General features: G+C 41.9%; 9 protein-coding genes and 1 non-coding gene across 21 annotated transcripts in view; 4 read left to right on the top strand and 6 right to left on the bottom strand.

Annotated features, from left to right (window-relative positions):
* alp3 (alkaline phosphatase 3) overlaps window positions 1-12,694 on the bottom strand; it is a 21,065-nt gene extending 8,371 nt beyond the window's left edge. Inside the window, exons 1-7 of the mRNA XM_072391782.1 lie at window positions 12,589-12,694; window positions 6,873-6,989; window positions 6,478-6,593; window positions 4,613-4,787; window positions 856-1,028; window positions 607-747; window positions 10-79 (exon numbers count right to left, since the gene is read on the bottom strand). Coding sequence (XP_072247883.1) covers window positions 10-79; window positions 607-747; window positions 856-1,028; window positions 4,613-4,787; window positions 6,478-6,593; window positions 6,873-6,989; window positions 12,589-12,664 — 868 coding nt within the window. The 5' untranslated portion in view covers window positions 12,665-12,694. The remainder of the gene's footprint in view (window positions 1-9; window positions 80-606; window positions 748-855; window positions 1,029-4,612; window positions 4,788-6,477; window positions 6,594-6,872; window positions 6,990-12,588) is intronic.
* A 9,241-nt stretch (window positions 12,695-21,935) lies between these two features.
* Window positions 21,936-55,553, bottom strand: LOC140314693 (eukaryotic translation initiation factor 4 gamma 1-like). Of its 10 annotated transcripts, none has more exons than XM_072393025.1 (33): window positions 55,533-55,553; window positions 49,613-49,667; window positions 49,374-49,495; window positions 48,821-48,907; window positions 48,135-48,167; window positions 47,528-47,548; window positions 46,796-46,990; window positions 46,427-46,529; window positions 40,087-40,226; window positions 35,813-35,905; window positions 35,223-35,316; window positions 33,597-34,568; window positions 33,349-33,437; window positions 32,484-32,673; window positions 31,846-31,979; window positions 31,463-31,588; window positions 30,961-31,371; window positions 29,827-29,973; window positions 29,382-29,618; window positions 29,141-29,245; window positions 27,211-27,492; window positions 27,004-27,115; window positions 26,789-26,903; window positions 26,429-26,676; window positions 26,162-26,289; window positions 25,664-25,836; window positions 25,313-25,438; window positions 25,134-25,215; window positions 24,821-24,919; window positions 24,382-24,516; window positions 23,595-23,676; window positions 23,263-23,403; window positions 21,936-23,061 (listed from the first exon to the last, which is right to left on the bottom strand). In XM_072393025.1, exons 3-33 carry the CDS (start codon window positions 49,446-49,448, stop codon window positions 22,880-22,882), a joined length of 5,157 nt encoding a protein of 1,718 aa, XP_072249126.1. In that variant the 5' UTR covers window positions 49,449-49,495; window positions 49,613-49,667; window positions 55,533-55,553; the 3' UTR covers window positions 21,936-22,879. The 10 variants fall into 10 exon arrangements, with proteins under 10 accessions (XP_072249126.1, XP_072249127.1, XP_072249128.1 ...); XM_072393026.1 differs by having other exon boundaries at window positions 46,436-46,529; XM_072393027.1 differs by lacking the exon at window positions 47,528-47,548.
* On the bottom strand, window positions 30,047-30,116 carry LOC140314889 (small nucleolar RNA SNORD66). Its single transcript, XR_011917217.1, has one exon. It is a non-coding gene; the product is annotated as a small nucleolar RNA SNORD66 (small nucleolar RNA).
* An 809-nt stretch (window positions 55,554-56,362) lies between the features above and the next one.
* psmd2 (proteasome 26S subunit ubiquitin receptor, non-ATPase 2) lies at window positions 56,363-65,292 on the bottom strand. The gene is made up of 21 exons (XM_072393042.1): window positions 65,091-65,292; window positions 63,903-63,959; window positions 63,653-63,817; window positions 63,261-63,382; window positions 62,752-62,976; window positions 62,497-62,655; window positions 62,206-62,350; window positions 61,363-61,423; window positions 60,949-61,095; window positions 60,751-60,857; window positions 60,316-60,443; window positions 60,125-60,212; window positions 59,871-60,033; window positions 59,670-59,771; window positions 59,362-59,513; window positions 58,714-58,797; window positions 58,239-58,407; window positions 57,641-57,735; window positions 57,412-57,538; window positions 57,181-57,299; window positions 56,363-57,077 (listed from the first exon to the last, which is right to left on the bottom strand). The coding sequence occupies exons 1-21, from the start codon at window positions 65,205-65,207 to the stop codon at window positions 56,895-56,897; spliced, it is 2,715 nt and encodes a 904-aa protein (XP_072249143.1). The 5' UTR covers window positions 65,208-65,292; the 3' UTR covers window positions 56,363-56,894.
* Window positions 65,293-65,722: 430 nt separating this feature from the next.
* On the top strand, window positions 65,723-79,307 carry prss59 (serine protease 59, putative). Its single transcript, XM_072393016.1, has 9 exons — window positions 65,723-65,965; window positions 66,108-66,289; window positions 67,479-67,711; window positions 68,607-68,742; window positions 70,435-70,549; window positions 76,340-76,541; window positions 78,075-78,165; window positions 78,348-78,550; window positions 79,001-79,307. The coding sequence occupies exons 1-9, from the start codon at window positions 65,759-65,761 to the stop codon at window positions 79,108-79,110; spliced, it is 1,479 nt and encodes a 492-aa protein (XP_072249117.1). The 5' UTR covers window positions 65,723-65,758; the 3' UTR covers window positions 79,111-79,307.
* Window positions 79,308-81,205: 1,898 nt separating this feature from the next.
* serpine2 (serpin peptidase inhibitor, clade E (nexin, plasminogen activator inhibitor type 1), member 2) lies at window positions 81,206-87,975 on the top strand. 2 transcript variants are annotated; one of them, XM_072393014.1, is made up of 9 exons: window positions 81,217-81,470; window positions 82,347-82,625; window positions 82,770-82,997; window positions 83,691-83,888; window positions 86,191-86,389; window positions 86,537-86,634; window positions 87,022-87,108; window positions 87,213-87,296; window positions 87,418-87,975. In XM_072393014.1, exons 2-9 carry the CDS (start codon window positions 82,364-82,366, stop codon window positions 87,453-87,455), a joined length of 1,194 nt encoding a protein of 397 aa, XP_072249115.1. In that variant the 5' UTR covers window positions 81,217-81,470; window positions 82,347-82,363; the 3' UTR covers window positions 87,456-87,975. The 2 variants fall into 2 exon arrangements, with proteins under 2 accessions (XP_072249116.1, XP_072249115.1); XM_072393015.1 differs by lacking the exons at window positions 87,022-87,108; window positions 87,213-87,296; window positions 87,418-87,975 and having other exon boundaries at window positions 81,206-81,470; window positions 86,473-86,628.
* A 1,019-nt stretch (window positions 87,976-88,994) lies between these two features.
* Window positions 88,995-104,835, top strand: wdfy1 (WD repeat and FYVE domain containing 1). 2 transcript variants are annotated; one of them, XM_072393011.1, is made up of 13 exons: window positions 88,995-89,211; window positions 89,914-89,981; window positions 90,079-90,152; window positions 90,288-90,342; window positions 93,800-93,950; window positions 94,031-94,143; window positions 97,018-97,144; window positions 98,603-98,708; window positions 98,829-98,930; window positions 99,017-99,147; window positions 99,249-99,357; window positions 101,716-101,923; window positions 101,972-104,835. In XM_072393011.1, exons 1-12 carry the CDS (start codon window positions 89,075-89,077, stop codon window positions 101,773-101,775), a joined length of 1,233 nt encoding a protein of 410 aa, XP_072249112.1. In that variant the 5' UTR covers window positions 88,995-89,074; the 3' UTR covers window positions 101,776-101,923; window positions 101,972-104,835. The 2 variants fall into 2 exon arrangements, with proteins under 2 accessions (XP_072249112.1, XP_072249111.1); XM_072393010.1 differs by having other exon boundaries at window positions 101,716-101,931.
* A 69-nt stretch (window positions 104,836-104,904) lies between these two features.
* dhrs12la (dehydrogenase/reductase 12-like a) lies at window positions 104,905-112,297 on the bottom strand. The gene is made up of 10 exons (XM_072393012.1): window positions 112,189-112,297; window positions 110,409-110,542; window positions 108,536-108,618; window positions 108,330-108,425; window positions 108,125-108,206; window positions 107,982-108,043; window positions 107,447-107,551; window positions 106,828-106,918; window positions 106,587-106,724; window positions 104,905-105,839 (listed from the first exon to the last, which is right to left on the bottom strand). Exons 1-10 carry the CDS (start codon window positions 112,242-112,244, stop codon window positions 105,724-105,726), a joined length of 963 nt encoding a protein of 320 aa, XP_072249113.1. The 5' UTR covers window positions 112,245-112,297; the 3' UTR covers window positions 104,905-105,723.
* A 427-nt stretch (window positions 112,298-112,724) lies between these two features.
* On the top strand, window positions 112,725-119,533 carry ap1s3a (adaptor related protein complex 1 subunit sigma 3a). The gene is made up of 5 exons (XM_072393009.1): window positions 112,725-112,910; window positions 113,860-114,038; window positions 117,893-118,001; window positions 119,186-119,323; window positions 119,407-119,533. Exons 1-5 carry the CDS (start codon window positions 112,908-112,910, stop codon window positions 119,440-119,442), a joined length of 465 nt encoding a protein of 154 aa, XP_072249110.1. The 5' UTR covers window positions 112,725-112,907; the 3' UTR covers window positions 119,443-119,533.
* A 124-nt stretch (window positions 119,534-119,657) lies between these two features.
* scg2a (secretogranin II a) lies at window positions 119,658-123,142 on the bottom strand. Its single transcript, XM_072393008.1, has 2 exons — window positions 123,034-123,142; window positions 119,658-121,933 (listed from the first exon to the last, which is right to left on the bottom strand). The coding sequence occupies exon 2, from the start codon at window positions 121,923-121,925 to the stop codon at window positions 120,033-120,035; it is 1,893 nt and encodes a 630-aa protein (XP_072249109.1). The 5' UTR covers window positions 121,926-121,933; window positions 123,034-123,142; the 3' UTR covers window positions 119,658-120,032.
* Between the last annotated feature and the right edge of the window lie 18,876 nt (window positions 123,143-142,018).

Raw genomic sequence — 142,018 nt, 5'->3', positions numbered from 1 at the left:
AACTTTTACCCATCAGATAGTCTGTGGTTTCAGGATCAACTGCATCAAATTCTTTTTTATTCCACACATAATGGGCTACCTGTAACAGAGAGACCAGAAACAATATTTCTGTCAGTAGAGTCAGTATACCATTCTTTAATATGTAAAGATTCTTAACCTGACCAGAGTATCAGGGTATTTTTAATTCCATATCATATAGTGTTGCTGTCAGATAAATTCTTATGTGCTCATATGAATACTACTAAAATAACATTTGTCACGAAAAAATGCGTAATCATTAACGACTTTTTAGACTTTATAAAATGATTCTATTCAGTTCTACAGTTTTACAAATTTAGGACATAATAATATATTATCTGGCCCAAACCTTAGATTAAGATCAACAACACATGACATATTACACTGTCATTATTGAACAGAAACTGTGGCAAAATGAAGCAGTGTGTAAAAAACAGTAGGAGTCTGGTGCTGATGATCAATGCATTGATCAATTGAGCATCTGCAGGTGTGAGCACCTCCATAAGGAAGAGTGGACCAAAATTCCTCCACAACCATGTGAGCGACTGATAATGTTATACATTGTGTTTGGTTGAACAGAAATGTTACCTTTCCAGTTTTCATGCTTTTCCACTCCTGGATGAGGTTACGTCCATCTTTTCTCTTGCCCAAGGAGGAGAAATCTGTGGGGTACTCTGGGTCCTTGGTGCCCCTGGGGGTCATATATTTTCGACCTCCACCAATGATTACCTGGAACCCGTCAGAAACTCACATATTCAAACACAATTTGCAGATTTAAGAATGAAATAACACATTAAACATTGTCATGAAATCATTTTGTGTTATGGGGAAACATACATCGATATCTATGTTTTTGATGAGCTGGGATGCAATGTCAGTGCAGCCGTCCGTCTTGGCAGCATCAGGCATATCTGCATCACTGTACCACTTCCTGCTGGCACTGTGGGCATAGGTGGTTGCTGGGGTAGCATGTTGCACTCGAGTGGTTGTTACTATGCCCACAGACTTGCCTATATCATAAATACAATAGCAGTCATTTTTCATTCACAGTGACAGTGGTGTGTAGAACAGGCACCCTGCAGAACTGAGTCAGTGTTTACTGCCATCTGTTATCTGCCAACACATATCAGTAAAAATGCACTTATTCACCTTTTAACCATGTCTAGGTTCTGAATAGTAATGTGTTTCTCCCCCATCCAAATACGCATACACATGTCATAACATGTATTAACTTTATACACAGCATGCAGTACCTTTTTACAACAATCACAGACCAAAGTGTGTAGTGGATCAGTATCTTTCCCAATAACACTTTGATAGTTACTGTGCCTTGAAAAAGTATTCATATGTCTTGAACACAGACTTAAATGTATTTCATTGGTATATTATGTGACAGGCCAATACAAAGTAGCGCATAATTGTGAAGTGGAAGGAAAATGATACATGATGTTCAAAATCTTTTACAAATATAAAATCTGAAAAGTGTGGCAGGCATTTGTATGCAGCCCCCCTGAGTCAGTACTGTGTCAAACCATATTTCACTGCAATTATAGCTGCAAGTCTTTTGGGGTATGTCTCAACCAGCTTTGCACATCTAGAGGCAGCAATTTTTGTCCATTTTACTTTGCAAAATACCTCAAGTTCAGTCAGGTTGGATGGAGAGCATCTGCGAACAGCAGTTTTCAAGTGTTGCTACAGATTCTCAACAGGATTTAAGTGTAGTTTATTCTAACACATGAATATGCATTGATCTAAACCATTCCATTGTAGCTTTGGCTGTCTGTATAGTGTTGGAAGGTAAACCTCTGCCCCGATCTCAAGTATTTTGTTCTCTAACAGGTTTCTTCCAGGATTGGCCTGTATTTAGCTCCACCCATTTCCCCATTAACTCTGACCAGCTTCCCTGTCCCTGTTGAAGAAACGCATCCCCACACCATGATGCTGCCCCCTCCATGTTTCACGGTGGGGGTGATGTGTTCAGGTTGATGTGCAGTCTTAGGGTTCTGCCACACATAGTGTTTTGCATGTAGGCCAAAAATTTTAATTTTGGTCTCATCCGTCCAGAGCACCTTCTCGCACATGTTTGCTGTGTCCCTTACACTGCTTGTGGCAAACTGCACAGGACTTCTTTTGGTTTATTTTAAACAGTGTTCTAGCCACTTTTCCATAAAAGCCAGATTTGTGGAGTGGACCACTGATAGCTGTCCTGTGGATAGATTATCTCACCTGAACTGGGGATCTCAGCAGCTCCTCCAGAGTTACCACGAGCCTCTTGACTGCTTCTCTGATTTGTGCACTCCTTGCCCAACCTGTCAGTTGAACATGGCCGTCTGGTAGATTTGCAGTTGTGCCATACTTTTTCCATTTTTGAATGTTGGATTGAGCAGTACTCCATGAGCTGTTCAAAGCTTGTGATATGTTTTTATAACCAAACCTTTGGTTATAAAAACTAATGTTAACTTGACTGAGTGTGGCAACGTCACTCAACCTGACTGGCCTGTTTGCCAGAAAAGCAAGCATTGCTATTTGCTACTCTCAAGGTCAAAAGTCAAATGTTTTTTATTATCATGTGCAGGAATAAAAAAGTTATCAGTGCAATGAATTTTTTGTTTTATGACCTTTGAGATCTCAGAGAGCAGCGATGGTGAGATACAAGTTTTTGGGCAATTAGTCAAGACCCAAATTCTTCAGCAGGATATACATCTACCGCTTTATTCCTCTTTTAACATAAATATGTACAAATATATGTACTGTAAATTAGGCAGTCATAGTTAACTATTCGGAGCTAAAGCACATATGATTGGAATACAGAATTAATGTGGAAGGATATTTACAACTGCAGCATTTGTGGGATTGTGTTGAAAATCAAAGAAGTGCTGAATATAAAGAATTTCACCTGACAGTAGATTCAGCTCATTGACCTTTAGGAGGCAGCCTTATCAAGAACATGTAATCTGTTGCTGTACTTGGGCACTAATCTGAGGTATTTGGATTTCACACGAATATGTCTTTAGTCTGCAACTTCGTACTTCTACTGTTTTTATCCAAATAAGATGATGCTCTTTAATTTTTGTCTCATCTCATATCACTCCAAATGGTATCCAAAAGATATGTTAGAAAATAGCAATAAAGTGTTTTATGGGTTCTCTCCTCCCACTGTCCAAAAGCATGCATGTTAGGTTAATTGGTGACTCTTAAATTGTCCTTAGGCATGAGTTTGAGCATGTGTGTGGTTGTTTGTCTCGTTCGTCTCTGTATGGCCCTGTGATGGACTGGCAACCTGTCCAGGGTGTACCCTGCCTCTCACCCGATGACTGCTGGGATACTGCTGGGATAGGCTCCAGCCCCCCTGCGACCCAATCAACAGATTAAGCGGGTATAGAAAATGGATGGATGAATGGATGGAAAGTGTTTTATAATGATAAAAAAAAAGTGTTTTAGGGTGAATGACTGACTTTAGTTTTGTATCATGTCACCTTTGTGACTGCGCTGAAGTCTGCAGGTGTGATAGGTGTATTTTTTTCTTCTGGAAGGCTCAGTAAATGTATTTCACCAGATATTAGGGAGAAAGAACCAAGACATATTTAAAGAAAACACATCCCCTGACAACTCACATTGATCTTGCAACCTCGTGGAGTCCTGGCCCCTAATTTTTCAGCAAAAAAAAAACGATGATCAAGTAGAACTCCTCAGAGGACTGTGCCATTTCTGAATGCGATTTTGTAACATAATTTACTGTAGTTTCTTTTTTAGGTCAAAGACTAAAAATAGCATTCTTGTTCTATGTAGCACACACATATTTACACATCGGACTTTCAGTCAGGGTTGTGACACACTGCATGTGTGTGTTAAGAGATATCTATAACTACTGATAACAGTGGAACATGACAAGATTTGCAGTGCTTCCCCATGCAGCACACTGTCCTGTTGCGGAGCTGAGGCTGCAGCTGGAGTTTCTCCCTGTTCTCGGTGGTCCCTGAACATCATAGCTCACTGCAGAGTGCTCAGCTGTAAAATGAGTTTACTTGGCAAGCAGGGCAGTGACAGGTATCTGCTTGCTCCTCAAACAAGAATACTCAAATCCCCTTGGTTCTTTCAGTCACAGCATCGTTTGAGGGCATCCTGCATTGTGTCATTTGTTCTTCAACAAACAGCAGAAATCTATTTGCATCTGATAAAAGTGCCAGATGTCAATGCCAGTATAATTTCCTCTGTTTTTGCCATTCTTTTACAGCATCTATAAACATGAACTGTTTTCCTGGTGAATTTGTGGAAAAATTAAGACTTACTTGGGCCATCTTGCTCTATTATGACTTTTTCTCTTTAGATATGAACTCTTGTTAGACAGTTCGGGATAAAACCAGAAACCTGGAGATTTCTTCATGCTTCCATGAAATTAAACAACATCTTTAAGACTTTTTTAAAAATACTTTTCCCTGCTCCTCTAAAGAAACAAAGTTCATACTTGTCTAAAATGATCTGTGAACCAAATATCAATAGCAGCATCTCAAGAGCAGTAAGCTTCTCCCCATGGTAGCTCACAAAACCCAGCTAATCAATTGACATAGTTAATTTGTACAGTGGTGAAACTCACCAGCATCTTTGGCCCACTTCAGGATGGATGTGACCTCATTCCCCTTCTGAGTTTTGCAGACGCCATTGCGAGCCGCTGCATTCACTCCAATGATGTTCAGATTGGATTTCACTCCACACAAATATGCTGTTGCTGTGGCTGCGCTGTCTGGAATCTGGAAGTCCACACTGTAGGTCTGCACAACACAAACACAAAAAGAGGAGCTCAGGAAATCTGAATAATCATTCATTTCTCTTTCGGCCTATCATATACACATGAACACGACAACAGAGACCAGTTGAGGGGTTTAAAAGAAAAGACAGAAATTAACATCATGATCTTCACTTGAACTTTTCTATTCACTGCTATGACCTTTAGCAGGAGTTTAGTTAGTATCTTAATTTCTTATTGTTTTAGTTAAGACCACTATTTATATATATATATATATATATATATATATATATATATATAAATAAACACACACACACACATATGTATACATACGTACACACAAAACAGCTGACTGAGTTCTCTTGGAAAATGTCTTTCTTTTTATAGGGTTTTTTTACATCTCTGCTTGAAATGGTCAAAATCAGCTAATCTAGTTTTATCATATTTATGTATCTATTTATCTATTTATTTGATCAGGGTTTTATCAACCCTTCCCTGACTGGTTGTCTTTATTAGAGACTATGTCCCTATGTGGCCTTTGTTCATGCATTACAAAATGACCTATGATAACTTTAGTAGAATACGTGACCTCTTATGGCTGGGAGAGTAACTATATGTGAAGAGTAAAAATGGCATCCATGTAGGTAATGGTCTGATTATAAAAAGAACATATTTTAGCCCTGACCATGATCGTTTTCTAAATCAAACCAAAAACAAACCTAACCACAAAATGACAACAGTGTTTATCATGTCAATAAACTGAACATAACTTAGAAGTAAAAAAAAGAGAGAAAAGTTGCCATTTCTTGGTCTTGAACTTCACAATTGATTCCTCCCTCCTCCTTATGAGGATTTGGTAGCTTTTTTAAAGAAACGCTTGAGAATGACATCTGCTCTTGAAACGTGCACATGAGTCATGTTTCTGTCCTGCTGGGATACTTTAAAGGACACTTTTATGGCCGGTATTTAAATGTATGAACAGAAACGACCAGCACTGGAGGACTAGTTGTTGGATTTATCAGTTAGGATTAGTAATGAGCCGGGATGGTGTGTTGATGTCAGAATAAACCAATAACAGGCAGAGTGGAGTGAGAATATTTCATGAATAAAAGTAGTAGAAAGGGGAACAACCCAAATCAGAATTTGTTTTCAGAATTACAGCAACTTATGATGTCACAGCTCATCACTGTATTTATGTATAAATGTGCATATACTTCTCAACTCTAACTGTGTTAGTTGCCCTGTGTGCAGTAGTTATTTATCACAGAGCAACTAACACAGTTAGAGTTGAGAAGGATATGCACATTTATACATAAATACATTCACACAAACACCGCTGTCCCACAGCAGATGCATGACCACAGCTCCAATCATGTTCATATTCAGCACTGAAGCTCTGAGGACAGAAGGTTTCAAACACTGTTCAAATATTAGGTTCAGCCTTTTTAAAAATGACTTTACTTGCTTGTATGACATGTGTTTAATGAGCACCCACAGGTAATGTATACTGCAGCTGACAAGACAAATCAAATGGTAGTTGTGGATGAAAGAAAACTACTGATCACTAATAAAGACAACTTATATGTATTATCCATGTTTGTATATTATAGTAATGAGTTTATATTACTGTATTGGACATTTACACAAGTGCAAGTGTCTGTGCATCTATACATACAATCCAATGAGTGTGCACGTGTGTGATAGCATTCACGCACCTTAGCCAGCCCTACATGGAGGAACGTGTCCATGGTCATCACTGTCTCCTCCCCTGTTTGGTTCTGCAGCTGTCCCTTTAGGATACGAGCCGCAGTGTAGGTGGTGATTCCCATGCCTGATGTAAACACCACAAACAGACATTCAAACATCTTCACAAATTCTTCCTTCCATAGACTCAGGAACTTCACCATTATAACTGTAAGGTCTGCCTGTGTTGTAAAGATTTAATTCAGTTCACAGATCACAGTGTTGCTGTGCTTTTCCGCATCTTCATATTCTCTTTTGGCACATTGATGAATATGATGAGAGGCCCAAACATAAATAACAAAGTAAGTCAGATTATAATTCCTGTTTGTCTCAACTGTACTGCCAGGTAAAGCTTTATGTAACTTACCATCTCCGAGAAAAAACAGGATGTTTTTAGCAACATTGGTGTTGGGCTTTCTGTCCAGTACTGACTGTAAAGTCTCCCTGGCCTGTGACCTCCAGTACTCTGGGTCCTCCTCCTCAACTGCAGGCAAACACACAGGTCAAACTAGTGTTAATCAAGAAATGCTGCTGGGAAAAATGTGGGTGTTTGATGTGTTGCTTAAGGAAAAATTATCAAATTGGTAAGGGATGGATTATGAGTTTGTTTTTTGTGTAAAAAACAAAAGATAGAGGAGAAAACACCATAAGCTGCAGGTTTAAAATGACTGTCTATTAATTCCACAAATGAAGTTCAGTTTATAAATCATGGTGCAACACTCAGCCAGTGAGAACTGTTGTATCATAATGATTCAACATGGAGTTAAGTCTGAAAACTCGTGAAAATTATATTTCCTGCTGGTAAAGACAAATAAGCTCTAAGAGTTTCTTAGCGAATCTGGGAAACGCTGCCAAAAATAGTTTGTTTATCATGTCCACTTGAATCAATAGCTGAAACGTCCTGACAAAAACTGCAGTGAAACTGTGTCCATACCTTGTGAAATTCCTCATCTTTATGAGATTGAAAACCATTCGAGAGCACCTTTGAAGTATATCATATCCTTACAGGGAAGCATCGCTCTCATCACAGGTGTAATTTTATGCTTTGAACAAACATCAAACTAAAGTGTCAGATTCAAAGAGGAGTTCTGTGCAGGAGATCACTCTGAGCAGAATTAAAAAAAACTCCTCTGGGATATGACTGCGTGTGTTAGGATGCCTGTTTGCTGCAACAGCTGTCACATCTCACTCTCATGCTCTCTTATCTACTGTGGTACATCTCTGTGTGCTGTAAACAGTTTGATATGGCAGTCCATGGTGATTGTTGATAAAGGAGTTGCACAATTCCATTTGGACTGAATGTGCTGATCTGAAAAGTCTGGAAGCATCTAAAAAAACAAATGGGGAAGGAAATGGTTTGAACAATGATAATAAAGGAAGGAAGGAAGCAAGAGCAGAAAATAAAAATAAAAAGTAATCCATGAGTGGTAGACAATTAGGTTTTAAAACAGTATGTAGAAAAACAGAAAGAAGCCTGATTCTTGGGTGAAAACAGAATCCCACATCAAAGTGATTTTCAGATGTCTGTGATCATAAATGACACCAGAATCTGTTGGCATGTGTAAAGTCGATAGGAAGAAGAAAAACACAAAAACACACACAAAAAAAAATCAAACAAATACACAGCCACACAACCCCTAGCGGCATGGTGAATTGCAGAGCAACACGTTCCCTCGACGCAGAACTTCAAATGCTCAATAACGGTGTTTCGTCTATGCCGTCGACGTGACGGATAAGCATAAATCAGACTTTATAGTTGACGTGTCGCTCACTGCGCATACGGCATGTGACGTAAAAATGATGTATTTCCACGTGGCGTGAAAAGGCAGCGTGGCGCGTAGTTGTGCACAAGTCAAAATTTGTAGTGCTTGTTTTATGGTTGCCCCGGCGTGGATGGCGCGTGATGTCAAAATGATGTATTTCTGCCTGGCGCGTGCCATGAAAAGGCGACGCGGCACGTAGTTGTGCACCAGTCAAAATTTGTAACTTGGCGCTTGCGGAGAACGACAAACTGGATGGACCAATTCGAAAACAGACTCAGCGAGGAAGTGCGTCTGTACAGGCACCTGTACAACACTACACTGAAACAGCATAGTGACCACATCAACTCCCATAACTTGTGGAAGGAGATTGGATGAACTTTGGAGAAAGAGAGAGAGAGTTCTGTAAGAGTGCGGAAGAAGCTACGGGACAGATACGTAAAAGCCAATTCCCAAGTGTGTCCATTGAAGCACACTATTTCATAACAAACAAACAAATAAAAGGTAACACAATACACTTAAAAGTCCTATAACAATATTCTAAGTACTATATCAGACTATAATGGTGATAACACACCTACTGAAATTTCAGCTTCTGCAGGCTCATCAGTTATTATGTAAGTAATGGGTGAGAATGCTCAGGAATTTGGAGGTGAGGTGGGCATCATCATCATGCCTATTGAAATTTCAACTTCTGTAGGCTCATCAGCTATTATGTAAGCAGAGGTGAGAATGCTGATCTTCTTCTTCTCCACTTTTGTCGTTGTAGAGTAGTTAGCGGTAACCTTCACGTAGCAGTGACACCTCTGTGACGGAGAAGATTGCAACTACTGGCGCATCGACTCATGCCACTATATATGTCCGGCACGACACCGTGACATCATTAACACCGCTCACGCGAGCCATCACAACGATTATACTGGGCCCTTCAGCTTCCAAACAGCCTCTGAACTCCACCACTTCAGTTCCATAGTTTTTTCACTGCACTTTATTAATGTCAAAGCTTTCCTGAGAAGATTAATTTTTCTGCATCGCAGTATCCTGCATCTATATTAGGCCATATACTGTATAATCCTTACTCAAGTTGACTGTTTCAACATCTAGTGGGCTGCAACTGCTGGGGTCAAAGTTTTTACCCCTTTCTTGAGGCCTTTTGGCTAACTGTGCAGACTGGTCCATTTGGTATTTTCCAAAGTTACCAGTCAAGCAAGACTAACTGCAAATAAATGCTTCTGATAAAATGGAACAGTCCTATTCCTCTGTACAGAACAGCTTCAGTTCAGAGATGTTCATATTTTTTTTTCATGTGAAAAAAATGTTCCTAGATATAATAGATATGTTCCTTTCAAGTGTGTTTGTAGCTAGAGCAGCAGATTTTTCTTTGCTATCTTGCTGTTCCCGCTGTTTTTTAGTGTTTTCCAGATGTTGGACTCATAAACATTGACATTATCTTAAGTGCTGTAGAAGTTACCCTGGGCTTCTCTGTGATCTCACAGACATGTCTGTTTCCTGCAATGATCTTTACCGGTTGACCACTGCTGCGGAGGGAACTATATGGGATCCAAGGAGACCCATGAAGATTCTAATTCTTTGGAGGAGAGAATCAAAAATTGTGGGGGTCTAATGGGAGAAAAAAGCTCACACTGTGGGTGGAGGTGAAGCCTCCTTGGAGTCCCTGGGTGTTCTCCTTGAGCAGGTACCAACTTGGGATTCAATTGTTCTTCTCAGGGTACTTCAGTGCCTACGTGTGCAATGACTGACCTGAAGGGGCGTCATTGGGAAGAACATCTTACCTGATCTGAACCTAAGCAGTGTTTTCTTATTATGCTTCTGGATGAGTTATGGATTGTCCATTACTAATGCCATGTTTGAGCATAATGTGGTTCATTAGTGAACCTGGTACCAAGCCACCTTTGGCCAAAGGTGGATGATCAGTGGCTTCCACGAGATAGGGTTGGAGGGTCAGTGGTACTTGAAGACTTGCCCATTGACTTTGCAGAGGTTGTCGAGGTAGTTAAAAAGCTTTCTGGAGGTAGGGCACCAGGGGTGGACGAGATTCGCTCCAAGATGCTCAAGGCTCTGGACAATGTGGGGAGAGTTACAGAGGGGGTCATGGGAGTTTGATCATCTAATCAACTATCTGTTTTGTTGACTTGGAGAAGGCTTATGACTGTGTCCCCCGAGGGATTCTGTGGGGGGTGCTACAGGAGTATGGTGTTATGGAGTCACTTTTGCAGGCTATTCAATGTCAGTATAACCAAAGCGTGAGCTGTGTTCGCATTGTTAGCTATTTGAGCTTGTTTATGGTGAGTGTTGGACTCTGCCCTTTGTCACTGATCCCGTTTGTGCTATTCATGCACAGGATCTCAAGGCCACAACCCAACCTCAGATAAGACGAAGATAATGGATGGATGGAATATTTTGAACTCGTTAACCAATGTTACAAATTTGAGCTCATGGAGTTATGGTTTTAAGTTTCCTCCCTTTTACACATTCTGGCTGTATATTGGTGTCCACATTCTTTAGAGATGCTTTTGTAAGCTTTCCCAGGCTGATGAACATCAACGTATCCTTTTCTGGGGTCCTCAGAAATTTAATTTGTTCATACAAAATAGACTCTAGCAAACCTGAGAAGATCAGACTCTGATAGATCTGATCTGTTTCCCCTATATGAAACAGGAAACTTACCCCCTGATACCTGACTGTCATCTTACTGATTAAAAAACTGTTAATCCTAGAGGTTCACATACTGTACTTATGAGACATATAGATCTAATACTGCATAATATTACTCAATAGTTAATTGAAAAATAATTATATTTTGTCTCAACTAGGCAATCCTCATCAATGTTTAGGATGTGTATGAAAATATGGTGATGTTGTGATTCAAATCTAAGCAGAAACACTGACAATTGTAAAGATTTTTTAAATCTTTAATCAACATATAAAATTTCAATTGAAATCAAATAAGAATCTCTAAAGAGTTGGACTTGGAGACTTAATTTCCACTAATATCTTCCTCAAAACTGGCATCCCCCAAGGTTGTGTACTCAGTCCACCCTTATACTCAGTTTTCACACGACTCCACTCCCATTCATAAAACAAATTACATATACAAGTTTGCAGATGACACAGCCGTGGTGGGGATGATAACCAACCAACAATGATGAAGCAGCCTACAGAGAGGAGATCAAGGCCCTAATACCCCGGTGTCAGAACAACGACTTGCTCCTCAACACCAGCAAAACAAAGGACCTTGTCACTGACTTCAGGAAACACAAGGACACGGCACAGGCTAGTTTGGTGGTCTAGGGAAAAGGGGTGGAACAGATGGGGAGTTTCAAGTTCCTTGGTGTTCATCCCTCAGAGGATCTAACATGGGGAGTGAGCACCAAGGACTGGTGACGAAGGTCCAGCAGAGACTTTTTCTCCTGCGGACCCTCAGAAAAACCGAGCTTCCACAGAAACTCCTGACCAACTTATACTAGTGCACCATAGAAAGTGTTCTGAACTGTGGATGCATGGTGTGGTTCTCCAGCTGTATCTCAGAGAAGAGGAAGGATCTCCAGCGGATCATCAAGACGGCACAAAAAATCATTGGTGCCCCTGTTCGACCTCTGAAACACATCCACTCTGCCTGGTTGAGGAACAGAGCTGAAGAGATCAGGTCTGACTGCTCACACCCTGGACAAGGTCTTTTTGACATCCACCCTTGTGGCAGGCTCAGGGTTATGAAGGCACAAACAGAAAGACTGAAAAAAAATTTCTTCTCTGGGGCTATCAAAGGTCTACTGAAAGCCTGAGCTGAACCCTTTTTTGTTTTGCATTCTTGTCCTGATATTTCTTGTCCTGTCTTTTTATTCCTTGATCTTTTTACACCACATCCTTAGTATTCCAAGCTGTTTACAATTGCAATATTTATTAGAATATTACACATGTTGCTGTGTATTGGACTGCTGTCAAAGAGAATTCCGTTGTATAGAAATGTGCAATGACAATAAAGTTTTCTATTCTGTTCTCTAAAGATAACTAGAGGGGCTGAATTAAGATCCTGCTTTAAAGTTTGAACAAAGGATTGAAGAAAGGCTAAAAGAAATTTAAAGATGGCCAAAGTTCGTGTTAAAAGCACCAAAAAAGAATTTGAAAGCTTATAAACACACAGGAGATATTAAAAATCTGAACTAAAGAAAGTGAAAGAAAATTTGAGTGTCCTAAAAAATTTTCAAGGATGAGCAATCAGAATAGAGATATTAATAATAAACAATGCAGCAAGCATACCCACAATATCAGTTTTCTTTCTTTTTAGTCTTTCTCTGGTCTTACCTTTGCCGCTGGTACATCCAAAAGTCCCCAGCAGAAAGAGAGCCAGAATGGCCACTCTTGTCCGGTCCATGGCCATGTTCAAGTGAGAGACCTGCTACTCCAACCTACCCAAAGATCAGCTCTGTAACTGAAATAATGATTATCCCTAATCATGCCTGTTAACTTTATCAGTACATCATAAATACATAAAAAAAAACCGCAAGACTGTAGCAATTTTCTTTCCTCTGACTGAGAAGACTATGCTGTTGTTCAAAAAACTGTTTGATGTTAGTATTTATTAGGGAATCATTCATGAGGCTGTGTTAAAGTCAAAGGGTATGAAAGTGAATACTCCATCCAAGAATGGTGTCTGGCAGATGCAGTGGACTACAATTATGTAAGAAAGACAGGGTCCACAGGGCTCAGATGTCTATTTTCCAGTTAACACTTTAACAAAAATAGATTACATACATTTACTACCACTCATTTTTGTTTGTAAAAATGTCCCCATAACTGACAGAGAGAAAGAGGTATAGTGGCAATAAATGCACCAGTGTGTTTTTCTTCTTATTCAGCAGGTACCTTGAACCACACACTGATAAAGACACATTTATTAGAGTTAATTTGATTACATAACGAACTGTTAGTTCAGTGATTACTGTCTCAGTTTTGAAAAGGTAGCTGATGACAAGAACTGTGGCACTTTGTTCCCAAACAAAATGAAAAAGTAGGTGAAAGTCATTTTTTTCACGCTGTAAAAGGAAGCCAACAGACACAAGATGGACTAACATTAGATGTGAAAAGCAGTGCACAGTATTCTATGACATCTCTTCTACATGCTTTTTCATGATAAAAGGCAAAAGATAATATAGTCACAAATAAAATTACCATTGTGAGTAACACAAAAACGGATGTCTGCCTCAAGACAACAAGTCTGTATCCTAATCCTAATCCTGTTACTACATGGTAATGCAGCCTCTTTATCTTGCTCTCCAAATACATAGTGATGTATGCTGTAGCTTCCTGATATCATGATGAAAACCTTTATCTCAAACTGAGCTTTCTAGCACTGAACAGTACACTTTGCTCTAAAATGGCTGGTAATCTTTAAATGTCATCATTCCTTTGATACATTCAGTTCTTCCAGACATGACAGCTCATCCGCCGTGCACTACTTGTGAGGACAGCAGTGAGTTGTTTTCCTTATGGGTTTCATTTTAGTGTATAAACTGACGTGCTGCACTTCCAAAGAGCTCTGTTTTGATTTGCTGCTGTTACATGTTCACTAGCCCTGTGGGGGCAGTACAACAGTTTTTGGGCTTCACTGTCCTTCACTGGCTGCAGCTAAGTATATTTAGACATAAGAAATGCATGGTGACATTTGCAAGATCCCCACTCTCATTGGTGCAGCTAATCTTGCTTGTTTTTGAAGTGCTTTGTCTAGAATTTAAATTTTTATCAATTGTGTTACAACGAAATGCTCAAATTTTCTAAAACTTTGAAACGCTGAGTGCCTGTGGCTCGTCTATGGGTGCTATTGCAAACATTCAATAGAGGTGTCTTTGTCCATACTTTGTTTAGTGAATCGTGTACGATCCAGGCTAAATTTTTTCTGTGAGGTTCATTATTTGTAATTTGTTGTTTTTGACATTCTATAAAAAATGTTCAGACCTAAACCTAATTTATTTATGTTCAATATGAAGATGTTTGAGATTTTGTGCTTAAAGATCTAAGGGTCTAGTAATTCTGAGCCTGAATATATTACACAGTATATGTTGTTAACAGTCATTATTCTGCAACACCTGTTCAATACCATTTTTTCAGTTTCTTCATGTGTTTGATTTCTTTTGACAGAATTTTAATTTGAATACAGTTTACAGAGTAATGAGATTAAACAACTCATAATGACAACTGGTTGTTAATTTGAACACTAAGCTGGCAGTGATGGAAACTCCAACATGATTTGATTGTGACATTAATGACATTAAGGTGGTCAGTCACTCATCAGCCATCACTCATCTAACAATCAAAAAGAAAATGGAACCGTGACCCAGCCTGTCCCTCAATGGCCCCTGCAGCCTCAAACAAACACACATTACAGCAGAGTAATATGCTTATATCATATGAATCAACTCCATAGCAGATGGTTTGGGGCGTGAGCAACAGTCTGTCATTCTGTGGGCTGCTGAGACCCACTCCAGTGAGGACAAGGAGCTCAGCCACATCATTGACAATATGTCAGTCACTAGACTCTCTTGGCAGCATCCCTCCACAAACTACACAGCTGTCACACTCTTCTTCTCCTGAAATCAGCTCTGTGAATCCTGAGCTGGTGAGGGAATCAAGAGTAAAGGTCACACAATTTCACTTTTACTGGAGGTTCCACAGACAACACAAACTTCATCTTCATTAATTTAAAAAGTAATAAAAAGTCACATTATATAAGAACAGGAAACTGATCAGATACTTTAGGTCAGTGTCTCCTATTCCAGGTCCTCCATGTTCTTGATCTTTCCCTGCCTCAACACACGCTTCTCAAACAGATGGGTGATCCATTTACTTGATTTAGATGTGATGAAACCCATTAACTGATATAAACTGAGATAAAGTGCAGTAAAGTACATCACTCTTGTAGAGGCCATCTTGTGCTTCTGCCACCTCAGAAGCAGCTCTTTATTGGAACGTGAATTAATTAAGGGTTGTTGAAACAAATGCTGATAAATGTAAAAATGATTAATTTTGTTGTGTCTGAATTGAAAGTAGGAGATGAGGAAACAGAGTTGGAAATATTTTAGTGGAATATTTTTTGCCAATAATTTTGTCTATTCATTCTTTTAGAAGTTTGATCAGATTGGCCAGTTTAAACTCAGATGGGGGAGACACAAGCTGTACACAGTACTGCCAAACAGAGAGGTTGGTTGAAGATTAACTTGGACAATAACAAACAGTAGATGGCCGCAAATATGCCATTGCTGCGTCTAGCACGCTGAACCTAAAGAAGAAGCGTGGGCCTTCTTAAAGCATAGCTTTATGTTGTGAAATTTGGGGTGCAGCAAGTCTTTGCCCACACTGTTTAATAGTTTTGGAGGCTGCTGATTTTCTTGAAAATTGACAAATAAACGGCATCCTGTTTCTCTGCTCCATCAAGCCAGTTCGATGCCTTGTTCTTCCCATACATACATATAATTTTGCAAAACTCTCTAGCCTTGTATTAATCAGGTTCATTTCCCTATTTTCTGATTCTCGTGATCTTACAGGTGATCATGTTTTAACTGACACAGAAAATCTCACTTCTAAAGGCCAAAGGTAATTAGCCTAATCAGACCCACCTGGGGAGGCTGTGGCTTTATTTCAGTAACAGGTGAGCGGCAAACACTCTGAGGACCCCTGGCGGACGGGCCAAGAACGAACAAAACCAGTGCACATGTTTGGAACCGTCAAATCAAGCAGGCACAGAATTAAAAGCTATTTTAAAAGAATTTTATAATTTCTTTATATATCTGTAGAAGGGTTGTTGTCTGACTAATGAAGCCCAGAAGTGGCTCAGAATTGTTCAAAAGACTGAACTCTGCTGAAAAACAAGAATGTGACACTGTGTGTTTCACAGAGTCAAATGAGCTCCCTCAGATTATACTGTACATTTATACCTCACTGTTTAACTCTGTGGTTACAAGAAAGCAACCTGTGCTCTGTGACAAACACAGGCTGTAATCTGTGCCTGTAACCAGGCAGAAATCATTTGGATCCAATATGAATCTCTGACTGTTGCTTTCTACTTCAAATGTTTCAAATGTTTGTCTTTTCTTCCAAGAAAAAAATAATTTGATCGAGCTGTTAAAAAAGCTTACTGCTACAGTCTAACTAATAAGGGGAATATACACCATGAGTACAGAGCAGTGGCCCCCTCTAGTGTACTTCTGATGCCAAACACTGAGAGTCATTGAAAGCCAGTCCAAAGAGGACTAGACTGGCACTTGTTTCCATTTCATGCTAAATTAATCTGGACTGCAGCCCTGCTGCTCCACCGTGTACATGGGTTTTGCTCAAATATATGGACAAACAAACATATATGCATTCTGTATCGCTCTCTTTTACACACCACATAAGCTTGCTGAAATTCATTATGACAATTCCACACAAAATCTTTTAATCTGTGAGATGTGGAGAGTGGTTTAATTTATTTAGCATGTACTGTTTTTTTTTTTTTTCAAATCTTCTCTCATCTTTGAATCACATAAAAAACAAACAACCATAGCTGACCAAAGAGCTGTACATGATATGAATGCAAAATAACGAGTAAAATTAAAGCTGCAAGCAGCGTTGATCGGGCCCGAGCACGTGCGCACGTCGGGTATGCGCTGAACTCCGTCCGATGCGCACCACACAGCACAGCCGCCCATCCAATGTAGAGCAGGATGTGAGAGTCCCAGTCAGGCGTAGTACCGCCGGACGTAAAAAGCGACGTTTATGGCCACCAGCAGGTGACGCTATAACCATGTGTAAGTTTGGTCATATGTATGCGTTCTGGGTGGAGCCCAAGTGTAACCTATGAAGTTTAGGGTAGATTGGATAATGTATATGGGAGTTATAAGCTTCTTTGTTATTCATAGCGAACAGTGGACGGTCGTCGAACTTTAAGGTTTCGCTACGGCCACACCCTTTAAGGTTTGAGAAAGATTTGCAAGATTTTTTATCCCCCATGGCTTAAGAGTAACCTGGCCAAGTTTGAAGCCTGTAGCATTTAGTGTGTAGGATGAGTTCGATCATATGCGAAGTGTGGAAACGGGCAAAAATGGCGCAAAAACGCATGTTCCACTCAAAATGGCCGACTTCCTGTGGACTTGGCACCATGGTGTCCATAGGCTTTTTTGTGCGTCTGTGCATGACGAAGGCGTGTACCGAGTTTTGTCAGGGTACGGCAAAATGATCCCATTCGTTTGGCGTTATTGCAATGTTGTAGGTGGCGCTACAGAGCCATTTTGCGCCGCCAATGTTCGCAAATGCCAAATTGCGCCGTTTCTCCCCACGACTGGCGTCCCTGGCGAAATTGGTAAGGTTTGGAGCAAATTTCGCAAACAATAATAATAATAATAATGATTACGCCTTCAGGAACACTGCTCGGGCCCTAATGAACAAAGAAGCAAAGATACAAAAACTTATAAAACCCTAATAAAACAAATTAGTTCCTTAAAAGAGTTAAAAACACAGAAATACTAAGAGCATTAAATGCACTATCAAATAACCAAATAAGTCTTTGACATTGAATCAAAACATCAGTGAGGGTGCATTTTAATTGACAGTAGAAGGTTGTTCCTGTCACTAAAAAGTCACCATCGTCCCTGAAGCAGTGTTAGTTCAGCTGAAGCAGTTGTTCAGAGAATAGTTCATGAAGAGTTCTGACGTCTGACTTAAAGCTGAAATTACTGTCGTCGAGTTAACAACACAAAAGAATGGGTTTCAGTTTGGTCATGTTTTATCAACTTGAACAGCAAATGAAAACAACTGTCCACCTCTAAATTGAAAACTATTGCATAGCAGTGCAAATTTGTGCAAGTTAACTGTTTATAAGTGTGATTGCTGTGGGGAACAAACTGTTCATAATAACTAATCAATAAACCAATCCTGGTCTGGAGGGCTCAAAGGAGTGAGAAGGGGCAGCACAGGGGGATGTCTTCTAAAATCCACGATCATCTCCACCATCTTGAGCGTGTTAAGCTTCACCAGAGCACCAGCTGATCCTTTTGGTGTTGATATGGAGACTTTTTGTCATTCTGGATGAGACCGATGACAGAGGTGTTGTCTACAAACTTCAGAAGCTTCACAGAGGGGTCCGTGGAGGTGCAGTCATTTGTGTAGGGAGCGGTGGAAAGAGGACACATCTTTGGGTGTGGATGATCCGGTTGTCTGAGGTGAACTGTCCCAACCTCACCTGCTGTCTTCTGTCAGTCAGAAAACTAAATATCTGCTGATAGAAGGCAGGTGGAACAGTGATTTGGGGCAGTTTGGAGCAGAGGATTTGGGGGACTGTGGTGTTGAATGCTGAGCTGAAGTCCACAATCAGGATCCATGCATAAGTCCCAGGACAATCCAGGTGCTGCAGGATGTAATGCAGTCCCATGTTAACTGTGTCATCCACTGACCTCTTTGCTCTGTAGGCAAACTGAAGGAGGTCCAGTAGATCTCTTGTGAGGGATTTCAGGTGGGCCAGTGTAACACCTGTTATTACTAAGTAAAAAATAAATGATTAACAATGCTGATACATTCCATCTAATGAAAACCCTTGTGAACGATATTTAGGATATCACATGCACTTGGGCTGTTCAGATTTAGTTTACAGTTCGTTTCACAATCACCTTTTCTTATGAAGGGTGTCCTACTTTCAACTTTCAAGTATTTCTATTTTCCCCAAGGGGCAATTAGTTTCACAGCCAGTAGTTCAAACATGAAAACAACACATATGACAGGATGTATAATTAAAATTACAATCACAACAACTCATTTAAGAGTCTAATCACTGCAGGGACAAATGAGTGAATGAAGTCTCTTTCTGTTTTTACATGTTAAAACCAGCAGATGAAGTTAAAAGTACACTGAGATTTAATGACACAAGAGTAAAACATTCAAAGGGGTTGGTGCAGGTGCAGCAGATACAAGTGTATCATAGTCTTTTTCAAAGCTGCAATAGATTGTGTGGCAGTCGTCAGCCAGGGCTTTGTTGGCCTAAGCACGGGGGGCAGGGCGTCTCCTGTAGCTGGTGATCTCCTGCAGGCCTCTTCACACTGATGCCGGATTGTTATCAGAAAAGTTGTTCTTCAGCTTTTCAGAGTAGAGCCTCTCGGCCACTCTGATCTCATTTGTCAGCGTGTTCCTGGCTTGTCTATACAGGGCCTTGTCCCCACTCCAGGCGTCCTCCTTGGCTTGGCAAAGTTGTCCGAATTCCGGAGTGAACCAAGGTTTGTAGTTGTTGAATGTGTGAAATGTCTCGATTGGCACACACGTATCTTCACAGAAACTGATGTAACAGTATCTGTCAGTTCGTTGATGTTGTCAGGTGCAGCTTCAAAAACCTTGTCCTAACTGCAGGTTTCTGCCTGTACACTGAAATAAAGTTATGACAAATTGATGCATCTTCGGAAATTTATTCTCATTCAACCCTGGGAGAAACTATCAAATCCATCCCTTTAAGAGTCCACTGATCAGTAGATGTATCTGGTTGTTTTTTTCTTTTCACTTTATTTTTTAATACTAGGCCTAGTTAGATGCCGGTTGCTGGATGTTTTACAGCGACCCTGATTAAGGCCACAAGCTGAAACGTATTGATCAAACAATAAAGCTGATCCTTGCGTATACTTCAAGTGATGCTGGAGTTCTGACCTCTCCAACCAAAAAAAATTTACTTTAAGGTAACTTTTAAAAAAAAATATGCCAGCTTAATTTAACTGCTACAAACGAAGAACTGGATACAGAGCAGGTCCAATCTTAAAAATGAGTATAACAGACAGTGCCAGAGCAGAAGTTTCTGTGTTGCTGCTGTAGAGTTAAGTTCTATTTTCAGTGGCGCCTCTGGACAGGAGGAGATCTGAGCATACTCAGAGAACCCACATGAGCTCAAGATGAACACGCACACTGAGCGACATATGTTAGGTAGCTACTGCAGGTGCCCGTTACCGTGTTTAAAATTAGGACTTACGTGAATCACTGTAGTCATATTGATTTGAACAAATCAATACTGAAGCTGCAATTCTAGTGATCAGTTTCAGGGAAAACAGTTTATGCACTTTGTGGTGTAAAAGAACTCAAAACAAACAGTACCTTACAGTCCTTGACCTGGCTGCCAACAAGCCACGTCATGACCACGTGGATATCCGAAAATCAATTTTAAACAACTCAAATATGAAGCGCTGAGGCAGTTTTGTTTGCTCGGTTCCCAATAAATCAACATTAGGACTCCCACGCTTTCCTGTGGTGAATTCATTTATACTAGCATTTTAATTCATCATCTCTTTATAATGTTTGAATCTGAAGTTTGCTTATTTTATCATTCACTCTCAGATTAGAAAAACAGCAGTGCTCAATGCGGATGAGAAGAAAATATTCAGTTGTGATCGCAATCAAATCCTAAAGGTAGAAACAGAACAAAGCAGCATTTTACAGAATCTCGGGTTTGTTGGCCCTCTCGCGATTTTATATTCAACCAACTAATCAGAAAACCCGAAGCTGATGGCGTTACTTATTGGAGTTCCCCAAAAAGTCCAGCAAAGCTTGGTTCATTGCGAGCCCTCACATTAGTGAACAGCCGTCACATTACAAACACGAGGATGACATAACCAACAGAGGCCTCATCTGTGTTTCTCAGGCCTGTGGTCTCAGTTAACAGTTACATCACTACTCCCACTGACCACAGCACTTGGTCTGGAGGCAAGCTGAGCACTGAGTCTCAGTTTCCAGCCTACAAACAGGATATCAGCCCATCAGTATCTGAAACGGCCCACAGACAGCAACTGTAGCTCCCCAGTGTCACAGACACTGTGGTCGTTTAATTCTAATGTGTACGTCAAAGCCAAACCCCAGCATCACGTTTCAGACTTTTAGGCTAACAAATAAGCAAAATGTCAGCAGTAACTTGGACAGGGTGTAAGCCCCTACTGGGTCAGACCTCATCCGGGTCGGTTTTATTGTCTGCGACGTAAACACAACCAAACACTGCATTAGCACACGTAAGATCACAAACCATCTTTAAACAGAACATAAACCATTCTTTTACATCTTCTAACACTGGATTTATTCAGCTTTGCATGGATTTCTTTATGCAGCATGAAAACGGTCTTAATCGACAAAAACAAAAGCCGATTACCAACAGCCACGACAGGCTGTGGTTCGTGATCCGGAGTGAGGCAGAACGGAGTGGGGCAGAACAGAGGGGAGGTGAGCAGTCAGCCTCACAGAGACTCAGGCAAGGACGTGTCACTTTCATCTGCACCCATCTTTATCATCTCTTCCAGTTTTGGATCGAAAAGAGGCATTCGTTTTCTGTAATTAAATATCTTTTTAATAAAGTAAAGCAAAAAAGTATTTACAAATTTTCAATTAAATGTAATCGATGGGTTGGATAATTACAAGCACCTTCTGCTAGCTGAGGAGAGAAAATATAAATACAGCCAAAAACTGATACTTTGTTTCAGGAGGGTTACATATTAGCATCTTTTCTTTGAAAAAAAAAAAAAAAAATCTTCATCATATATTTACATAACTTTCCTGAAATAAATTTCCACTCATGGAAGCAAAAAAAAAAAAAACCAAAACAAGGCCTTTAAATTTGCAGATAAACTTGACTTTTTTCCCCCAAGTCCTTTATCGTGAAAGTGGAATTTTATTTTATTTTTTTTTGTTTTGTTTGTACGCTTCATTCAAGTTTTATCTTTTTAAAATCCAACAACAGGCTCTGGGGGAGGGCCCACGCTCATGCTCTCCCTCTCTCAGTCCAGTTGGTTTTCTCAAAGCACAGAAACAAAGTGAAACAGACGCACTGGATGGCTGGGTTTTTTGGGGCGCGTCAGGGAAGCATCGTACCCTCCCAGCAGCGAAATGACAAGCGTTCACGAGCCCTCTCCTCAGCGACACCGTTCTCATCAAGTCTGTGTGAAGTTCTCCCGAGTCCACAACCGTCACTCCAGTCTGAAACTTGTCAGACTGATCTCTCTGCTATTCTTTGTAGTTTTCTATTTTTATTATAAAACACTCAGTCCACTCATCCAATGCTGGGAAAAAACAAAAAGCTAGTCGTCTACAGAAGCGTGTCGTGTAGATCAGACATCTTCCATGTGGCACGACAGTGTCCCATCCACATGATAAAACTCGAGTTCCTCAAAAATATAGATGTGAACAGCATTTAGTTTCTGTTTTAACGTCCGTTTTTAAGCAAAAACTCTCGAATAGTGTTGCCACGGTGAGGGAAAGCCATTTGAAAACGAGCTAAAAAAAATACTGAAGCATCACGTCACTCCCACAGCTCGTAACACTTCACAGCATCCTCTCTCATATATATTCTCTGTTTAATCCCGTTTTTCTCTTTTACTTCAAAAAAAGACATTCTGTCGCCAGGAGAAATACATGAAACCCAAAACAAAACAAAACAAAAAAATGATCGAATGTTTGATCCAAAATAAATCTCTCCCAGGTGAAGAATTTTTTTCTTGTTTTTTTTTTTCTGTTTATGCAGAAGGATTTTGCTGATTCAGACTTCCTCTGAATCATCCACAGAACATAAGCACCCCCCTCCCTTAAGGGTCCTTTCTGGTTCCCCCAGCAGCCCCTAGCTGTTGTCAGATTCATCCTCGGCCTCGCGGAGCCACGTGAAGAAGGCGGTGACAGACTTGAGGGCCACGCCCTTCCCCTGCTGCTCAGCAGGGTCTTTGCTCGACTCCCACTTGTAGAAGGCCTCCTCTTTGATCACATCCTCGTCATAAAGAGTGTCGAAGAACATCCGCAGCAAATCTGGTTGAAGGGTGAAGATAAGACATGCCAAATGTGTTTCATATCAAAAGTCAAAGCTTTAAAACTCTTAAGAAGTTTATGTCTGAAAAGCTATTTGGGTCTTTGTTGCTTTTGTAGCATGCACAGGAGGAGGAATTAGCATGTAAAGTGGTAACAATTATCAAATCAAAGGGGTGATGGAGTTTAAATTGGGCTGCTTACTGGCAGGCTGCTCCATCTGCACCATTAGGGCCTGCAGGGCGTAGAGAGCCTGCAGCTCCTTCTGCTCATCCTTCAGGTATCTCTGCAGCAGTTTGGCCCTCTGCTTGATCAGCTCACCATCAACCTTGTTGGGGTTCTCAACTGCAGGGGAAAAGTTGAGGTTTTTCAAGTAAGTTTATAACTCAATTCTCTGGGCTTTGTGTGGGTTCTCAATCAAACTGGACTGCATCCTCTGCCTTTACTGGCCTATTTTCGTACGCTCTGTGCAAGTCTTTTCCTCATTTGGTCCAGTATTAATAGTCTCTTAATGAGGAGAGTGAAGATGTACTCACAGATGATTGCTGACTGGCAGATGGAGGTCATCACTGCTCTGACAAACACGTTTGAGGATGTCTGCTGCTCATCTAGGTTGGCCTACAATCAAAGAAATATATTTACAGGGGAACAAATCTTAACAAGACATTTGAACTCGTTTAGAAGACTTTCTTCACAAAAAACAAAGGACAAACAACTTGCCAAAAAATGCTTTGACAATAAATGCAGTGACTTTGAGTGAGTGCTGCACTGCCGGCATTACAGGGACTGTTCTCACTGCAGCATCAAATAAGCTTCTTAAAGTAAAGCTGGAGAATTTGGCTAAGCTTTTTCGCTTTAGCTTCCTCTGCAGTTGTGGGATGTAACGCCACTGTCATACAAACAATCTCCATGTGAGCCCTGCACATGTACAGCCATACAAATTAATGTGTTGTCATTTGAGGCCACACAGATGCCATCAAAAGATGCCATCAAAAGCCAATTAAAGGATTCAAGAAACTATAAAGTAAAACGATATGGTGCAGGGCTGGAAACCAAAGTCTTGAGCTGCTGTAACTCATCCTGCGGGCGCTCCGGGGAGTTTTAGGCCCGGGAATGCGCATAACAAAAGTCGTAGTACTTTAAAAACAAGTTAGAAGCGCATCTTTAAGGTTTGCAGACTTGTATAGAGTTGCTTTAAGATCTTAAAAACAAAGCGGAGCATTTTGCACATCCACAAATAGCTGATTCCATTAATGTACTTTGAGATCAACAAAGCTCATTCTTAAGTCATCAGTGCAAGTAAATGAAGATGAAGATATGAACCTCCACCCAGTCAAAGATCCTCTGGTTGTTGGCCTCGTCCTGGATCAGTCTGTCCAGCTGTTTGGTCAGCTCTGCAGAACTCATCTCATTCTTCCTGCTCTTGTCCGACTCGTCACCCAGAGTGAACTCCACCTCCTGCGGACAGAGAGGCCCGTTTTCTGAGGAGTTCACTGAACTACATGCGAGACTTTAATACCACACAAGGTAACCATTTAACAATGCAGCAATTCAGTTGAATTGGTATTACACATCAGTAAATTATTTTCTACACAAGACTAGTTTGGAAGACACGATTAGTTTATAATTCAATGGACCCATTAACTTATCACCAATCAGATCATGAGCTTAGCTTATCAAACAAACGTGTTCCATTCTCTTGTTTGTTTTAGCACTGTTGCCTAACTCTTCATGTTGATGGAGTTAGGGAGTGACCTCTCACCTTTTCTGTCACAAACTTGTTGACATCGAGGTCTTCAGGCAGGAAGTCTGACCACTTAAGGCCCGCCTCCCTCCACATTGTGCCCACCTTTTTATGGCTCTAATGGGACAGTGTGTAGAGTGATGGAAAAACACATCTTTAGGCCAGCGTTCATCTCTGCTACATGAACAGTACATGTACTTTAACATCTTCTTTAGGATGCTTAGCAATTTATCTAATCAAATGTCTAATAGCAGACTGTTTTTAGAAATGTTTAAAAAAAACAACATACACACACTTTGCAGAATTAGAGTCTACATTCATCAGCTCTTACCATTCCTTTGCAGAGTAAAGTGAGGATGTGGACCAGCAGGGCTCCAGCTTTGCCCACAGCGATCAAAGGCTTTGAAATCTCCCTGGAGACCAAACAGTTTTGCATAACTCAAACACCAAACTCAACTATTTCAAACAAGCCAGCAGTGATATTACAATGACGAGGGCCCTGAAACTAACCCGAAAAGTTCTCCCATAGGGATGCCTCCCTCGTGCAGCATGGGAGTGATCAGCTCTGCCAGGTAGAGAAAGATGTGGGGGATGTCTATTTCCATGTCTTCAGCCACCTCCAAAATTTCCTGAAGCCTGAAAACACAAATTCACAGTACACTGAGATCTAACTAGATGGATGAACAGTCATTTCACCAACTGCTCACAGAATCTTTCTAAAGCCAACATGTTCTCTATGGGTCCTGTTAATCTAAACTCCTGCTGTCATAAAACTTATCAGTGAAAATCTGACGTAATGCATCTCAGAGAAAAGTCGACAAATGTTAAAATATACGTTTACTCCTGTTTTCTCATACTGACCCTTTATAGTATTGTTGTGTTGGGAGAATGCCCGTCTTGATGAGCTGGTGCAGCAGCAGGCCCATGTGCTCCCTGGCGATGGTGCTGCGTTCCAGGGTCGACTCCAGTCCGTTTCGTACAAACACAAAGAGCAGCGGAGTGCTGTTCATCTCCTGCACACACTGCAGCGCCTCCTGTCAGAGCAGAGGGGGGCGTACATGTATGACATGTCTGCTCACTTTTAGAAGACCGTGTCTTTAATTATACAGGTTCAGGTGTTCGGTTTCAAACACAGCTGATCTAAATTAGATCCATTTATACTAGTTTGTATGCAAAAGAAATCAGCTCCTTTCGCATATTGGTTTCAGGTGTCCGGCACATAAATTATGTCCTTGTCTCTTTTGTAATACACACGCAGATCAAATTGGAGTGCTGCCTCTGGATTTTCACACACACACACGATCAATAAAGGTGCATCAGTACCATCTTGAAAGGCGTGTAAAAAGTGTCAGTGTGTACCTTCATGTCGTTTATGTGGAGATACTCTTCAATGATAGCTGTGGACTTCTTGTCTATTTCTTCTTCTGTCAAGGCAGGTTTGGCGGGGGTCTGGGGAAGTGGGGGGTTGGCAGGCATCTCCCGCTTCACTGTTCATAGAGATAACAAAGGATGCAGGGAATAAATCTGAAGTTGTCTGTTATAAGTGGTTCAAAGATGTGCCAGCAGGCTCTAGTATATTTTGATCTTCATCACTTCAAACTACGCCGCTGCCACGTCACTGCTTACCGTTCTCCTTGCCCCTGGTTCGCTCTGTGCTGCCTCGGTCTCTGTCATCTGTCATGCTTGCCCCTCGGCGTACAGGATCAGCTGACCCATGCTGATCTTTCTCCCGGCTTCGCTCTTCCTTCTCCCGACTGAAGCTGCGTTTGGTGACTTGCAGCCGGTTACGATCGCGGTCATCCCGTCGATCAAAGCGCTCGCTGCCACGATCAGAGCGGTCAAAGCGATCGCTGCGCTCTCGACTCGAGCTATTTCTGTCGGCAAAGAGCATGAAAAGACAATGCAGCTGCAGTCCCACACTACTTTTGATGGTAAAATATAAATAGGTGATTTGGTAGAAAGAAAGAACTGCATGCTGTGGCGCACCTCTGAGGAACTCTTCTGTCTGAGTCCAGTGAGGAGCCGGACGAGGACGACGCCTGCTGTAAGGCGGAGAACCTGTTCAGAGTGCTGGTGGCTGGACGGCTTCCTGATTCGGAGCCTGGGGATGAAACGACACACACAACCAACTCAGTTTCAGATTTCAGGTGCTCAACTAGCTATTCAATTTACCTAAAAACATGTCAGTCAGGAAGACTTACCTGAATCTGCGGGTTTGGCACTGGTGCCACCACTGCTGCCCTTACCCCAGCTTCCCCATGTGCCTTTACCTCCTGGGGCGAGCAGCTGATTGTTGAAGTCAAGAACAGGAGTCTGAAACGGAGAGAAAGAGTTTGTGCTTGGGTCTGGTGACAAACTCTGATGGATATTCACAACACTCAGAAGCTGTGCCCCCCCACTACCCTCACCTTAGTGATTTTACTAAGGCGAGAGGTGTCAATAGGTCGGTTCTTAGAGATGGGAACTGTATTCCAGCCTTCATCCTGAGGAGGAGCACCGCGGCCTGGGTTGTGAGGGCCCCCTCGACCTCCTCCACCAATCCTGCCTCCAGGACCTCCGGTCATTTCCTTCTTGGAGATGAGGGCTTGTTGCACCTTCATATGCTCCCGGTGTTCCTCCAGCTCAGCCTCTTTGTGGATCTGGTCAATGGTCTTGGGACCCTGGTCACCTCGCCGGGGCACCCAGTTGTTCTGAGATGGGGAAGGGAAAGAATACAGCGATACAATGAATTGTCACTGGGGTGTAACAGTATATTTGGCTAAAAACCATTCATTATGCACAGTTGTACCTTCAGATGTCAGTTTATTTCGACAAACCTGTTCCTTCAGAGACAATTCTAGAGCCTGAGTTCCATCCAGTGTCACTAGGAGTCTTTAAATGCTCATCTTTTTACCAACTCAACTTAGCCCAACTGGTTAAGGCACATGAACATGCTGCACTTGACTGACATTTTGTCGTAGTGATGTTTCATTTATTTAGTGGGAGGACTGTCCAATATTTTCAGTATGTCCTATATAGTCAGTCGATGCAGCTTCGACTCGATATGAGTAAGGCTCAAAGTTCTTTATAGTTATTTTCTTTGCTTTGTTAATTGTTCTTGGTGACTTTGTGTGACGGACTGTGAATGCAGCTTTTTGTAGCACTGTTGTCCAAGCTAAATCTCCTTTCAGGGACAATCAAGTTTATATCAACACATCATCATTTTGTAATTGTTTTGATTTAGAAGGTACAAAAAAAAGTCTGATATTGTTTCATCCATATCCCATGATAAAGAAAGAAAAGGCAACAGCTCATCTGACTGCACTGATATTTGTCATTTTGACCGAGGATGCATATGCGTTCATGGGAGAAACTGAAAACTGAACGGGAACCAGTGTTAACCATATTCTGCCTTTGCCGTCAGATGGGATAAATAAGATGAGTTTCACAGACAGAAAGGGCCAGTGTGCTGACTCGGAGCAGCTGATTCTGACTTGTGAAACACTGAAGAGAGCACGTTTTGTAACATTTAGTGGGAGGGACTGGAGCTTATACCACAGAACAGCAGCATTCCTTTGAAGATATTAGCGTCAGCACCACTGGACTGAAGTGGCTTTAAATTTTTTTTTAAAAACTGCTCTGTCGTGAAAATGCAGGACAGAAAAACAACAAGAGAAAACATACCAACAAGACACTTCAATGGCACAATAATAGACTTTATAAAAAAATTTGTGAAAGTTGTGCCAGCAAAGGATGAATTAAAATGCTAATGGAAGATCTGAACAACCTGTTGTCTCAGCCTATGGCACAGAGTAGCTCTGTGTTTGGGAGCTACCCTGCATTAAACAGCTGAGGAACACGCCCGTATGAGAGTCACACAGGCCAGAGCTAAGGGACCAGTGTAGATGTCTCTGGGGCTGTGTATAGCAGCACATGCACACGCATGCACGCACGCACACACAGTGACTGTATCAAACAATAACTAATGACATGTGAAAAACTCTCTGTAACCCCAAAGCAGGAGCAAAAGCAAATGCTTTTTTATTTAGCCGATATATATTGTGAACATGGTCCAAACACACAGTTAAACTAACCCATAAAACAGCATGACATGACAAAACATGCCCGTGATAAAAAGCAAACAGTTACACCCTGAGGGGTACGTATGATACAGGATTCATTAGAGAACGCGTTTTTATTGTTTTCATGCTTAATCTGCATCAAGGCTCAACGGATGATCAGTGAGCTCAGAGCTGCTTTTCTTGAGTTATACAAGAAAAAAGCTTGAATTTGCCAGATTACCTATGAGAGGCCCTTACTGCTTACAGAATGTGTGGGTGTGTGTGTGTTTTGACTTACCCGTCGAAGGTCGAGCACATCTTGCAACATGAAGCGGATCCTGGATGTGGTCTTCCTCTCTTTTATTATTTTCTCCATCTGATTGAAGTACTGGTCCATACGAGGCTGAAGACAAGAACGTGAAAGCTTTTTCCAACAGATTTAACAACACTTTCCATGTAAAATCAAGTATGCAGTATGAGGGAGTTTGTAGATGTTCTTATTCTCCATCATACTCCCTGTGAGTATGAGTGTTTTGTACCTTGGCCTTCTCAAAGTCGAGGTCCTTGCCGATGGTGGACAGCAGTCTGCACAGGCACTCCAGGGACTCCTCGTCATGGTTCTTTAGCAGCTTCACAATACAGTCGTGCATGATGACCTCTGTGAGCATTTTAAGTTTGAACAACTCACCGATAAACTTTATATTGCCCAATGAGCGCCTCCTGGCTTTATCTTTGGAGTCTTTCAGGTCCTCAATAAGCCGCTGCTTCTCCTCCTCCTGACAGTGAAATGTATAGATACAGATCACAAAGACCGGTATGATTCTTAAGATATTCCAACAAAAAACCTAATAAATCCCAATATTAAAGAGAAATTAAATACTGTTGAACATGAACATAAAAACGTATTTCTAACACATAGATGACCTCACTGACAAAGTCTAACAGTCATTCTGCCTTCCTTTGTGCAATAGTTTAGGACTTTACCCCTGATGCAGCCTCCAGCTCTTTCTGCTTCTTCTCAAAGATCTCGTCGTCATCCTTATCTTTCTCAAATTCCTTCTGGCAACGATTTAGCAGCAGTTTGCGGAAATTCACAGCGGGTCCCGGCTTATCTGTGGTTTGGACTTTGAGCTGAAAACAGCAGCAAGATTGTATATTAGAGAAGAATGTGAAAACAAAAGTTTCAGTGTATACAGTGTTAAAGTGGCTCCTCAATCACTTCAGTTAGATCAGAGGCCCAGGCACGTGGCACTTAACGGAGGTCATCACTGACGCCTAACGAACGTTTGTGAGCACACAAAACCATGATTGGGATTTATCATTCCTGCTTCTTTCCATGTTGAAATACATTCAATCTTAAATAAATGGCAAGTACAACATTTATTTAACCATTTTCTCCCTAATCAAAAGGTTTTTGGTCAATCTGTGAGCTTCATCAGCAGCTTTTTACAGGCTTTAGAATATTTAGGTAATACTCTGGCCATGTTTCATCTGTTTGTCTCAGGACTGTTCTTTCAGCAGCCTTGTTGGGTTTTAGTTCACTAATGCGGCAAAAAAAGGTGAAAAAACAAAAAGGTGAAAAAACAGAAACATGACTCAGACAAGTTTCCGCTGATGGTTTGGAGTAAATAAACTTGGCTGTGTAGTGTCTACAGACGGTGGTGGTACAGGCTACGTTGCTGGTGGTTTCAGAGGAAGAAGAAGAAAAAAAACAACAACTGCGGCGGACATCCACAAGAGGAAAAAGGGGATCTAATTTAGTGGAAATTAAAACTTTCTTTTTTCCTTTTTTGTATTTTTTACTGTTTTAATACATCGTTTCTTATTGACATCTTATCAATGCAAACCCAATGGCAATGGAAGCCCAGCTGTAGTCATTTCCTGCAGTAGACAATGCTGCAATGGGTGTTTTAGGTTAGGGGTAACTAATCATATGCCTAATCAAATAACAATGTATTCTCCTTTTATGGTAAAATACCCTGAAATGCTGCTTATACTGAGTACTGAGCTTGGCATGCAGCCACACAAGTTATCATTTAAACCACAACAGTGTGAGTGTAAACATTGTGAATTAAAGTGAATTAAACAGATTTCAATGTTGAATGTGGCACCACTTACCCCTGAAAGGCAGCGGCACATATTTGCATAGGCCACTGAAAAGTCTGGCTCGGAGATAGCCTTTTCAAAGGTGAGGTCTATGACTCCTTTCAACCTCTCTTCAGTGTCAACAGTCAGTTCTGACACCTGCTTCATTAGCTGTTGAAACTTCTGAGGGGTGAGTTTGTTGAGGATACTGCGGACCCGTTTAAACAGCTCCTGGGTCTTCATTTGCTCAAGGTCGTTCTCCTCAGGTTCCTCCGCCCCGCGGCTGCGGCTTGGTTTCTTTGCTGAAGATTTCCAAGCCTTCTCTGCCTTGTTGAGTTGCACATCATCACTGAGTGACATGCTGGTGATGATCTTTCTTGGTTCTTTCCTCTGCATCTGTTGAGAGCGACGAGGACCACCGACTCCGATGCCCATACCTGGAGGCTAGGAGGGAAGAGAGTTATTTCATCATCATGTCTTTTGTTAAGTTCAGAGCTTTGCATCATGTAAAAAAAAAAAACTAAAAAAAACTCACTGGTCCTCTGTTTCCTCCTCCCATGCCTGGCCTGCCAAGGTTGGCGAAAGAGGGTGTGAAGTCAGGACCACAGTTCATCCCTGGTAGGCGACTTGGGTCAAGTTGACGGAGGGGAGTCTTGTTTGCCTGAACAGAAGGAACTGGCTGGGTGACATCCTTTTCTTTTGCTAATGTAGGTTTGTAGTCCATTAATTATATTCTAAATTGCTGCTTTAACTGTAATAAAACATCCTGCAAAAATAATGTTCAATGATCTCTGGGATGTTCTTCACACAGATACACAGACACAGCTTGTACACAGTGAGGGAAGGAGAAGTGTGTTACATACAGAGCTCTATCCAAACCCATACATAAGGCCATGGCTCAAGTTTAAGTGTTTTCACCTTGTCGAGGACAACGTCACTGATGGCTGGTAAACCCTCAGGCTTGTTCATGCTGGCTGAGATGAACTGAAATCCCAAAAGAAACTCTCGGTCATATTGCTTCTTTTCTTCCATGTTTATTGGCTTCCATTGTTCTGAAACAGAAGCATAAAGCAAAAAAATTTTTTTTAATCTTTTATTGAGTAGATTCTATCCCATGACAAAGTTCTCCTTCCAGAATCTGAAATGGAAACATGTGAGAAATGCCTTCTTCTCTTTAATACAAAGGAGCAAAGAATGAGAAAACAGTATGAAACTGTAACGCATCACAATGTCCACAAGGTACTCGTTTCAAATCTCTCATGAAGAGCATGAAGAGCGACTACTGCTGACTGTATAAAAGACAAAAAACCCATCAGGAGTGAGCTTAAACAACTGCAGCGTTTTTTAGCAAATTGCTCTAAAAATATATGCTGCAGTTTTACCACCATCATTTTCCTTTGTCATATCAGCAGCGGCAACACAAGGTAAAATACAAATGCTTTTATTCATAAAAGTACTCAGCCAACACAGTGCAAACTAGGAAATGTAAGTAAGATAAGGCCATAATTGAAGTGTCCCAGTATACCACTGATAAGTATCAAGATTCAGAGACCCACCCTCTTTGTACTGGTACTTCATGTCAGTGGTGTTTGGACTGGGAGCATCGGGCTGAATGTTCTCTGCATCCAGCTTGTCCTCCTTATCCTCCCAGGTCAAGTCTGCTTCCTCAAGGGCGGGAGAAGCAGCAGGGGGATGGGGTTCTGGTGCTGGAGCTGGCTCAGGCTCTGGTGGGACAACTACCTGCTCCTATGGTCAAAAAGGGAGTTTAGACTCTTGAAATGGATAAGATTACTATCAAATCCTGGTTAATATATTAGAAATCAGCAACAGTGTCTATTGTCATTTTGCTGGGATGGATTATCGTCAGGTACTTTCCAACTATAGAAACCACACTTGCATTGAACCTTTATGTATAGGCTTATGCTTTGTTTTCAGCCAGCCAACTGCAATTTCCATGCTTGCTGAGTCAGACACGAGCATGCGAGCCTGCTTCCACAAATGTAGCTGTGATAAAAATGTGAACATGGTTTTTCATTCATAAGGCACAAGAAACAAACAACCTAGAAGGAACACAGGGTGGGGCCTCCAGATTGTGTCTTGTGTCACAGCTGGTGAGCCAACCCTGTTAGCTTGAGAAGCTGAAAGGTGGATTCTTATCACCTTGTGTCCAACGTAACATTTGGAAAGGTCAAAGAGCGTAAAGATAGTCAACTCAAGCTGGAAAGCTGGAAATCACTCCCTTTGACCCAAGCTGTTCATTGCATCTTGCTACACCATTAGCATAAAACCTCATTGTGGACGTAAACAGGCATGCAAGTATTTTTGCTGCAGTTTGTGACAATGAGCTTTTCTCTGAACTTACAACTTGCGGACAGAAAAGTAAATGTTCAGATCATGTTGACCACTGTACTGCACACACACCTCCTTAAAGGCATCTAAGAGGTCTCCCACGGCCTCCTTTTTGTTCAGATCCTTCATCTTCCTCTTCTTCTTTGGCACAGACAAAGCAGCTACACAAAGGAGGACAAGCAGCTGTAGATCAACTCAGACAATTACTTTCTGCAGAATAAGATCTGTAATGGATGATGGACTTTGCAATACTCAATAGCTTCATGACATTTTGAAAAAAGTCAAAAATTAAACTCAACGAAAGTCAGCAGGATACTGACCTTGCATAGTAGTTTCTACAGGGGCAGGGGTGACAGTCTGAGGAGGAGGAGTGTTCTCCCTCTCCTCTGCTCTGGTAGGGGGAGGAGTGGGCACTGCCTCTGGCCTGCTATCATCTATGGAAACTGTCTCAACAGGAGATGACGCCTCTTCCTCTGCACTGGACTGGGGCACTGCAGTCTCCTCTTTAATGTCCAGTGTGACGTTGGGGGCCGTTTGCTGTACCTCCGGCTGAGCAGGTGTCACCTGGACGACCACCTCATCAGAGTCTTCCTCAACAGTGGGTGCAGGTGCTGACTCGTCAACTGGTACAGGTGTGGTTAGGACAATTGGTTTGGCTGCTGCCTCTATGACAGCTGGAGAGGTCTGCTGGCTGATGTCTGGCTCAGCTATGGGGCTGTCGTCACGCTCAGCTGTGCTGATGGCAGGAGCCTCGGGGTCTTGAGGAGCTGGGAGTGGTCGGCCATTGGGTAGGCAGAGCTCCTCAGGCTGTGCAATGGGAGACTCTAGAGGGTCTTCCAGCGGACTGGGTGGTAACGCGACTGAAAGCCTGTCTGTCTCCAACTCTGCCACACCATTACTGGTGGAGGGAGCAGTATGGGGTGTGTCCAAACAGATATTTGCCTCTTCTGCTTCAGTCTCTACCTCTTTCACCACCTCCTCTTTTGCCTCTGTGTTTGTTTCATTCTGCAAATCAGAGGTGGGGACGGGGTCAGGAAGGGGTGCAGGGTAGGCAGGTACCTCTGGTCCTGACTGAGGGGGCCGGGGAGGTGCATCCATCGCATCTGCAACAGGAGCGCTGGATGCGAAGGTGGAAATAGTGTGGAAAGGAGCGTTCTCTGACTCTGAGAGAAGAGGGGGCGAAGACGTCTTAGTGTTCGTGTCAGAGGAAGTAGCCTCTGTTGGGATGGGGTCACCCTTAGTAAGCTCGGGAGTCTGTAACAGAGGAGGAGGTGTAGGTTTCCCTCTGTCATCTGGAGAGGCAAAAGTTAGAACAAAATGTTACTGAGACTTCTGACATTGTGTATCAAACTGGATCAATAATTTTCAAACTGTTATTACTCCAAACCACAAAAAGTCTTACTTTAAATACTTTTTCATGTGGTTAACTTGGAGGTTAGCTAACTGTGAACATGATGCCACCAAAATAAAGAGAAAGCTCAAATGTTGGGTGCAATCAACAATTATTTTCATGTTTTTCTTCAAAGGAGCCAAGTAGAATACAGACGGACGAGAAGGGAGTCGAAGAGAAGTGAGAACAGTCGGGGGTAAAGGCGGCTTGATTAATGTTAGACTCAGGTTAGTCCAACAGATGCGGAAAAAATGCGTCAGAGACCCAAAGTAGTTGACAAACATATAGAGTGCAGTGCAGCCTTGTTTCCTCTCCCCATGTTTCACAACCACTACCACTAAATAATGTGATACACACAGGGACACACGACCATCAGTGCTCACACTCAAGATCAATTTGAAAGCACTAATCAGGCTTGCATTTTTGTCTTTGGACTGAGGGAGGAAACCACGCATGGAGTAAAGCCACAGGTCTTCTGTTCCACTACCCCAAACAGGACAATTATGAAAAGGATAGCTGAAGTACGGGGTGCTCTACTTTCCTGTGTGGCACTCACCTGGTCTCACTGAGGCCGGCGTGGTGGCAGCAGCTGTGACGCTCTCACCGTTGGCTTGAGACACGGCTGTACTTTCTGATCCAGATATGGCTGTCTGTTGGAACACACACATCAGACACTTGTATGACCTCAGTGGTCGAGAACAACACATTTTTCCATTCCACCTGGAGAAAATAAGTTTTCATTTCTCTGGCTATATAAGCCCCATGGCAGTTTGATACTGACGGCTCATAACGTAAGACATGAAGGCCAACAGTTTGCAGCCCTGTGTGAAAACATCTAGCCTGCGGAGACTTGCTTTAGAAGTATATTTTTGTGTCAAAAGAGACTAATCTGACATTTATCTAATACAAACAACACAAATCACAAACTCTGCAGAGATTGGTACCCAAACCACACTAACTCCCTTTAATGGAATTTCTTAGTGTTAATAAACCAGTAATGCTCACTCAGTCTGTACTAATCTATCATCTTATCATAAAAGTCTTGTTTGGCAAATTCAATGAGGAAAAAAGAAAGAAGAAGTTAAATTTAACAGTGCATTTTCTGTGTTAAACAGCTCTGGCTTAGAGCATGTCACTTTGGCTCACCTGTGGTGGAGTCGGGGTAGAGCCACTACGGCCCCCTGACATAATCTCTTCGGTAATGTCTCGACCTCCTTGGTTAGGGTCTCTTATTCTGATCTATGGAGTACAGGAAGTAGAGGAGCTGTTGGTGAGAGTTAAACTCTACATATAACAGGAGGGAAAAAAGAGCTCCAGGATCTTACAAAGAAGAGAAAAGAAAGTTTTTAGTGTTAGTTGAGTAACATTTATGCTTGGCTTTCCGGAGCAGAATGCTTACAGTCGTCAGCCCTCTCTGTGTCCTCCAATTGGCTACGACTGGAAACCTCTCTAACTCAATAAGATCCAAATTCATCACAGCCTGAACACCGGGGCACACAAAATTCTAACACCATCCGCCATGAAAATTCCTCTGCTGCACAAGTGAATGTGCTCTGAGCGTTGCCAGAAAAGCTGTCCGACAGCACACATCAAACTGTAGAACTCCACTGCTGGTTAATGCTGTGCTGAAATTGTCTGACTTACAAAGAGCAAAGCACAATCAGGTCTGACAACAGCAGCCTTCCATATGTGAGCACACAACAATCAGGCAGAATGACAAAAGCCAGTGAAAACCTGTTCACTCACACAGACACACTGCAAACGCATTTTCTATTTAGCTCCATTCTCTCGCATCCCCATGTAGCATTTACTCTAAAAAGTCTGAGTTGTCACGAATGCTGCTAACTGAAGTGACGCACACAGTCACAGGACAAGAAATAAACCGTAAAAGTCACCAGCCAGCTGCTACAACATTTTTACTCTCTGGCCTACTTTTGATAGTTAGTGCAACAGTGTTTGCTCAACACTGCTGACCTTTACCTGGTTCAGTTTGTTTGCAACTCTTCTCCAAGAGAACTACAAACCCTGGTGGGCCTCTTTCATTCCAGGGAAGGAGTAACCACTCCAGCTAGCTTGATGCTGGACTTTCAACCCCACAAAGCAGGATGGTGGATGGACACAGAGAGTAGTTTCCCCTCAGTTTCACTCACGTAATACACACCCAGCGCGGTGCAGGAGTGCTCAGTGCTGGCAGAGCTGGACCAGGCAGAGCTGGTCAGTAAGCTAGCTAGCAACCTGATCCTTCTCTCATAAGCTGAGCAGAACAGGGAGGGAAAAAGGCATAAAAGGACTGCCCTTGTAAAGCTATGGTATTGGAATGTGCACCCCCGCCCGCAGAGACTAACAGACAGTTAAAAGGGGCCGGAGAAAGGAGGGGCACGACATGGAGAATGGGAGGGTTTCCAGAAAAAAAAGAGAAAAAAAAGTTAGCGTTACCAAATGAGCTGCAGCTAGCAGAAGAAACTCCCCCTTTACTCAATCCCTCTCTGTTCTGTCATCCAGCACACGCAGATCTTTTCCAGGCTCACGCTTTCTGAGAGCAGAGGAAGAGGAAGGGGGTGCCACAGCAGCAGAACAAGGCTCACTGGTGAGCCCTTCCGGCTCAGAGGGGGGAGGAGACCAGTGGCCACGTGGAGCTGAGCTATGTGCTGACATGTCCTTCACCCCCCCGCCTCCCCCCGTCCCTGCTGGATTTTTTCTCCCCCACACGGGGAGCGCAAGTGCAAGTAAATAGCAGAGAAAAAAGGAAAGTTAGAGTGCTCCAACTTATGCAGATCATCTGGGTACAGAAAATACCAGCAAGATAATAACGAAATACTCATTTTAAACTAGTCCCACTCTCTACCTGACATAAATGCAACGATAAGCGTAATTTTACACATACACCTACTGTCTGTAAATGGAGTGCCACACTGTTTGAGTCTGTCTGCTCTTCCAGAGAGGAAGACTGCAAAGCCTGTGAAATGTTCTGCAACACACACAAAAGCCTAAACAAAGTGTCACAGCTCAAGTGCAACCAACACTTCCTCATCCGTGATCAGTGTGCAGCAACGGCCCTGCAGTGCAGAACAGGCATGGGCACAGCAGCAGTTAACAGCTCAAGAACAGCCACAGGACTCAAAGGCAAAAGGAATATTATATCCCAAATTAGCACAAATTTGAGCCACCTAAGCTACCTCATGTCAGGTGAAGGCCGTCAGACTTCAGAGGAAACATTAGGTATTCTGGATAACAAGGCGAGACTGGTACAGCAGTTTAGCTTGTAGCACTAAAAGGAAAATATTATAAGTAGGAAAAAATGTGACAGAAGTCCCTATCAGCTGAAAAACTCAAAAGCTTCCCTATCCCTTTGTTTGGGGCTGCCTTGCTAGGTCTCACGCAGCGATCTGTTCAATCTGCAGGGTTCTGTTACATCGCACTCCCACCTCAGAGTAGAATTGTCCAATTATCTCATTTTTTCCCCTATTTGGAAGTTGGAACATCCAGTTTCCAATCTGTAAATGAAAGCACCATCTGTAGCTTCACTTTTCCTAAAAACAATGTGTTAATCTTGGGAAAAAGAGGCTTGTGTAAGCAACAGTTCTTAACGTCGGCCTCTAAACACACAGAGTGGGGCAATGGAGTCGACATGCAACAGAAAATTACTGACTGGTACATTAACCTGGCAGCTGGTTGCCGAGTCCTGCCGTGCTGTGTTTTAACAACCTGGATCACAAATCACAAGATTGCGCCTAAAACAGGGATGAGTACCAACTGTGTTCGAACAGCAGAGGGAAATCTCAGGACAATTTGGTGAACTAAGGAGTATTTGTATCATTCAATTTGGTCAGTGCTGGTCTGAGCTTAGTGTGCCGAGTGTGTAAGAGCAGTTTTAAACCTTCACGGAAGTATGCATCTGTGTTGCTATCAAGATGAGATTATGCTAACTGCTCTGACAGATTCTGACATCACCACAGCAATGTAAGCGTATTGGACTCACTGCAGTGTCTTCCTAAACAAAAGGTGTTACTACTGAGGTGATGGTGCCTCAGACAGCAGCTTTTTGTAAGCTGACGGACAGATGTGCAGGGCTCCAAGAAGCGACCAGCACATAGGCTCTGGAGATGACCACAGAGGGAATTCAGACTCTGACTTGTCAACCAAATATGTTCAGTAAACATGCAACGCAGCACATTAATATTTACATCCTAACAGTATTACTGATAAATATTTAGGTAAAGAACAGACCCACAGAAATAACCAAACCACCTTCTTTTCTAAAGCTGGGGATTCAGAGGAGAATGGTACCAAGTATTGAGTTTTTTCCTGGTATTGGTATTTTGTTTGAATTTGACAGATTTCGTGCTTGAAGATGCCATAGAGAGAGAAAATAGAGTCCCTAATTGGACCTGCAAACAGCCCACCAAAACTATTACAGAAGCAGAGAGATTTGAACAGATTTAAGTTTTTACAAGTGCCAATAATTACAGTCAGAAAAGCTTGTAGGGTGTACGGAACTTTACTACCATGATGTTCATAGTACAATATTACTACTGAGTCCTTAACACCAATACCGGCAGATAAAAGTTGTGCATCGAGTTCAACTTTATTTATTGGTACAATAACCTTGCTAATAGTGTTTGTGTGCATATATATTTCAAGCAGCAAGACAAAAGGCCTGGCAGGAAAAGCAGGTCTGAAGGCTTGCAGGGTTTTATAGACTCGGATGCTAAGTTTGCACCGAGAAGTTGCCATATTTATTTAATAGGAGTTTTTATGGGAAAAATAAAAACAGCCACCGAGTTGCACCATGGTCAACAATGAGAAAACGTTCGATGACAGACTCGTAGAAAGACGGCTGCTGTATGCAGAGATGATACTTTCATGAGGGTGCTTCTCATTTCCTCCTCTCTGATCTCACTCACAGATGAGCATCACTGTGTGCGTTACGTCTCCTGCATGGTTTTGGTGTTTCTAATATTACTGAGATCAAAGCTTCCTCCAACACCTGAAGTGTCAACAGTAACATTAACCTGAAATAACACAGAAGCGTGTGCACGGATGATGATATAGATCACAGTCCCCAAAAAAACCAAAACACCGAGCTTATCACACAGCTGGAGTTCGGACGTGGACATTTTTCATCAGCAGGAAACACATGGTGTTGGATGGACTTGGAATTGAGGAGTGGTCCATGTTAAAGTCCCAGAGCCAAACTAATAAACAGATCTCTGCCAAAAAAGAATGAAAATATGAAAATGATCTATTTTAGATCAAATGTTCTTTTTAGTCTTGCAGTCAAGTCAAGTAACATTAAAATAAAAACAACAAAAAAAAAAACACCTTTGCTTCCAAACTGGTCATTCTCCTGAGAAAAGCCAATAAAATCCAAATTACTTGGAATCCTGAAAGGGTTCTGTGCTCTGTGCTGCAGACCGTACCTGTTTGCGTTCCCGTTTGGTGGGGATGTGCTGGGCAGGCTGAGGTGGTGGTTGCTGTTGTTGAGGGGCTGGGTTCATAATGACAGGTGCCGGCTGCACCGAGGGGGTGAACTGAGGCTGTGCGGGGTAGTAGGCCCCTGCTGTGGATAAAGCAGAGAGAAGTTCGTCAACCGACACACACCGACTTCATCCTAAAGCGTCACTTAGAACAAACATCCTGCCTGATACACACAGGATGTGCACACATATTAGACCAACTTGTGATTACACAATACCACTACCTTCTACATCACTGCTTATTTAAGGCTTTGAGGAAAACCGTATGCAAAATGTTGGGCCTAAATAATTTGCAGTGAAATGACAGTTTTACATCCGCAGCAATGTTAAGGCACTAAATCTGATGTTAAGGATGTTAAGGAAATAAATCTGACTTGAATCTTATGTTTATTTAGAAATGTGTTTCTATGATCTGTGTAAACCCAACCTGGTTTGAATGTTTGACTGTTAGCACTGCAGATAGTTCCAAGAGGAAAAATGATTGTTCACTGCAGCATTTCATGGTTCTCAATACGTTGAAGTTATAAATCATGACTGAACGAACCTAATGAAATAAAACTAAGAAAATACTGAGGACAGATATTCAGACCAGTTCATCACAGACATGAGTTGACATGGCAACACATGTACTTCCTGTACTAAGAGCTTGACACATGCTTTCAACAGCAGACACAGAGTCAGACTGAACCCACAAAACAGGGACTGGCATCGGGCATCTACAACCAAATAACTGCTTTCTTGACTGTAAAAAACACTGATTCATTAAAAACCCTCCTTTGTTGAGTAATAAGCACTTGTAGCATTTTAGCTTAAAAAAACCCCAAAACATTAGCTAATGGATAAGTTAACTTAATGATGATCGACTAACCGAACTAACTAAACAATACTTGTCTTGTTGCCCGTGTCCACACGTTAGTGAAATTGAGTGTAAAAGGGAAACAAAGACAGAAACCCATCATTACTGCTGCCTGCACATTTGAACTTGATAGAAATTTACACTAACAGATAAAATGTGTATCTCACCATTTCTAAGTGTTTTTATAGCTCTCTTAGCTCTGAAGGCACCAGTTCACCAGACAAACATGGCAGCTGGGCAGTCACTAGCACGCCTACAGAACATGACACAGCAGTCTCTCATTGCTCAGTCCTGTAATGGTGACCCTCGACTCTTTAGACCACAGATACACATCAAATGCATAACTTCTGTCGAGATAGCTTCAGCTTATGTGCACAAAAAAGGTTTCCACAAGCCCAGACATTTCTTTAGCCTACAAATTTTTACCCAACTCGTCTTCAATGTCAATAATCCATGCAAACCATTACCTGGCCTCGTAACTGGGCCCAGTGACAATTCAGAACCAGGGTGAGGAAAAAGAAAAAAAAAATTCCTTAAACTGAGGAGGCCTTCTTTAAGCCTGGCAGCGGCGAGCTGCTCGGCCTCTCTCCCCCTCAGTCTAACTCACATTACTGTGTCTACATTGTTGACCAGAAGCAGCACAGCCTAAATATAGTCAAAAGCCCAGACAGGCTAAGGGACGAGTGTGCGCAAGAGAAAAAGGGAGGGAAGAAAGAGAGAGGGAGAAGGGGAGCATTCCCAAAATCAGAAATCCAGATGGTGAAATGACACTTTTCTTGGACACTGTCCAAATAGTAAATAAGAGAGCTGAAATATGACTCAGAAAGCACTGACACATACATTGGGAGGGGGCTAAAAAGAGACATGCCGCCTATACGACACCTACCCTCAGAGTCCTGCTGCGCTTGAGACCCACGGTTCCCCATGTAGAATTCCTACTGAAAGCACAACAGCGTATGCACAGAAAAGGGAGAGGGGGTTTCTCTTTAAACCCCCTCACTAACTTGCTCCTCTCCCCTCCACAGGTGCCCTTTCAGAATGACTTCTTTCAATGTTCAACCCACCCTCTTACAGCGTGTCTCCGTTTTGCTCCTCCCTGTGACCTTCCTCATTCTTCCCTCCCCTCCTTTCGCCTCTGCTCTGTACCGGCAGGCCAGCTAAAGTTTTAGGTTGAGACATTCAGAGGGACTCCAATATGCCTGAACCCTCTCCAACCACTGCGCCACAGACAAGTCATCTGATCTGCAACGGTGAAGCCATCAGAGGGGGTCATGTGGTACTTGCTAAGCTAATCACTCTTGGCAGGTGGGAGTTTTAAAAATAGTCACTATACAACGTCAGCACGGCGTATGAGTTTTTACCTGCTACATAAGGACTTAGTAACAGTAGTACAGCTGGGATTCTAAATGATCTCCTGGGATTGTTACTATGTCACAACAACACTACAGTAGAGTAGCAGAGTTGAGTCCAGTAGGTAAAAGTATAAATTAATCAAATATGTACTTTTCTTGTCACACAGTAAAAAGTACCACATTCCCACAAAGACCAGAGAATGTCAGTCATGCCTTAATGTCACTTGACCAGCTATTTAGGGTTGTGTACCATCTGATATCATGTGACTCTCAGAATGATCAGTGTCACACAAGCTCTCCACAGAAACACAGAAGAGACCATTTCCTGTGTAAAAATACTCAACATGGAGTGTAGATTCCAACACAGAACACTCATCAGCAGCAGCACTATAAACGCTTCCTGTGTAGGAAGACGATTGCGAAGTTAGACAACTAACAGGAGGTCGCTGACCTATCATCAAGTAATGGAAAAAGGTTGTTGGGACTCTGTAAGACCCTACAGCTCTTTATCTCTCTCTGGTTGAGTTTTTGAAATTTGGTCCTACAAACTGCTCATTTTTATTGGCTCATATTCAAACGTGCACTGGACATCTAAAAGGCAACTGAGCACCTGCTCATGAATGTTTTGAATCAAATAAGTAAAGATTTTATTTTTTATTCCATACAAAGATTCTGTGAACTACTTCCCTTTAACCCACAGTCAAATTTTGATTGCGTGCAGCATCATTAGAGTCGGAGCTTGAAGATTCCAGCTAATATTGTTTGTCATATAGAATACAAAGATGTGTTGAACTTCTCTCTCCTAAAATGTGCCAGTTCGTTGCTCTGTTGCACAGCTGTGATTTTAGGCTTGTTTTATCTCATATGTACAGTGGTGCTTGACAGTTTGTGAAACCTTTTTCAAATTTAAATGTCTTTATTCTGCATTAATATCACCTAAGATGTTAGATTTACATACACATTATCAAGGCAGATCAACAGGACTGAAATAACACAATACCGTGCTTACTAATTTATATACTTATCAAATATTACATGTCTGCGAGTGGCACGAGTGTGTGAACCTCTACAATAAGCAGGTAATATGAAGGTGAATTTATGTTCATCATCTATTTGTAGGAATTGTGAAAATCTCAAGTGGTTTTAGGTCATAGTCATAAAAACAACACACGACACATTCCCAATCTTCACAAGTGAATGCCTAACCTTAAAACGTATCCTAAACCTTACCATAGCCTCACTCTAACCCTGAGCCTAAAACCAAGTCACGTACCCTCAAAAATCCCTTAGTGCACTGTGGACAGAAATCATGTTCCCATGAGTGCAGGAAGTCCCTATAAGTTGGGTGTGCAATGAGATTTTCATTCCCACCATCTAGGGAAAAAAAAGCAAGTGCACATAAATACACTCACACAAAGAGAAAACCAAACTCGCCACACTATCACGGGTGGTAGAGAACGAACGACACCTCCCTTTACAGATTCTAAATGCAGTGAATCTATTACTAGCTATTACTAGTTATTAGTTATTTAAGAGCAACTAAAAACTGTTTAATATTGAACATGAACTTCTGTTAACATACACACACGAATGTAAGCCAGTGAAACAATCTGCTGTTGCATCGTACAGGGATGAACAACTTGCCGGGTACTGTGTCGGTAACTATCCGATTACCTGCATAGAGAGCTTACATGCACAGATGCAGAGTATGCACAGGTATTGTTCAAATTCTGTACCGAGCACATTGTGCTGTGTAGAAAGGACAGTCCATTTGTACAGTGTCATAGGAAGGATTGTGTTTTTACAGGTCTGCATGCAGGCTTTCTAGTGCTGATGAGCTACAGTTTAACAAAGAAAACACATAGTTCAAATGCCTGACAGACAGGGGGTCAGCAGGTTTGTTACAAGGCATCATCAGGTCTTTTGCTGTAATTACACGCTATCACCTCTAGATGGTGTCACAACACAGCAGCAAATATTTCCAAAGGGCTGCTGCACATGATATGCAAGATAAGAGGCGAGTAGTTGGAATTATTAAACAACAGACATGATTACCGCACATTATGCCAATCTGTGACAGAAATATACTTTCATACTGTCCCATATGGAGTGTTAAATTATTCTTATGCTGTGGTTGTATCAGTTTTGCTAATCCTGATTAGTAGAGGGAAAGTTATCAATACTGACTGGATGCCACGAACGGTGGAGCTTTATGGAATAAAGATGCTGGGTGGAGTGCTTTTCCCTCCAAGCAGTTTCTCTTCGCTGTGAACGACTGGACAAAGGCGCTGGTGACCAGAAGCCACATAGTGAGTAAACTCTGCTGATCTCGTTTCAGCGCAATGTTCTGCTGAGAAAAACCTGCATCCCTGCCCCCACATGGATGGTACTTTGACACCACCATAAACATGTCACCAAACAGCAACAGCACTCCCCGAGAGCAGCAGCTCCCCTGATTAGGTCAACAGTGAGCCCCCACAAATACTGCTGAGGAAGGACTCACAAACACAAAGGAGAAGATGAAATGTTCTCCTGTCATCCAAATGCTTCTGATGCAAATCTGATGGCATCGGAGGAAAGCAAGCGCAATCCACAAAGACCCCAAACGATGGATTGCTAACACACCTGTACCAGACATTCCAGGACGCCCTCACATGGTCTCTGTCCACCTCCTGACCGGTCTGAGCTCTTTTAGTAGCATGACGAGGACCTATTCATTATTATTTATGTGGTTTTAATGTTATGGCCAATCTGTGAAATTAGCAACTGTCTGTCTTTCGGTTAACACTGAGCTGAGCGCACACATTAAAACACATGGCCAGGCTTCCACTTGAGTGAGACTGTTAGAATCATCTAACTGCACACACTGCATGCAGTGAAAACAGAAAAAAAAGAGTTGAGGGGTAAATGATTCTGTGAGTCATCAGTATCCACTACTGATGGCGACTGATATTTCATACATTTATCTAGAGTTGTCATGATACCAAAATAAGTAACCACGATACTATACCAGACAAAATATCCCTAGAGAACAAAATACAATAAACGGGAACTGATTCCCTGTGAAAACTATATTTTTATGTATTTTCTAGGTACTTTAACATCTTTTAACATTTCATTCTTCAGCCTGTACATGGAGAATATAACCTAATATTAGCCAATTGGAAAATAAACAGGAAATACCAACCTGGTATTCGACATATAAATCTGGGTGACGACACTGCAGGTGTTTTATGAGGTTGGATGTGTTGCCTCCTTTGGCTCCTATAGCTTGGTGGCAGCGCCTGCACAGTGGACAGCCATCGTCTATTGCTTTACCATCTGCGTCTTGTTTAAACCCAAAATAGTTCCAAATGTGGCTTCTGGCATTTGATTAGTGGTGCCACTAGCACGCTGCTGCTCGGACCCGGTGCTTCCGCCACGGTGAGTGTGTATTGTCTCGTGTTTGTGACCGCTGTGCGCGCGTCTGGGCGAGACGGAACTTTAGTTTTGAAGAGAATTTCTATCGAAGCGGAGCTGTCTACATTGAGTTCGTTCTAGCCGTCAGAAACACATGAACAGCCAATCATCTAACAGATGGGCGGACCCAGCGTGCGGAAACAGCCTATCATATCCCGGAGGTCACCAGTAACACGCAAACAGCCAATCATTCAGCAGCTGTGTAGTTTGGTTGCAGTGGTTGCCGTGTGCGTTTGTTTACAGGGAGTAGCAGGCGGTGAGAAGCCGGGAGGATGGTAGAGGCGGCCGATGTGTAGCGGAAACTGGCACCGTTTGTGTAGTAATCCACGGAAGTACCGTTGTGTAGAATTTCTGGTATAGCAGGAACCGTAACGATTTGGCACCGCGGGGTAACGTGGGTATCGTGCAACTCTACATTTATCTGTCCTGCTTCAATTACATTTTCTATTAACTCGATGTGCGGTCTGAATTCTGGGTGATATGGAAAAGTATTATTCCATATGTTTGCTGTTCAGATGCTACTGTTCAGTTTTAGAATTGGTTTAAGTAAGCATTGTTAAAGCCCAGCTGTGTGTCTTTTTGTGTGCAAAGTGAGGCCCCAGGTAGAGCCCCTTACCATAAGTACCATATTCAGCAGGACTGGTGCCTGGGTAGAAGCCTGGGGTGCCTCCTGGGACTGAGTATTGCTGGGGTGTGGCCACATAGGTCGGTGACCGGTACTGTGGAAAGAAACAAGAGGGGGAAATGGAAGACAGGTAAAGAGCATCGATGAGAGCAATGATGCTGCCATCATTTCCAGTCATTAAAGCTACATCAATAATGAGAGTTTTGTGGATGCAATGTGTAAAAGATTTAATCTTAAACAGAAAACAACCACACATGCTCAATCTATATGTGGCTGGAAATGTCTACTTGCATGGGCAGCATCAGCAACTAAATCCACAGTTTAATCTTCGTGAAAAGGAGAAACACAGTGTCTCCCTACCTGTCCGGGTATAAAGTAGGCAGGTCCCTGTGGTGAGCTGGGGAAGGACAACTGCTGCTGCGGGATCATCATCATTTGGGAGCCAGGGCCCGCCTGGTAAACATGGGTGGGTGTCACAGGCCGAGGGGCACTGCTGGGTGGGACACCTCGAGGCCCGCTGCTGGGAGGCAGAGTGGCCCTGTTGGGGTAGTAGGGCTACAGGAAAAGCAAGAGGACAAATTAAGATGGAAGAGACGAGGTGTGCAGAGAGAGGAAGAGAAGAAAGATGGTGACAGACCACAGACACGAGGAGAGCAGGGAAATTTAGATGACAAAACAGGGGTGAGCGAGACAGAGACAGAAGAAAGACAAGCGAAGAAATAACTTGTTACCATTCTGGAACTTCTGACATAAATAGCATGCCCTTGCATTTTTTTTTTTTATATCTTGGACCAAATAAAGCCAACTTGTCCAGCTAGGCTCATTGCTTGTCCATGAATCTGTGGCTGGACTCCGACTGGAAACATATTGGCCCCGCCTGTCAGCAGAGATAAAGCAGCTAATGCTGCTTCATTCAGGCCCTCCTCATTGACATTCTACTGCTGCTGTGGGAGCTAACCACCATAGCAAGCAAACTGACACCGAGCCAACAAAGCCCAACACTGCCAAGTATTACACACACGCAAATGCAATCATCAGAGTGAGAAGGGAAAACGTGGGGTGAGAAAAGCCAGAAAAAGAAAACTGCATTACCTGTAGTGACCTGAAGGTTCCCTTCAGCAGCACAACACAGAAACATATCAAACAAAAACAGGAAGAGGGTGGGAAGACAAGGATTGAGAAACAGAGAGCACCACAGTAAGTTAGAACAAAGTGCCTAGAAACCGTGTTCTGAGCCAAGCAGTGAATTAACAGAGAGCATGCAGAGCACAGAGAATCTCAGTAACCCCATCTGCTCTGGTGGAGGAGGCAGACCTGAATTCACCAACTATGTCAGTAATCAACTACTACTATTTCATTGTTCCAAGACAGCCTGGGGCTGACGCCACCCCTCCACCCCCACCATTAAGATCATTTTGTATTAATTCATTTTTAGCTTGCTATAGACAGTGTGTGAAGATTTTCTCTAAGGTACAGGGGGTTTAAAACATCATCAAATATTAACATACTGATTTATGAACTAAGAGTACTTTTTGATTTAATCTCTCAATCAAGGGGAATGATGCCCAAGCATGAAGTCACTTCTATCTGAGCACTACCATCAATCTTTCAGCCTTGTCCAGTTCTTCCTAACATGCATTAAAAGGATAAAAAGAACCCACCCTCGCCAACTCGTGTTTATCAGCTGTGCTGTTAGTACCTGTTGGTGCATAGGTCGGGGCCCTGGGGCAAACTAGAAGAGGAAAGGCAGACAGGACAAAGGTTAAAGGCAAAAAGCTTAAGGTCCATGCACGTAGGCTTTCTTCACATCTGAACCTTTACAGCTGCAGCTCAACTATAAAAAAAAAAAAAGAAAAAAGACTGCTTTCCTCTGATCCAGTAAACCAAGATCAAGCTGTGCAAGACTATAACCCACACAAATTAGGTCAAACATGAGCATGGAGCACATTTTGCGCAGTAGAGTATTGAGACCGTGCTGATACTGGAAGTGAAAAGGTGAGAAGCATGCACACAAACATGCAGTCACCCCAAGACATTAACAGGTAGATTCAGTGTTGTGAACTACATGTTTAAAGGAAAGCGCTCAGATTTTACCAGCAGCTGTTGCGTCACACTTGCACAAAGGAAAGTTTGCAGTGAGAGGAAAAAATCTAGAACATCTAGAACTTCGAATCAGTACTAACTAAAAATTAGACCAAACAGTGAAGCTTAAATTCATATTCTACCACTGATTTTTACTCCCTATAGAAAGGGATGGAATCCAGCAGAGATTCCCATCAGTTGCACAACAGCTATCTGACGTGTGAAGGGAGAAGTCCTGCTTTTCTGGGATGGAGTCATCACTGCAAGGGCACAGAGGTGCAGGTGAGCCATGCGAAGGCCTACCTGTCTGGGTTGTGGTGTTGGGTTCATCTGTGGAGGCGGTGGGGTTGCAAATACAACGGAAGGAGGTTGCCCTGGGGGATAGGAGGGCTGCCAGAAACAGGAAGGGATGATAAAAGAAAAAGTGAGGATGTACTGTAGACAACTGCCCACATTGCAAAAATGTTGCATAAAATAACAATATAAGCGTAATAATATATTCTCACAGTTATTCAGTTAAAGGGGGAGTAAGAGTTTTCTGTCTTTTTAGACAGATTGGTGAACTTTGAGGATTTGATTAACCTCTATTCTAATTAGAACGTGGACAGAAAACCCCCCACCATTTTATTGATTTATTAATCAAAATAAAGACACAGCACGCGGTATCTGCCACAGACATTGTGACAACAGGACTTTTAGCTACACCAAACAAACCTGTAGCTGCGGCAACTAATCTGCATGAAAAGGTAATCTGCTTTTCATCATCTGTACAACAATGCTGCAACATCAGTCCTTTTCTTTGAGAAAGAAAAGAGGGATGGGTGCATAGACAGAGCAAAGGAGCATCCCACGTTACCTGTGAAAGACCAGGGGAGGGGGCAGGGTGGGGGGTGGAGGGAGGTCCTGTTATAGGCTGTGGTGCTTTATTCATTTCATGGAGTTCTGCATGGGGAGGCGGATGTGGACCTGTGCACAAATCTGACAAAAGAAAAACAGATGGGCTCAGTTGGTGTAAAAACTACAAACAAAGTTAGCACCAAAATCAGAGAGAACAAAGGGATGAAAGAAATGTAGATAGTTCATCTTTAGACTTACATATTTAAGAATCTTTTTAGGTCCTAAGTGTAGTTACACTGAAGAAAGTTCTTTCCTAAAAGGACAGAAAGAGAAGGTGAAGCCTTGTTACGTATGGGTTGAGGTGGATCGACACAAAGATAGCCTTGTTAACCCGCCACTGCTCCTCTTTGGTGATTCACACACGCCAGACATAGAATCACCATCTCTTTATTTGCCAAATGTACAACGTACACAGGAATCTGACCTGGTGTAACAGCGCCACAGAACATTAAATAAAGGGGGGGGGGGGGGGGGGGGGGGGGGTGACTAGGATGTTTGTTTAGGAGGGTGATGGCCTGGGGGAAAAACTGTTCAGGTGGTTTTGGTCTTGATAGACCTGAACCTGCGGCGCGGATCAGCCCTGCATCAGTGTGTGCTTACACATAACAAGCCAACTTCGCAGAATCGGTTGAGTGACCACATCTTCGCAGGTTAGAGTGACGACTTCTATAATACTGACCTGCCCTTACACACAGCCTGTTTCACTGTTACTACCTCACGAGTCAGCTCACAGGCATAACAGCAGAGGATCAACTCGGACACCCTACGATGCCTCTGTACTTTCACATGACATCGATGTGCAATGAAACCGCATCAGTCCCGGCGTAAAGGACGTGTGGGGAGGCTTAATTAAGTTACTATGAAGAAACCAACAACGAGGGCCTGTTAAATATAGGAACTAAGGTTTTACCTGTTAGTTTGATGTTTAAGCTTTATTTCTCTTTAGCTGAAGGATGCCACATAGAATTTCTTAAAACTGAAGAACCTTTGCGGGTGAGAGGTGAAATGTCTTCAAGAACCAAGAAGAATTCCAGTTGCCCTTATTCAAGCTCTTAGGAATCTCTTAAAAGGTGTCCCTTCATGAGGAAAATTGCTAAATAATTCAGTGTACTTGTGCTTGGAAAAACCATTTATCATTTCACAATATTTGTAAGACAAGACTTGAGGGATGTTCTCTGCAATCCTTAAAGGGGCAGGAAAATATCAGAATTATCTGATTTATCAGAGTTATCTCGGGGTCTTAATTCGATCGCAAGTAACCCGAACCGATTCGATTTCTTGACAGATTACTGTCTTAGTCTTATTGTAATTTAGCCATTAATCCGATCCGATTGCCTGCATGTAACCGTACTGATTGATTCTCTAAGTAACTGTCGAAATAACTGCCAATTCACTTTCTGTGCTAGTAGGTGGAAACTCTTTTTAAAGTCCACTCAACTAAAAATCAGGGTTTTAACCTTGTTAACATGTTAACCCCCTCGTTAACATGTCTGTAAGATGTCTGCAAGACACATCATGACTCATCATCATCGGCTGAGAATTTCTGCTTTGAATCAGCAGACCACCACCCATAGCTTCAGAAAGACTGATAAGACAGCCCGGGATCCTAATTTAAGAGTTGGGAAGAAGAAGAAGAAGAAGAATGAGGATTTTTGCTAAGTTTAAATGGTCACATTTGTCTAGTGAGGCCTTGGGACAATATTAAAGATATATACCAATGCAATGACTGTGGCACATTTATTAATTTGTACTATTTCAATACGCCTGTATAACGGACATGTCTTAATGTCTCTGAATTCTGAAGCACCCACATATATGAAAAACAAACCCAACAGAACGCAGGTCATGACCCAAATGAGGCAGACAGTTTTGTCCCCCCCTTTCTTTTTCATTTTAAATAATCAAACTCCATCACTCCCCAAACATGCAGGTAATTTCCTGATGTGAGCGTAACAACTCTCCTACAGTTTTATGATCCTCACAATGGTGACACATTTGATATTATTAGCTGAAGCCTACATTCTCTCTGCCAGTAACACACACACATACACTTCCTTGCACAGACCAACTCTCACAGGGAAGCTGCAGTGTAAAAAGCCTGAGTCATGATGAGTCAGGGTTTTTGTGTGTGTGCGCTTTTAGGATTTTTTTTTTTAAAGAGGAAATCACGCAGATAAACATTCCATTTGCAACAGTTACCAAGACTCTTACCAACACACCCACAAACCCATCGTAGTTTTTCAATGAGTGCTTCAAGCGCACCATGATGAATTCCCTGGCTCAGAAAAACACTCAAGGACATGAACATTAAGCCTCTTCAAAGTAACTTAGAGCCTTTGAGCTCAGAAAACAGAAGCAAAATAAGTCAGCGTAAGGAAAGAGTGCAGGGATGACGGGCAGCAGTTCAACGGTTCGGACACAAAGTTGTCAGGTTACTTGGCTTGCAGGGAAATAAATGCTGAGTCAACAATCAAAGGGCTACAGAGGTCCTCCAGTAAATGACCAATATTGTCTCATGGGCTTTAGTCCAGTCCCTTGAGTCCACACAAATTAAAGGTGTTTACCCAGAACCAGTGACATGTGGTTGGCTTCATAAACAACTCACAGAATCAGACAGATCAGTGTTCTGTTCTGCTGCTTTCAGGCTCACAGGACACACTCCACCCAAGTCCCCCCCGTTCACATCGAGTCCTGTGAAGATGCAGAAACCAGCACTTCCACTTCAGACATTTGCTCCTTTGACTGTTGCATAGACTGAGTACAAGTCAAGTTGATGACTATGTCAGCTGCAAGGAGTGCAACCACAATCTCCACCTGTAAGCACCCACCTTCCCTCTATGCAAAGCAATGGTTAATTCCAATTTTAATATTGGTGCAAATCAGCCATAAATGTATGTGTCCAATGTGTTACAACTGTATGTTTAGTAAAATAAAAGAATAAAATAAATTCAGCCGTACATCTTTGAACCAGAAAATGTATCTCAAGAAGGACAAAGATAATATACACTGTTGCATGCTGGGCCTTATTTGGAACATTGTTTGTGTACATCCACAGAAATGAACGCTACACATTAGGAAGCTGCTATATGCAGGAGTGCTAGGCCTGAGTCATCTTGTGTACCCCCTTGTGAAATCCTCCAGTACCAGGTGAAGTCCACAGGCAGGTATGTGAACTATTGTGCCCACGATGGATTAAGTTCCTGAACATGTGATTAAAGAGCACAGTGAGCTTGCTGGCCTTGCCTTTGCTGTGTTCTCCACCCAGCCTGTACTGACTTCTGACTTCTCCGCAATTAGCTAATTACTCATTACGAACGCTCCTCACAGCAAATGCAGATGAGCTGCACAGCTCCACCGAGCTAGTACATTCTTTATTATTGCAGCTGCAAGGCGGCATACTCAAACAAATATCCCTTTTAGAAACGCTGACAGGCTATATCACACCAGCATGGAACAATTAGATGAACAGTGATCTCACCAGCTTAGACTCGCCTGCCAAGAGTCAAATGCAAATTCTGAGTTTGACTGATAAATACATAGCCAATTAGAAAATAGGGTGCTTTGTTTATGTGTACCAGCTGAGACTAATCGGATTTCATCAGATTTTGATTCCATGCATGTTTACCGCGACATGGACGTTGGTTCATTTACATGGCTAAGTTGATCTGTTACTGGAACTCCACTCAACTGTGGACGTAACCGCGCTGAGTGATCACCATTCATACTGACATATCAGTGGATCTAATTAGAGCAGTTGATCATTTGATGGGTTGATAGTCTGCAGAGTTTGGCCGTGGGTTTAGGATACTTAGCAGCAGGAACCAAAGTCCAAAAACGAAACTCATGTGTTTTACAATGAAAGGCGTCAGAATAAAGTTGGAAATCTGAAGTCATCGACTTACAATTGTCTCTCAATTTATTCACAAGACGACTTTGTGCACAAACATCTGAAGGTAAGTTATTCTAAGTCAATGCATGAGGAGGTGCAACAACAAGAAGTGTCTTAACATTCCTCTGCTGCTGACAGTGGCCAATATTTGCAACAGAACAGGTGCTCGATGCTCCTATTTCAACATTCCAAGTCACAGACAAGCATTTGAACGGCATTCCAGTGAAAATAAAGTGTGTACTGGAAAAGTTTTGCTCTGGTGATGCAGCATTACACAGCCTGTCCTCTTCCATCATCATGGTCTTCTGGTAACATTCTGCCAAAACCCACACATGCCCCGACTGTGTGCTTTGTAGCTTCCCAACAGGAAGTTCAGCAGTGTCCATATGTCAGGCAAACTGTGACAGTGTGCCTCGGACATATCATGCATTGTGCCGTTTGTTCAGTCTGTCTGACAACCCTGCGTCACAAAGGTCTATCAAACATCTATATGTATTAGCTACATGGTAAACAGCATCCATTTTGGACCCACGTTCTCTGCTGTGGTCACATGTCTGCAGTCCTCAACATCAAGAACATGTCTCCTACAGAAAGCAGGGCGACCAACAAACGGCTCAAACACGAACATTCCAGCAATCCCGGCTTCGAGCAATTAATCACACAGCAAGACACCTATCCAGATGTTCCACATCTATATACTATCGATGCAGAGTGTGGGATACTTCTGTCACAGGGGCGTGTCTGCGTGTCTACTCACACATACAAGCCATTCATTCGCAGTCCATCGTGTTAACCACGCACATATCAGATAGTCTTGCAAGAACACATGCATACAAGTCCGAAGTCGTGTGGCTGAACGCAGTTTTCAAAGTGCTGTTAGCCATGTTGCTAACTTTGCTAGGCCCAACCTGGATTTACCACGTGGTTTCTCATGCTATTGGCGCGATCCACATCCCAGCTGCCGGCTTCAAGCCAGCCACACCTCAGCCTATTTTAGCAACGACACTCGTGTATTTCCACAAAACACCAGCCATAGCAAATGACAGTGAGCGGGCTAGTTAAAGAGAATATCACCCAAATCAACGGTCAAATATAAGAAGGAGCCACCTGGTTATGATACAATCACACTCAATAGCTAAATAAACCACTCACCGGCAGAAGCACGCTGTACTTGAAAGCTTAAACTATTACGATACGACAAAGTAGTCGTGCTGTCAATGGTGTCGTAGCAGATGTAAGTGTTGCATCCAGTCAGAATGAGACAGACACCTCAGAGCTAAACTCACCCAGCATGACAGCAACATCACCTTCGCGACAGCCTCCGTTCCCATGGATGCAGCTCTGCAGATGCGGTAGGAAAAAAACCCGCGTCTAAAGCTTGCTCGCGTGGATTCACCTTCTTTAAAGCTGCCACGAGGACATTTAATTCAGCAAAAAGCTAGTGAGGTTTGCAAAAGCTTCGAAACGGCTCTCTTAATTTCTCTGTATCAGACAGCATGCACCGACACGTGCTTTATGTCAACCGGGTCACTGAAACAGTACAATGTGTGGCTCATGAACAGAGGCAGTGATGCACAAAAACATCTTTTTAAACTCACTAACAAACTTAGCCGCAGGATCCCAAACGAAGTCTGGTCATTTGATCGCCATCAGAAGGCACGTTCTAATTCCAAACTGTCAGACATGTGTTTATATACAGCCAAGCTGTCAAACATGAGTAAAACTCCACAGTAAAGCATGACTTCACAGCCCCAGTGGTGCCACTGCTAGCTTACTCTCGTAGCCAGCAAACGGTTGGACAGCTAGCGGTATAATTTACGCTAACCGGTAAAAACAACAGTGTTGTAAGGTGACAGTCTATTGTTTCATCCTTCGTGAAACCTATGACACACAACACGATACCTTTCTTCACGTCTGACAAGTAAGGGGGCATATACTGGATCTGTGCTGTGGTGTTAGCTCGCTGGTCAGACTAGCTCCAGTGAAGAAAGAACACCCACGTCGTCTTCGCATGAAATGCTAACAAGCAGCTAGCTAAAGCTAATCCCTGAGAACACATCAGTGAGCAGAAAGCCCCCAACAAAGTCACAACACCGGGGTCTGTCCCCCGACTGAAAGGTGCCACGTGGATTTTACTTACTCACATAGTCTCAAAGCAACAGTGACGTGACAGTTGTGTGAAAAAGAGAATATTTTTTTAAAGGAATTTGTTAAGGACCGTAGCGTTACCTTTCTCTCCTTGAGTCCGCAAAGCCGGACGGAAAACCTTCCCGGAAGCCGGTAGTTTGTAATTCCGGAAAAATCCCATCACGTAAAACCTTCCCAGTGACAGTGCTCTGATAAGTATGCACTGTATGTTAATATCCAAATGATCTCGCTTAGCTTTACTGCCTGCATGTAAAACCACACGCGACAAGCATTTCAGGGATTATAAATTACTCCATGTGTTCAAAATGTTAACAGACACTCCCGGTTTGTTATGCAGATTAAAGAAATTATTCCATTTTTACAATGAAATGACCAAAAACTGGTTTAAGCCACCTTTTAATTCTAAAACTGTCTTCTGTTATTTGAAAGATTGTTATTGAATCGTAATGCTATAAGTGATATATGGTATTAGGAGTTCCATTAACCACAGATAATAATTGTGTCGTCTTCATGGGACTAAAAAAAAAAAAAAAAAAAAAAACATCCTCAAAAAGATTGTTCATGGCTCAAAATGACCTAATGTGAAGTGTGCTGAACATTTTAAATGGTACACAACCATGTAATACGTTCAGAAATAAACTAAAGTCAGTGAAATCTGTCCCTGCAGTGATCCAGTGGCCGAAAAACCCAATCCATTTATCTATCTAAACAAATGAGCAGTCCGTTTACCATCTAAACTATTAAACCTTATTCTGGCATGTTTACTGCTAGACTGGTGTATCCTGCACAGGTGTACTTTTTACTTTAAAGACAAACGCATTTGATGTGTGATGATGCGATGATGGTCAAATGCCTGACTGGCACATCAAGGTTTTTGAAGAAAAAAAAGACACTTTGCATATATACAGCAAAGATTTTCACCAAATTAATCAATGTTTTTATTTTTGACTCAATCTTTTACACCAACTGTAACAAAAAAACAAAAACAAAGTGATGCAGAATACATACTTTTAAATGCTCTAATTACAAAAGATGGCTGAGGAGTTAAGTAGGAGAGAACGATGCATTTGAATGTGTGGACTGAGCAGTAGTTATTCATCGACTCATGACTGAAACATTTACAGGATGAACAGGTCCAATTTCTGAACTGGGCCCAGGCCAGTCAAACAACTGGGTCAGTACATGTAGGAGGGGCGGATCAGAAATTATAGCTATGCAGAAACATCTATGAGGAGAGAATGAGGTCCCAGTTTACTCTCCCTTTGTCATACCAGTCCAACCAACCAGACCCCATCCCTTCATTTTTATGGACTGCCAGAGCTGGGCCACAGACAACAGACGCCTGCTTTCCACCATGCAGTGAGCAACTAAATATAACAATTGCCAAGAGCCTTGGAGGGCTACCCTTACAAACAAGGAGAGGCCAATGAGAATGGTTGCAGTCTAGGTTTCGTAGTTGGGGTTCTTGCGAAGGATAACAAAGCCCTCTAGGATGGGAGTGACGGGGAGGTACTCCTCTGTGGCCAGCTCCGCCCTCTCTCCATGTGCCAGCAACACTGGAGTGGTGTGAGTCTGGAAACCTGTGATGGCCTTTGGCTTACCTGCCTGGCCCACGACATCCACAGCCTGAGGACAAATCACACAAACGCACATTTACTTTCCTATGACCTGAACCGCAGTCCAACTTTGGGATCTTCAATCTTCCCAGACTAATTCTGCTCAGCCTTACCTGTCCAACTCTAACGGACACAGGCAGCGGTCGGAGCTCCTCATCAAATGTAACCAACATACGTGGCTGCATGGCTGCTACCAGGCCGTAGAGAATATAGTGAGATTTTCCCAGGATTACTGTAACGCAAACATGAACACCAGGGATGGAGTCACACAGGAAACCCTTAAACTGATACAGTCTGGAGAGCTAATGGATGTGTGTGAGGGAGCGTGAGGAAAATATACTCACTATTCTTGACGTCAAGGAAGGAAACGAGCACAGTGAGCAGTCCGGCCACGGCGACCTGACTCATCAGCTGCCTGTCGCTATGGTAGGGACAGAGTGTAAGTGTGCCTTTGCCCAGGTGAGTCAGACCCTGCGGAGGCAAAAACAACAAAGACTCAATCATTCGTGCACACACGCTTTTCCAAAAGTTCACTCAAGTCTGGTAGACAGTGCATTTTGTGTAGCCTCCCACCTGTGCCAATCGGACCATAAACAGATTATTGGGATCTTTGGCGTGGTACTGTGCCAGCTGCCGCAGCATGGCCGCCAGACGAGCGTTATTCGTGCCTGTGTACAAGGAAAGAATGAAAAGACTGTGTTCATTCATGTGTTCAGGAAGTTGACACAAGACGCACACTCAGAGGAGGCAGCATGCTGGTTTATTGAAAATGACAAACTAAAAGTAAACTGTGGCATTTTTAGAAAGAACTTTCAGGGTTTCTTCAGGAAATGAGTGATTTAGACTGAGGCAGTGATCACATAAAAAGCTAGGAAAGAGTTCACGTTGTGTATGGCTGTTGTGACAAGATGTTAGTGGTGTTAATATTATGTTAATGATACCATTTTTAATCACAGTACTAAATAATGTCAGTTTTTAAAAGCGTAATGTATGTGGGTGTACATTTAATTCATAATACAAGTTATGGTACTGACATTAAACCAAATGAAATGTTCATTATCATGCAAAATAGGTCCAATGGCATCAAAGCCTCTGACAGGGCACCTATAACAAGTGAGATTTCTGACAGCAGTTATTAGATTTCATTACTTCATATAATGCTGAAACTTACCGCTGCCCACCATGCCCATGGCAAAGATAGAATTGTGAGAGACCTCTGGGTCAGCATCATGGGAGAACTTGCTGAGGGTGTCCAAGATGTTCAGACGAGGGTTGGACACGGAAATGAGAGCGAGGGCCAGGGGCACCGCTCGCCTCAGGGTGGGCTCACCATAACGTAGCTGAGGGTGAAATCAGAGAGAGATTACTTTGTCTTCTTAGGCTGTCAAAAATATCGTCCTCATGTCATCTTAGTCTGAATAACAGATCACAACAGAGTAAAAGGGGAAAAAAAAAGGGGGGGGGGGTGTCAAAGAAGATATTCGTGCAATGTGGATTCAAAGATGGTTCGGCCTGCTCATTATTCTTTATCAAGACGAGAGAAACTGCGCTACATTTCCAGCTGAAGAAAAGGATCACAATTTCAGCAAGTAAACAGAAAAATACAGAAAAAAGACAAACTGCTGGTAAATTTAAGTTTAACTGACCAGGTGTCCAAAAGTTCGCAAGGCCATTTCAGAACCAATCTCCTCCCCCATGGCAATCAAAGCAATGCCAAGAACAGCCACACCCTGAGAAAAAAAAACACAAAACACATTCAAGTGAAGTTTCCTTCTCCACTGCAGAACAACAGCCAAAAAAGTCCAGCATGAAGTAGGTCGACTGGTTGAGTAAATGTGTCTACACATTGGTCAACAACACAAATATGTGTCATTTAACTCAAACTAGATATTTTATTCATGTAAAGTTATTGATCACGTGTTGGGCTTCAGATATGCATCTACAAGCAGCTGACAGCAGCCTCTTCTCTTCATGATGTCCGAATGTGTTTAACAGCAAGGTGCAAGGAAAAATGGATGACATACTGTCAGTATCCACAGTGAAAAAAAAAAAACACATTAAACACGGGCGTGTGGATTTTACTCTGCGAGGAGAGAAGAGAAAAGAGAGCAGCCGGTGCCGGCACTGCTAATGTTAGCCACACTCAGCAGCATTTACATGCCAACACTGTGATACCGCTCTGTTTCCCAAACACACTATTCTACATTTTGTGTTGTTCTACTCAATGAGAAAATCTGCCATCAGCAGCATCTCATAGTTTAAGGATAATCACGACTCCAAGTATTAGTCCTAACCTGGTGGGAGCCCATGTCAGCAGCAGTCTCCTTCTTGTCTTTGTCCTTCTTATCCTTCTTGTCCTTGTCCTCCTCCTTTTCCTTCTCCTTAGCTTCGTAGTGCTCACTGCAGATATGGAGAAGCTGTTGCACCTTCAGCACATTACCAGAACCTGGGAAAAAGAGAGAGGCAAATTACTACAGTGAATTAGGCTCCAAGTCAGTAGCTACAGCATTGTTTGCAGACTTGTATATGGTTGGCTTTCTGCATTTGTACACATAGACAATCCCTTTAAAAAAGGCCGGAATAGCAGCACTGTCAGACGAACCTGCATATGCACAAATGTCCACCAGTGTGTTTGCAAAGCTGCGGAAAGGTTCGGGCACAACCTGTAGAGCTGCCAAGGTCGTTTCAATTGCTTCTCCTTTGCCTATGCATAACAAAATAACACACAGAGAGATCTAGACTTGTACAAAGTGAGGTGAATAAGTCAAAACATTTATTCTCCTAATCCTCTGTCCATGCCTACCCAGGTGGTTAAATCCCAATCCAAGAGGCAGCCAGCGGGCGTATGTGTCCTTCAGCTCCTGTTCATTCTTCTCCATGATAGTCTGGACGATGGTGGAGGTGACGTCACCATTACAAGACCCCACTGCGATCATACCGCATGCCAGTGCTGTCACTCCAACCACCTGGAAATTTCACAAACAAACCTAAATGATGCTACACCGACTTTCAGTGGGAAAATGACAAGTGACCTCAAAGGGAAATGCTCTGCCATACCTCCATGCTGGACTTGGAGTCTCCCATGACAGGGAGAAGCAGAGAGAGGACGTCTTCTCTGTTGGAGCCTGCATAGGCAAGACCCAGTCTGAAAACAGGACAACAACGATCAACAACCACTGCCTCAGAACACACACATATAGCACAACAGATGCATCAACTTGTTTCTTTCTACATGTAAACATCCTCACCCAAAGATGGCTCCTATCCTCATGACATTGCTGTTGTGCAGGACGTAGTCAGAGAGCAGGGCAAGAGCTGGGTCACATTCATTCCTCACACCCGAGTTTACAATGCCACAGGCCAGGAGGGCACCGGACTGCACACAGAGGGATGACACAAGTGTAAAACACACAGGTGTAAAACACACACACACACAAAAAATAGACACCTTTAGGGCTATGGTTTTTATAATATATAATAGAAAGCAAAACTTGCACACCGGAGAAGTCTGTTTTAAACCCCATCAACATTAGGAAATTATTTGAACTTGAAGTTTATGAAATGTAGTGATTTCCCTAAACGCAACAGCTATGGAACATGTCATTAGGACACTGCTCAAGAATTACAAATGGCCAGATACAGTAAAAGCATCAGAATGTGACTACATCCCAAACTGACTATACCTTTATGTAGTCTTCAGAGGAGTAGAGGTATTTATCAATCTGGGTCAGACCACCATCCACATCCCACAGCAGGATCATACCCAGAGAGGCTGCAGCACTCAACATGCCTGGGAACATCAGATCAGCATTTGTAAATGCACAGCCCACTATGACAAACAGAACTGAGCTTCTTTGTTTGGATGGTGTGTGCCCTTGTACCATGGTCCTTGTTTTTGTACAGCCATTTGTTGCCATCGTCTGTGAGCAGCTTGTCCTGTCCAAAGGCGGCATTGACAAAGCCGTTTACAAACGAAGAGGCCAAGTTCATGCGGGCGGAGTCCACTTGGGAGCCACTGCCTCCAAACCCTGTCACATACAGCGCAGAGGTCATGCAACATGGCTCAATTGTATATTTGGAAAAAAAAGTAAAGTTCATCTCACTTGGCCAGAAAAGTGCAAACAGCTCATTCATAAAAGCATCTTTTTTTTAAAATCTATTTATCTTTTTAAAACAGCTTAAGTGAAGCTTTTTTTTTTTTTTTTTTTTTTTTTTTTTTAAAATCTGTGCTGATTTAAAATCAGCACCTCTGTTATCAACACACAAACACAGCCTTAAACACGTAAAATCCTCACTGTTATTTTCCAGATGTGTTTTGTAGATGTCATCTGGGACTTTGGGCTCCATAATGTCCAACTGGGGAGAACAAGAAGAGTTTTATTTCAAATATATAAAACTGAACATTTTATGTCCTTTTCAGAGGGAGGTTAAGCTTAAGTTATGATCTGTAACATCACGCTACAAATCATAAACCATGATTCTCCAAGTGTCTCTGATGAATGTCATTTTAGATCAGCCTATCATTCAATGTTGTCACCATGTATGCATCACCACCTCTACAGGTTATTCAATAAAATAGGTATTTGAAAATAGTTGGCACAATTCTCATTAAAAGGGATCTTCTGGGTTTTTTGTTGTTTCTAAAGCAGGATTGTAGGAAATACTTATGAGCAGTCAGTGTCTTGACGACAGGAGACAGTTTGGAGAAGTTTAGCTAAAAGCTACTCAGAACGACACCACAGAAGAGAACAACTCAAAGCTCAATTATTTTAAAAAATCATCTTTGCTTTCGTAATCACTGATCTTACGGTCTACAGCAGCTACTGCAGGTAAGAAACTCACCACTCATAAACAAAAAGAAGGAAAAAAAAGAACATCTCTTATTTAAAATGTTATGTGATAACATATTTTCAGTGAGAACTCGATATTCCATTAATCTCTTGTGCTTTTTGTAACCGGTATGATGCGTTATACTGGAGCGAAGAAAAGCTCTTCAGGCGAGTATTAAGAAATCAGCTTTGGCATTGTAAAAACATGGACTTGTATTATTCTTAAGGCCTTACAGACAACTTTCTAATGACTTAAATTCCCAACAAGCTGTTGTGTGAAAGTCTTTGCTCTAAGTTCTTCTCTCCCACCTCTCTCGCCAAAGCCAAGAAGTTACTGTTGAGTTGCACGTTGGACATGATCTCTGTCAAGTCCTCGTAGTCCTCCACATCCTCGTTAAGCTCCAGGAACATGCCATGACGGCCCAGCATGAAGGCCATCTGCTTCTGGATGACTCTGCAAGGGACAAAGATACAGGGAGTATCAAAATGATCGATCCTTTCAGTGTTGGTTGAAAATATGTCCACGCTCAACACCTTTGAGAAAAAGTTCTGCACCAGTTCTAATTAGAATTGGTCAAGCTCAGGTCATCCAGTCCTTACATGTCTTTGCAGGATGTGAAGATGTTTTCAACCAGCTCCACATCATTGAGCATCAGGGCCAGGCGCAGAGCCTCCGGATAACGGCTGAACTTCCTGAAGATGTTCAAGGCAGATCTCAACAGTGCTGAGTTTTCTGGCTCAGGGACATAACTCACACAGCTGGAAAAAAAATAAAAAAAATCACGCAAAAGTTAGGAAACATTCATATATCAGCAAGTTGCAGATATAAACAGTACTTTTCTAAGCGAAGCAGACCTGGTGAGGTAGAGGCACACTTTGCTGTAGGCGTTTTCATCAATGTAGTCCTCCAGCATGTCCAGCCTCTCAATCTCCATCAACAGGTCACACGCCTCATGCTCTGCATTGTGGGCCATGTTGTAGGGCACAATCTCCTTTACTAGTTTCAGTAGCGTCTCCTGCTGGGTTTTATCATTCTCCTCTACCTCCTGCCACTCTTTGGCCACCTCACCAGCAAGGTGTCTGATGGACACAAACAAGAGAGGTGGTCAAAAAAACACAGCTGGAGTTTTCCACTGAAAGAAAAAGATCCTTTTATCTGCAAACTTTTGCATTCTGTATTATGTAATGTCACCTTTATCTCAACCTCATTTAAAATATATTACTGCTACACTGCTATCCAATGGCTAATTCAGAAAATGCTGCAACTAACTGAAATCCATATAGACAAAATAAAAAGGTATAACCACTGCATTCCATTTGTTAACATTAATGTCCGAACTCATGTCTGAATTAAGGTGAGTTACCTGACATATTCGTGTCCCCAGGAGGCCAACTCTTCCTGGGAACCCAGCAGACGGTACTTCAAACACTCCCTCTCACCGCTCATAGTCATGGCCAGCACTGACACCACGTCAGCACAGAAACGCTGAAACCAAAAACAGCATTTACAGTTTGAACCTTTGAAGTTCCAAAGTTTTAAGTATGTCAGGCTACATTTAATGAGCCAAAAAAAAGCAATACTATACTTTGTACTATACTAAACATGTATAAATACTGGCATTTAAAATCTAACACAACTGCCACACACATCTCTCGCTCCATAGACATATATCATGCAGTTCATTTCATCGGTCCACCATATCTTTTTTCCATAATTAGTCATTCAATTTGTGGCAGCACAGAAAACGAGGCTGACCTTGTTCTCGCCTGGGGCCATGCCCTCATAGATTTCTTTGAGTTTGCCATAGTGTGGGCGCAGGAATTTCAGGGGCTTGGGTACGGAGGTCATGGAGGTGGTTGAGGAGCGGATTAGTCTGCGCAGCTCTTCTAATGCGGGGCGATACAGTGCTGTGTCCTTCTCCTGCAAAAGACGCATGTTCCTTTACATCGTAATGGTTCTTTACTTCCTGACACAAAGAGAGAAATGCAAAATAACTAATACTCACACTCAGCCTCTCCACCATCATCTCCAGGTCCTCTTGTAACTGCTTGTCTTCCTCTGACTTAGAAATTGAGAAAGAATTTGAGATTAAATCCAACCTTCATACAAAATAGAAAAAGACTGTCTTACAAAATCACAGGGGTATTAAAATTGTGCCACTTCAGTTTCAGTTTATTCACACACAAACACATCAATCATAAACTACACTATGCCACTACTTGCAAACACATTGGCTGTAACAGAAGCAATACATAACCCAACATAAATACTCTGAATAAAAAGAGTTGTTTATCAATTCGCTAATATACTGGTAATGAAAATCGACCCCAGCCCCATTTACAGAGGCTGGAGCTCCCTGATGCAGACTGCTTAGGTTCAAGTCCCGGCCTGTGGCCCTTTGATGTCAAGCTAATTTCAAATGAAGGCTGTTAGAGCCGAAAAAGTCCTTAAAGTTAAAAACAGCATAGAGATACACATTTATTTCTTTATTCTGTCTACTGTAACCAAGATTCCCTCAATATTATGCTGGTGCTGGTGAGTTTCTGTGACCCGCAGTTTCTAATTTCTAGTTTCTAAGCTAATTGTTGTGACTGATTTTAACATTTGAGGCTTATTTGAAATCTGTCAATGACAAAATTCTATATGAAGTTCAGTTATGAGATACATGTGCATCTACAAAACAACAACAGTGTTTGACCTGACCGCTGACACTTCAACTCAGGCAGTTCATAGCGTCCAACCCCAATGCCTGTTAAGTGTATTCTTTCAATGTAATTACTGACGAAACACAATTTTTGTAAGCTGCGAGCTTCTTTAACTTCACCTGAGCTGCTGCGCACGTTTCCTACAGCTAAACCCGACTGGCTCAAAATGCTAAGCAAAGCTAACATTGATGTCAGTACATCACCAGGAAGCTAACGTTAGCTTACCGACTGAAGTATGGAGGAGACTTTTGTTTTATCTATACGAACGTTATGCGACCCAAATACGTTGGTAGGCTGAATAAGTCAGGCTCCATATGGGAAATGTCCCCAGCCGTAAAAATAAACGCTCATTAGTTATCTTTATTGAGTGACACTGGCTTCGGCCTACTCGACCATGTTGACAAAGCGGCAGTGACTAAGGCAAAATAACAGGTCTGGCTCCTGAAGCGTCAGTTAGCACATTTTGAATGGGAGAAAAAATGTTTTACCAATTCTTGCTCCTCTTTCTTTTCCTTATCCTTCCCAGAGGACTGCTGTCCCTTCTCCTTGTCCTTCTCATCAGTCTTTTCAGGCTGCTTAGTCTCTTTCTTTTTTGCCTCTTCCATAGTTGTAGCTCTGTGAACTATCGGTTAGCAAGCGGAGCAGGGTGACTGGTAATTTACTTCTTCGTTGTGGAAAATCCGATGTGATTTTGTGTTTAGCGCCCCCGTTGGCCATGGATCGTCAAGGTTGTCAGTGCAAGTCCCTAAAAACGACACAGCCGGGACCCCGAGGAACCTCATGTTTCTTACAGTTAATATAATTATTAGATATGAATATATTCAGCACACTTACGACGCATTTATTTTTTAGGACAGACTACATTTTAGGCCAGTGTCACATACAAGCATTCAACACAAGCTTTGCTTTTTAATAAATTTTTAAGAATGATGAAAAAAAATACCATATATATATTCTGATAGAAATACTCATCAACCTTCGCTTTATATTTTGGGGGCTTTAGTATACATTTAAATGCAAAAACACGTGGGCTGTATGTAGTGACAGAGTCATATTTCCTACGTTTTTCGAGTTATTTAAAGTAGCAGGAGATCTTGTCACATGACTTCATATGAGCGGATCACATGCCTCGGACTGTTTCCCTATTTGAAGCAACATGGCTTTTCAAACGGCAGGACCGGATCCGAGCAAAGTGGCCTTATTTTTCCTCCTGTGTGTGTGTGCTGCGGCTCAGGGCAGCTACAGGGGCTTCGTGAGGTTTAGTCAAGTGCAGGAACCCACGCAGAGGGCTGAGTCTGAAGAGCTGTGGTTCACACAGAAGCTGGACCACTTTAACGGTGCAGACAGCAGAGTGTGGAAGCAAGTGAGTCTATCTGTTTTGCTTTCTGTTAGGTCAGGGGCTGAAATGTGTTTCTGAAGAAATGTATATACTCCTTGTGATGCAGCATCATATTAGAGTGTCTTGCATGTACAGTATACGCACGTGTAAAGGTCTCTCCCCCCAGAGATACTTTGTGAATGAAGCCTTCTACAAGCCTGGTGGGCCAGTGTTTCTGATGATCGGTGGAGAGGGCCCAGCAAATCCAGCATGGATGCAGACCGGCACCTGGCTCACCTACGCTGCGAAGCTGGGAGCTCTTTGTTTGATGCTGGAGCATCGTTTCTATGGAAAGAGTCACCCAACAAAGTATGTTTGTCTAGCTGCAAGATATTATTTATTTTTTCAGTTTAAAGTTAGGCCTTCATTTTAGCTTCACTAGAATGGATAAAGTGAATTAGGTCAGACTGAAGCTCACAGAAATGCAGTAATTAAATGTGTAATACATCCATCAGACATTGCCAAAGGCTTTCAAAAGTGCAACAGCATAATCTTTGCCCCATATTGTTGTACCAAAGAAAACATTAATGAAGCGAAGAAGCCAGTAACTATATTTAGAGGTGGCAGGTTTCCTGCTTGCTGCTCCAGTGAGCTGAAATATTTTAAAAAGCTTGTTTTAACACCATCTGGGCATCCGAGAGCAAACCGGTTCTACGATTAACTGCCTGTGGATTGAGAAGTGCTTTTTGCGCTTCCAAAAACAAACTGACTCATTAGAAAAAGTAGATGCATGCACTGTGCTGCAATGAAAGTGGATGTCTCTTGGATTGACATAAACTAATAACTTCACTGCAGTTAAGCAGCCGTTATCACTTTATATTATGACTTTTGGTCATGGGCAGCCCTTAACATCACCCTCATCATCAGATGATCGATGGCATTATGCCACTCTGATTGCACAACACTGGGTTAAAAAGATATTTTCCAAAAAAAAAAGAGGGCATTTGGACCGAGGCTTTATTTTCAGTGTGTAAAGCAGCAGTTTCACCACCAGATGGCAGCCCTGCAGAGAGATTAGGACAGCTGTGTCCATGACACATGCTGTGCAAACACAGTTCCAGTAAAGATGAGACACCTTTTCTTTAATACCACTTTAGTGTTTTTAAATGAGATGGGACAGAATGATCTCCTTTCTCTTATAAAGATTGGTCCGGTGTTTCCTAAAGGAGATCATTAAGGAAGCATCGGAGCTCCTTTACTTCGTATTTGGAGAATTCAAACCTCAGACCTGTCTTTAAACTGCTGAACCAGTCTTTCAGAGTGGTCATCTCATTCCCATCGTTAAATCTGAAAGAGTCTAATCTTGCTGTTTATATATCCTCTAATTCTACCAACCAGTTGCTAGTCAACTATATTCATCTGTGCAATGTTCTGCCATTGTTACAGTTTCGACTTTTGTTTCAGATACTGGATTTGAATGGTTTCCAAATCACTAGTTTCAGTTTTTGTCTCCAGGTTACGAGTGCTCTCATATGATACTTTTTTTTTCTTCATTTAGGGACCTCAGCACAGACAACCTGCGTTTTCTCAGCAGCCGGCAAGCGCTGGCTGACCTGGCACACTTCCGTACTGTGATGGGCCAGACTCGAGGGCTGACCAACAGGAAGTGGGTGGCGTTCGGTGGGTCATACCCAGGCTCTCTGGCTGCTTGGTTCAGGCTTAAATACCCTCACCTGGTGCATGCGTCTTTGGCCACGAGTGCACCTGTGTATGCCGCAGTCAACTTTCCAGGTACGAAGAGGCTTTGAGTGATTATATGACCACAAAACAGTTGGAATGGTCCATCTTTATTACGTCATTTTCATTATGTTGCAATTTTTTATATTTATTGCAAAATTAATTTGATATTCGGAAAAAAACATTGTAAGAATAACTATGAATTATTCATTAGAGCAAAATTCTCCTACAGGACTTCTTTTTTTGCCTGACCTTTCTACGATGTGCTCATGTGAAACATTGAGATTGACCTTTGACAACAGTTAAAAACAGCTTGCAGTCCAAAGATGAAGCTTCATTCTCTGTCTGCTTTTTGTTTGGCTGAGCCCTTTGTTTTCCTCCAGAAGGCTGCAGGCTGAAATCGAGATCAGAGTAGCTTTTAACATGGACCCTGGCTATTCCACCCACACACTCTATCTTGAAGACATCATCACACACATTCGGCACACATTCAGCTCACATTCCTTTTAAGCTGAGGAAAACACTCGAGCAGAAACGCACACAGCACAGTGAACATGGTGTTTGGATGTCAGGTTTGTTTTTCCCACCAGCTTGTTATTTCCCAAAACAACACAGCAGTTAGATAGCAACATTACCAGAAAGAGACTCAAGTGCTTTCACTTGAGATGGACATATTCCATTTGTTTTTCTCAGAGCTTTTACACTGATAAACTGTGGAATTCAAACCTCAGTGAAACCTTTTTAGATAAATAATCTCGAAAGCATTTAAGCAGAGCTTCGTCCACATGCTGTTTAGAGCAGAAATTGGTGCTTTTGTACTTCCTGAAAATAGCCTTCCTTGTTTAACTGGGGATGGTGTCATTTATTGTGGCTTTTTTTTTATAGCTCTTGCGGTCTAAGTGTCCACCCTTCCCTTGGCCTCTAGTTTTTTTTTTTGTTTTTTTTTCAGAGTACTTAGAGGTTGTGTGGCGTTCACTGGCTTCAGAGAATGCAGAATGCCCTGTGCTGGTGAAAAAGGCTTCAGATAGCCTCGTGGAACGCCTCAAAGACCCCAAAACCTTTGACAACATCACCAAAGATTTCAAGTATAGTACATTTAGCCTTTATAACTGTATCCTCTTTATCCATCTGTGTATTCGATCTGACCAATTAAGTAACTAAACTAAGCCTATTTGAAAAAGATAAGACAATTTTTAAGTCAAAAAGCAGACATGAATCATGCTATTTTAATTTACTGTGCTGTGTGGACATGACTGTGTATACACTTGATTAAGTTTCTTTGTCTCCTGTTAGCTGCGTCACAAACAGATTACACTCTAATCAATCTCATATGTTTATAAAGAAGACCCTCCCTTCACCCTTAAACTGAACTCTGATAATTTACTTTATTATGTAGATATTCTGACTTTTCAAAGCAAAGAGGCAAAGGAGTAGTTTTGTTCCATTCACAGTAGGGAGGAGTGCACAATATCCTGCCATGGGATTGGTTAATTTAAACTGAATAGAGTCACAATTCATGTATTCATTAGAACTCCCTGTTGCTAAATGTCCAAATATGCAGTGATGGAGCAGAACGACTGATTGCTGTCTATCACCTGGTGACAGTTATGAGACAGGAAGTACTGTTGTTATTGCAGGCTTTGGAATGGTTATTGCATCATGAGATGATCTGTTTTATAATTTAACGATAAGAACAATTTGTTTGACATGTGCAGAATGATATTCATTTGGTTTTATGCTAACAGTTATACAATACCAGTCAATAGTTTGGACAAGCTTGTTTCAGTTTGAGATCTTTGTTTCACAAAGGCACAAAATATGAATTCATTCCCTTGTAAGAGGATTTATGTTCGCTCGTGTCACAGACTTTCATGAAGTGTATAATCATTCCAGCAGTTGCCAAAGATTCCAGTGGAAGACATGTGTGTTAAGCATTATTTAAATATAGTTGCTTCAGTATTTATTTTCTTTGGATAATTTTCACAGCTCATTGTTTTCAGTTACAGCCATGAAGTCATTTTTAGCATGGTTTTGCCATGTCTGCAGTCATTAATGCTGTCTGATGTTATTTAGGTTCGGTTGTTATAGTGACTGTGAGGTTTAGATGGCGTGTTGAATTAGCAGAGTTAAAGTGTCTCTGCATTGGTGTGGTTAGCCTTACAGAATGAATACTGTCATGGAGACAGAAGAAAAGTGACCACGCCGGACGTCTTTTATTTCTGCTTCATGCAGACATGTTCTCATACAGACGCAAACACACAACGTCACAAAGGCGGTTTGGTTTTAACCAAAACGATTCAGGGAATACTATACTAAAGTCATGATTTCATCATTTCATACCCTTTCTTTCACACAAACACACTCGCACGTGCAGACACACGCATGCACCCAGAGGAGATGTTTAAAGTCAGCAGCATGTTGTCTAAGCTAACCATGTAAAGTCTCACATAAACTGTAATTTGACTTCCTCCACTATTTTCACAGACATCCACTCGCCACTGAACTATTCCATATTACTGTTAACTTGAAAGTTCTAATCGGCGTATGGATCTTTGATTGAATGATTCATCATGTGATTAAACGATGATTTCCAGACTGATTTTTCCGTCATGCCGCTCGTTATCATAGATGCAGCAGGAGATGTCTCCAAACAAAAGTTGATGCAGGTTTGGGTTATCTTACTTGGAACACTGATAGACGTTTTCTGCCCCTCCCCCCTGTCCTTCCCGCTTCCCTTGCCTCTCTTTTTTCAACCTCCCTGTGCTGCTCTCCACCAGTTTGTGCTCCAAGCTGCAACTCCAGACAGAGATGGACTCTGCCTACTTCTTGGAAACACTGGCTGGCACTTTCATGGATGTGGTCCAGTACAATGAAGACAACAGAGACTTTGAGGTGAGGGGAAGAGTGCAGCACAGATTTTTGAGAGTACACTTTAATTGGCTTTGGACTTGGCTGACAACAAAAGTCTGTGTGACTGGTAACTTTTCCTTTTAAACGGTTTACATGCATCAGCACAACGTTGCTAAAACTACCCAAGCCTGCCTTTTTGGTGGATTTGACACAGTTAAATGACACATGTAGTGTCTATGGTTGGTAGTTATAGGGCATCTGTCATGTGTAGGAGGTTTACTCACAGCCAAACAGTATGCTGAAATATGATAAACTCTGATTCGAGGTCCAGAAATATTGCCTTGGCCTTGCGGTCTGTTACTTTGTCTGCACCTCTGAAGGGTAGGTGGAGCTGCGCCAGTAGTTTCTGATTCCCTAACAACTCATCAGTTTTCCTGAAATCTGTACAATTTGAACTTTTTACCATGCAAAAACCTCTCATGTCTATAAGACGGCATGGAGCATACCTCTGCAACCTCTTCTTCATCCAGTGAATGGGGATCTGTGAACGAGCTCCACCCACATCTCCACCTCTCAGTTTTCTCATACTCTGCATAATGATCAGGCTGAGCATGCTATCACTCGCTGAACATCAGAATCATGGGATTTTCATATAAGATGCAGAAGCTTGCACTTCAGTAATTTTCTGCTCCCTGTAGATCTTGTTTTCCTGTGGAGATGTCAAACACTGCCTAGAATGCAGCCGGTTTAGGCTGAGCATCTGGTGGTGGTGGTTCTGGTATTTTTAATGGGACACTGTATTGTCTTCAGATTAACTGAGAGCACTTCTGCTGTGGTTAAATATTTTTGGATCAGACATGACGGCTTCCAGAATCTGAGTTCATGTTATCACACTCATGTCACATGTACCATTTTAGCAACCAGAAGAAAACGCACCACCTTACTTTTTCTATAACTTGTAAGAGCACCACCCAGCCCCACCTATCCTAGCAGTCGGGATTGGTTGGTGCTAGATCCTGTAAATACTGTGTATATGTGTATGTGTGTATATATATATATATATATGCTGCCACGATATTCCAAAAAGCAACAACATCTTGAAATGTTAAGATTGTCCCAGAAAAATACACAATGACGGATTTATTTTACTGACCAAAGATGGTGATTCTTGATGGAGCAGATGGGTAGACATAAACCATCACAGTGACTCAAGTCTCTGCAACTGTTATCATTAAGGATGAGCTAGTTGGGTCTTTTCAAGTTAATAATTTACTGAAAATTACATTCCAAACCTGTTGCCTGGTTCTGAAACAAAGAGAAGGAGACACTACGAGTTGCATGAATGGTCAAAATGGTTTTAGGGCCATTATGTGTATTATTATTATTATTATTATTATTATTTATTTTTAAGATACTAATGATGAGAAAATAAGGTAAAATTGATAGTTCACAAATTTGTCCTATTTGTCCATTCACAATCCTATGAATGCCTAATATTTGAGCATGCTTTCTATACTTGGTTGACTACAAGACCCTAAGCTAATTCCAGTCAAAGTGCCATGCAGGACCCACAATGCAGTCTGATGGCAGGAAGAGCCAAATGAAGGGCAGATTGCAATGTTTGGTGGGATTCACTTTTTCCATCTCCACAATTTCATTCCAGTCTTCAGCTTCAACCTGTTCTTTTCAAATGGCGGGACATCTGTAGACATTTGTTGATGTTAAACGCAGCTCTCCATTCAAAAAGAAAAAGTACTGCTAGGCAACTAATTGGAGACAGACCAAATGGTAGCTGACCTTTTGTTTTTACTGTCTGGTACTGTTGTGCATGTTGAGCAGTGGTGTTGTGGTGCCTGGAGAAGAGGGTATTCTTGTCTCTACTCTCATTTGTTGTTATTACCATTATCATGATTATTCTAAGCAGCCTGTACAGCAACAGTGTAAGCTCATTGTCATAAACAGTGACGTGTAAGATAATTATGCATTGTTGACCCCAAACTGTGTAGAATTTGTACATCATTTCTGTAGCTTGCCATCAAGGATCTGACATCAATATGAAATGCTGCTCTGCTCCAAACCAAACCAACTGATTCAATGAAGGCAAGTAGCTGCTTGGAGGCTGACGTGGACAGCTCATATCTTTTGGCCTTTGTGGCTTGCAGCTCACTGCAGAATGTGATGCACCTTAGAGAGGGTTTAGAAATGCTGACTGAAAAATAAGTTGGTATACTCTGAGCTGGGAATCTTTCTCCAATGCAGGAGTTCCTTTAATTCCAGACACTTTTTATTTTTTATTTTAAAAAACCTCTTAATTTCACCATTCAGATTTCTTTAGAAACTGGTACCATGTTGAACAGTGGATTTAACAGATTTACAGCTCTGGACATTGCCTACATGCTGTATGCTTTAGTTTTTGTACAGATAAGGTGCACTAGTCCATTTGATTATTGTTACTGTTGTCTTCTTCTCCTTTTTCTTTTGCTCCTTCTCTTTCATCTCAACCTCCTTTGTACCAGCCTCTTCTGTCACTTTGGAGTCAAAGTCCAGGACAGGAACTGTGGAGCATGTAATAAATGCCAAGGCCCGTGTGAGTCTCATTGAATATGTGCAAGTAGGAGGAATTTGACTTCCATTGACATTGTCTTGGTGTTAGTCCAACTTTGAAAGATCGGATTTAGTGCAATTCCACTCATACTAACTTACTAGCATGTATGTTCAGTCTGTATTTAGTTGAACTAACACCGGGATTCTTTTTTTTTTTTTCCTCACATCACGTAAATGTACTGACTGATGTTTAGGTCTGGGAGGGTCTTCAGAGGACCATGATAACACCTTCATTTGACTCCTGGAAAAGTCAGTTGTGGGCTTTGAGCCATTCTCATTTCCTCCTCAGATTTTCAGATGATTGATTTTCTTCTCCAGATGATTGATTTTCTTCTCCAGATGATGGATTTTCTTCTCCAGAGTTTGCTGGTATCCAGTAAAAACCACTCTTCCCTCTCATTGAAGTGATGTTGGCTGATTCATATCCCCAAAGCATGATCGATCCACCCAGACGACTCCAGAGCCATGTTTAAACTTCCTTCAAGTCATTTTGATTTAAACTGAGGTCTTAATTGTCGATGAACAAGCCATAATCAGAGCAGGCAATGCAGGCTATACTAATCCCACTTAAATGGTTAAGGGATGTTTCAACTATGAATCTTTTGGAGATCGGTTTATCCTCCTCTCACTTATTATTAGTTATTCCCACTCAGCACAGCTGCATCCGTAATTCAGCCTCTCCACAGTTACAGCTTGAGTTGGTCATTTAACCGGACCACAGTCCTTCCAATATACAGGCATAGGAGGATAACTGCGATATGGACTGCATTATGTCTGATGCTGTGAACTGTGTGAGAAAAGGTTTAAGACCATCTCCTGCTTTTAACCTCCCCTGTGGGAGATCTTGGTACACATGAGTGCAGCTGAATTCACTGCACAGACGCCGTTTTTAAGTTACTTGAAGGGGAATATTGTCAGATGAGGCCTATGTTATGAAATCAGGATTTTGTTAGAGCAGAGTGACAGAGGATGCATGTACAGAGCACTTAGGCCAATCTGAGTCTAGTTGAGTATTTACATGCAGGAGTGATTTGCTTTGCATTATCCAGATGTTAGTCCAGTTTGAGAAGCTTGATTTAAACTTTTTAGTCTGGTTTTATTCTGGTTAAGATTTCTTTCTGTCTTTTTGCAATGTAAATGTTTTTCCTAACTGAAATTAGTCTTTAAAAAAGGGGTTCCCAAACATTTACAAGCAACAATTTTTTTTTTCTGCCCTAGACCAAAACTTAAACGGCATCCTCAGAAGAATGTGATGGGATGTGGTACTATTTGGCATTATTTTGTTACTTTAGATTAGTCTGTAACCATTTTCCCCCTCATAGTGGCTTTTTAAAAAAAAAAAAAAATAATTTTTAAACTAGACTACCTCCCCTCTTTCTCCCATTCCATCCCCTCTCTGTCCCCCTGGTGCCTTGACGAGACGTGAGTCCGGTTACCAATAAGCTGATGTGAAAAAGTAACAAAAGACTCTTTGGTCTCTCTGGTTTCCTGTCGCCCCAAGCTAAAGGACGCTTGTAAAAGAACTGAGAGGAGCAGTGGGCTATAGAGTCCACAGAACAAGCAGACAAGCTCAGCCAGCAGCTGCCTCTCTGACACAAAAGTTTTAGGTACCACTGAGGAATTTAGGTAAGAACAAGGAGGGAGGTGTAACTCAAGCAGCAGAGTCAGAGTGTTGGCTTCACGGTTGACGAGTGCTTTATGAAATATGGAAGGATATTTTGTAAAGCCATATCTTTTAGAATGAGTAACAATTCCTCTCTTCACACAGAAGATGCAGATGGAAGAATATATATGGTTAACAAGACTTTTTTTTGTTTTGCAAGTGATCCGCAACGTAACCTCTGCAGCCATCTACCAAACTAACCATCATCGCAGGAGATGACACATTTTGCTGTAGTAAGTGTATGCCTGGAAGGGCCCAGCCAAGTGTTGGACAGCAGCCACAGAGAATCAATGTAAATTCTCAGTCATTCAGGTCATGATAATCTGAAGAAGGTTGAATAAGGGCAACTGGACGACTTCTTGATTCTTAAAGACGTTTCCCTTCTCATCCAAAAGGCCTCTTCTTTCGTTCCGGTTGGTGGGGAGTGTCGGTTCATAAGTAGTAGAAAAGCTCTTCACTCTTGAGTTGTAAAGGTCACGCATGTGTCATTGAGCCACCTGACCAATGTGGGGGCTGTTTCGGTTACAGAGGAGACATGGAGCCTGTCTGACCAGCATTGTAGGGAAACAAGAAGCAGATCACTGCAATTATCCAGGAACTGCCATCAGCTGACTTCTTTAATTGTTGGTTAGTTTGAGTTCTGTTTAGATTTGCAACAGTGTGCCACTCAGATTGTAATATAGTGTAAGCAGACTATGATACATTCACATGTCTGAATCTTTTTAATATGGGATAATACCAGCATCTGTCTTTGTTCTCTATTTTAACAGTAACTGTAGCCACGACTTACGTAGTTGGTGTCCCTCTTTGGGTTATACTTAAATATCCAAACAATTGTTGGATTATACAACATTTGAATGTAATTTTCTATAGATGCTCATCCCCACTTCCTCCATCATTACCATAAAGCTAATGTTATTGCCTCTGAGTGAAATATAGGCACAACTCTGGGATGGGTTGTTCTGAAATTGAGTGGAGATGTTAATGGGTCTCAACTGCACATCCTGACCAAGGTACACCTGGAGAAAAATCAGTTGTGTGATGGTCAAGCTGAATACCAAAATTAGTAAAACAGTAAATATCATTCCCTTGCTACATTTTAGAGAAAAATGCACAAGTCTATGGATGTGTAAAGCCTGGAATGACCCGAGGCCTCAGGAGGTGGAGAGCATCGGCAACAATCTCAGTGCATGCTTGTGCATTCAGACAGCTGACTCAGAGAATACAAAAATGGTCCAAAACGTTAACTGGTAACTTTACAGGTAAACACAACTGGCCAGAGATGAAATAGATAACAGAAATATACAGACGGCAGTAGCCCGAAAGTATGAAAACAAAAGTCAGTATCTAGTCATATCGGCATTCTGGAACATTTTGGTCTCATTTGTCATTCAAATTGTCGGCACTTTCTGTTGCGACTCTGCTGCTGCCAGCTCAGCTGCAGGTTTAACAATCACAAATATTGAAAGTATTCGTCATACAAGGGGACAAGAGAAATAGTTCATCTTTACTTCGTCTCTTTTTTCCCCACCTGTTTTTGGTGTGTCGCTCTTATGTCATTATAGGGCGGGTTGGGCACCAACATAACCATCAAGGTGCTGTGCAGTGTGATGGGAGACGCATCACTAGGAGATCCTTACGCTCGATACGTTGCTGTGGCCCGCCTGATGCTGGACACCTTCTCTTTAAAATGCCTGGACGCCAGCTTCAATAACTACGTCAGAGACATGACAAATACATCCTGGGATGGGCCTGCAGCAGGGGGAGGTGGGTGTCGATGACTCAGACCAAATAAAATGATTTGGTACTTCTAGCAAATCATTTTATTTGTATGTTCAATTTAAAACTGTCTGCACTTGAAACAATTTTTTTTTTTTCATCCTCATATGTTATTTTTGGGATCCTTTTGTTCTCCAGTTGTCTGTTAATGTGTCTATATCCTTACAGTCGAGAGAAACTATGAAGTCTCCATGAAACTTTTCATAGTCGGTCACATACAGGAACGGTCGAGGGCGGAGAATTCAGCGCAGCCACGAGACATAGGCGTTGGGATGTGGTTTCAGTCGTACAGTAAACAAACCTTTTAAAAAAAGCTTTTTCAGGCAAAGCAGAAACACAAACGTTTTTTGTTACATCACATCTGTGCTGAAAATCTTTTAAATTTATCCGGGGACAGCGTTTCTGATCTCATCGTCCTCTGAACGAGGAAAAGTTGTCATCAAGCCTAGAGCGTGTAAGGTGGTTATTTGAAATGTTGGCGATATGCACTGCCTGGCCAAAAAAAAAAGACGGCACCTTTACTTCAAACAAAAAAACCAGAGGAAAGGTATTGTAGTGATTACTGATAACATGTTATTAACCCTATATAAGGAGACTGCTTGAAACTACTACATTCGGGTTAAGAACTGTCCAACACATCATTCAAACCCGGAAGGAAGGAACATGGTGAACCACCATCTTCGAAGAAGAAATTAGGTTAAGGAAAACCTTGAATTATTGTAATCAAGAGTTCTCTGAAACGTTTGGTGAAATCAGTAGGCGGAAATCAACAATAGGACTCGCAGCAAAGTTTAATATTGAAAGTATGATCATTTCCATACACATACTGTAAAGAAACCTCAAGATATTGGGACTAAACAGCTATGTAGACTTTAGTAAACCATTTATCAATGATCCAAAAAATGGATTTGCTTCAGTTGGTCAGGTCTAGGTTCAGCAGTGTTGTGTACCCTAAACATTAGGTCAGCTGACTGCCTGAACGTGCTAAACAACCAGCATGTTTCATAAAGATGACGCTGTCAGGATTCATCAGGCTCCAGTTATGAAAGAGTGGTTCAGGGAGCATGAGATATCATTTTCACACAATGATTTGATGCTGCAGTCCAGCTCTACATCAATACAAAATGTTGTAGAAAAATTAAAGCAACTCTCAAAACAGAAGTGAAAACTGGGTGATGTTGCACAAGTTTATCAGAACAATGCCACACTGAAAATGCCTTGTAATCTAACACAAAGATGGTCAACAAAATGTTAGTGATTTTTTTTTTTTTAGCTTCCTGAGTTTGAGGCTGAAGGCAGAACGCTGGAACAGGATGAGAGAGCCGCTGTGATTTACCTGTATAAACTTCCCAATCTCCACCTTGTCCCGTGGCTTCAGTTGCATTCCTGCCTCTCTTAATCAGGGTTAAAATGACATACTTTTTGATCTTACTGTTAGCATTGCCTGCCCTTTGTTATCACTGCATTGATTTGAAACCAAATGAACGTGTTGGCTGTTATTTTGTGTATGTGTGTTGTCAGGGAGACAGTGGGTCTACCAGACCTGCAGTGAATTTGGATTCTACCAGAGCACAGATTCACCCAACCAGCCATTCACAGGCTTCCCTCTTGGGTGAGTGCTCTAGACATAGTCTCCATACCTAATAGATTCATAATTATGTTTCAATACCCTTGCACCTGCTCGCCCTTCATCTTCTATTACGCCACATCATGCAGTGGTAATTTCCTTTCTCTGCTTTCAGGTTTAGCAGATGTTGTGTTGTTAATCTGTTTTCGTCCTTTCTGCGAGTTCAGTTATCAGGTGCAACAGTGTGCAGATTTCTACAATATCAGTGCTGAGCAGGTGAAAGAGGCCGTCGCCCAGACCAATGAGTACTACGGAGGCTATAAAATCCGCTCGAGCAGAATAGTTTTCCCCAACGGCTCCATTGACCCCTGGCATGCACTCGGGATCACCCAGGACATCACAGCTGACCTCCCAGCTGTTTTCATTAAAGGTGGGAGATCGTGCTAAACGGATGATTCCACTGACATGTAGCCTCTGTCACCACTTATTCACTGTTCTGACCTTCTTGCTCGATTATTGACTGATGGTTTCTCTCCAGCTTGCTAGCTTAGCAAACTAGCTAGCCAAAAAAAGCTACTTAGATGGTAAGGAAATGGCAAACATTTGCTCAGATAAAAACCTTCATCTGCATTCTCCAAAACATTTGGTAAGAATTGTTTCAATAAACGTGGGGTTCCATCAGAGTCCTTTGTTAATCTTTATTACTTTTTTCCAGTTGCCTTAAAGTCAAAAACCATAGAGTTAATGATTCCAACATAAACACCCACATAAACACCTCATGTGTTTCATGTTTACTGTGTAGCTGCTACCTCAGACTGAATCTTATTTGTTTTTGTTTTCTTTGCTGGATCTTTAACGTTCATATTTTCCTCTGATCCAGGAACAGCTCACTGTGCCAACATGTACCCAGCCAGGAACAAGGATCTCCCACAGCTGTCTCTGGCTCGTGATCACATCTTCATACTCCTCCAGCAGTGGCTGAAGCAGTGACTCACAGTTAAGTTGGCAAATTAGTGGCTTTGCAAAGCAAACAAATGACTTCTGATCGCTGAAATGGAACAAGACTGCTTAAATTACTGCCAAAGTACAGATCTGTGAAATGCCACTTTGCACAAGTCGCTGTAGAAAAAATCGTTGTCTGTGTGTTTTTCAATAAGTGGGATAGTTTTGAGCCAATGAATAAATTTTTTTGTGGACATTAAAGCGTTCATGTTGTGCTTTTTGGACTTTTCCTGTACTTCAATGAGTTATAAAGCAGTTACGGTTACATATCTGAACTAATATCCATGAAATTAGGTTTGTTGCCATGGTGATAAACTGAGCATTACACTGGCGACTGTTTAGAATTGAGAGCAATCAGTGACACTCTTATTTAGCTCCTGAGCTTCCACGGCACCGTGTGAGACATGCAGGCTCCGTTCTTTGAATGCTGCTGGTAAGATTAAATTGTGAAAAACCTCTGAGTTAATGTTACAAATTAATCTGGTTGCACGTTGTTTTGTTAAAAATTAAACTCCAGTTAATCAGAGCAAGGCATGCATTAAAGACCATTTCTGCGGGGCAGATCGTTGCCTTTACACAAGCACTTACACACATTAGAGCTGCCTTCAGTAGCTAAATTTAATTTCAACATGTGAACCGCATAGAGATTAACTATGTGTTCTTTGAAGATTAAAGCTTGTAAGTCTATCTGATGGACCCTTGAATAAAGTTAGGAAGCTGTAAATGAGCACAGTGTGGGCTCTTTAAGCAACAAGTAGTTCACTGATCTTTTATTGGATTAAGTAAAACTTGAGTCCTGATTTGCATAGTTGGATTAAACATTATTTTGCTGATTAATTAAGTTAAAACCTACACAAGAAACTGAACGATATTAAGAGGTCATTTCTCTGAGTAAGAAGTCTGTGAAATCAGCATTTCCAGCATAATATTTGCTTCACGACACCATCGTGCAATGTCACAATCGTTTGTCACTGCTATTGACCAACCTTATCGGCATGCGTAACCCTGAGCGTCAAACTCTTGAGAAACGCATTTCATATTGAGACATGTTTTCCAATAAACCTGCCTTTGGAAATTTCACTGACTTTCAAAGCAAAATTTATCAGTGAGTTCATCAAAACCATGGGTGCAGCATCATCCTTTCACTGTGCGAAGTCATGTCCTAACAGGAAGCACTCAAACGGAGACTAAACTTTTCAGTGTTGCACACACAACGTGCTCACATCTGGTCCTGTTCAGCACGGGCCGTGTTTGATGATAAGAGTGGAATTGAAATGTTTTCTTGGCTGCTCAACAGGAGACTGGGGCCAAGAGCTTCTTTGTGTGACTGGATGGGGTACCGGGAAGAAGGAACTTACAAAGCATAGTATAAAAATGACAGTGATGTTACTGACTGGCTCGTGAAAATCCTCCGCACACAGATGTGAAGACTCCCCTTTACTGAACCCTCAGCCCAAGCATGCACACACAGAGGCTGTGGACCAAAATCCTGCTCTGAGACAAGCCCCGCAGTTGGTGTCCCAGTGGGGGAGCATTGGATTCTTATACTCCACATATTTATTCACTCAGTGAGTGTGCCAAAAAAAACATACATGTGGAAATGTTAAATATGTTATTATGACGGATCCCAAACCTGCCTTTGTCAAGGTAAAACTCTACTATGGCTTCAGTTGTGTCATTTATTCAAACCTCCAAACACCTACTCATAATCCTCCCTTTGGTAGCAGCAGGGGCGTAATTTAGACTCTGCTTCTTTTTTGGTTGTGTGTGTTTATATTCCACAATTTATGGGAATTTCCCTTAGGGATAGGGAGCACATTGTGGTCTCCGTGGGTTATTACTAAATGATTTTTGAGGGTTGGGTTGGTTTTATGGTTAGAATGAGGTCATGGTTGGGCTTGCATTGTGTTAATGGAGAGTCCCCATGTTTATGTGAGTGTCACTGCTCTGCTTTAGTCGAGAGAGAGCTAGAGATAGATGGTATCAAGTGTTCTTTAGTCAGTCAAATATGTTTCTTTAAAAAAAACAGTGAAAAGTAGGACCAACTAAACTGCACCGGACCACCATGCAGGGTCCTCTGCTGGTTCAGAGGCTTTCACTTTGAAAGTGTAGCGGAAGCTGGTGTTGTGTTGATCGAAGTGAAACGCACACTTGGTGCTTGGTTGTTTGCTTTGAAGGCGGGGTTCAGCCTGATAAATTCCTCCCTGAAGCAGCGGAGCAGTCAGTTGACTGTGCGGGAATAAAGAGCTTGCTGTGACCCACCTTCGCTCCTCGTCCGGACCTCAGTAAAAAGAGAAGGTTGCAGTTATTTCTGCTGGACCAGTCGCAACGCCGTCGCCTCGTTAAAGGTACGCGCTGTAGTTGAACCGTAATATTCTTGAAGACAAACAAACGTGTCGCCAAAACTTAAGTCGCAGCACTCCGACATCCACCGTGCTGCGCGCTGGCAGTGTTTTCTTGTTCTGGAGCCAACATGTTCACACATGCAGCATGCGCCGGAGAGAGGGTCCGCTGCCTTTGAGCAAGCGCTTTGTATCTGTGAAAACCCAAGTTGTGTTGACGTGACCTGCATTAGAAGTGCTGAGAGAAAGTGTGCTCCTCATCCTCAGCTGCCTGTCGGCCTCCTGCTGTTTGGACTGATTGTTTGAATGGAAGAGGAGCAGGGGATGGGATGGGGGTGTCAGCCACGGCTGCTGAAGGCTCCGCTGGTTAAAGCTCGTTTCACTTCTGCAGCTTTCTCAACTTTTGTGACGGGGTCAGCCGTTAAGGAACAGCCAACATGATGAATATCTAAGTTTTAGTGGCTGCTGTAACGTAAATCTCTGTAACGTAAATCTCTGCACATCCCAGCAGGCACTCTGCAGCGCAGGGTGGTTCGGGCTCAGTTGGTCCCCTCAGATGGTGCCGACTGGGATTGAGTTTAGTCTGTAGTCTGCAACAGAAGAAGAGACAGTCCCTGTGATTTGGGCCTGGTTGGGCTGTGAGATAAACGGACCCTGCGCTATTAAATGCAGGTCCAGAAAAGGTGAAAGTGATCATTGCTTTTAACCACGAGTCATATGAAAATTATCGAGCTATCTTTAAGATGACTTCAAGGAGTGCCTGCTGAGGCTGATGCTGAGCGTGATTTCCAATCGGTGTGTTCCCCGGACAGCCAGTAAACACATTGAGGTGTTTGTGATTCATATGAGCAGCTTCTCGTGTTCTGCTGTTTCTCTTACCAGGCGCAGCAGGAATCAAAATGAAGCGGATTTCCTTATTCTGTCTTTTCGCACTGCTGACCTCACATGGCCATGAGGGTGTGCTGTCTCTAACTCCCTCCTACGGAGAGCGGGGCTCCGATCTAGGCATACAGGTCTTTCAGCAAGTAGTCCGCACCAGACCCTTGGAAAACGTGGTGCTTTCACCCCACGGGGTGGCTTCCATCCTGGGCATGCTGCTGCCTGGAGCCCACGGGGAGACACGGAAGCAGGTCCTGAACGCTCTGCGTTACAAGAGAAACGGTAAGCCTTGTGTCTGACATCCTGTGGTCAATGAGCTCCTTGTGACCTGATTTAAGATGAGGCTTAAAAATGCTTTCTGATACTTGCACCCTAAAGTAATGTTTGAGGAATTTTGGAGAGGTGATGTTTACTTGGTCTGCACAGGGCCTTATAAGATGTTGAAGAAGCTGCACAAGGCCCTAACTGCCAGGTCCAACAAGGATGTTGTGCTGATTGCCAACGCCATGTTCAGCCAGATGGGTTTCCCCATGGAGGAAACCTTTGTGACCACCAACAAAGCCAACTTTCAGTGTGAGAGCAGGAGCCTGGACTTCAGCAACCCCCACACAGCAGCTGACGAAATCAATGGATGGGTCAACAATAAGACCAGAGGTAGGGGCTATGGTTGGATGTCGCTGTGCTGTACACACGCCTAAGTGCTGTAGCTCAGGAGGAAGAGCAGTTGCCCACCAATCAGAAGGTCGGTGGTTCGACTCTGGCTTCCCCAGGATACATGTCGAAGCGTCCTTGGGCAAGACACTGAACCCCACATTGCCCCCCCCAGTGTATCATTGGGGGTATGGGGGTATGATTAGAAAGCACGTAGTTATGTGTATCTTAAGACGTGCTGTATGTGTGTGTGAGTACAAGTCCATTTACCATTATAAATTCTCTGGAATGGCTGGAATGGCTGATGTGTCGGTTCACTTTGAGTTTAACAGTCACTTCTGTACTTCTGTATCCCTGTATGAATATAATGTATTGACAGGATGATCCTGGACCTACACCAAGTCATTTGTGAACAAGTCTTGGATTGATTTCGTTCAAACACAGAACCGTGATATTAAGCTTCCTGACTGTGCTGGGATAGAGACGGCTGCTCACACCTCTGCACACTAGGCTCGATGTTGTGTTTGTATAACAAGGGGAAACTCATTGAAACTAGCTTTGTCAGTGACACAGTCTATTTTTGCTGAGTTGATTGGCATGTCCTTGTTTAATGCTGCATTATGACTTCATCTGCCATAAAGTAAAGATGAAATACTGTTTTTTATAACCTTGATGATGAACTGTTGCATCATTCAGGTCACATCCCCAGCTTGGTCAAAGCAGACATGCTGGATTCGGAGCTGACCCGTCTGGTCGCTGTTAACGCTATCTACTTCAAAGGCTTGTGGAAGTCCTGCTTCCAGCCCCAGAACACTAAGATGAGGCCCTTCACTGGGGGCGACGGAAAGGCATATAAAGTTCCAATGATGTCCCAGCTCTCAGTCTTCAACATGGGTAAGTACTGACGTGTGTGAGCTTTCCACTAAGGCCGCTCTAATCAGACACTCTAAGAGCAGTCATATCCATCACATACACTCTCTGTCTTTGATACATCAAGATGCTTTATAGAAGTGAACCTCTCTGGCACAGTTCACAGACAAATGATTGTTGGGAGCCTTGCTGGACTGAAGCACATTCAGTCAAACGGTGTTACAGAATCGTTACCCACTGGATCGGAGACTTCTCTGTTAATAAGTATTGAATGTGAGCCAGTTGGTAGGTTGAATTAAGGTTGTCAGTAGCTGCTCTTCAACTCAGGTCTGCAGTTATTGTAGATTTAATAGTTAAATTCTCTCTGTTTAGTCTTTATGATCTAGTCTCTCCCAGTGTATGATTCATAGATCCACTTGTGGTGAGTAAAGAAATGCAGGCATGGACATGCCACATCCGTAGAATATTATTTAGTCTCATGTGAAACGCGGTGATACACTCGTCAGTCGGCTATATTTAGAAGACTTGTCAGAGTTGTTGGTGCAGGCAGAGAACTGCGGGTACGGGGCTGGTGTTGAACCGAGGCCATGTCTCTGCAGTATGTGGATCACGTGATGAATCTCCTGGAATGTCCACAGGCAAACAAACACAGGTCCTAACAGATTATTTCACTGGTTGAAAAATCACTCGATACAGAAATGATCAAAGTGTTCTTGACACACCTTTGGCTTTATGAGTCCAGAACAGACTTTGTGCTGTGAGTTACTTTAACACAAAGAGTTCTAGATGGTGGGTGTGTGGTGCGAGGCTGCCCATGCTGTAACCTTCCTATTTGTACGTTCATAGTTGCCTTCTCATCATAACATATTAGTTTTTGTTTCTTGACTATTGTCTCATTGAGTCAGTCCAGAACAAAAATGATCCTGTACGAATAAGAAATATCTCAAATATAAGTTAATGAGCATTATGATGCTGGAAGAAAGTTTATAAAATGACACCAATTGGGGGACGACCAGCCAAACTGAATTGAAAGTGAAAGTCTTGATGGTGTAGATCAGTGTTTCTCAATTCCAGTCCTCATGATCCACTGCCCTGCATGTTTTTGATGTTTCCCTCCTCCACCACACCCGATTCAAATGAATAACTCCTTATCAGGCCACTGCAGAGCTTGGTGACGAGCTGATCATTTGAATCAGGTGTGGTGGAGGAGGGAAACATCGAAAACATGCAGGGCAGTGGGTCATGAGGACCGGAATTGAGAAACACTGGTGTAGATGACGATGTGCTTCCAACATTCACAGTTGGATGGTGCTTCTGGGATCAGGAGTAAAAACGGACACGACCTAAATAACTGAACACATTTTTTGCATTGTACATTGGATGCAGGTAACAGGAGGGATACAAATACGAAAACACGCAGGCGCAGAACAGGTCGAACCTCGTAACTTGACTCAACTGTTTTTACATTGGAGATGTTGGGGAAAAGGTGGTGCAGTCTCTCAGATCAGAGACCTCTGCAAAATTCTTCCCTAAGAGTTAGAAGACGAGCAGAAGAAGCAGCTATTTAATTCATTTTAGTTGTTGATCAGATTGATCGAAATATTTGAATAGCACTGAGGAGGACGGACAGATCTAGTGCAATGGAAAATAAGTATCTTTTCTTTTTTTATTCTACGGCATCGCCACCATTTGCAGCAATAGCAGGGTTTGCTAGCGTGAACTATATTCAACGTCTTATTGGAGATGATTAACGGGAAGATGATTCTTTGTGAGCCCGAGTTCCTATTTACCTGTTGTCCTTAGGATCATTGCTGCTGCTTATCCCAGCTCACGTGCAGCTTCAGCTCACGTGCACGGTGAACCTGTGATCCTCCTTCAGGGTTTTCTGACTGATCAGAATTTTAGTTTTCCCTGATGGAACAAAACATGACCACAGAACCAGACTGCCACCGGTATGTTGTACTGAAGTTATAATGTCCTTTTAGTGGAAATCTGTTTTGTTCCATGTCTGAGGTAGCTGGACCCCTTGTTCAAACCACTTCAGTCCACAGATTGTGGACAGATTTTTCTTTCTTTGCCATTCTCTCCTGTAGGCCAGTTTGAACTTTGTCTTTCTGATGCTGGAGTCACGAACGCTGAGATGGGAGGCTTGTAGTTTCTTGAAGTTCCACAAATGTGGAAGGAATCAGGAGGGAGGGGCTGTTAAATCGACAAGTTTGTCTTCCCTAAAGATTTGATATGTAAAGGAAATGTAGAGATCTAAAAATGACAAATCACCTCTGGTTCATCCTTCCAAACTAACCCATCAGCTGTCTTGTTTTGTCAGGCATGGCCACCACACCTCAGGATCTCAAATACAAGGTGATCGAACTGCCCTATCATGGCAACACCATCAGCATGCTGATCGTTGTACCGTCTGAGGAGGACACGCCTCTGTCCCGCATCATTCCACACATCAGCACAGCCACAGTGCAGAGCTGGACCAAACTGATGCGCATGAGGAAGGTCCGCCTGCTCATCCCCAAGTAAGTACACTCATAGGCGCACATACGAGAGTTGCTGTGAATTTAATAAAGAGCTGACTGCGTGCATGTTTTTTGTTTTGCAGATTTTCTGAAGATTCAGAGGTAGATTTGGAAGAGCTGACTGCGTGCATGTTTTTTGTTTTGCAGATTTTCTGAAGATTCAGAGGTAGATTTGGAAGAGCCGCTCGCAGTGCTGGGATTAACGGATATGTTCAGTCAGAACAAAGCCGACTTCAGACACCTCAGTGAGTTAAAGCCCAATATTCCGCTGTGACTCAGGGACTCCAGCACAATGAAAATGTCTATTTTACATGTATGGTATGAGTAAGAAGTATGCATTGTGTCCAGCTGTTCAGTGTGAAAATGTGAGCAAGTGCTATTCTGGAGAACTGCTGGACTCGGAGGAGCTGTGGAGGAGCAGCTCTGGCGCCATCTTGTGATGTGAAGAACCGCAGCGTCTTTAGATTGAGTCATGAAAAAATCTACCTGGCTGTCTGACAATTGGGCAGTTATATAGTGTTGTCCTTTGGTGTGAAGTACAAAGAACTGATGGTTTTAGCTGACTCATCTCAGAACGACACGGAAATCAGGATTCTGCACTCTAACGCTGGATTGAACTCCTGTTTTCTCAGGTGCTAATCCTGTGTATGTATCCAGGGCGCTCCAGAAAGCCAAAATTATAGTCAGTGAAGATGGAACAAAAGCAGCAGCTGCCACGAGTGAGTTGTTTCAGTTTGAACTCCTATGTTTAGTCGAGCAAAAGGCTGGATGCTTATGTAATGAGAATATAGTTGTTTGACTGCTGCGTTTCTGTTGTGTTCAGCTGCCATTTTGTTGGCGCGCTCCTCTCCACCTTGGGTTACAGTGGACAGGCCTTTTCTGTTCCTCATCAGACATAACCAAACAGGTACATGATGTTCTCTGTTCCTCATGGACTGATGGATGGATGGATGGATGGATGAAATTTCACTTTGCTGTGTTGTTGGTTTACCTGCACTGTGATGACTTCAGCCCGTCTCTGTCTCCAGGTACCATTCTGTTTATGGGCCAGATCAACAAGCCTTGAGGTCCTCCTGCTCTGGCCGGCGCCTGGGCTCTCATCTGCCGGCATCCGACCATGCTTACACACTGCCATGCATGAACACACACACACTTGGCTGTAGACTGTACAATGTGGACATATTTGTTTTAAATGTGGCTTTTTATGTTACTTATTTTCTGTAATGCATAACATGCTGTGTAAAAATGTTTTGCAGACTAAATTTTCCTGCCGTTTTAATTTTTTGTAAACTCTTTTTGACTTTATTACATTTTTAAAAGACTTTGAATGTCAGTTGTGTATTTTCTCAACTCTGGAGTTGGATAATCAGTTTATTTATCATATCACGGTTTTAGTTCTTTCTCCCTCTCTAGTCGCGTAACTCCAGCACGTGTTACATTTCTCTTCTAAGTTATGGTTATATGCATCTCATCTTAAAGACTACCCATGATGACTACTTTTGAAAATATTTTCCCCTTACAGAGGAAGTCTTCTGTTGTTTTTGTTTAAAATTTGGATAAAATAAATGCACATATTTATAACATCAGTGATTTGTGTCTTATTTACAATATTTAAAATAAAAATGTGAGAAATGTGTGTATCAATTTATTTTTAAAGCTCTGTTTTTATTCAGCTGCTATTTGAGCACATCTGTCAGTTTTATAAACGTGTCACCTGTTCGGGGTCAGAGTGTCTTTTCATCTGTACACAGGCTGTAATGCAAAGCTGACACATGATACACGGGCAGATGAAGTCTTATGTGAGCCACTATTGCCGATTGGTTCAGTTATGGCACTGACAAATGTTTACTGGGCCAAAAGTGGGCCAAAGATAATTTAAGTGATAATGAACAGGGTCTAACTTGGTGTGTGTTGTGTAGCCAGATGTGGGCCAAGAACAGATGTAGATTTGGACCCTCTGTCATGAGGCTGAGGCTGGACAGCCACAGGGGTGTCGAGTGTTATTGAAGACCATATGCTGTCTGTGATAATACACTAAAATTGTCTAAAGAATCAAAAGAACATTCCATCCATCCAATTTCTATACCTGCTTGATCCAATTTAGGATCAGGGAGCTGGAGTCTATCCCAGTTGTCCTTTGGCGAGAGGCAGGGTAGACCTTGGACAGATCACCAGTCCATCACAGAGGCAAACGAGACACACAACCACTCACTCCAAGGTACAAACTTTAACTTTACCAATATCACCAATTAACTTAACATGCTTGTTTTTGGGTGGTGGGAGGAAGCCGGAGTACCCGGAGAGAACCCACGCATACACGGGGATAACATGCAAACAGAAAGGCTCCAGCCGGGAATCTAACCTGGAACCCTCTTGTTATCAAAAGAACAAAATCTTAATCAAAAGGCTCCATGTTCACTGTCGAAAACTTCCGAAATATTCTGCGTGGATTTTCAGCTGGACGTGCTTTTAATCTTGAGTGTCAAACGCTTTTTGTCTGCAGGTGTGACAACCTTTTGAGGGGGCCCCAGCGGGTAATTGAATCCATCTTTGCGAATGTGTTTGGCGCGTTCTTGGCGTCATTACGGTAATCCTGACAGCGGCTCTGGTGTCAGCTGATCCTCATTCACTGGCGAGTGAGGAGGAAAACCATCTGAAGGAAAACACTGCTGGCTTGGTGAAACCATGGCTGCGGAGATTCATTCGAGGCCCCAGACCGCCAGACCGGTCCTTTTGAACAAGATCGAGGGCCACTCGGACGCTGTCAATGCTGCTGTTTTAATACCAAAAGAAGACGGAGTGATCACGGTCAGCGAGGACAGGTGAGTCTGTTTAGCAGGCTAACGGTAGCATAGCACCAGTAGCTAGCGGGCTTGGTCTATTTGCTGGTCATTACGTTCACATTTAATGGCGCTCTGGCTTTAGGAGAAACTGAAACATAAGAGGTAGCATGTTTCCCACCCACAGCAACAACTTGTTTCTTCATGTAGAGAGAACAGAGGGAGAGGGGGAAGCGAGGCTAGAATTCACCGAGAATGTGTCCCCTTCGTTAAAAACAACTAACAACAGGCGGGGAGATGCGTTTAGGTGCTGTTGCTTTCAAAGACTCGTGGTTGATATGAACGATAGCGGTGAAACTGGCCCGCTGGTCAAACTGCACATGTCAGGCTGAGGTGGTCCCTGAGCTGGAGTTCCACAGGCTGAGGTGACAGCTAACTAATCTCAGCTGTGGAGGTGTGAGCCTCACATCAGTCCGTCACATCCACGGGTTTTACGGCTGTTTACAGAGCTGTCAGACTGCGTTTTACCAGCGACAGGAAGCAACACCGCTGTAAAAGTGAAAGGAACTCTGTGTCTATCACGCATCGAAGCTGCAGGGAATGAGAAGTTGTTTGACCGCTGCTGCTCTTTACTTTTCAGAGGCTCATCTGTGGAATAGGGCCAGACCTTTCAAAGAGCAGCAGCAACTGAAAGTATGCAGACATTGCAGAAAGCCTTCACTAACATGTCGCATTTTCCTTCAGGACCATCCGAGTGTGGCTGAAGAGAGACAGCGGCCAGTACTGGCCGAGCATCTACCACACGGTGTCCTGTAAGTAAGGCTGAGCTGCATGTCAGTGACTCATTGAGGGGAAAAATAAATAAAAAATGGCCATGTCCCTGTGAATGTCTGCTTCTTTGTCGTTTAGCTCCTTGCTCCTGCATGTCCTACCACCATGACAGCAGACGCATCTTCATCGGGCAGGATAACGGAGCTGTTGTGGTGAGTGAGCCCACACTCATGGCTTGTTAAAATTTCAATATTTTGCTCTCAAATAGTTGGGGTGGAGGGGGCTGGGCAATTAATTTAATGTATTTGCAACAGTTTTCTGTACCAGCTTGTTTGCTTGCCTTGCAGGAGTTTCTTATCTCTGAAGATTTCAACAAGATGAACCACGTCAAAACATATCCAGGTGAGACGCTTGCACAAGGACGGGTCAAGCCCAGCATGATTGGAAACGTATCAGGATGTGCACGTGGTTCAGTAATGAGTAAAGAAGTTGAAAATAAAAAGGCCTCCAGCTGTAGTTAAGTTTAATCTGTGAATGTTGGATCAGAAGTGGACCATTGCTTTGTCATTAAATGAAACTCTGCGTGCTCTTATGTGTGCCTATGTTTTGGCCCACATGCTCTGTGAGCTGTTCTGATAGCAAACTAAAGTTTCTCCCTACAGGAGTGTTTTCTTCCTCATAAGTCGTCTGTACAGATGAGCACGGTTGGTTTCAGTCGTGCTGTGCTGGCATCTGTACTCTTAGCTTCCTGCTGCTCTGAAGCTGCTTCTTTACACATAATATTTCCATGTTGAATAGTCTGAAGCAGGTCGCTTGCCTGCGTGTAGATTCTCAGTCCAGCTTGTGCTGCTTTTAAGGATGTGAAACAAAAGCCCAAATCAAACATTTCTCAGACAAAGAAGTTATCTGACAACAGTACATCAAATGAAGGTTCTCTGTTTGGGATTTTGTCCTGGATCTTAACTCATTCCTTATCAAAATGTTATCATTTTATCATGATACAGTTTGCATTTAAGAAAAACAACTATAAGTTACATAGAGAAATACATAGAAATAAATCGCAGAGAATACATTTGTTACCCACAGTGTGGTGTTTTGTGTAGACCTGCATGCATTAGAAGGTGCAGCTTCACCTGTCTGTACCTGTGGGCAGGACTGTGTCCTCTGTTGCTTCTAATGTACAAGATCAGCACTGAGCCTTAGAACAAGGCTCCATATCTCCACTCGATGGTTTAAATCCCACTAATTCCCCTGAAAACTCTTCTAAGCATACACTTAGAAATGCCCCCTTTTTTGAATACTGACAGGCAGACGCCTCTTATTCCGTCTTTACACCGTGATTTCATTTGGTGTCTGGTCAGCAGCATTGCTCAGTGATGAACGCAACATTGTTTCCGAGAAGCTCTTTGACCTCCTGGAAAGTTGAGGATAAAACGCTACATCTCGCCGCTGTGATGCTCCACCTGCCGAAAAGCCTCGCGATGTGTTTACGTGCTTCCAGCATAACATTTTTATGCCTTTTTGTTACTTTTGAGTCGAAGACGAAAAAATGCTGATTTTCGTTGATTTATTTTCATTGTACATTTGCCTGTGATTCAAGCTCGCTTGCGTATATGTTCAGTTCCGTTCTCAACTGCATCAGTCAGCAGATTGATGAAAAAGTTTTTCTTTTTTCATTCCCATTACTGGCTCAGCAAAGCCCTCGTATCTGTGTGAACATCTTCATCACGGCGTGATACGGAGAAGTTGGGTTGTTTGCACACACAGGAAATGCTGAGAGAAGTGATTGCATTAGACACCAGCGATAGGTTACAGATGCAGGTTTGGACAGAAGCGTGTCGTCAGGGTGTTTGTGTCACTGTGTTCCTGCAACACCAGAGAGCAGAAGCACAAGAAGACTGCGTCAGCCTCGAGATGCAGAATGTTCTCATTGATTTGTGCCCTGAAGGAAACCAGATGACTCCCTTAGCTTTGCTCACTGACACTTTTATATAACTATGAACCATGATAAGTTAATTCAGCATATATATCACTTCTGACTGAAGAGCGATACAGCCTTTGGGTCATGTTCCACTTGCAGCAATTATTCCGGGACCTTTTATTTCCTTCCAACTGAATCTTCCCAAAGTAGCTATAAAGCTGGAAAAATGGAATGGAATTTACAACATGCCTCTGAGAACTTGTTTGTTTGAACTGCTCTTATCAATATTTTTGTCTTGACTGTAGCTGGAACAAATGGGTGCGATATTAAAGGGTCGCCACTGGCGAGGAACCCGCAAACACCCAGCTGCTGGTGGTTCTGCTCGTATATTCAGCGCATGTCTGTCACCAGGGAGCTGTTTTCATAGAAAAGCTTTTGGAACGTTTATAAGTAATACAGACAGGATAATTTCCCTTAAAGCGGCACTAGATATCAGGCTTTTTTTGCTTTTTGGCTCCCTCTACAGTTGTGGATGTAATGCCACTTTTGTAAAAACAAACCTCTGTATTAACCCTGCACATGCAAAGATCAGTTTTCTATACCTGCTTAATCCAGTTCAGGGTCGGAGCCTATCCCAGCTGTCATTGGGCGAGAGGAAATATTAATAATATTACAGGACCTAACAAGATTAAGGCTGTATATTCGATATGTTATGATATATGCAGACATGCTCACCAATTACAGTACGTTACACCGTTGTGTGCTGAAGAACATTTTGAAGGGCTGCAAACTTTTGGTGTAAAATGAGCTAAAACTGACCAAACATTTTAACATGTGAAGTACTTATTTCCACGTTAGTCTGAAACAGAACTGAGGCTGTATCTATGAGACAGAGATGATAAGGATAAGGGTATAACTTGTGTTTCAGTCTCTGATAAATAACACAGCAGGGATGAACACGCTGCTGGTGTAATGTTGTGTACTTCCTGTTCGTCATGACACAGAGGATTAAACTAAACGTCTGGAGTAGCTATATAAACACATTTCATTAGTTTTATCGCAGGAATCAACCACAGCTTCAATCTCCTCTGATTTACAGCCTCCACAGAGCAGAGGGAGGAATGATCATGTATTCTTTTCATGATTTTAACCCTGCACGTCCAAGCAAAGCAGGCGGAACAGAACCAGAGAGCTGATCAGTTATTACTTACTTATAGCAATGATTTCAGTAAAGCAGCGGTAAAAATGATCTATGTTTTTGTCTCGTGTCTTTCGCACACAAACACTTCCTCTTCACTTTTTCCGGTCGCGTTGTCTTGGGTGTCTTTGGTGCATATGCCACAGTTTTTTTTTTTCTCTTAAACTTTGTTAGTATTCTGTTGTGCTGAAAGCTTGTTGTTACCTAGTTGTTTGTGTGGGATGTGGTGAAGAACTGGAAACCAAAGTTGATAACTGGTTTCTCAGCCCCTAGAGGCTCCAGAGCAGTTTCAGACTTCAGAAACGTACAGTTTTAAGGTTCAACATTCAAATTCAGTTAAACACTTCTCTAGTGTCATGTCAAGTGTATGTGGAAGACTGACGGAGAGCTTAGATGTTACACCAGCATTTACAAACGCTTCATCTGAAAATGCCTCCTGGTTTGAACAAAGTGTTATCTCAGAATGGCTTGTTACACTCTCCTCAGATGGCCAGTTCGGTTCCCACTCTGAACAAAACTAGAGATGTCGACAGTAGGAATAAAACGAAAAGGTGCAACTAAGAGGTGATCAAAAGAGGCACCATTCAGAGTGGTGGTGGTGGTATTAATAGTTCGAAGGGATTTGTCTGACCAATTAGATGGAGCTTGTCTGTTGCAGAGTGAATGTGATCTTGTTTGTCATCCAAAGTCACGTTCCTGTTCAACACTTGTCGTGTGTATGTGGGTGTGTTTTCTTGCAGCCCACCAGAACCGTGTGTCCGACATGGTGTTTTCCCTGGAGAGCGAGTGGGTGGTGAGTACTGGCCATGACAAGAGTGTGAGCTGGATGTGCACCCAGAGCGGCAGCATGCTGGGGAGACACTACTTCACTGCCTGGGCCTCCTGCCTACAGTATCCTTCACTGACTGATGCCACACTTTGTAGACAGCAGGAACACGACGAATGCGTTCGAGCCCTGACTCCTCGCTCAGATATGACCACGAGACGCAGCACGCCTTTGTTGGCGATTTCTCCGGACAGATCACTTTGCTGAAACTCGAGAAGCAGACGTACTCCACCGTCACGACACTGAAGGGCCACGAAGGTAAAGCACGTGCTGCATCCACACTGACCACGTCAGCCATGACAGCCACCATACTGCACGCTGAAGCAGGCCGCAGATGTGTAAATGATACATGACCCACATTCCTGCGCATGACTTCATTAAAGGACCAGTTTAATCTAATATTGAATCTGTTTTGATTACCAATGCTTTGTCATTTCTCTTACACGGTATCTATACAATTGTCCCAGTAAATAAAACTCAATATTTACTGGTAAGTGTTTTTCTATGACATGTCAGTGCTACATCACAGTAGCCCAACAATGACAAAAAAGTAGTTTAGTTGGTGAAGACACATCCTGCACTCTGCACACTTTCTTTTAAGTGTGCAGAGTGCAGGAAAGGTAATAAAGCCCCCTTTGAGACATGATTACTTGATCAGTCCATTAAAGTAAGAGCATAGTCATTCAAACATGGGTCACTTTTATATTGTTTTTTGTGGTTTCACTCAAACGTAATTACGGTAGTAATGGAAGACCTTTGTTACCCACTCACACAAAGCAAGAAGTGATCCACAGTGTTGAAGTCCTTTATAACGTCAGTTCTTTTCAGAATGTATCTTACAAGCTGTGGTCCACAACACAAAGTGGCCGGATATGGAAGTGATTGAAAACATGAAGGAGAGGTCCTTCAGGGAGGGAGACCGGGAGTTATAAAGGAGTGTTCAGACACAGTTTAAAAAAAAAAAAGAAGATCGGAGAGAAACAAAGAGGTGTGCAGGAAAAGGCTGAAAAACAACAACAACAACAGGGATGTGTCTGAGATGAAAAACATCACAGGCTTTAAGGAAAAGGGGACCAGACCATGTGGGAAAGTTTGGACAGTGCTTTAGTTTATTCATTTAATGACTCCTATATGTTGGATATCTTTAAAAAAAGATGATCACGTGTCAAATTAAGACTCATTCCAACAGCGTGTCTGTCTCCAAATGTGACTGCATGAAGTTCAGACTTCAGGCGAAAGGAAAACATCACTAAGTCTGACCTTGTTCGTCTGAATCAGTGTTCTTGTAATAGAACTCTGGGCTTCCACACCGAACTCCTGGTTGATTTAAAAAGTGGATCTCTCTTTGGCAACACAATAACCGACAGCAATCATGGTGAAAAGCAGAACGCTTTGGATAAAAGCATCTGCTAAATGCATAAACATAAACCCACATGTGCGACGAGCCTTCCAGATTCTGTGCTGCTAACCAAACTGTCCAGAACTGCTCCTGTCTGTCTATGGAATGTCAAACACACTGCATTCACTCACACATTTCCTTTAGAGAGTAGCTCTTTCCACTGAGTTTTAGATTGTGGAGAATGGAAACTGCCATCTCACGTGCTGATGTGGAAATGTTGTCATTGTGAAAAACTCCTATCCAGATAAATGCATTGCCAGAGTGTAAATGCACAACTCGATTGGGATTTGTTTTCAGGGCTTCTGTTTTAATGTCTGATGACACGGTAAAAGGTGAGCTGCCTGGATTTTTCACTGTATGAGTTCTTTCTTTGGACTCGTGTCAGATACGGCAGACATGTTAGCCTGCACTCTGTCTTCATATGGTTATAAGAAATGTGACAAACAAACCCTGATATCATCATGGATTTAAACTTCTTACCCTTTGATTTGGAGCTGGGCTTTGATGCTTATGATAATCCATGTTAATTGGACAGACGGTCATGCGTATTAATTGGTGTGGTGCCGGGCTGAAGCTGTGGACAAGCCCTGCACCAAATATTCCACAGAAACTATGATCCATCAAAACTGCAGCTGACTTAATGTTTGTCTAATGACTCTGAAATGATGTGTCACAAAGGGGGAAAAAAAAGGTGCTTCTGTTACTGTTTTCCTGCTTTAAGCTGCTGCGGTGGCATCCTGCTTGAATATGTTGACTCCTGGTGTAACCAGCAGATGTTGGGGCAGACGCTCCCTGCTCTGCGCTGTGGTTATTGCATGAGTGCAGGAACTTATGAAAAGCTAGTGACATGAATAAGTCCATTGGGTAACAGCCACTGCAGTCACCTGCCATGCAAAGCAGCCGAGCTCATGAATTATGGGTAACCATAAAGCTTTTTTTTTTAAATATTTTTTTCTTGTGGCCTTTCTAGGAACCTAGTATTTAGTTTTCCGACACTTAACAGAAATCGTCATTCATCAGCAGAGTTGGAATAACAAACTTGGCTGCTTTAATTTAGCAAGTAAGCTAACAAACAAGAAGCTAACCTGGTTTTCCCTCTCGGATCCAGTTCTTTGCTTGTTTCTCGGATTAGATTTTCCAGATTTGTTCCATCAGGAATCGGGATAGTGATCTCCTGAGATTTCCACCCTGCCTCTCTCTGTGCTGCTCTTCAGCTTTTCCACAGTTTGTCAACTAATTTTTGTTTGCTTTTTCGTTTTGCTATTTTTCCACAACAATCTATACTCCTACAATATAACTTCGCTTCTGGGATTGAAGTATTATAGTTACTATGAAGAGTTACTATGAGATAACTATGAAGTAGTTTAGTTTTGTGCGTATTTATACAACAGTAATTGTGCCGCACGGAGCTTTCATTAATTGTATCTCTGCTCAACTAATAACATACTTTGGGTTTATGGGGGTACTGCTCTGATTAGACAGTCATTAGGTCATTGTTTAATGAAGCAAAAATCAGGTTCTGAGAAAATTGTTATGAATTACAATAGGATTCACCCAAAACCTCAAATGGTGATTGTCGACCAGTTCTTTGTGAAATTGAGGGTGTTTGGAGCTGCATGCAGTTCTCCCACCAGGCACTGGGTGGTGCCAGCAGGTCAAACTGTGACACTGTCTCATAACAAGGTTTTGCTGCAAATGTCTTGTGTATTAACTGTTGTTTCTTTTGCATTCAGGCAGTATAGGAGCCCTGTGGTGGGACCCCATCCAGAGGCTGCTCTTCTCTGGGGCCTCCGACCACAGCGTCATCATGTGGGACATCGGGGGCCGCAAGGGACGAACGCTGCTCCTGCAGGGGCACCAGTAAGTTCCTGTATTGCCCGTATACATGTAGGGGTTTGGAAAAAAAAAAACTGCACGTAGTTGGGTCGATCTCTGTTTTCACCACATTTGTGTCAGCCTCTCATCAGCACACATAAAGGCAGGTCAGTAACAGCTGTACCCGAGCAGAGACTGACACTGTCCGTAGTCATCGTACATATTTCACCCTCTCCCAGTTACAGAAGTTATCAACAAAGCCTGCGTGCTCATGTGTGTTCATGTGTGTTTTTCTTCTCCTCACCTCCATTTTACCAGCGCATCACAGTGTAAACTTAATTTTGTGGAGTCATTAATGTCGTAAGGACACCGGTATTTTTAAACCTAGACCTTATTTCTGGCATGAAATGCCATGACATATCTACTCACCGAGAACAGTTTGGCGGAAGTCAGCATCCTTCAGAAGATATTTAGATAATTCGCGATTGGCGTAGATCTACTGCCTACACAGGCAGTAGAGTGCCTGTGTAGAAATCCCTCCGTTAGCTCTCCTATAGCCGCAAGTAGCTACATAACAGCACCTATGAGCTAACAGAGCTGTAGTACACGTTCGTTCATTCATTCAGCTTCAAGTATTGATGAAATAAAGACAGATAATGCCTTATTTAGAGGCTGTATCGTCCCTGTCCTGTTCACTCCGTTATATGGATATACGCCGATCGCGAGTTGTCTAAATATCTTCCGAAGGACGCCCTACTTTCGCCAAACTGTTCTTGGTGAGTAGATAAACATATTTCATGCTAGAAATAAGGTCTAGGTTTAAAAATACCGGAGTTCCCCTTTAAAAGCTTTGCCTTCTGGCTCAGCTCCCTCCTCACATTAACGGACAAGAGCAGCGCCCTTGTTACAGCTGATGAGTCCCCAGTCCATCTCTCGCTCCAACCTGCCATCAGGCATTAACAAGATTCCATGATAATTAAACTCCTCCACCTGAGGTAGGGAGTCATCCCTCATCCCTCAACTTTTTTCCATTTGAGAACCATAGCATCGATTTGGAGGAGCTGACTTTCATCCTCTTGTGCAGCTGAAGGTCCACATCATCGAGATGCAACCCTGAGGTTCCCAAACCAGACGCCTTCCTTTCCCTGACTACTCCTCGATAGCTTGTCCATGAAAATCACAAACAGGATTGTGACAAAGGACAGCCCTGGAAGCGTCCAACATGCACCGTAAACCAGCTCGACCTTGTGCCAAGAATTACTTTGGTTATACAGGGAAAGAATAACCCGCAAAAAGGACTCCGGTACCCTGTACTCCCTCAGCACTCCCCCCTGAATCCCTCAGTGGACTCGGTTATGTTGAATATATGATTTCTTTTCTACCAGGTTCTCTACACTGTTGTAGTTGACTCTAATGTGTAAATGGTTGAGCACGGACCGTGTGAGCAGACCTGCACTAGAATTTTTTTAGATTGTAACCATGTACATCCTCTGACTCCCTCAGCGAGCGTGTTCAGGCCCTGCGTTACCTCCAGTTGACGAGGCAGTTGGTGTCGTGCTCAGCTGACGGAGGCATCGCAGTGTGGAACATGGACACACAGAGAGAAGAGGTTAGCTAACAGCAGGAACAAACTTACTTAGCTGTTTTCCAAAAATAGTTTCATCATGTTTGTTTTTTTTCGCTGTTTCTGCATGTTAAATGGTCCCTTTAACTTTCCATGTCTCTGCAGGCACCTCAGTGGTTAGACAGCGACTCCTGTCAAAAGTGTGAGCAGCCTTTCTTCTGGAATATCAAGCAGATGTGGGATACCAAGACCATGGGACTGAGACAGGTAGGAGAGCCAGACCAGGGTCCTCTGTGGATGTGATCCCCTCATCATTAATCCTGCTAATATGTGGATGTCTCTTCTCTCTGCAGCACCACTGCAGGAAGTGTGGTAAGGCTGTGTGTGGAAAATGTAGCTCTAAACGCTCCACCTTCCCAATCATGGGCTTCGAGTTCCCTGTGAGGGTGTGTGATGCCTGCTTTGACACAATCAAAGAAGAGGAGTGAGTAAAAGCCTTAACTGTTGCCGTTATACTCCTGTTTTCACTCAGTGCAACGCTGAGGGAAATGCTGTTATCACATCTGTGTGTGTGTTTGTGTGTAGTCGGACACCGTTGGCCACGTTCCACGAGGGGAAACACAATATCGCCCACATGGACATGGACCCATCCAGAGGCCTGATGGTTACTTGTGGAAGCGACCGCATTGTAAAGGTCAACAACAGTTCTTTGATAGCAGATAATTCATGCATGTGATCAGCCTGTTTCAAACACAGGCCCTTTGAGCCAATACTACAGACCAAAGCTACCACAAATCTCAAGCTGATGTCTCTCAGACCCACATTCTCTGCTGGAATTATTGTCTTCCAGGCACATAACAATTAAATTGTGTATTTGTTTGTCAAACTGAAATCATAGCAAACCTCCCCAAATTGGACAGTTTTGAAATTGTGCCGAATTATGTTTTTAATCTCCTTTCAAAGTGCATTTGAGTGACTAATTAGTTGTATAAAGTCCCAATGTGGGACATTTTCAAACTTTGTATTGGCTTAAGTGCTTTTATGTTTTAAGTAGAACAATTTATAATCGCAGACACTGCAGGTCATTGTCAATGTCCCTCCACCATGTCACTACGGTAGCCCAAAGGGGACAAAACCATACGTTGGTTCTTGGGTGGGCCCTTCACATCTCTCAGAGCCTTCCGAGATTTTCTTCCTGCTTGGAAGAGGAGGGATAAATGTTGATGTTCAATTGGTTGTTCTCTCTAATTTAGATTTCATTACATGCATAATCCTTGACCAAAAACTGCACATTTTGGGGGAAAACATACCAAAATATAGCTGCAAGCAGCGATGGCGGGGTCTAGCAGAATAGCAGGTAAGCCTGCGGCTGCTCAGGAAGGCATCATGAGTCCATAGACCAAGTTTGGTGTTTTAGATGAACTCGTCTTCATCCAGGGATTCCAACGGTACCTCATTTGTCCAATTTGAACCAACGGCTCCAAAGTTATGAGCAAAATGCATGTTTGCTACTTATAGCGCCCCCTCTGGGTGGACGTTCACCAGACTTCTTGGGCCTCTTACAGACTTGATCATGAGTCTGTGTTAGAAGTTTGATGTCAAAAGAGCAAATGGTTGCTGAGATACGGCCTCACGTCCTGTTTGGCGCATCATCGCTGAATTTGATTGGCTGCTACGGGCAAACGGAAACGAAATAAAAAAATCAACATGATTGCTCTTGTGAGGCTTGGTCTGAACATTCTATATGTCAAGTCCCGTGGAAAGCAGACAATCTGGGTGACCTGTAATGTGTTTTGAAGGTTTTTGATATAATTCAAAATGGCGGACAATCCAAGATGGCGCGCATGACGTCATGAGATTGATTGACCTCGGCTATATCCAGGGACTCCAACGGTACCTGATTTGTGATATTTGGACAAAAAGGTGTAAAGTTATGAGCAAAAATGCATTTTTGCTAAATATAGCGCCACCTATAGGTCAAAGATCACTAAAATTCTTAGGCCTGTTAAGGATCAAGCTATGAGTCAGTGTCATAAGTTTGATGTCAAAAGACCAACCGGTTGCTGAGATATGGCCTCACGTCCTTTTTGGCGTTGTCGCCGTTAACTTTGATTGGTTGTAATGGGTGAACAAAGTCGAAATTGAAAAATCCGCTTCGTATCCTTTGTGCGGATTCGTCCAAAGATACTGTGTGCCAATTTTCATGAGAATTGGTCAAAATTTGTGACCTGTGAAACTTTTTGAAGGTTTTCAACAAAATCCAAGATGGCGGAAAATCTAGTTAGACGGAAAATGACGTCATAGGGTGCGTTGGACTCGTCATGATCCAAGGATTCCAGCGATATGTTGTTTTTGAAATTTGGATCAACGAGTCAAAAGTTATTTAGCTGAATGGGCTTCAAACTTTGACCCGTTGGTGGCGCTAGAGAGTTTTGAATTTGGGCACGAAATTTGTTGAATTTGCTAATGGGATGTTCCTGAAGATATGGGCCAAATTTCACAACTTTTTACCATTGCGTTAATGGGGCTGCCATAGACTTCAATTGCAGCGGAAAGTAGAAGAATAATAATAAGAAAAACAGCTAAAACAATAGGGTTCTGCAGCTTCGCTGCTAGACCCCTAATTAGCTGCAACACGTTGCCGGGCGGTTCTGTAGCTGTCTGCGTACTTGGTGTCGACATTTTACAGAACTTCATCGCTCAGCTGTGTGGATGTTCACACTTTTATCACTATTGTTATTACTATGGTTGTTCTTGGTTCTTATAATCCATAGAAAACAGACATTTTCATCAATTTTCTGACATTTTTAGAATAACTGTAGAAACACAACATTTATTGCACTGTTCTCAAGAGGAAAAGAGAGAAATAAATTCTCTTAGACTACAAGCTGCAGAGGTGCTGTCCTTTTGTGAAGGGATTTGTGTGTATTTCCACAGTAAGAATCCCGGTTCCATTGTTTCACGTTCGGATTTATTTCTGTTGTGTAAGTTAACAGTGAGCTGAAAACCTCCAGGTCATGAGCCCTAACAGAAGTCCTGTTTGTCTCCACAGATCTGGGATATGACACAGGTGGTTGGATGTAGCCTAGCAACAGGCTTCTCCCCACGCTGATTGGCTCAGCCCACTACATGGTACCCCATCTCGCTCAAGCCCGCCCCCACTCTTCCAGTGTCATGGAAACCTGTACAGTGCATCTCTCCATCACACCTGGGATCTTCATCTGCAGCTGGGCCTGTCCTTGGTGTGTGTGTGTGCGTGTGTCTGTGTGTATGTGCACAGGTGTGTGTGTGTGTGTATATGTGCACAGGTGTGTGTGTGTGTGTGTGTGTGTGCACAGCCTTCCACATCCCTCCTAGTGTTTGACTGATTTAGACCTTTTGTTCTGATCTGAAACAGAACACTAAGCACAATGTGTGTTTGTGTGCATGTGTCGTTGTGGTTTCTCCTGTGGGAGAATTGGTATTGATTTAGTGTTTACATTGAATAAGTGTGATGCTTCTCTTGACAAAGGTCTTTTTTTTTTATTGCTCTTCCACTGTACAGTTAGGTTTTCCTGTAAAATAATCTCCCCTCTTGCTCATCAGTGTGTCCCACTAACTGCGTATTGCTCAGCCCCTGGAAAAAAAAACCCTGAATCAGTTGTACCTACTTCTGCTTCATGTGTACAGTAGAGGCTTGAAGTACTCGTTCTGGTTTCTTTTTCTCGTTCACTAGCTGGCCTTAACTCACTCTCAGGAGGTTTTCCATCAGTAGGTTGTCACTCTGTGGGCTCTGATGATGTCAGTCGTATCAACGGTTTCCGATGTGCGGTCACTGAAACAGCCTCTTTCATAGATGAAGGAAATCTTGTGCCGTAGTAACGGTCATGGACAGCAGCAGCATCCTGTCACAGGATTTATGAGGTGTTGCCAGTGGAATTGGTTGAAGATGTGATTATTTGAACATTGTGCGGGTGGAGATATGTTTGGAAAATCCCAGCCAGCATGGCACTGAGGCACTGGACAGGTACTGTGAAATGTAGCACTGACTGCTGGTGTATTGAACTGCTGTGTTCCTGTAAAAGCCTTAAAAGGAGAATGCACTTAAAGCCTTTTTAGTGGTTTGCCAGTGTATACGACTGTTCGTTCATGCCCGTTTACTACCGAGCACTCATCTTGTTCCATAAACTCTGGAGGTCTTGTTTGCAGTTTCTTTCATACTGTTTGTTTTTCCCCCATAATTCTGTCCTCAGTCATCCTCCTTCCCGCTTCGTGCACATTTGTTCATCGAGAATGTCTCTTAATACTCTTAGCACTGCACTGAATTGCACAAATCGTCTTTGTTGAGTTGTAAACCTTTTTCTAAGTTCAGATGTGGGAGAGATAATTTCAAAATGACATTGTAGCATTCCTGTAAATAGCAGCTGAATTCCTCTAACCCTAGACTTAACGCTTGCCTTATTGTTTGTGGAATAATGAGCATTATATTGTTGGAATTCCTGTTTTCAAAATGTAGTCACATTCCAGTTTTCTTGATCATGTAGTGTGTATTTATATTTGTAGTTAAGTATGTATCACTGTAAGTTGTTGTTTACTTCTCTGCGCCCATCTGGTGACGTGTGCGTAGTAACATACTAGAACATGTTAAATCCTACGTTATGAAGTTCATACAAACTCAGTGCTGCTGACCTGCAGTCAGTGTGTTTCACATCCAGATGAGGATGGGGATTGATTGATTATTTTAGTAACTGCAGTAACTTAATCCATGATATGTTCTTGTCACGCGTTGTTATACTTGGGCTTCGGCTGCGAGCTGATTTTGTTTGCTGATATTTAATACTACTCTTCAGTGTTCATATTCTAGAAGAGCAGCTCTGCTATTTGCCTTCTAATGAATATTTTCGTCCAGGCAGAAAAGCCTTAAAGGGAGGCTGTTCCCCACAGAGGACGTCGAGCTGCACTAGTTGATATTATTGGGATTGTTTTGTGGAGTCAAACAAGCTGAAAACATAAAAATTACAAGTAGTTGCCTATGTTGTTTTGGCTACTGTTACTTAACCCTTTAAAATTATTTTTTTTAGTTAATAGGAAGTGATGCAGCTTCCAGTATTTTCAAAATATGCAAAAAACTGGAAAGCGTCGTGAGCTTGTCTTTTTTTGGTGACTCCAGAGCAGACCCAGACAACGCTGACTGTGATCACCCAGAAAACCAGAACAATGTGAGGCAAAGATGTGACCGTAAAGCTGCTGCAGGCCTGAAGAGCTTCTGTGTGCCTGCTTCGTTGTGGCTGGCAGAAGAGCAGCAGCAGGTTGATCACAGTGTTTCACTGAAAACAGCCTGTGCTGCTGGAAACATGCTTTACAGACAGCAGTCAGGCTGGTGCTAAATGACAGAGTAGCAGTTGTAAAACCAACAAACTAAAAGTGTCCATGTCGAGCTTTGGAGCTGCAAAGTAGGGACTTCGTAATTCTGTCCAATATTTCCCATAATATTAGTTAGTGCAGTTTGAAAGACTTGTTGTATGTAAAGTGGTCTTCTTCAGCAGTCAGCCCAACCCCAAGTATCCTAAAGATTCATCACAAACGTCATCAGGGATCTGCAGGGTTATTCACCATGCTTCCGTACAGTCAGCAGTCATAGCCCTCCTCTGTGCTCCCACAGTTCACTGCACATCAAAGGCTCTCCCACTCATTACTTCTTCTCACGTCCCTGCAGCAGGCTCGACAGATGTGCAAGAAGTTAAGGGCATGAGTAACAGCAGGATTTGCTGCTGTCGGGAGATAGATCTTCACGTTTCCTGAGAGTCCCAGGAAGGAAGCAGTGGATTTTACTGTGTTATCTGTGATTTATTTCCTATCTTTCACATGATAAAGCAGTCATCTGAATCATTGTGGTTTTGTCATCTTTGTTTTATCACTAGAATGGATGGCGGCCATCTTTATGAGAGCTTTTGACTTGCTTTCCACCACCCATAATCTCTGCCCATAAACTTTGTGACGTGATTTATGTTCTATTAAACTGCTCATTAAATATACTCGCCGTTCCAACAGGATGTTGTTAATGTATATCTGCAAATGACTGTATTTTGTAATACTTTATTTGATGATTCAAGACTGACATATCTCCCTGTGACCTCAAACCAGAGCACAGAGAGAAAACTACAATGCTTAAATAAAGATATTTGATATGTTTTGGGTTTTTTTGACTGCTTTTTGTGTTCTTTGTGTCCTGGAGAATTACATCTGCACAACACATACAACATTAAGTCATTTTCTTTATTCATGCAGGTGTTTACAAGATGAACTAAAATCAAAAGTAACAGTGAGTAAAAGGCTTCTTTAAAGGTGCTGGGCAGATATGACAAATGCATAAATTCTGTTTCACATGTCAGGTGATGCTGCTGTGTTTGTGTATTTGAGGCACACAGCTCACAGAGAGAACACTACACGTCTAGCCTGGGTTCCACCTGAACTGCACAGTAGGTACAATACAACACAGCAAATACACAGATTATTTACATGGCTATTAAACACACTGGACACATTGTAAGTCACCAGAACACAAGTGTGACACTGAACCCATGGCTGTGTGAACAGATAATGAATGTGACCTTAGTCACATCAGATTCCCATCTGATTGACTGCTACTGAAGTCACAGTTACACTCTGGCCTGCGCACATGATCACTGGGCATTCTCTCTATCAGCCGTGCGTCTCGGGCAGCTTCACTGTCAACCACTCGCACAATAAAACATCTAGTTCTTAAATAGTTGGGCTTACAACTGATGAAAGCTGCGGTCACATAAATGGTTAGGAAGCATTACAAATCTGCAAATCCCTCAGTTAGAAGTGAATCGGCCATCGTAAGGCTGGGTTTCCAAAACACAACTTAGCATTCAGTGTTCATGTCTGTCCCACTTCAACCCTGTGTTACCACTTTGTGTCTCAGCTAAAGCAGACCCAGATCTGTTCCCTCTTCTTAATATGGGACAGATTTCCAACGTGGTAGTGATGAACTCCTGAGCCCAGCCTTGGTCAATATAAACTGTATGCGTTAGTCGATGTGGTGTCTCCTGCTGACTCAGTGTGGCTGAAACGTCTTGGCCAAGTCCTCCAGCAGCGACATGAACTTCTGCTCCTCCAGAGGGGAGCTGTGGGTCCAGGCCAGCGGCAGGTGGGTGGACACCATCTTCCGGTCTAAACACAAGCACAAACACTGCGGTTAACGTGAAGGTAGTCTAAGTTGACAGCTATGTCTCCTTTAACTCCTGTTCTGGCTCTAATTTTCAAACAATGGGTCCAGTCTGTGTAACTGTCTAAAGCAAAAGTGATGTGTTATAGACATAAACACTACAGTGTTCACCCAAAAAGATGAAACTTTTAAGATATCGGTTGTTTTAGATAGAAAATGTGCTCTTCTCATGCCCATGTTCTGATTAGCTGTCAGCTTGACTCACAAGTCAAAATTCCTCCCAGGTTCTCCAAACTGAGAAACTCTGACTGGTAAAGTTTTAAGAAAAGACCTGTTGTATCATTTTGTGAACCGTGTGTCAGATCTGGCTGCTTGTACAGCCTCCATCTTTGAAGTCAATGGAGAATTTGTGTATGATTGAGAGTACAGAAAAGTTCATTTGTCTGCACTCATAGAGGCACTGTACTTTCTGGCAGTATCTGGCACCAAAAGCAGCCCACTCCAGCTGCAATGGACACAGGCCAGAACAGATCACTCGCACACACACACACGCACACACAATCCATCCTCCCCACAACTGAAAAACACATAATTCTACTCACACTACTCTCTTCTGTTGCTTACGTCTTGTTATGTTTTTTTAATTTCTTATTTTAAATATCTTATTTTAGGGTTCTTTTCACAGCCCTTCCAATACATAAGCCCACAACTAATAAACAGCTAAATGACCATGTCTCATTTTTGTAACATACCCTGGTAGAAACGTCCACTGGGGTTAGTGGTAGCAGCCTCAGAGACAGCGAGCCACACCACCGTGTCAGCCCCCTCCTCTGGGGTCCGTAAGCTGGTCTTCATAGAGCGATGGAAGTCTGGCATAGCACTGGCCACCGCTGCGCAGACACACACAGGTAAACAGAAAGACGGCATGTATGAGAGCTTTGGAGTCAAGAAAACTGCAGAAGAATCTTTGAATCTGCAGTGAGTAGCCTCTACCTGGAGTGTCCACCCATCCAGGGTGCATAACAGAGAAGTGGATGTTTGTGTGAGTCTTTGCCAGCTGCTCTGTCATCACAACCTGCTGCCTCTGCAACACATGCAAACCCAACTTCTCAATGTGTTCACACTGATGGTGAAGAGGCACACTTGCTTGAGGCAATTTGGCTCCAAATGTGATCATTGAACGCCAGCAATGACAGATCCTCTTCTTCATCTTCAGCTCCCATAGAAAAATCTAGTTTTATGGCTTAATTCAAGCATTATTATCATTATTGTTATTGTACAGAGCTAATTTATAGTAATGTTGTTTTTAAGGGAACTTTTTCAGTGTGCCAAATAATTTGGTAATGGAGGTCAATAGCAATCAGCTCTTGTCTCAGTTTCCCAAGTCAGGGAAAAAATGGAAAAGGAGTCAGAAATGCAAGTCTGCTGAGTCAGCAATAAACCTGAAGAAACCAGAATCATTCTAGTAATGGTCTCCACCAGTTGGTTTCTGTTGCTCAGGGAAATAATGAAATACTGCAACTTTGACTATGAGATACAGACTAACTAGAGATTTATTGATTATTTTTCTTTCTATCCAAAACTTCTCCAGGAGACACTTAGTAGCTCTTACTTTGTGCTGGGCATAGACCATGGTGCCGTCATAGCGTCCTCTGTCGGACTGCAGATTTCCTATCCTGAGCTTCTGCACCAACATACCCCCTGATGACACCAAAATCTAAACACAGAAGAGAGAGGAGAGGTCAAGGCAGGACCATAATTTCAGAAAATATGTGTATACATGGCTACAAATGATAAGAATAATAACTGTCAGTTTTCTTCCTCATTTAACTGATTCATCTTTTGGTTTTTGAACTGCTAGAAAATGGAAAACAGGCCAAGACCAGAGTCCAAAGAGTTCTTTATCAGTTCTTGATCACAGAGCTACCTTAGCCAGTTCTTACATTTTTACTGTTAGAAAACAGTGAATTAACACAATACCAAACTTTTTCATTTTCTGTCAATCACGCTTTAAGAAAGAATATTATTTACTGGAACTGTCTTTTCCTGAACGTTCACAGTTTGTTTTGAAATGACAAAATATTCTCAATCCATTTACTGGGAACTCCTGGGATTCAGGCCGTTTGAATTAAAGAGGTCAATCTCACCACTTTGGGATCTGCACTCTTCTCCAGTAAAGGAATGAGACTCTTGGTGAGAATGAAAACCCCTGCAAATTGAAAGAAATGTTTCAACTCTCCCCATCTTCCTTCTTATCAACTAATTCTGCACATTTTGATTTTTAACTCACCGAGGACATTGATGGCGAAGCTCTTCTCGAGACCTTCAGCGTTCACATCCCTCTGACTCATGATGGCGCCTGCATTGTTGATCTGTGTGGTTGAAAACACATTATGATGTGTTTGTTGCTTGCTGTATCACATACAAAAAAACTTACATTGAATCAAAAGATTTCATCACAAAGCCATAAAATTGGGAAAATTCATGTTTCTTACTAGCACATTTAGGGTCTTGTACTTCCTCTTGAAGCTCTCAGCAAACTCCCAGACCTTCTTGGTCTCAGTCATGTCCAGGATGTGGACATAGATCTCCTGGAATGATACCAGTCATACAACGTAATTAATGAGAGCTAAGGTAAAATCTAGAGAATCTGAAGGTTGTGCAGTGGGTTTTATGTGGTTAGAAGTGAATCACGCTTTACTTTATTTCCTGTCTCCTTGACAATATCGGCCCTTGCCTCCTCTGCCTTGTCCTTGTTCCTGCACACCATGTGGATCGTTCCTCCTGTGACAGATCAAAAAGACCAAAGATCAAATAATTGAACCAGCTGGGCCAAATCTTAATGCATCTGAACAACAACAAAAGAAAAAAAACTTTGGGTTTACAGTACACATCAGAAGAGAGTATGCTTCTGTAAAATATCAGTCTAATGATTCCTAACTGTGTCACCTCTTTATAACAGCAATATTTCTAAGTTGACAAGCATTGTTACCTCTTGTGAAACATCAAAAATACATACTGTATTTAAAATATAGGTTCAAAGGTAGAAAGACAGCCTCAAGGATGCTACATTATGTCAACTTCTACCAACAACAGAAAAATCCCCCACTAGCTCACTTCCTGCAGATTAAACCCTGTTTTCAAAAAAAGAAAAAGATGAAGATTCATTACGGTGAATATATAGTCCTGACAGTAAAGTACAGAGGTGGTAGTGTAATGATATGGGCCAGCATGAGTAAAAAAGTTGTTGGGCTGGCACCATGGATAACTGTGGTTACATGGAAAATACTGTGACCATATTTCCAAGAGGCCCAGCAGAAGATGAATATTCCAGCAAAACAATAATTCACAATCAGTTTGTGCATATAGTCTTAGAGCTGATCATAAATTCAGTGTTGCATACATGTACAGATTGACCATGCTGCCCTAAAGCAAACTAGAGTTCAGGCCATAGAAGCATCAGTCCAGCAAATAAGAGAGTGAGTGCTTCCAGAGTTTTCCCTTCTGTTTAACATAGAAATGGCTTTGCTATTGAGGGGTGATACTGAACAGGGGTGTACTAACTTCTGTTAATGTGAAAAAAAAAACAGTTAATAGAATACAGCTCCAGCATGTCAATAATGTGAACACAAACTTGTGTTGCCATTTTCACACAACTGTTTGCTTCCTTCCTTCACTGTAGCCTGCACCTAAAATATCAGCAATGTAGCCTTGGCTAGTACTGTCAATAAGTTTGTGCATGTAATTAGTGAACTCTTTAAAACCTTCGCATTACTGGGTCACTGGATTCAAGAGGTCACCTGAACAGTTTGAATTTAGCAGAAGCAACTTTGGAAATATTTTAGAAAAACTTTTTTCTTTTAAATTCTATTGTGTTTTTAATATTGTTTAATTGTTATTCATTATTTTCATTGTTTTTAATAACTGTTTTCTTCATGTTACTAGTTAAATGGGCTGACCTAAATGTAGCTGCAGGGAAATGAGAGCCAGCAAAACAAACTGTTGTTCGTTCTCCTGGGAAAATATCTGCTGACAGAATATTTTAATATATCTACAGAGTAGGAGAGGTGTTCTTGTATGTGTATCACTGCAACTTTAAAGCCACTGACAGGTAAAGTGAGTAACACTGCTCATGTTGTTACCGATGGGAAAATCTGCCTCCTGGTATTGACATGGATGTTACTCTGACACCGGACCTCAGATGTTCTCTGTCCACTTATCCTGACCACTACCATACTGGCAGCCTGAGGAGGGCCTACTCAATATAAGTTGGGTGTTCGTAGTGATATGGCTGATTGATTTGGTTACAAAAGCTCTTAGATACAGGAACCTTTGTAGTATAGCATCTATACATATAACATGTAAACATGTTATTGTTAATATGAAATAAAGGAGACAGAAAAATAACCTTTATGGAAATAACCAAGATAACCAACACTTGCACAAGCTCCTCTGAGATTGTATCTATCACCCTTTGTATAAAAATTTGATTTAAAAACACAAAATCTCAGCTCATCTTGTTTGGTTGTTTTATACGTGAATCGATCAGCTGCCAACAGGGGGAAAAATGGTACCTCTCTTAGCTATGGCCATGGCGGTGGCTTTGCCGATGCCACTATTGGCTCCTGTGATCATGAAGGAGCGTCCGGCCACAGACACGTCCAGGTCCTTCTCCACAAACCGCTTGGATGCAGACAGGAAGCCATTCCTGCAAGAGATCAACAATTTCTGCTTCATTCCTATATCAGCAGCCTGTTTAGCAACATGCCTACACTGCACTGCTTCCATACACATACACCTATATTCCTGCCTCAGTGCTGAGCTCACTGCTGTGTGTGTGTGTGTGTGTGTGTGTGTGTGTGTGTGTGTGTGTGTGTGTGTTTGAGGTCAGCCTGCCTCCTGTACATCTCTCACAGCTTTACAGTACAGATATAGTGAAGGCAGGAATGTGTCTGGCATTGTCTCTGATGAGAGGAGGTTTGGGGTGAGACTCCCAACAAAGACAACAACATCAGTGTGAGTGTGTGTGTGTGCATGTGTGGCACCAAGGTCCTCAATTCCCCTCATTGTCCTGAACTTGATGCCATCGTTGATGGTGGCTGAAGGGGAGAGGGGTGAATGGGGGTACAGACATTAAATGGTCGCTCTGTTCAATGGTGTCATGCAGAGAGCTTTTAGAGCAGGGTCAGAGCGGGCTGCCGGGCAGCTCTCTGGGAGGAAAGATAACACAGAACAAAGGGGAGATGGGAAACAATTACAAAAGCACCTCTTCAGACTTGTTGGCATGCTCTGTACTGATGAGGAGAGGCGCCCCAGGGCTCCCATAGATCAAATAATACCAATAAAACGCCCTGAGCCCCTTTGTGGTTGAATAACTCCTTTATGGTGTTACATGGTTCCTGCTGAGTCAATGTAAAATTAGCTTTGACTCATAAATCTATGACTTGTAGGACTCTGCTGCTGTTGTCCTATTCTGTAAAGATATGCTGTGGCAGTCTGTAGCTGCTCAGCTGAAACCTCCCATCATAGGAGCGCTTTGAGTGGTCAGTAAGAAAAGCGATATAAATTCAGAGATCATAAACCACCTGCAGAGACAAAAGCCTGCATTGAGATACATATTTTCTTGTCATGCAAAGATCCAGTCCTTACATAACTCTGACCTAACCTAGAATAACTCATGGCGGACAATCATATCACATTTATTATCAATATTCACTTTGGTGGTTACGTTACATGGAAGTTTATATTACAGGTACATACTAGCTATTTTTCTCATCCAATCTACAAACTATTTGGTTAATTCCATGTAAGAGAGCAGAAAATAATGCAGATCAGAATTCTTCAGACATCTTAATATGTCTTCTTTTGTCCAACTACAAAAAAATGTTAAGTTTACAATTACATACAAAAATCCTCATATTTCAAAAGTGTTTGACATGTATTATTTAAAATGCATCAAATGACTAATAGTTTGTCAAAGCATTTTTGTTTTTGATGATCAGTTTATTGGTTTAATACTGTTCAGCTCTTAATGACAAATACATTTTTGGGGAGTTACAAAGAGACCCATCCCTAATTCATGTCTTCCAGCTTATCTATGAACAGCAACAGTCTAAAAATCTCTAATTAATCTGGAATGTAATAACATGCAAATGAGGGATGTTTTTTTTTCCAAGTCAGGAAGCTAATGTACAAACGTGTGGGTGTTAAATTAAAGTGTCTCAATTCAGAACAGTTTCTGTAAAGATCCAACAAAGTTCTAACTGTGATCTGAACTAATTAAGTAAGTGGAGACACACACACACAGAGACAGACAGACAGACTGCCCCAAACAGAGCAGGACTAACATCTTACCTGGTGAACTCGGTCAATCCCTTCAGGAACCAGGCGGAGTTGCGGTACAGAGACATGGTGCTGCTCTGGAAGCCTCTCGTTGTGACGGGCTCTCTAGTGAGCTTTTACTCTGGACCAAAACCACGTGCAGATCCACTGCATAAACATCATCACCGAACTACAACCCCACCCTCTCCAGCGGCGTCACACCAACTGACAGCAGACTGACACACCAACATACACCTGTGCCAGGTAAATTCTGTTTACTTCAAAGAGAACTGACATCAGACTGTGGTTATTTATTTTTCAAATATGAATTATAATATCCACAAACAGAACAGACGATAGACATTGACACAGACAAACAAATAACTAAAAAAAATATTTAAAAAAAATACGAGGGAAAAAAACTTACTTTTAACTTTCGTAAGGCCAGTTTCAGAATACAGTGAATACGTTTTGGGCCAGAAATCGAGTCTCTGCACGCTATAAGAGAAGTTCCTGCGGCCTGAGCGACCACTCCGCACCTCCCCACAGCTTCACACGGCGGCTTCATGGCAGCCAATCGGACGCTGGAGCGCAACAGGGCGCGCCTCTAACCTGACAAGGTGTGCGCGCACTGATTTCTGGGCGGATCAACGAAGTCTTCGCAGTTCCTATAGCAGCAGGAGAAGGAGGGCGCTGGTGTTCAGGGAGATCTGCATTATTTATGCTTGGTTGCTTTCTTGCGGAGGTATAAAATGGTGAGTATCTGAGCTTTGGATCTGTCTCACGCTGAGCTTTTTCCGTTTATCTGAGGGTGATATCATCTGCCCGACAACGTAACAAACGGCGTCTTAATTCATCTCCTTGAGTTTGTCCTACCTACTATTAGATAAGTGAAAACTGCCTGCAAATGGGGATTCATTTAACTTTGTGGTTGAGTAACACAAATTAGACCATTTGTCCGATCAAAGGTCGCTGAGCTGAAACACGTGTTTCTCGAACGATTATCAATACGCTACAATGGACCAACCAGAGTTGTTTTTTACAGGAGAAAACCAACACTGGATGGTTTATCTGTCTCATTATTTGCCTTATGCTAGGAGAAGCCTTGAGTAGAACAAGCAGTAGCATCGTATCAGACTGGCAAACGAATGTAAATATGTGGCTGAGCTCCTCTGATATTAATTTAACCGTTAAAACCATTATGTAATGTTCAAATTAAATGTGTGAGCGGGACATTGCTGCCCACCTGGCTCTCCGCACTCCACATGTCCTGGTTTATATTGCTGCAGTCAGAAGCATTGCAGCCTGTGGTTGCACCTCGGGGCAAAGATCTCATTAATTACCCTTGAACAACACAGGCTTTGTATTCAGCGGGTTATCACTCACAGGTGATTTACATGTGCTGTGTTTCCCTGGTGATCTTCATAAACATTTCTAGTTGTTCAAGCTAATAACAGTCTGGTGTAATGTTGATGGCTCTGGTGTGTTTGTGTTTTTGGTGTGCAGTGGGCTTCTGTCTTGTTTCTTATTCATTCACAGGAGCCACCCTAACCACACTTAAGCTGTGGGACTTTTGCAGCCATAACACAACATGTTCCTTCTGTTTTTGTTATTTTACAGAATTTCCTACAAAGACTATTAACATAACAAACTTTTAAAGAGTAATTGTACTTAATTTTTTCACCCATTCTCTACTCTCTTAAGATGCGTTTCTTGCTGCTCTTCAGTCGGCAGGGAAAACTGCGATTGCAGAGATGGTTCACGCCCTTATCGGAAAGAGAGAAGAAGAAGGTGATCCGGGACATGACAATGTTAGTGTTAGCCCGTCCACAACGTACCTGCAACTTTTTCCAATGGAAAGACCTCAAAATCGTTTACAAGAGGTAGCTGCAGAAAACACAGAAGCGTTCTGTCTCTTGCAGTGGTCACCATGTGTACACTCTGTGTTCATGCTTTCAAGTATTTTCAGTTCCTTGCAAAAGCATTCACTGAATTGCTGAATTACGGCTATTTGGCTTCCCGTACAGTTGTGTATTTAACGCCACCATTGTGCAAAAAAAGCTCCACCTGAACCCTGCACACACACAGATGTACAGGTAAATTAGTTGTCTATGGAAAGCCATTTGAACATTTATTCCATATCCTTGATTTCAGGCATTAGTTACATTCACTGGTTCGATCTTTGTCAGCACCAGTTGGACATTTGGTCACACAAATTAGACATTTTGACCAGCTAGTTGAACAAAAAGTCCTACTACTGACTCCTTTTCAGAAAGTAGTGACACTTTTGATTAACTAGTTCCAGCAAAATCCTTACTGGTGACACCAGAAGCTGCACTAGTAGAAGCAAAATCCAAACTAGTCAGCTTTTTGACAGACAAACTAGTAACAATCAAAGTCTTACTTGTTAACTAATAAGCTGCAAAACTCCAACATGTTAACTAGCTGATCAGTTACTAACCTTACTAGTTCATAATTAATGTACAATTAGTTTCACTAGCTAACCAGTGAGAGCCAAAACTCATCACGAGTAACATTAGTTTGACTAGTACAGCTGTTTGGAACTTTACTGCGGAAGCCAAAATGTTCACAAGTCCCACTAGTTGAAGTGTCTTTAAACCTTCAAGTTTACTAGTGAGATCAATTGTGTTACAAGTAGGTAAAAACAGATAAAGGAACAGAAAGCAAACATGCGCACTAATCACATTAGTGGTATTAATGGTAATAAAAAGGTGGGCAGAAATTTGAATTGAGTCCTTTTGGCCTTCCAATTTAAAAAAAAAGTCTCACTCAGGATTTTGTCACCTTCCACTTAACATGCTGTCCTGAAGACCTGCAACTAGTAATGTAGTGGCTGCATGTTGTAGCTTACATGTGTCAAAGTGCATTGGTGTCGAAGGGAGGACCCAGATGCAGAACTTCAAAGTAAACTTGGATTTATTAACAAAAAAGCACAAGGCAAGAACAAAGGACTCCCTTGGCACGTTATCAAAAATCTTAACTGTGAAATAACAAAACAAGACTATGACTATGAAACAAAACTTGACTGTGGCTATGAAAAAACAAGACTATGGAACTGTGATTAAATAACATGAGGCAAAAACCTGACCTGACAAGACTTGAACAACGTGGCATGAGAGGTAAGGTGAGGATTCTGCCATGACATGAGGGAACCTGGAAACTAAGTACTGTGGGGCAGTGATTGGTGATGAGGTGCAGCTGTGGACAGAAACAGGTGACTTGAGTTAAACTTAACATGACAGAGGAAAAACACGACAAGAAATAAACAAAGAAACCTGAAAACAAGACAAAACATAATCAAAACATGACAACATGTTAACTAATCAAATAAAAAAATCATCACGTTAACTAGCTAAGGACTATTTTGACTCTACTAGTTAACCAGTGAGCTTCATTAAGCTCCACTAGTTAACTAGTAAGAACCACAATGCCCACTGGTTATGCTAGTGCAGGTGGTTCAAAGTTTACCACTAGTCAACTAGTAAAAACCATACATCACCAGTTATACTAATTCAGGGAATTTTGACCTAACAATTGAACTAATGAAGATAAAAATGTTACTCTTTAGCTAGTAAGTTAATACCAACTAGTTACACTAGTTTTGGTCTTTTTTCTACTTTACTAGTTAACTTGTAACACACAGTCTCTTACAAGTGAACTAGTTTGGTCCAAAATAATTCACTAGTAAATGACTAACATTGTCCACATTCACCTAACCAGTTAACTAGTGTGAAGCATTTTATGTTGTTAGTAAGACTGTACAGAGCATGTAAGGACTCATGCTGGACATTTTTCTAACAAACCTTGTTCAGCACTAGTGAACAACTGTGCACAACTAGTGAGACATTTGTTTAATATGTTGTACTTTTTGTTGGGCTAGTTGACACCTTTGCAACACTAGTTAACAATTTCATCTTACTAGCTGTGTACTAGTTAACATGTAAAGTGGAGCAACTGCCATACATGTTAACTAGTGAAATTTCAATCTAGTTGTACTATTGAGCTTTACTAAAACTGACCAAACAATTTAACATGAAAATAACTTATTTCCATGTTAGTCTGAAACAGAACTGATAATAATAATAATTATAACTCATGTTTCAGTCTGTGATAAATGATATAGCAGGGATGAACACACTGCTGTCGTAACGTTGTGTACTTCCTGTTAGTCATAATACAGAGCACTAAACTAAATGTCTGGAGCATATAAACTTTATAGCAACTTTATTACAGGAATCGACCACAGCCTCAGTCTCCTCTGATTTGCATCCTCCACAGAGCAGAGGGAGGAATGATCATGATTGTATTCTTTTCATGAATTTAAACCTGCATGTCCACAACTTTACTAACAGAGCAATGCAAACCAGACAGTTTATTTATTTTTGTTGATTTTGTTTGAAAGGAAAACAGAGTTTATTAAAAAAAAAAAACAACTTTTATTTATTATGTCAAAAATGTGTTTTTATTTAGTTGCTAATGCATGATGTGGTACCTTAAATCAAAATGTTGTTGTACTAGACAGGAAACCAAAGTTCTGAAGTGAAGTATCCCAGCCTCTGGGTTAAGGTCTGCAAGCAATCAAGTAGTTCAATGAAGACTGGGAATCAGTGTTGCCAGGTCTGCTTATGATAGGCGACTTTGAGCTTGGTTTTTGTCCTCTCAAATGTAATTTGTAAATAATATCAATTGACAAAGAATTTTTGGGCTTGTTGCTAAAATGGAGTTGCTTATGTATGCTTCCTCTAAATAATAATTGTGATTGTTTAAACAAGCATAAAGTACAAGTAAAGTGTTATCCTGTAAAGTAGAATCTGTAACAAGTCCATCTACTCCTCCCCTCTCCTTCCTTTATACACACACTGACAGTCAGTCAGAGAGACAAATGAAACTGAGCTGCCAGAGTTTGGTGGAGAAATACAACAAATTGTGGGTTAAAAGACTGGAATCAGCAACAAGGGATCATATTTTAAAAGCTGTTTGCAGCAGGAACTAATGATCCATGGCTAGTGGATCTGAGAGGTGACCACAGCAATGTCCCAGCAATGTCCCAGAACAGGAACTGGTGACCATCACGGTGGCAGACATCCAAGAAAGAATCCGAATTATGAAGAGCTTGACTGCACCAGTCCCTGACATGATACACACTTGCTGGCTAAAGAAACAACAGCACTTTATGAACACCTAGCAGCACAAATGACCCAGCTGGTAATGGATGGGACCCACCCAAGGCTGGAAAGTAATGATCATGAAAGATCCCAATAACCTGCCTCCGTACAACATAGAAACTCCTGTCAGGTATTGTAGCAAATAAGATGAGTAGGCACTTGGCTCAGTAGATGAGTGGAGCCTAGAGGGGAATTGGGAGGACTTAAACACCAGCTGCTGATCGACAGGACTGTCTTGCAAGACTGTAAGATCAGTCATACAAATCTATGCACTGCCTGGATTGACTACAAGAAAGTCTGAACTCCAACGACTCCATGGAGTATCCACTACATGGATACTGGAATGCTTGGAACTCTACAGTGTCAATAGGACACAAAGAACCTAGACTGTAGAAGACAACCCTAGAGGCCAATTCCAAGCTAATTGCAGAAGAGACCACCAAGATGTAACTCGTTGTCAGAATTATTTTTGTGACGCTGCCACACATTGGCTCATATCCTGTGCACCACCCATCGCTGTACCATGTAACTTTTGTTTTATTCGAATGCAGGTATGCCAGCCTGTATTTCTGTACCGGTCTGGAGGGCGAAGATAATGAACTGCTTACTCTTGAAGTTCTGCACAGATATGTTGAGCTGCTGGACAGGTACTTTGGTAATGTAAGTAGAGCTGTATATTGGCCCACTGAGAATTCATCAAGAGGCTGTTTTGAATCAAAGACTGCATTTTTGGGTTGGAAAAAAAGAGTTGGAGCTTGGAATTTTGTGGGCTAACCAAAGCTTTTGGGCTTCATATGAGTACATATGGTCTGATTTAATAACAGATGTAAAAGATACAGAGTGAGGGAGATGTTAATTCAATTTGGTATAGATGATTTTGTTGAGGAAAATGTCATCTAAAATATCAAAGTAATAGAAAAGTGTCCTTATTTGGATCATTTTTCACCACTGATCCAAGAAGTTAATCTGTTTAGAAAGCGGAAATGTGCCATTAGAACAAAGACTGAAAACAAAACGACAGACACAAAAGCTGTAAATACATTTTACTGTTATGCATTGTTATGCAGATGACTCTTTACTTAAAGTCCTGCAATTTGATATTCATATGCACTACATAAACATTTAATGCATGATTTATAATGCAGGTGTAGGGACATTATTGGAGTATATATATTACTTACAGCTGTGATGTACTATATTATGTTCCAGTGGTTGACCGTTTAGTGTGTAACAAACCATGTAATATTTCAGTTATGCTAATGCTAAAAAGAGGACTTGAAAGAAAGTTTTCATGTACAGTTTTCCTTTGGTGAAAAATAAAAAGTTATCAAGCATGAGAAGTTTACACTCAGCACTGAGAACACGAAATAACAGATAACATGAAAAGGACACAGAAAGCTGATTTCTTACAGCAACATACAGTAACATACAGATGAGTCACAGCATTCTGCACTGATTCTTGCTTCATATGTGATGTGAGATCTCTCTCTTGACGGCGCACAGAAAAGTAGATGTGTCAGACTCCCTCTGGTGTCCACCGGGTGCCTCTGCTCGAAATTCACTTTGAAGCACTGCTGGCCTCATTTGATAAGCCACACAGCCGCACCCTCTCATTTACAAAAGCCCCAACAGTGAGGGAGAGGCAGTTGCTTGCTGTATATTTTCTACAGCCCTTGGAGGAATATTAGTGATACCAACATATTCAGTAAATTACAGCTTCTTTTTAATTTTGGATTAGGATCTGATCATTTGTGAGGGAGATGTAAGAAATTAGATTATCTCATGGGTTTGTCTTAACAGAAGCACAGATATCTTTGAATTAATGGCTGACATAATCTGCTCAGGTGTGCGAATTGGACATCATTTTCAACTTTGAGAAGGCCTACTTCATCCTGGATGAGTTCCTGATGAGTGGAGAAATCATAGAAACCTCCAAAGTTGCAGTGGGTGTGTCTATGGAGGAGGGTGACACTCTCCAGGAGGTATAATAACCTTCAAAAACACTTCAATTAATGAAGGTGTTGTTGGTTCATATGATATGCAGTCAGATCTTCTATCTCCACAGACAATGGAAGAGTACCTGAGCAAACCTGCTTACTGAAAGGAGAACAGACTTCAAGTTGTATCACTGTGGTCATGAAGCTTCATATTTATTAATCTCAGGTTTGTATAACAGGGTAAAAACTTTATTCCAGTTAATGTAATTAATTTCTTTGTTTTAACCTACTTTTGTAACCTGGTACATCAGAGACTTGGTAGACATATTTATACTCATACATTGTGTGGTTGGTGATTAAATAAGGAAACACAACACAGTAAGGAAAAAATAAAGTCAATGCTTTATTAATCTCAGGTATTTCACACATAACCACATTTAATAAAGAGTTACCAAAAAAACACAAGTGAATGTAAAGGGTCTAATACTGACTCTGTGTGTGTTTGTGTGTTGAAATGTAAGGCTGGTGAGTCACATGTAAATCTATCTGTTGTCGAGCAACAAATTCTTATTCAGAAAAACATCAAGTGAATGTCTGAACACTCATTTCTGTTAATAAATAAGATTTTTTTTTGTAAACCTACATAATAATTGAAGTTGACTGCATGTTTTTTCTTCAAAATACTTTATTTTCACCTCTTCCTAACCACCAAAACAATATATATATTTATATATCTGTGTATCTACCACCTCATTTATATTCCTTTGGCAGATTTGGCATCACTTTCTTCTGTTTCTGGGTTCAGGTAGCTCAACAGTTTCATCACAACCTCATTCTCAAAGCCCTGCGTTTGTGTTTCTTCACCTCTCTCGTCACCATCAGATTGTCTTTTCTCATTTGGCCTATTGTCAGATTCCATTAGATCAAAATATTCCTCTATTGCCTTTTCAAAAGAGTCCGCCACTCTCTGTCCAATCTCATCCCGCTTTTGGCTCGCCTTGTTGCTAAATGCAGGTTTGGGGTACTGTGCCAGCATCTGAGCTGCTAGATAAGCTGCCAGCTCATCCTCGTCCACAGTGTCATCGTAGTCATCTTTGAAAGTGTTTGGAAAGCGCCGTTGCGTGGGAGCGGATTCCCCCAAACGCTCAGCAGGCCGAGTGTAAAGTCGTGACAGCGAGCTTTTGTGCTGCCTCTGCTTCCTGGCGGGAGCTGGAACCTCTTCACCTCCCAGCCCCAGGATTTTGAGGATTTTTTCTGTTCTCATCTCTTCTGGAGTCTTCCATCCATGAGGCAGGCGTCTGCTGTAGAATTTTGTTTCAGGGATCTGGTTTTCCTTCTTTGAGAATATCTGAGGAAACCTGCTCTTTGCTCTGGCTACTTGGTTGCTCTGTTGCAGCTTGTCTGGCTTCATCCTGTTTCCAGTTTTGAGCATGTCCATCAAGTCTTCAGGAGGGATCTGGTATTTTTGGGAAATAGTAATAAGCTGGTAGATGAATTGTGGATCTATGTTATCTCCTTTGTGAGTTTGAGCCCTCTCCCTCTCAGCTCTGTAATCTTCCTCCACTTTCTCTCTTTTCTGCTCCTCCTCTTCTGTTTTCTCCAGCACTTTGAGGAGGTAATAATCCATTAAATTAGCCACATCATCTGCATCACTTGACCTTTTAACTGGAAAGCTTTGATCATCTTCCTCTTCATCATCTTCATCAGCCTCTTCATCATTATTGTCAATATAATCAAGCCCTCGTTCAACTTTGTTGTTGTCCCGGTCCTCCTCCTCTTCCTCCTCCTGTTCTTCCAGCGGACCCCAGTCTTCATGATCCTCACCCACATCATCATACGCTGCATTTCTCACACTAAACAGATCCTCATTTTCCTCCTCGTCATCATCCTCCATGTCATACTCCTCATCTTGGCGCTTCTGTGTGATCGTTGAACCTGTCAGCTTGTTCAGTTCATCAAACACAGACTGCAGCGTGGCCAGGTTCTGAGGCGTGTACTTCTCCTCCACGTTCTCATTAGTGCGTTTGAAGGGGCTCTCATACTTGGGGTCCTCTTCATCCTCTTTCTCACCATCTTCCTCATCCTCAAACATTAAGGGCAGCTTCTTGTGGGGCATGATGCCTCGTTGCTTCTGCTGCACTCTTGGATACAAGCCTTGATTCATGCTTGTTCCCTCTGAGCCGGGATGAAGTAGAGCTGGCTGGGAGGTGTGTTCTGTCTGCTGGAGTGTGCTGAGCACGGCCTGGAGCAGCTCTTCACTCTTATCTTCTCTTTCCTCTTCTCCGTGACCCTCCTCATCTTTGCTCTGTGTAGGGTTAGAAGCCAGTCTCAGCTTGGCACGCAGCTTTTCACTGTCATCCATGTGGCTGACATCGTGTCCCGCAGCCAGAGGCACAGGCTGCAGTGAGTCGACGCCGGATCTTTGATGGAGACTCTTGATGTACTCTAAGGCTTTCAGGATATCTGCATTAGGTGACTGGTGAACATTTTCTGTCAGGGAGTCAGATTCACTTCCCCGCAGCCTGTGCTCTCTGAGTGAAGCCCCATTAACACCAGAGGAAGCGAGGAAGGCAAGGATGAAGAGAGGGGAGACTAAACAGATGAGGAAAGGCTTGCTTGTTGTTGAGGTCTGAGGGACTGACGGCATGGTGACGTCTGCAGGGGAGAGAAAGAGCCACATGTTAGAACTGACCTTTACAAATAAAGCCAAAAGGGTTCACAATGGTTACTGTGAGACAATAGTTCTTCGTCGTCTCTCACAACTCGGACATATATTGTCATTCTGTGGAGGAAAATCAGAATAAAAGATCTGACTACAACCTGGTCTGTGCACCCCTACAATAAAAAAAATCACATTTATCCAACAACCACCAGATAAATAATCATCTGTTAAAATTATTTTTGTCTGACTGTGCTTCTTATAAGACTTTAATCAAATTTTTATGTGTTTTACATTTTAAGTAAGAACCCTGAAACTGCTTGGGAAAAAATATTAATAATATACAGTGTATATCTATGTAATAGATAAAGCCCTCATAGTCTTTGTCTCGCCCGTCTTTTCCCTGCCTGTTGCTTGCATTTGAACATCATGCTGGGATCGTACCGCTTGTTTGCCTGCAGCCCTAATAGCAGCCGTATTCAGCTCCCGTGCAAATCTTATTAGTCGTCAAATTGCTGCTGTACATGACTCACGGCCCTGTTGTCAAGGGAACCTGATGTTCATATGAACCCCCAACCCCCTCTCTTTAAAAACATCCAGATACCCAGTTGTTCCTGTTTTTCAGTTTTAAGTCCGGTTGAAAAAAAATCTCCTTTGAGATTAAATGTCCTCTGGAGGCTTTAATTAAATATTTCTGTGGGATGTTTTTTTGTTGAAAAATGTCGTTTACAATTATATTTTTGAATATAACAAAAACGTAAGCAGCAGTTCTCATTTCGCCATGTTTACTTTTTGATTCGTATTCCTATCTGGATTTATTTCCCAGCACTTAGCCTTTTTGTTCATTTTTATGTCCGACAGAAAAGCTCTACTCTGCGGAGCGCAACATAGACCGATATAAGAACAAAGGATCACTGAGGGGAGCACGCCACATCCTCCGCGCCTCAACATCTGTGGACGTGCATCAGGTTGGCAAACAGCTACTGAAACAAAAGCTCGCTGAAGTAACTTTAAAATAAGACACATTCACATGGCACGTGACAGGATCACACTCAGAGTGGAGCACTATAGGTTAGCCGTCAGTGTTGAATCCTACCTTCTGTAGTTAGTTTCTGTTGAGGGTCGTCGGTGAGCTGAGCATCTCTCTGCCTCGCCGTGGGAGTCTGCTTTCAGAACCGCGGACAGCTCCTCATGCTATGAGAGGAACCACCTGACTCGTGCGTCAGGAGATACGCAACACACGTGCACGCGCAGATATTTACACAACAAGCGCCCACGCACGCAAGCAGTTCATTTGAGTCAACCAAGCAGATCCGTCTCTCTCTTTGAATAGAAACTAAAACTAGTTTGATGCAGAACGCGTGTGTCGCAGCTAATAATGACGTCATTAATAACAGGGCTATATTTAGGACCACTGATGGGCTGACATGTGTCTGTGCTAGGTGAGGTTAGAGGTCAGTTGTCTTTAGAAAGATGTTGAGTGGTGGAAGACAAGCCATGGACACTCCCTCACCCATTCATTGCTAAAATACAAAGCAGATGTTATTAAATAGCTTAAATTAAAAAAAAATCTATTCTGATTGAATTGCATGGTAATTACATGCTGTATCATGATATTAGTCTATGAAGCAGAGAGTGTTGGACTGATGCCGTCCTTGACTGTTGTTGTGTCTCTGCTGCAGCACAGAGGGACAGAGACTGTTAAAGTCCACCGATGACTCACATATGGACTCCGCCAAAGCCTGAGATGGGCGGGGTGAGAGTAGGACTGCAGAGGTGTGCGTGTGTGTGAGAGAGAGAGACAGACAGAGACAGAGAACGCACTTTTGCCATCAGCCAGCACGCACCGTTTCTCTATTTTTGGCTGCCTGTCAAATCTTGTCAAGCATAGATCGGTGTGTGTGAGTGAGTGGGTGTGTGCTCCTTGCAGTTTCATTCATAAATCCTCTTCGTTTGATAAGAGCTCTGGATATTCTCCACTGACCTATTTATCTGATAATCTGTGAAGCTTCTCCTGGTTTCAGCTTTGTCACAGCTGAAGTATAAAAAGTTCACTTTGTGCAGGGAAAAAAACAGAATGACTCACACGACCACTGACTATCCAAAAATGAAAAAAAAAGACAGCGTTTTCAATCATATATCTGTCATTACTTCTGGCTCAGAGCTACATAAACAACATGAAACAGCTTTGCTTTAAAAGTCACTGTGTTCAACTGAAAGGAAAAACACTGATGAGTCACACACTAAAAGGATCTTTCAAGGCTCTATCCTGTTTATTTTTTATTTTTTGACAGCTTCAATATGGATTTATTTTGAGTCATAGAAAAGCATTGATATCTTATTTTTTGAAACGGTAACAACAAAGTATATCTCTCCAATACGACCATACCAGGAGCTTCAGGACCAAGACACTGCAAAAAACTAGGACAAAAGGACAGATTTGAATCCAATGCTCCCTTCAGCCTAATTACTGCCTCCCACATGACTAAAGCACATACACATGCATAAACAGAATGTGCCAGTGTTATTCAGATAAAGCCTGAGTTGTTGGGCTAATTGCTTTCAGTTGTGTTCATGGCAGGAGCACCTCTCAATTCCACACTAAATTCTACTTTTTGTCCTCGAAAAGCTTTCTGGTAGCAAACATAGTTTCTTACTAGCAGTTAGCAATGTCTTGGTTCCATCCTGTGAGTCTTTGGGGCTCCATCTTTTGTAGTATGGTGGATTTTAAACATTTTCCAGTACAGTGAGGTGTATAGACTTTTGTCAGATGTTGTAGTTTTATTGGACAGCACAGTGGGGATGCACAGTGCAGGGGTTTGTCCTGTCACATCACAGCAAAAAGGTTCAGTGTTTGAATCTGCTAATCAGCTGGAACCTTTTTGTTTTCTCATGTTGCTCAACTTTTCTCCCACTGTCCAAACACATGGTAGGTGGTCATTAACTGTTGTGTTTGTTGTTGATCAAAGTGAATTATTTAACCAAGCAGTCACTTCAACAACTTTAACATAAAAGTTACACAAAACACACAAAAGGGAAACTTATATACTGGCTTAGCCAAACCAAATGACACAAAAGGAGAAACCAGAATTATTGCTAATAGCTAAACATAAGGTACAAACGACATAAACCACCTCTCTTGAACATAGTATGGCCTGATGAGCTTCTACCTGATTTAATAGTCATCAGCCCTTTGCTCCTCCAGGAAACAACCCCCCGTGTGTGGCTGGAGCCATCACATGCTCCTAAACTTGACAAAGCATGCCTCATGAAGGTTCCTCAAGATACTAGATGTAATGTGTGTGTATTTTAAAAAATGAATAAATTATGATGTCTGTGGTGTCTCAGGTCCATCAAGGCACATGAGAAGCTCTACCCTAAGTGCTCGTTACACAGAAACATTAATCCACATGGTGCAGAGCATCTCCTCCTCCTACCTTTCCTCTATGAGTGTTTGTCCCCCAGCGACTGACCGGCCGCTCCCCATTCATTACTACTGGGTCTGACAGCCAATAATCCTGCTTCTTAACTCAGGCTGGCAGGATCTTGGCAGGCATATTGTAGAGACAGACTGAGACAGGGAGGTAGAGGGAGTGGTTGTGAATGGAGGTTTGACGTCAGTCTCTTTTCTGCAGTTGATTTTATATAAACATATATATGTGTGTGTGTTTTGGGGGTAAATGGGTGTAAATGGGTGATGCATCAATTTTTGTTCTGTTGCGAAAGGCGAAAGGTGGCACCTGACTGTGTGAGAGTCTCTCCAAAACATTTATAGCACAACAGGTCAGATGTGAACATACTCCCCACTGTGTTTATCATCTTACTCCGAAACAATGAAAACAACAAAGTCATCCAGTTCTGAAAACAGCATGTTTACTGACCTCACATACATCTGGGAGGTTTACTGCAGGACACACAGTTTTAGCTGATGACAGAGAGAAATGGGATGAAAGCAAGAACACAAAGAGTCTGGCGTTTATAAAATGTTGTTTCTGTTGGACAGTCATGAAAAGACCTGAGCTGAGTCGTTTCAAAGTAATTCACCCACACACCATTATTGTAGCTGACCCATTCACTGTCCTATTCCGTTTTAAAAAAAAATTCCAATAAAAAGACCAGACCCACTGCAAGTCAAAATTAATGTGTTTATCCGAAGTAGCATGAGTCACTCGTGGTTTAAGAGGAGAATGAATTAAAGCAATTTAATCACTTTGGCCGTTAATGAAAATGTAAATTAAATTTGTTAGACCCGTGTCACGTATGAAGCATTACAACAGGAAGCAGACAACGCAGGAGTAGTGCAGAGGTAAAACTGAAGTCTGTAGCATTGCTAGGATACTACCACATGTGTTTAAAGCTCCAATAAAATTTCTCACCGGATTACTTCATCACCTACCATTTTAACAAGCCAAATCATGAAAGTCCACCCAGCCCAGTAAACACACACGGAGAGGTAAATAAAAATGTTCATAATTAATATCCTTTAAAAAGTTTGATATATGTGGAATATATGTTGCATTAAACATTTTTAGAATTCTTTTAAAAGATTTCTCAGTGATGCTTTCAGTGTCACATTTTCTCTATCACATCGCCTTTCATATTATGTCATAATGTAACTTTTTACGGCAGTGGTGTTGTCACTTGGCACTTCTCTTCACTTGAGGTATGCCTAGACTTAGTTAGCCTCTGTTTGCTATATAGCAGTGACTCACAGCCTTTTTGGCTTGTGACACCTTCGAACAAAAACAACAATGATTTATTTTACTGAGCGACTCTTTCGTCCTAATCCTTTTGAATTTTCTTTTCTGCTTTAATTTTATATAATTATCACTGAATGGTGGCTAAATTCATGATTACGAAATATAGATATTCCTTTTTTGTATAATAAGGCAGCCCAAACCACATCCTTAGTCAGAAAATTGCTGAGCCATCTTGGGTATCTAACAAAGCTCAGGGCTAGTTACAGCAGTTTAAAGCAACCTCGCTACAACTGTCCTTAATCAGTAAAGAGTGGTTGGTCTGTGTTCTTGCACCGCACAGAAGTTCAGTGATGATTATGGAGGAACTGCCCTGCCTTTGTTGTTTCTTTTATATACTATACTAACTCAGGATGTCTGTACCTGAATCCAACCTAAAGTTAGATAAATTGGCAGTAACAATCATATTCTATCTATGACACGAAACTTATCAAGTGAAACATTTTACTTTTTCATGAAAAATATGAGCTCATCTTGAATTTGATAACAGCATCATGTCTCAAAAGGTGGGACAGGTGCACCAAAAGGCTAGAAAATTAAGCAAGAAAAATAGATACAGGTCAGTAATTTGATTGGTATAAAAAGTGCCCCTTAGAGAAGTTAAGTCTCGGATGTAAAGATATCCAGAGGTTCAGCAATCTGCAAAAAACTACAAATTGTGGAGCAAATTCAGCAAAAATTCAAAGACTTTGAATATTCCATCATCTGCTGTACACAGTATCATCAAAAGATTCAGATAATCTGGAGAGAATTCTGTGCATAGGTACACATCTCGATGTTAGAGTTAAAATTAAAGTTGAAGTTCTTGTTAAAAAGAAGGAGCACACAATTCAGCAAATGTCAAAATGATGCTCAGAGGGCAGTCCTCTGAGACAGATTCTTATAACATAAACACAGGAGTTGTTTGCCATAGGAATTGTTTGAGCAGTATTTTCCCACCCACAGTTTAATATCCTGTTGCGGCTGCAGGCATTCTTCTTGTTTCAGAACGACTGCACCCACAGCTGTTCTCCGTCTGGAATTATCACATTCCATATATGGTAAGGGTACTTACAACTTAGTTAACCACTCGTGAAGTTAATAACATCCTGCTCACATAGTAACAAACTTGTAACTGGGACATGACATTCTATATTAAAATAAAATCATAGTTTTTCCAATACTACACATCCAGCATCATGAAACCTTAGACCCAGCAGTGTTGAGCAGCTAGAATCCTGCATTCGACAAGAATGGGACAACATTACCAAATAAATAACCAATTAATTGAACATGCATGTTTTTGGACAGTGGGAGGAAGCTGGAGAGACCAACATATGCACTGGGAGAACATGCATTATTACTGAATGTACTTTGATGTCTGATGTCGAAACCAAATTCAAAGCACTCACAATCTGATCCTGAGTAAACGTTGATTTTCAGCTACAACTGATATTATTCAATATTCATTCAATTGCCAACTAAATAGTCAGTTTAAGCTATATTTTGGTTGATGTGATATTTGAACAAGGTTTTTGAAGCACTACTAATTTAGTTATCATCTAGGCATTTTCTATAAATCTTTTCCCAAATTCAAAATTAAATCCTTAATTTTATATATATATATATATATATATATATATATATATATATTTACAGTGTCTTTAAGCTTAACAATTAGCTTAACAAAAATAACGAATGACAGACCTTTCCAAAGTGCTTACCTGAAACGTGGCATCAGAAAACCAGCAACCATGATCAAATGATGTCCAAGTGCCATAGACAGGGTGTCCTATAAAGAATGTGAAGATACGTTGTGTTGCATGTCGGGATGAGAACACTATCTTGTTAGGAATAAGAGCTACTTGTGCGTATAAGCATTATATAGTTCAGTAGTCAGGGGTACGTGGTGCACAGGGCCCATGGCGAGAACAACGTCTAACACCCCACAACTGCAGCCCTTGCAACACACCAGATTTCTGCGAGTACTTGGCGTTTGCCCAGAAATGAGCAGGTTCCACCTTGCCAAACCCAGTGGGACAGGGCCAGAACCAAGACAGAACCCAATTAAACATATGGGCTAATTCATTGTGCCCAGTCCGGGCTTTATGGGTATACATTTCAGCAACACAGGATCTCAGATGCTCATAGCAACTAATATTTTGCAACAGAGGGAAAAAGGAGGCTCTTGCACTGTCTAAGCAGAGGCTCTCCCCTTTGTGTTGCTGAGAAGATCATACTTGCGTAGAAAACATTGTGTACACCCTTTAATGTTTCACCATGAAACAGGAAGTTAATATATCTACCACATTTTACATCCAATCTGTACCAAACATCACACATGTGATCACAATCAAGCCTTAAACAGATTTATATGTCAACATTTTGTTGTTGCTGTAGCCCCGCCCACTGGCAACAGGAAGTCACGTTGGACTTGTAACTCTAACAATGTTCACTACATCTACTTCAAATGTGCCAAGAAGGCAGATAACAAGTTGATCAAGCTTGCTTACAAAACTGACATTTTGCTGGAGGAAGTGTTTGTAGGGGCGTAGCAAATTTTCATATCACACCATGATCACAAAATTCATCATAATCATATATATTTCATCCCAATCCCGCCAAATTCACAGGGCTTAATCCCTCTTTCATTCTAAAGAGATCTATATGCATTTGTCCCTCTAATGCCATAGCCACACCCACTTATAACAAGAAGTTATATCTTTTATATTTTGACAGACAACTTCTGAACAGTTTACTCATGACACTAAAAAGTTAGTCAGAATATGCATATCCCTTTCATGATGTAACTTTACCAAAAGTGTGCATTTTCACAAAACATATCCACGGCGAAATTGATGCCTCATGAAACAGTAAGTCTTTATATGTCAAACATACAACCTCCAAGCTTCACCAAACTTTGTAATTCTTATGAAGATTACACTCTGGGAATGTACCAAAATGGCTCTATTGCACCCCCTACAATATCAAAGAAATTTAGCCCTGCGCACTACTTTGACCCATACGTATGAAAACTGGCACACACATGTAACATGCCAAGGTGTAAAGAAGCCTCTTGGATCCATTGGCTAACTCAAACAAGAAATAAGCCATCTTGATTTGAAGATTTGAGATTTATAGTGCAATTTTGGCCTTTTTTTAGATCTCATGTTTTAACAAACACCTCCTACAGATGTTATTATATCACGCTGAAACTTCAGTCACGTCAGTATAGGCATATAGCCTTCTCATTAAAAGTTATTAAAAACTTTATGTTTCATCAAAGGGCATGGCCACGGCAGCTGCTGTATTATTATGTTTCACCATTTCATCACAACTTGTTCATCTGAAGTTTGACCTTTTACTGTGAACTTTTTGCCACTCCAACTTCAAAGGTGGTCAGACAACACATAACACATTGATGAAGCATCATTGAGAAAACTAAAATTTTCTAAACGTTTAAATCAGATATCACGCCGTGACCACAAAAGTGCTTATAAATCACTCTTATATCATCCAATGGCTATGAAATTGACATAGTTTCATCACTGTTGTCCCATGAACAGATTTATATGACTAAAACCTTTCAAAGCCAGTCCCACCCACTGTGATCAGGAAGTGATGTATTTAATTCTTTGACTCGAAAAATGCAATTGACTTCCAAGATACTACTTTCCTTCAATTATGTTTTTTCACCATACACGTCAATGTTGAATTTTAATGCTTTCCCATTGAACAGGAAGTCACGATAACTTGCACATGTATAATCCAGTCTTCTCCAAAGTTGACATGTTTCATGATACTCTTACTTTGAACAAATGTTAAACTAAATATACTCATATGGTCATAGTTCCGCCCACTTGTACCATTGCCTCATGCATTGTCCTAGAACAGTCATATTTTGCATGATTGACAATGGTCCCAACCTGAACACATTTGCATACAGTATACACTCATATTCACAGTGCCACTTAATGCCTACTTGGAGGAAGCCATCTATACTTCCTTCAATAGTCATCCCCAATGACACTGTGACCAAAAGCCAAAATTGTGGTGGCTGCCAGGGCTCTCTGCTGCAACATAGCCCAGAGTGCCACAAAGGCGCAAGGGCCTTCATCTCTGCTTGCAGCTTAATTGGATATGTTTTTTCTGTTTAAAGTACCTTGTGATTACTCATGTTGTCAACCAGCTTAATTTAATTGTTTCATATTGTGCAGAAAGATGACTTTCTGTGAAGTACATTTCATAGTATATAGGACAATGTTCTCTTTTCTTCGCCAACTCTTAATTAGTCTTGTCATAACACATCACACAGCAACATGGATTTACCACAGTGATGCCACAGTGCTGTATAATCTTTTGAATGCGTTCCACATTTTTCTTTTCTCTCTGCTTTTCTTGCCTAAGGCAGCTGACGAGACCCTGAAAAAGAGGGTAGGTTAGAGAAGTTGTTTGAAAGGATTATAAAAAAGAAAGAACATTTTCTTCATGCCTTTGGTTTATGCTCTGCTGCATCTTACAGTAATAGGAGCTATTCTCAAATTATTACCACAGAGTTACACCATTAAACTGACAGAATTTTTAAAAACCCATCCACACTTTTCTTGTGAAAAACAACACAGACCTTTTTCATGAACCTGGGATTTGAGGTTGTTGCTTTTGAACAAGAAACAATTGTGCATCATTTCACCATCATAACTACCTCCTGAAAGACAAAAACAAATCTGACCCTTTTTCCTCTTCTATCTCACTGGTATCTCTGACAAGCAGCTTCTTTCTGCTGCAAAACATTATAAAACATTAAGGATACTTATAGCGAGCAGGGAGCTGTGTGTTACACGTGTCGAGAGGAGTAGATTAAATTAAATTAAATGAAAAAATACCATATGTATCCCAAAAGGAAATTATGTAGTTGCAGTCATTTAAAAAAAAAAATAATTTCAAGCTTTCATTATAGCACTCAATGCTGCTGGCAGGACTGACCTCCTGTATCTTTCTATTTTGCTTTGCAGCTGGAGAATACTAAAACTAATTACACTCTGCTGTTTCAACACAATGTTATGAAAAGGATGGTCAGTGTTGTTCTTGTTAACCAACCTGTGCAACATTCTTCTTTCAACAATTAGCTCCAAGGGCTCCAGAGCAGTCCCCAGCACAGAGCCAGCCTTCCCTATCAGTTTGTTCAGTTTCTTTGAGTCTCTGGTTTGAGTCTCTGCTGCTCCAACAGATTCTGCAAAGCAGACTGTAGAAGACATACAACATTTTGATGCAGACATTGAAGATTGAAAATGGATAAAAAGGTTGATCCTGGATAATTGTGTCTATCTGTTGGGATTAAACCAAAACCTCAGTTAGAGCTCTGAGTTTTCATGGTTTCCTTTCAGGGAATTCACCCCCTGCTCTGGTGGACACTGCCTCACTAACATTAAATAATTGGACAAATTTAACTCCTAAAGGAATGAAAATAAAATCAAACCAATAACATTAAATAATCTCAACTATGCTTTAGAATAGTAAATCAAGGATCTGCTGGGATACTAACTCGCCAATACACATTCTGAGGAATGTCTGTAGAGAACAAACTTTAATTTCATGTCCTGATTCAATCAAGCAGTCTATAATATTACGAAATTTCCTGTCACCCATCTGCAAAAGACACAAGAAGTGAGCCTGAATGTTGTGAAAATACCACCGATTTTCATATGCAGCAATTTTTGGGGCAATAACAAAATGCATTTAAAGAAAAAATCTGACTGCACAATTAAAGATTATGATAAAAGTAACCCTCCCCATGAGCTGTCACCTTACTGTGGTGGTGGTGGTGGTGGTGGGGGGCAGAGCTGTCAACTGATCACCCCCTGGTAGTGAGTTGGCTACGCTGGTGGGAGAGGATGCTGATAAGACCTGGCATTGCACTTTTGAAAGTGGACCAAACTGCCTAGACGACTTCCCGCTGTGACAATGGCTGCTCATTTGGGGCGCTATTGCCCGAAATGAGCACTGACCACGATGGAAAAAAACAAACCCGAATCATTGATGGGCTAGGACCAAAAATGGAAATATATCCTCCTCAGCTGGCTTTTTCACAACAAGTAATAACCCTAGCCACAAACAACCGCGATATATAGTCCTCTATAGTCCTCATATATCAATAAGCACCTGTGCCTCCACATTACTCCACGCCTGCTCTTTGTTTATTTCTGCAGTTTTGTACTGTTGGTTTTATTTACTTTTTTTCTCTCCGAAATGCACTGCGCTCTACGGCACTTCCTCTCCTTGATTCACTGGATAGCCAGTTTGCATTCCCACAGGAAGCGATCCACACCAGGGTTCACTTACCTGTGATCCAAGACCCACATATTCAGGTGGACCAGAGTTTGCTTGTTTGGTCCACATCAGAGTTCGGATGAGTTTCCACACCTACCCAAAGGAAGCAGACAATCCGAAAAAAAGAACTTTGGTCCATTTAAAGCGGACCAAACAGTGCAATTGTGAAAGCACCCTTAGTCTTCTCTCTTTTCAGAACAGTTTTATATGTGGGCAGCAAATGCACGTAGTCATGGTCAGCAGAGCCCAGAGGGGTGAGTGGAAGAGATTTAAATGCATCTTCACTGATCCATAACAAAGTTCTAATATTGGACAGGAACTGACAAAAAGCTTTGAGTGTTGTTTAAAGGAACCCGGCCAAGCTGTTTTCTCTTCAAACGTAGTCAGATGCCTCCTCGTTTTGCCTCGCTTTTTTCTTCCTCTATTTGTCCCACTTCAATCTGCCCATACCATTAAAATCTCTTAAAACAAAATTTGTTATCTGTGGTTGGAGATCTGTCACCTTAGCTGAACTTACAAAGTTTGGTGCAGTAGCATATCTCTGGAGTATTGAGTCCTCATCTGGCCAACAGCCTCAGATATACAGCAAAAGACATCCAACATCCTTTATCAAGAGGTGGAAAGGAGGTGGATTTTTAAGTAAAAACTTCAGATATATGGGTCCCAGTTTGAGACCAAAATACAACAGATTATATATTTCACTGCCTTATTTGCCTTTTTTGTTTCACTCACTGTCTATGGCATGTATCAAAACTACTAATTACAACTTCGAAAAGATCATGGTTTGGCTAAAATTCATTGCTTCACAACTCTATCATTACATTACAGCACACCATGTTGTTAGTTGCTAAACATATGCATAAAGAAAAGTTGAAATGGCGATAAAAGCAAGAGTTCAAAATAAGAAAGTAAAGATTAACACTATACAAAGGATGAACAAAAAAGCTACATTTAAACAAGAAGCTTACAGGTACACCAATCAATTGAAAATGCACTCTTTCAAAAAGGTTTAAAAGCAGAGAGGGTGTCTGTGTCCAGCAGGTAGCTGGTTCCACATGAGTGGAGCCTGAAACTAGAAATTCGGGGATTAACAAGTAGACCAGCATACTGACAACAAAGTGTTCCTGTGGGGTGAAAAAGAAAAATAAGATCTTTAGTTAGGTAGAAGCTTGGTCATTAAGGGATTTGTATGTATTGAGAAGGATTTAAAAAGCTGCACAGGCAGCCAGTGCAGAGAGGCCAAAACTGAAATGATGTAATCTGATGTGGCGGAACCAGTCAGTAATCGGCCGCAGTGTTTTGGGTTAACTGAAATTTCTTCAGGAGTGTCAGAAGTGTTTCCTTGTAGAAATGAAAAAAATTTGGTTGATATCTCAAAGCATTGATGCCTAAATACCAAATAATGGAAATGATCAATTTTACAAATTGTACTACTGACTTGTGAAATCTAGATGTATTTGCATATTAAATTTTCCAAAATAATACCAAATTAATTTTATTACCACTGATGAGCCATCGCCTGCAGATCCTTGTGGGTAAGACAGCTATAACTGCATGACAAGCTAATTAATTTAACAGCAGTTTGGATAACTGTCTTTTTACATATTCAAATGCAACCTTTTTTTCCCTGTGGGTGATAGTGTTGATCTTTGATGGTTAATTACAGAAAATTTTCATCATAAAATACACAGACAAAAACTAAATGCATGTAACATTGTCTATTGTTTTGCTCAGTTCTTTTCTCTGATCTGATGTCTTCCATTAAACACCACTGTCAGTTGGCAGAAACCAAACTGCATCATATAAGTAGCATCAGTTCAGGAAACAGACAAACTAGTTTCTCATTCCCAAAAAGTATGAGTCGCCAAAGAGAGATATTCATTCCAACCAAACACTTGTGCAATTGACTTTGTGTATCACACATTTGGTTGATCTTGTCCTGCTTTTTGTCCTAGATATCAAAGGATGACGAATTTATGATCCTGTAATTGCAAGTTAATCCCACCCTTAGCCAAGCGGTTGCTAAGTTCCCAGAGAAAGATCTGAAGCAACATTAAGACTGCAGCTGTCTGCATCCATTTGTGACATCCAGTGAGTTAGAAACAAAAGAGGGACGTCTGGAAGCAGTGCCAGAATGACGCATAGGTCAGATTTGTGTTAGTGAATGAGAATGCGCGCCCATTTGCATGCATGTCAAATGACATCATTGCACCTGGCATCATGCAAAGTTGTACATCTGTGTTAGTTTGTATATATATATTACCTGCATATAAATGTGTGTGTGTTCTTTATTTGTAAAGCACTTGATGCTGTTCTGCATTGACAGTGGTCTGATTCTTTACAGTAGGTGCTTTTGCCTGATGATAGCTACACTTACATGAGTGAAGCATTGCACACAACATAATGGCAGGATCACAACATCAGCATAGCTGTTGCTCACCATTCCTTAGAGTCTATGAGGATTAATTATGAGCTTGCCATTACTGATCACATCCTTATCGTTTTCTGTAAATTTGGGATGATGTGAGTGTTGGAATATACACAATGATGTGAGTGTTGGAAAAATAGACTGGTTTAACTTGGTTAAGGAGGACCTTATAGTATATTTAGCTCAGTTTGACTCCTTGCTGAGAGTATTGAACTACCGAAGGATGCTGTACCGTGTTGTGATATATATCATAAAAACCCACAACATGGTGTATGAAATTATTGTGGAGTCCCTTTTTGTCTCAAGCAGGCCGTTGTATAAGACTGAGGTGTACAAAGCTAAACCAGGCTGGAATTATCATGTCAAAGAGCTTCATGCTGAGGATAGAGGGGCTCTCAAAGCTTGGGCTAAGGCAAGCAGGCAGAAACATGGTCTTCTCTTTGAATAGAAAAAATTGTCAAATGTCAAATTTAAATGTACCCTACGTTTTATTAAAAGGAATGAAGATACAATGAAGTCAAATTCACTTGCAAGGACAATGCAAAACAACTGTTCATATGATTTCTGGGAGGAAATAAAGAGTCATTTTTAGTCCTTTAGTCTGAGGGTCAGCTCACAATATGGCCTAGAGTATGAGATTAATTACAATGCAAAGAAGAGTAACATTATGAGCAGGAAGGATCATAAACTAGTATTCCCTGATTTTTCTCTGTCTGGTATTGTCCTGAAAGAGTGTACAGCGGTTAAATACCTGGGACATTATATGACGGCTTATCTGGCTGATGACATGGACATTTACAGACAGTGCCGCTTAATGTATGCTCAAACATGCAAGTTCGGGATGTGTTCTGTCTGAGTGAAGGCTGCACTGTTTAAAGCATACTGTACCCCTTTTACGTGTCGAGGTGCTATATACAAGACAGTATGCAGAAACTCAAAGTAGCATATAATGATGGAATGAGGATGCTTATTAGCATGTCGAGATGGACTATGTGTGATGCTGTATCATTGCAATCTTATGTACATTGAGAATAGCGGACTCTACAAACAACATAATTTTATCACTGACGGACCCCGCACAAAGCTCAGGTATGTGGAACCATTGGCGTTTTAGCCTTTTTGTAAGTTTGTGACTTTGTGGATTTTTTATATATGTTGAGCTTGAGCTTCTGATGTTAATAAAGCCTCAGTGTCTCTGTAGACCTGTTAATAACACCTCAGACACTGAAGTTTTATTAACATCTGAAGCTCAAGCTTAGCATCACACAGAACATGGTCATTTTTTTTTGATGATTAAGATATGGATATGAGCATTTGGCATTGGCTCAGCATTTCTGCCTTAGAATCATTAGCAGACGGAGAAACATTAGGAACTAATCCACATTAGCATGTGCTAATCAGCACACAAGACATAAAGTACAGGTAAGAATGTCCATTTTCCAGGAACCAAGCAATGCTTGCGCAGTTTCATGCAGTTAATCCAGAAATTGTTGGGTTGTTTCATGTTGCACTTATCATTGCTTTCCCTGAAGCTCTCTTTGAGCAGGTGAAATAAATTCAGCGTTAAATATTCACAGAACATAGGAAGAATGACACAGGATGTCTAAGCTCTGTGACGAACCCATGCTGCCAATAGCTGATGATGGTGATGATGATGCTTTGGTAGTTAACTAAGTTCTGTTGTGACTTTACAGTAAACACTTTTTTTACAGAACTGAAAACCATAACCAGATAAGTGAGGGCTGTATAAGACTGAAAGAGGGAAAACAGCTTCACACTTGACCTTGCTATGAATTAGCCATAAGCAGTCTTTTCTTTTATTTATACATTCATTTTTGTCAATGTATTCTTTCTTCACTGGATTTGAGCTGTCAGGAAATAATTTAAATAACAAACTACCCCTGCAGATCAATAAATAAATAGATAAATTAGTTTGATGCTAGATGTCAGAAACTGTTCACATGTCATCTCTATCATCAAACATCAGATGGCTGACAGGCCCAAATGGTCAAAATAGTAAAATGGCATTGTAAATGAACTGCATTTATGTAAAACCTTCCCAGTCTAGCTGACCATTCAATTCAGCAGAATTGTAGTTTGAATACCTTTGATGCCAAACAGATTTGCTTTACCAAGGGAAGTTTTATAAATGTAAAGCTCCCCTTGATGCCCATTTATTTATTTCTGTTGACAATATATGACATGTAATAGAACTGAACCGGACCGGGGGACAAGGAAAGAAGAAGAGGAAAGAAGAGGAAACAGAACAAAAATAGAAACAAAAACCAGACAACCAGCTGCTACACCTGTAAAAAACAAAACAGACAACAATCCATGGCCTCTGAGGGGAATCCAGCCTTAGCGCCACCAGGAGCACCTGAAAGCAGACAAGCAGAGAAAAAACAAACACACAACCAAACAAAAAAAAGCACAAGAAGCGGTAATCGCATACAACACAGCTGTGGATATAGATGACCTGAGACGACATGATAATACATCAACTGCTTAGCGAGCATGCTACTGGACTAATGAATGTGTGTTTGTGTGTGTGAGAACATGCAACACCCATGACACAGGTCCTACATGATAACCGTGATTAGTTATGAGTGTATAAGTGTACAGAGCCACAATCCACAGCCCCCCCCCAGCAATCAGAAGCAGGCAGAGAGGGCTACAAGACCCAGGCCACCAGCAGCCCCCACGGAGCACAGAACCCAGGAAGCCCACCGCAGGGGCAACCACGCATCCACCCAGAAGACTGCAGAGGAAGCCCCCGGACAGAGCCCCCATAAGCACAGGGCAGAGGCCCTCCGAGAGCCAGGGGCAACAGCCCACCGACCCCGCCAGGCCCCAACCGCCCAGACACGGGCCACGCACTGGACCCGGGCCCCAGGAGCCCGAGCGCCCCCAAACCCCCCGACAGAGGCCCCCCCCAATACCCAGGAGGGCCAAGCGCCCCAGACAGCCACACAGTGGGTCAGGGCCTGCCCCAGCGCCCCTGGCCAAGTGCCCTGGGAGTCAAGACGTGCCCACAGGTGGGTGAAGTCGCGAGCAGCGGGGAGAGGCAACGCTGCCCCCCCATCGGGAGAAGCACAGGCAGGCCAGGCGACAGCAAGTCCCAGATCCAGGCCCAATCATTACCACACACACTTTCACATCCCAAACATCCACACGTCCTCCCTCCCTCGACTCCGCTGGGGTGTAGTGCAGCGGTTACACCAGGGGGCCAGCAGCCCCCCAGCCACCACAGACCAGCAGAACAATTAATTAATCCTCTTGGCCCCTCCCGCTCAATTTGCTTTTTCACTATAAGCCATTAACCCATTCACACACACACACTCATACACAAGCATGTCTTAGTCTTTATAATGTTACAGGCTACACAGTGTTTTTTCCTTTATCACACACATTCACACACTAATGGACGCAACATGGGATTCAATGTCTTTCCCAAAGACACCGAGGCATGTGATCACACGTTTATGGAAACCGGGAATCGCTCAACCACTCTTCCTCCTGAACTGCCTGTCGATCTTCATTAATTCAATTCAGTTTTATTTCTATAACTCCAATTCACAACAATTGTCCTATCAAGGCACTTCAAAGATACAGTCAAGTTCAAACCTGTCATGAACGGGTGGAGAGGTAGGTCCCAGATGCAGCTCTTTTCCAAAATCAAAAGGTTTATTTACAAAACAGGGAGCAACAGCAAGAACAAAAGACGCAGCAGAGCCGGATTCAAAAATACTTAACGTGGAAACAAGACTAGACTATGACTGAATAAACAAAGGAACATGACTATGACAAAACAAACTGTGGCTATGAAAACCAAACTATGAATAAATACTTTGAACAAGACTATGGTTAACAATGACAAGACTGTGAGGCATAACCACTTAACTTTCTGTGGCATGAAGGGATAGTGAGGATTCTGCAGTGACTGAAAGGAAACCAGGAAGCTAAATACTGTGGAGGGAGTGATCAGTGAATGAGGTGCAGTTGTGAACAATGAACCAGGTGACGTGAGTGAACCGAGGTGGCAGGGGAAAAACATGACTAGAACATAACATGATTAAACATAAACTGTGACATGACAAACTGTGACAAAGCCAATTACAATCCAATTCACTGTAATACAATCCTAGACCCAATCAGTTCCAATTAATTTAATTCGAAATTAGTCCAATTCATACAAAGCCAATTAAAAAAAAAGTTCACTTGCAAAGAAAACCAACAGTCAACATCGAAAGTTCTCTTTGAGTCAATCTCCCATCCAGAGCATGCACAAGGCGACTGTGGGAAGTAAAAACCACAGCTTCTGCCAGTACACACACTCAGCCACAGACAGGGAGATCATGTTAGACTGAATTTAGTGTTCAGTTATGAGTTGTTTAGATGAAGGTTCATTGTGAGTTCAGTCAGTTTCCTGAGAAAGGGAGAGGGAAAAATGAGACTGTAGACATAGACAGGTTTTATTGTCATTCAGATATACAAGTATACAGAATAAAATTTCGATGCATGGCTCCGATGGTATAAAGACAATACAAATAACGGTATAAAATAACAGCAGCGGGCAATGTTTTGAAGTGTTATTGGTACATAATTTAAGCTATACAGAATAAAAATAAGAGAATTTAAAATATAAAAATATGTATAAACAGAAGATAAATAGAAAAAAAGAGGTCAAAGTGACGGTAGCTGTAGTGCAAAAAAAACTGTGTTTGTGCAGTGAGGTAGTGTTTTTTTTGTTATTTCCTGTTTAACACTCTGGTGGCATGAGGGTTAAAGCTGTTTTGGAACCTGGTGGCCCTGCACCGAATGCTCCCAAACCTTTCTCCAGAGGCCAGCAGGGTAAACGCTGGCATCACGGATGATGTTTCTCGCTCACACAGCGCTTTAATGCAATGTCCTGAATGGTAGGAAGAGAAGTCCCTATGATCTACTCTGCCGTCCTCACCACCCTCTTCACGTTTCTCCAGTCAGAGGCTCTGCAGCCTCCACACCACACAGAGATGCAGCTGGTCAGGATGCTCTCTATGGTGCTCCTGTAGAAGGTGGTGAGGATGGGTGGCGGCAGGTGGGATCTCCTCATTCGGTGCAGAAAGTGCAGACACTGCTGTGCCCGTTTCACCAGTTATGCGGTGTTCACAAACCAGGTGAGTGTATCTGTGATGTGCACCTCCAAAAACTTGGTGCTGTTGACCAGCTCCACAGCCGTGTTGTTGATGAGGAGAGGAGCGTGGCTGGGCTGGTTCTTCCTGAAGTCGACGATGATCTTTTTGGTCTTGTCCACGTTCAGGATCAGGTTGTTCACCTTGCACCAGTTCACCAGCTGCTCCACCTCCTCTCTGTAGACCATGTCATCGTTATCCCTGATGAGGCCCACCACTGTTGTATCGTCAGCAAACTTCTAACTTCAAACATTAAGTACTCCTCTTGTGTCACATTACGTTGATGTCCATACAAAGAGTTTGATTACTGGGAGAAAAAAATGACTGAAATTAAGCTGATTCACTGGAGAGGCAGAAAAGGCTGTGTGTGACCATGTGTGTGTGCATGCTCTATGTAGCAGCATGGTCTACTGTAGGTATTACCCTCTGTTTTTACTTATGAACAATCATGCTGAGCTCCTTTGAAAATATTCCAGAATACACACAGTTCTCATGTATTATTTCTACATGAATTTAGCTGAAGAGAGATACACAGCTGGTGTACATGGAGATATTAAACTAAGCTTTTTGTAATGGATGATCTCCTGAGGAGCAGCTAACATTCAAGATCACAACGAGGTATGGCACAACGCAAAACACACATACTAACCATGAAAACTGAGGACTATTTGCAGAAAGTCTTTCATACAGCAAAACGTACTTTCACAACATACATTATGAAATATTTAGCAGACAAAGAATGTGTTACGTACTGTGTCACACTTTTCACAACAGTTTCAGTTTATTCAGACACAAACACACATTATCAATCATGAAATACAGTATATATACAGTATAAATTTTAAAAAAGGGTAAAAGTGTAAGGCAAGGCAGGCCAAGTTTATTTGTATAGCACAATTCAACAAGGTGATTCAAAGGGCTTTACAGAGACATTAAAACAGTAGAAATAAAAAGCATTATTAAAAAATTTAAACAAAAAAGAAAGAAATAAGAACAATAGATAAAATCAGAACAATAAAGATAAGATTGAATAAAAATGTAATAAAATTATATATATTAAAGATAAAATAGAATAAACTATTATAAAAATGGAAATTATGATAAAATCAGTAGCTGAAATATGATTATGTTTTGAAACTCAAGTTTATTTGGAGCTTTATTCAAATGCAGCTGAAAATAGATGTGTCTTCAACCTGGACTTAAATACACTGAGTGTTTCAGCTGATCTGAGGCTTTGTGGGAGTTTGTTCCAGACATGTGGAGCATAGAAGCTGAATGCAGCTTCACCATATCTGGTTCTGACTCTGGGAACTGATAAAAAAAACGGATCCAGATGACATGGGGGGTCTGGAAGGTTCATACTGGGTCAGAAGGTCATTGATGTATTTTGGTCCAAGACCATTCAGAGCTTTATAGACC

This window comes from Leuresthes tenuis, unplaced genomic scaffold (assembly GCF_036924035.1).
Source record: "Leuresthes tenuis unplaced genomic scaffold, fLeuTen1.0.hap1 SCAF_9, whole genome shotgun sequence".
NCBI lineage: Eukaryota > Metazoa > Chordata > Actinopteri > Atheriniformes > Atherinopsidae > Leuresthes > Leuresthes tenuis.
Note: the sequence above shows the minus strand (reverse complement) of the source record. Positions and strands in the feature narration are given on the sequence as shown.

Coding starts and splice junctions, on each gene's coding strand:
- LOC140314693 (XM_072393025.1), bottom strand. CDS start 49,448: ATGAATAAAGCACCACAGCCTATAACAGGACCTCCCTCCACCCCCCAC. Junction 26,677..26,788: donor GACAGAAGAGTTCCTCAGAG/GTGCGCCACAGC, acceptor CTTTGCCGACAG/AAATAGCTCGAGTCGAGAGC. Junction 24,517..24,820: donor ACAAGTTTGTGACAGAAAAG/GTGAGAGGTCAC, acceptor CTCTGTCCGCAG/GAGGTGGAGTTCACTCTGGG.
- psmd2 (XM_072393042.1), bottom strand. CDS start 65,207: ATGGAAGAGGCAAAAAAGAAAGAGACTAAGCAGCCTGAAAAGACTGAT. Junction 63,960..65,090: donor AGAAAGAGGAGCAAGAATTG/GTAAAACATTTT, acceptor TCAATTTCTAAG/TCAGAGGAAGACAAGCAGTT. Junction 58,408..58,713: donor TGCGAACTTTTGGACACCTG/GTCAGTTAAACT, acceptor TTTCACCCTCAG/CTACGTTATGGTGAGCCCAC.
- prss59 (XM_072393016.1), top strand. CDS start 65,759: ATGGCTTTTCAAACGGCAGGACCGGATCCGAGCAAAGTGGCCTTATTT. Junction 68,743..70,434: donor AACATCACCAAAGATTTCAA/GTATAGTACATT, acceptor GCTCTCCACCAG/TTTGTGCTCCAAGCTGCAAC. Junction 70,550..76,339: donor AAGACAACAGAGACTTTGAG/GTGAGGGGAAGA, acceptor ATGTCATTATAG/GGCGGGTTGGGCACCAACAT.
- serpine2 (XM_072393014.1), top strand. CDS start 82,364: ATGAAGCGGATTTCCTTATTCTGTCTTTTCGCACTGCTGACCTCACAT. Junction 87,109..87,212: donor AAAAGCAGCAGCTGCCACGA/GTGAGTTGTTTC, acceptor TGTTGTGTTCAG/CTGCCATTTTGTTGGCGCGC. Junction 87,297..87,417: donor CATCAGACATAACCAAACAG/GTACATGATGTT, acceptor CTCTGTCTCCAG/GTACCATTCTGTTTATGGGC.
- wdfy1 (XM_072393011.1), top strand. CDS start 89,075: ATGGCTGCGGAGATTCATTCGAGGCCCCAGACCGCCAGACCGGTCCTT. Junction 98,931..99,016: donor AGACCATGGGACTGAGACAG/GTAGGAGAGCCA, acceptor TTCTCTCTGCAG/CACCACTGCAGGAAGTGTGG. Junction 99,358..101,715: donor GAAGCGACCGCATTGTAAAG/GTCAACAACAGT, acceptor TTGTCTCCACAG/ATCTGGGATATGACACAGGT.
- dhrs12la (XM_072393012.1), bottom strand. CDS start 112,244: ATGTCTCTGTACCGCAACTCCGCCTGGTTCCTGAAGGGATTGACCGAG. Junction 108,207..108,329: donor ACAAGACCCTAAATGTGCTA/GTAAGAAACATG, acceptor TCAACCACACAG/ATCAACAATGCAGGCGCCAT. Junction 105,840..106,586: donor CAGTGGACGTTTCTACCAGG/GTATGTTACAAA, acceptor GCTTGTGTTTAG/ACCGGAAGATGGTGTCCACC.
- ap1s3a (XM_072393009.1), top strand. Junction 114,039..117,892: donor CTCAAAATCGTTTACAAGAG/GTAGCTGCAGAA, acceptor ATTCGAATGCAG/GTATGCCAGCCTGTATTTCT. Junction 119,324..119,406: donor AGGGTGACACTCTCCAGGAG/GTATAATAACCT, acceptor CTATCTCCACAG/ACAATGGAAGAGTACCTGAG.
- scg2a (XM_072393008.1), bottom strand. CDS start 121,925: ATGCCGTCAGTCCCTCAGACCTCAACAACAAGCAAGCCTTTCCTCATC.